At 43.1% G+C, this 117,355-nt stretch overlaps 7 protein-coding genes across 18 annotated transcripts in view; 4 read left to right on the top strand and 3 right to left on the bottom strand.

The window, feature by feature from the left end:
* Positions 1-2,015: 2,015 nt before the first annotated feature.
* LOC137787804 (kinesin-like protein KIF26A) lies at positions 2,016-41,691 on the bottom strand. Its single transcript, XM_068580542.1, has 4 exons — positions 41,587-41,691; positions 15,947-16,423; positions 11,218-11,408; positions 2,016-2,076 (listed from the first exon to the last, which is right to left on the bottom strand). Exons 1-4 carry the CDS (start codon positions 41,689-41,691, stop codon positions 2,016-2,018), a joined length of 834 nt encoding a protein of 277 aa, XP_068436643.1.
* Positions 41,692-49,587: 7,896 nt separating this feature from the next.
* On the bottom strand, positions 49,588-63,177 carry aspg (asparaginase homolog (S. cerevisiae)). Of its 6 annotated transcripts, none has more exons than XM_068581079.1 (18): positions 62,739-63,177; positions 61,052-61,178; positions 58,484-58,595; positions 58,150-58,275; positions 57,959-58,042; positions 56,980-57,106; positions 56,782-56,894; positions 55,317-55,502; positions 55,080-55,193; positions 54,826-54,945; positions 54,202-54,297; positions 53,132-53,295; positions 51,761-51,847; positions 51,186-51,285; positions 51,024-51,089; positions 50,822-50,878; positions 50,667-50,724; positions 49,588-49,846 (listed from the first exon to the last, which is right to left on the bottom strand). In XM_068581079.1, exons 1-18 carry the CDS (start codon positions 62,986-62,988, stop codon positions 49,764-49,766), a joined length of 2,070 nt encoding a protein of 689 aa, XP_068437180.1. In that variant the 5' UTR covers positions 62,989-63,177; the 3' UTR covers positions 49,588-49,763. The 6 variants fall into 6 exon arrangements, with proteins under 6 accessions (XP_068437180.1, XP_068437182.1, XP_068437183.1 ...); XM_068581081.1 differs by having other exon boundaries at positions 49,588-49,805; XM_068581082.1 differs by lacking the exon at positions 50,667-50,724 and having other exon boundaries at positions 49,588-49,805.
* A 2,053-nt stretch (positions 63,178-65,230) lies between these two features.
* Positions 65,231-67,927, top strand: arf6b (ADP-ribosylation factor 6b). The gene is made up of 2 exons (XM_068581087.1): positions 65,231-65,453; positions 65,701-67,927. The coding sequence occupies exon 2, from the start codon at positions 66,351-66,353 to the stop codon at positions 66,876-66,878; it is 528 nt and encodes a 175-aa protein (XP_068437188.1). The 5' UTR covers positions 65,231-65,453; positions 65,701-66,350; the 3' UTR covers positions 66,879-67,927.
* A 6,874-nt stretch (positions 67,928-74,801) lies between these two features.
* On the bottom strand, positions 74,802-77,596 carry vcpkmt (valosin containing protein lysine (K) methyltransferase). The gene is given in 6 exon segments (XM_068581086.1): positions 74,802-76,333; positions 76,456-76,575; positions 76,715-76,787; positions 76,923-77,036; positions 77,266-77,569; positions 77,572-77,596. Coding segments are annotated over 6 exon segments (741 nt in total). The 3' UTR covers positions 74,802-76,228.
* Positions 77,597-78,407: 811 nt separating this feature from the next.
* msh4 (mutS homolog 4) lies at positions 78,408-84,798 on the top strand. Its single transcript, XM_068580441.1, has 20 exons — positions 78,408-78,761; positions 79,182-79,355; positions 79,431-79,594; positions 79,697-79,807; positions 79,909-80,024; positions 80,108-80,281; positions 80,374-80,546; positions 80,637-80,704; positions 80,862-80,936; positions 81,065-81,129; positions 81,214-81,383; positions 81,481-81,617; positions 81,767-81,870; positions 82,220-82,344; positions 83,016-83,216; positions 83,318-83,436; positions 83,550-83,678; positions 83,902-84,076; positions 84,164-84,252; positions 84,498-84,798. Exons 1-20 carry the CDS (start codon positions 78,560-78,562, stop codon positions 84,693-84,695), a joined length of 2,769 nt encoding a protein of 922 aa, XP_068436542.1. The 5' UTR covers positions 78,408-78,559; the 3' UTR covers positions 84,696-84,798.
* A 355-nt stretch (positions 84,799-85,153) lies between these two features.
* On the top strand, positions 85,154-103,767 carry ktn1 (kinectin 1). Of its 6 annotated transcripts, none has more exons than XM_068580080.1 (36): positions 85,154-85,313; positions 89,366-90,054; positions 90,148-90,312; positions 90,437-90,550; positions 90,665-90,795; positions 90,898-91,002; positions 91,138-91,278; positions 91,426-91,532; positions 91,846-91,990; positions 92,680-92,776; positions 92,895-93,079; positions 93,294-93,383; positions 93,486-93,523; positions 93,628-93,718; positions 94,013-94,081; positions 94,185-94,222; positions 94,336-94,426; positions 94,568-94,636; positions 94,737-94,774; positions 95,172-95,262; positions 95,374-95,486; positions 95,571-95,667; positions 95,920-95,960; positions 96,091-96,181; positions 97,033-97,119; positions 98,581-98,670; positions 98,784-98,870; positions 98,959-99,048; positions 99,129-99,221; positions 99,328-99,387; positions 100,105-100,188; positions 100,593-100,676; positions 102,104-102,187; positions 102,304-102,399; positions 102,506-102,616; positions 102,735-103,767. In XM_068580080.1, exons 2-36 carry the CDS (start codon positions 89,367-89,369, stop codon positions 102,762-102,764), a joined length of 3,831 nt encoding a protein of 1,276 aa, XP_068436181.1. In that variant the 5' UTR covers positions 85,154-85,313; position 89,366; the 3' UTR covers positions 102,765-103,767. The 6 variants fall into 6 exon arrangements, with proteins under 6 accessions (XP_068436181.1, XP_068436180.1, XP_068436178.1 ...); XM_068580079.1 differs by having other exon boundaries at positions 90,142-90,312; positions 95,923-95,960; XM_068580077.1 differs by having other exon boundaries at positions 90,142-90,312.
* Positions 103,768-106,881: 3,114 nt separating this feature from the next.
* peli2 (pellino E3 ubiquitin protein ligase family member 2) overlaps positions 106,882-117,355 on the top strand; it is an 11,620-nt gene continuing 1,146 nt past the window's right edge. Inside the window, exons 1-6 of one of the 2 annotated variants that reach the window (XM_068580893.1) lie at positions 106,882-107,190; positions 111,574-111,703; positions 114,026-114,127; positions 114,975-115,172; positions 115,354-115,542; positions 115,707-117,355. The exon at positions 115,707-117,355 is cut by the window's right edge and continues 1,146 nt beyond it. In XM_068580893.1, the coding sequence (XP_068436994.1) occupies positions 107,087-107,190; positions 111,574-111,703; positions 114,026-114,127; positions 114,975-115,172; positions 115,354-115,542; positions 115,707-116,285 (1,302 nt within the window). In that variant the 5' untranslated portion in view covers positions 106,882-107,086 and the 3' untranslated portion in view covers positions 116,286-117,355. Of the gene's footprint in view, positions 107,191-111,573; positions 111,704-114,025; positions 114,128-114,974; positions 115,173-115,353; positions 115,570-115,706 lie in introns of both variants that reach the window. The other variant, XM_068580892.1, reaches the window with a different exon arrangement.

The raw sequence follows: 117,355 nt of genomic DNA, 5'->3' as shown, positions 1-117,355 counted from the left end.
AGCAAGCGCACTTGCTAAGCGCGCTAATGTTCAGAAACACATTTCTGCATGCTTTGCTAAATTTGGTTTGAGCTAAAACAAATCTGCATCTCTGTGCTGGCCTCACTGGCTGCAGTCCCAGGTTCACCCGCAGCCTGACCCAGCTGCAGCTTAGCTTCAGTGGTGATTAAGCGCCGATGACATCAGCCTGTGAACACGCACAGATTCTTATGGCGCACAGACAAGGGGGGATGATGTCATAACCTGCCAGCCAGCACTGGCAACGAGATGGCCCATCCAGACAAGATTTACTAGCGAGGTCAGGATGGCGATCATTAGGATGATACGAATGCTTCCTCTCCATAAAGTGTTTTTCTTGGAGTCATTGTAGCCGTGTCTAAATGGGTCAGTCAAGATAGTTTGCGATGAGTGTCAGCATCCATCAGATTTATGGCCATTCATGTATAAATATATGCATTACCCTCAACACTAAAAGCACAGGAGGCAACATAGGGTGTGCTCCAAAAATAACCAAGAGATATGCGGATTCTGGTTACCTGAGACACAGCATTAGACATATGGGGACGATAACAGAGGCATGGCTGTTGAATGTAGGACAAAGCTGATCCGAGCCTCTTGTGTGGCGCTGGGGTTTAGTCTGGTAATGAGCCTGTCTCCTCTCTAAAGTCCCCCTACAATCAAGGTGCTATAAACATTATTTTTCTCACTTCGTCTCCTCGATCCTAAATCACTCAAAACAAAAATGCCTGAGGCTGAAACATCCTGAATATAGTGATTGATCTTGGAATGTGGTTCAACAAATGTTAATTGTTGCAATTTTACTTCACAGAAGCTGCAAAAAAAAGAAAGAAAAGCTCCCACCTGGTGATACAGGGACAGACATCCCCCCTCCGCACAGTGTTGTTATCTTATCATTCAGATTATAATCAACCAAAACCCAGATCTTTCCAGTCAGTTTGAAAAATGTGTTTCCTCTCTCCTTCAGTAGCCAAAGATAAATTAAAATGGAGGAGAGAACCAACAGGCTTATCTGGCTGTCAGTTGAATCTTATCAATCTAAAGCTGTGAAGCTTTCAACTGACTGCCAGCCCGTTTCCTGCCTGTTTTAATAGTGGTCTGAAGGCATAGCGCGTCTCTCCTGTGTCGGTTTACACAACAGCAGTTTGCAGGAAGTGGCCAAACACCTGCAGGCTAAGATTTATCCTCTTTCTATAAATCCTCAGAAATAGATAAACTGATCCCCGCTAAGCCAAACAGCTATGAATATGATGTCCAGTTAGGTGAGAAATGTCTGGATATTGGCACCCTCCAAACACATTGGACCAAGGCTTTTTAGAAAATGTCTTTGTTCCAACAAGGTGTTCAACAAGCCTTTGTCCCTGCACAGTGTCTGGCCTTGGACACAGAATACCAAATGGAGCATCATTTGTGCGCCGACTGCTGACAGCCGAAGGCTGCGCGCACATCTTCACTGAAGCAATCCCCGGCCAATTAGGTAAGGCCAAATGCATTCATGTAACATCTGTGAGTACAAGGTGTTGTCAAAGAAAAGAAAAATATTCCCCACAAAAATTGATGTTGCCTCGTGCAACTGACTTGTCATATTCATTTTCCAATGCAGATTCAAAGAGCACTTCTGTCAGAACAAGAGAGAAACATGCGGCTTTGCCCAAATAAAATCCTAAATTCTACCTGGCATTTGAATACCTGTTCTGTCACGGTCTCCTCAGAGCTCTTTTGAAACGTTCTGTGGACTGAGGTGGAAAACGAGGGATTAGGGCATCCTCCGGGGAATTGCTTGAATAACGGGGGATCATTTGAAAAACAGGGGATGAAAGGAAAGGAGTGCAAGTGAGAAGAAAGCAGTGCTGAGACGATGAAAAAAATAACAAATTAGAGATCACTGAGATGCAGTAGGGGAAGAAATCTCCAAATACAGCCAGGAAGAGGAAGGAGGAAGAGAGGCAGTGAGTGAGAGAGCAGCACAGCAGGGTGTGCAGCCAAGTCCTCTTCGATCAGTTGGCCTGGCTCTGTGCCAGTGAGGAGCTGTCCATGAGGAGGTAAATCATTTTCTGCCTGAGAAGGAAACAGGAAAAATCATCGTTGGGGCTCTGCCACAGCCAGCTTGGAATTGCTTTATTCCCAAAGATGGGAATCCCCAGTCGGCCAAGAATAAATGGAACAGTTGGCGCCAAAAAGTGAAAAAACTCATCAATATTCAAGAAAGCCTGTTTTGGTCTTTACAGTATAGCTGAGTAAGCAACAGTGGATGTTAGTACTGGCATGTATCAACACAGAGGTAAAAGCATCTTTGTCATTCCTTTTAATGTGAATATGTCTTAAAATATCAAAGGAACCATGTTAAGCAGACTTATCATCTGTGACAACAGATTTCCAAAGGACTGAGCAAACACAGGGCTCTGTGTCGTAGCCAAGGTCAAACCCCCGTAGATGGAGGAGGGAATATTGTTGGTGGAGTAGCACTCTGCAGGAGTCAAACCCTTCTTGAGGTAACACTGACATCCTGTGTTTTTTGTGTTCAATACTTTGCCTTTAAAGCGCTGAGTCTCCAGACACCCTACACAATCCCACACCCATCAATCCCCACAATCCCCAAACAGAAAAGGCTACAAAGCTCTCTTGCCAAGTCAGGGGCTTAAGAAGGGCTTAAGATCAGCAACGGTAGGAGTAAAAGTCAGGGGCTATAATTCTATTTACAGTTCATGTAATTGTTATTTCTAGAATTAAGGATCACATCTTGCTAATATGACCTTAACTAGCTTGAGCATTAGGCCATGAAGCGGTGAACAAAGCACATTGCTTTAGCTCTGCAGGAACCATTTGTCAGTCAATGAGATAAAGGGGCCAATTTAAGGCTTCTAGTCGAGAGTAACGAATTGGAGATACCTGCAATGACAGTCATAAGGTCCTCGAAGGAAAATCTCTAACAATTGACCCTAACTTGTTTGCAACAGGCTTCCAGAAAAGGAGTGATCGGTGAAAAAGCACAGCAATTATGTCAAAACTGGTTCAGGAAGCTAAACATAAAAGTCTTGGAAAGAAATTCACTTTTCAGCTGATGGGTGACAGATGATAATGAAGACATGTTCTTCCTTGCTCTGCAGACTGCAGCCTCCACACCCCTGGCACTGCTGACAAAGATTAACAGCTACTTTCATCTCTTCCAGTGCATTTTCGCTCTGCTCCTCAGACACTGCTTCAGGTATTCTGCTATGCTTCTCTCCAAGGCTGCAATAACCAGAATAACTTCACACTCTCAATACAAATGTTGAACTCCAATTCACCCACCATCCCACCCACGTCTTGCCTTGAAAACCTCGGGAAGGCTGTTCTGCACTGCAGAGAAGAAACTCTTGGCATTGAGTCATCGCTGACTGAGTGACGTTTCCCGTCTACTGTCCTGAACAATATTTGATATACAAAAGACAAATGAGGACTATTTGTAACATGAAATGCCCATCCGATCAAATATAATGTCCTTTTAGATTAATACATACCACCATATCGAAATTGAGAATAATTTAGGAGAATGATGAGTGTGGGAGAGGCAGACAGAAATGAAGAAAGCCAACAGACTCCTGCTCCCCTCCTCTTCTTCATTAATCACTGGCTGCCATGGTAAGACACCTAGCGATTATTTATTTGCACTTCTCCACACAGAGGCTATCACAACAAACAGGCCCGCAGGCTGCTGAGAACATTTGGGAGTGATTAATCAGCGGGCCGTTCGGAAACGCAGTACGCAGGGGGAGGGGAGTTCAAACACGTGTTTCTTAATCTTTCATCTATATTCAAGTCAATGGCCAACCTAACAAAAACTAGAGGGCGTCCAAGTCAGGTGAAATGAGCTGCGCGGTCAAAGATGACCACGATAGCAGATCTGCGAATAGACAATGAGGTGACATGTCTTAAGATAGAAGGAAGACACGATTATTTGGATCAATAACTGCATCACAGATGCATATGGAAAAGGGGAAGACTAATCTAACTGCATGAGGAAATGTGTTCCCGAGAACCACCGCTAAGATGTTAGTGACTACAAGCGCATTATTCAAGTTAAGCAGTTTATCCTGTATCACACGCTCATAAAGTCAACCACAGACATAACACACAGCAACACTCACTAGGCCACATAGAGCGTATGGGGATAATGGGATTTCTAGCGCACTGCAGCTGGCTCTCACGTGCTGGGTCGCGAACCGATTACAGGCTATAATCCTCTCCATTTAAGACGTTTGGCATGAGGAAGGCAGGAAAAGAAACAGAGGATATCAATCATCCTTGTAACTTTAAGTTTGATACAGTACCGTTATGCACGTGTCCAGAAAGAAAAGGTCGAGAGCATAATATCTGACATAATAATTCTTAATCTTTACTAATTTGCGAGTCAAAAGCACATTGTGTCGACAATATAATGGGGAAAATGTACTAAAAGCACTTTTATGTTCCCCGGGTGTCTTAATACGGATCATTATGTATTTATTGCACCAGTCAACAGTTAAGCCAAAGGTTACTTTTATATATTTGCAGATAATAAACTCAACAATGCACAGTATGTTTCATCAGCCTCATCAGTACTATAACTCCTTTTTTAATTCCCCACAATTGTCATTTGGCCCCAGCAGCCGAGTTACCCCTTGATGGAGATAAAAAAGAAAGAAGGTTTCAGCAATTGTGGCTGATGAGGTAAACGCTAAACCACCTGTCCTGACAATGGCCTTATCCTCAGCGGTAATATGATCTGCGTCCATAAAAAGCTGGGCCCTTCCCATTGACAAACAGAAAGTGTATATGTGTGTCTACAATCGTACGCATAGTGTTTGGGGAAATCAACCTATAAGCCGTGATTAGGAAGATATTAGTTATTCCTGTTGAATAGAAGGCCGTGATGATGCTTGAGAAGCCCCAATAGGAGCTATCTTTGTTTCTCTGGGTTGTGAGACATAAAGGCAGCTCATGGGAGCAGAGGCCACAGGCTCTGTTCTGCATCTGCACACAATGGGTCATAAAATTCCTCAACGTCTATTCCCTGCCACCAGCTCTTGCAATTCACTCTCTCCTATTCCTCAACACTCTCACACTGAGTCTCAACCACAATGCAGAAGGGACTCCATCGTAATGGCAAAGAAAATAGACCCTATTTGCATGACACCTTTCACTGAGGGACACTAAAGAGGTTTAGATGGCATCCGTCTGCCCCCACAGGCCTGATGTGTAATATCCATTAGCGGTATGGGGGTTAGAGAATTGAGCAGAGTCGAGCGGGATAACCAAACACTAATGTGTTGATCATAGAGCCCTGTGGGCAACTATCAGAGCCGTTATCCAGTTGGGGAATGCCCGATGTGGGAAGGCAAACAGAGCAGGAAATAGATTAATGCTGAGGGCGTGACTTCTCCTGCCCACCATCAACTAGTCGCACACAACCTAGCCTTTCTGATCATCCCCACCAACATACTGAGAGACAAAGGCATCCCTATGTGAGGTGACAAGCCTACAGGACAGAGGTCGGTGCTTCACATCCTCTCATTTCTCTACTTATGAAAGGAATCTGTCAGGAGTGGATGGCAGTGCTTTCCCCTCTCCCCACAGGGCTTAGTACACGTGGACCCAGGGTGAATGCACAGGCATGAGTCAGCGCTTCATCTCATTGTTTGTCAGCCCTCCCTCCACTGCCCCCCTGTAGGCTATATGAGTTGGCCAGACAGACTTCCTGACTCAGGGATTTATTTGGGGGAACAGGGAAAAGGGCACAGAGGTTATCCCTCACGCAGGCTGAGACAAACGCTCTGCTTTTCTCTCCTCTATTACTGGAGCTGTTTGCCATTCATGGTGACAGGCACAAGTGATTCTACACTACCTGCCACAACAGTGCATGTCACCCTGGTGCTGTCGGGGCACGCACTATCACACCATGTTATCCTATCCCAGTGACTCACACCCGAAAAGACGCAGGGGAATCCGTCACAAGGAGAGAGATACTTCAGCTGTGAAGCAAATTCTTCTGAACACTAATTTTATGAAGAGCAACACACAGAATCCAAATCATGCAATATTCAGTATACTTCTGTGCAGCATACATCATATAAGAATCACTCGGACTGTCTGGAGATGATCTTTCCTGTCTCAATGTCCAATACAGTAGAGATTAAATCTGTATCTCGACGTCAGAAAGAAAAGATGTTTGTTACGTAACAGTCATGGAGGATTATAAGTCAGAAGGTGCATGAGGGTAGTATGATGTATCTACCTGCTGTAGATACCTGATGCTGCATGGCCGGGCTGGATCTCCATCAACACCTCAGCCTTGACGGCGCCCGACGGGCCTTGGTTAGATTCACACCTGAGCTTATCTACAGGCTGCAGCCCCTTCACGGCCTCAGCTGGTGCTGCCACTGTGTCTGCCGCTGCATGGAGGCAGCCATTAGTCCCATCAGCCTGATTATGGCAGGAAAATGCCAGCTGGTGTTTTATTCAACAGTACACAAAGACAAATACCAGAGAGCAGCTTAACCATTCCAGCCACCACCCACTCAATACGTCTGATGAGCCATTCGCTGCCTTGGGCATGTGTTGCTCAGATTCAACAGATTGATAGGAATCAATTCTCATTTGTCAGTCTCTGGAGGTAGAGGTAGTATTAACATTTCTGCTCCACTGTGGCCGTTTCCTCAAAATGGAGCGAGCATTTCAGCAGTATGTTTTCTGCTATGCTATACATTCTGCTCACACTCTCGCTTTGGTGGAGGAATCCATCTCGCTGTGGCTTGACAACAAAACCATTACCCTCTCACCTCCAGGGAGAAAGTCAGTCCAGCTCCAACTGCACAAAACTGCACATTTCACAGAGCGTAAAACAGAGAGCAATACCGAAAGAAAGACGAGAGAAAAGACAATAGACGTTGCAGATCAAAAAACTGACACACAAACATACATTTGGTTGCATGTATAACACAAACACACATCCGAGTGAGCTCAGTATTGTCACAACATAACTTACTTGACTCCCATGGCAGTGAATCCAATATTCTTCTCCACAGACCTCCTGACTCTGATGCTGTCAGAATGGAGCATTAGCCCGAGCACGCCTTCAGAGTGACAACATTTATAAGCCCATTGGTCCCAGGCAGCTACCGTCCTGCTCTGTATCTTTATCCCCCTGCCATGTGGGCGAGATCCACTGTGCTCAGCATACTCTTCTGCTCCATATAATATGTCCTGCCTTTTTGTCAGTGATGTCCATCCCTGCTGTCAATCACAGCACAGCCAACCAAACGCATCCCTGTCCTGCTTAGTCTGCATCAAGCCTCTCTGTTTGGACGACCCCAACTGTGAAGGAGTTGGAACTACTGTATTTCCACCAGCAAGAAATGCTCGCATCCCATTTACAAACAAACAGGATGCACTCGCCGGCCAAGTTTCTCATGGAAACTTCATAAACAATCAAACTAGAAACTGACTAAACAATGGACCTCAGCAAGGCAGCCAACATGTGTGGTTTAGAAAAAGAACAAGCACTTGTGGTCCTGCAGCGCTTCCACTTTGCAACACGCAGGACTCATTATCGAAGAGACATTTGCGATTCTCCCTTTGAGTAAATTATAGTCCAGTGGAGTCGAGGGCCATTTCAACTTCCTGATTTCCGAACCCCATTTTTGAAAGGAAAAAAAAAACAGTCACATTTTATTCTCACAAGCTAATTACCTGTTTCTATGGTTACTCAGAGCAGGCTGGGGAATGAAGGGCCGAGTGAGTGTTGCTGACACAAAGACTTGTGCGCGCAGGAGCACAGAGGCTAAATGGTCCGGCTGCCAGTACAGGAGGATTCCTTCTGCACAATCACAGTCATTACTGCACAAACACTCACCTGGGCAGCAGCTGCAGGGCGGCGATGGACGACCATAAAAACCACATCCTCCTGACACTCCTCCAGGGCCGCATTCCAGCAAACAGCTGTCCGCCATGCCCTGCAACAGCCCGCCCGCCCGCCCGCCCGCCTTTGTGCCACCTCTTCTCCAAGGTCTTCCATACTCTTCTATTCATTACCTCCATGTATCTTTAGAGTGAGTACATCATAACTCTCCAGAGTGTAATTAGTGCGAAGTAGCAAACAAATGAAGGACTAGCTTCCCTCCAAACAAACATAAACAAGGGACCACCTATAGCACAGAAAACTGTCTCATGCTGATATGGAGAAATGAGCACAGCGAGAAAAAGTAGACCGCAAAGTGAGCAGCCGACTCCTCTCAGCAGTGTGCATTGAGAAATCCCACGGGCCCGGTGGGTATTAAACACACCGTCACATACAGCAGGTGTTAATGGAAGAGAAAGATGGGGAGACGGCTCTGCAAGGCGGCAGTTAGCCACACCGCCTGGCCCCTGCTGTGAGCGCCGCCTGGTTTCATTACACAATGCTGTGTCAATACACTAATCATATGCTCTGTCACAAGGCAATCAGGGCTTAACGTGCTAGTCAGCTGAACACATGGCTCTAAATTCACTACCCCCCATGTTATACGATGACACACACACATAATGATATGCGCACATGCACAATCACACACACCAGTCAGAGTTTGACCCTTGACTCTTCCTGTCTTCCTGCGACTGTATAGTCAGTCTCACAGTCTAATTGCCAATTGGTCATTACTGACCCCGGGGTTATCGCTTTGCTTTTAACAATCACCGAGACAGGAAGCAGGATAATAGAACGATTTCAGAACTGGAATTTCAAAAGTGCCTTAACAGATACATTTGTCGTGTGATCAAAGTTTCTGAAAATAGAAGCAGCACATGATGATGTTCATGCGAGGCTTCTATGGGAAAGTTATCCCATGAGGAACAGAACAGACCGTAAAATCATATTCGAAGTCCTCTACACAGTGAGGAATTTGTTCCTTTAACTAACTACTTCCTTCTAATTAATCATTTGATCTCACCAGTTGACAAATCCAACAATCTGTTAAGAAATTAAATTTCAGGGAAATAAAAATATATAAATCTTGCACCTCACAGACACAACCACATACAGAAATTAATGCATTAACTAAATACTAACAGTGTGAGGAAAACCATTTAGCGATATGTTGCAATTACTAACACATTACTAATTTGTGAACAGAAATTGTCAAAAAGCGACTGACCTTCTAGCTTTTGTATTTATCAATTCAACATTTAAGCTTATATGATTTTTGAAGTCAGTAGGCATAAAAATAAAATGAAATGGTTTTTTTTAACAAGTTGAACGGTTGACTTGTCTTTGTAATAAAAAATTAAACGACGAATCGCTTTTGTTCACCACGCTCTTCTTTTCTCTCAGAAGCAGAATAGCTAAAGAAGCTAAACTCCAGCTAATTGCATTCTAATTAAAATTTCATCTTGGAGTGGAACGCTGTTACTGAATGTCAGACAAGTGTCTCAGGAGCGCTCTGCACTCCATTGGGGTAGAAACTGCTGTTTGGTTATTCTGCTCCCACATCCTGGGCTCTCAGGATTTACGCATGCATCCTACTAATTGTATCTTTCGCGAACAAAAAGGAATACCAATCAGATATGAGTTTTCAATCAAGTCTCAGGTCTCTTTTATTTAAGTGCTGCAACCAAACAAGAAAATCTGTTGATTGATTCAATTTGTTTTCACTCAATCAGCGGAGATATACAAAAACAACAACAAGATGATGATGATGATGATGACGATGATGATATTACTGCTGCAGGCAACAGCTGCAGAGGGTCAGGAAGAGGGTGTGTGCTTCAAATCAAGCAAAGTGCATCTCTGCCACCTTTCTCTGTGTCGGCAGAATGTGATGCTGTTTGAAGCTGGCTCGGCGTCATTGTGATTCTCTGGGCCAAGTAAAACACCACATTCTTGGCAGCAAATTATCTTTAGGATGAAATGAGAGGTGAAACCTTTTACTGTGCTTCCCCGCCAGGACCTGGAGAAAAACAAGTCCACCTCCCTCTTTAGCCTGACTTTGCCCACACTGGCAGGGCAGACAGCTCCCGACATAATGCTACTCTTTCAGAGCTCAAGTCCAAAGTAAACATAAGAACTAATAAATCTGTGTCTGGAACTAACCCTGTCTAGCTAAAGGCCACACCTTTCTGTTGTTCAGGACTTCTGTTCTTGTGAGAGCAAGTGCTAAGCATAGGAAGTTGCATATTTAGCAGAGGATCTGAAATGTCCTCTTAGTCAAAGTAAAGACCTCATGGTCCCACTGATATACTCTGACCCTGAGAAAACTGGCAAGACAAACTCCATTTGGGGTGCTTGGAGAAATGTGATCCCCCATGGGCTTCCTGTCACACTCCACATGTCCCTTCACCTCCCGTGGTGCAGAGCTTCAATGGTCCTATGCATCATTCTTAGCCAGCTTCCCTTTGGCCAACTTTCATTATGGCGTAGCACTCCTCTGAGAGAGCGAATGTATGCACTGGCCAGCCTGCCAGGGAATCTATCAATGACAATATAGCACATTGCACCAGCCATCCACCCGCCTGAAGAGGGTGAAGTATTCTCCGGGGCAACAACAACGCCAGAGCCAAGCAGTGCTGAAAAAGCCTCGCTCAGCCTGAGAAACACGGTGACTAAATGGTTTCACCGAAATACTAAATTATTGTCCTGCAAAGCTGCAAAATCTGCTGTTTTAAGAAGAAGAAAACTAAAAAACAATGAATGAAAAAAAGAACTAACCATGAAATAACTGAGGACAATACTCGGCTTTAACCTAAGCCCCTTCGTGAGAAACATTCCCTCTTCATATAAAAGTATGTAATTCTATTATCCATTCATGGGCAGTGGTGCCTGTACCTAAAGCTTCATTTAGTCCCATGATGGTGTGTATCCCAAGGCAATGCTATAATTCAACCATGGCGAGAACAACATCTCTATGGAATAGGTGCCCCACATGGAAGTTAACACCATGAACCACAACCTTTGACAGACATTTGAAGACGAGTCTGTGCATATCTCTGCATCAGCTCTTTTCTTGTACACCTACACACACTCACACTCACACACACACACACACACACACACACACACACACACACACACACACAGGAGCTTGAATGCATGCAGGTGTGTATACGCACACAAGCTCACAAAAACACTAAACACTTCATTTAGCACCGCAAAAGCTCGATCTAATCTCTGAACGTTTTGACAGTGATTTGACGGAACGGGGGAAGGCTTACCTAATGAAGAAGGAGGCGGCTGCAGATGAGGACGGAGAGGGGGAGCTGCATGTATTGGTGACAGGTTCTGGGAGTCCCGGTTGGCTGGAGCTTCTCAGTCGGCAGGGCGTCAAGGTGTTGGTGGTCATGGTGGTGACTGGGGCCTCCGAGGCTGTGGCATCCTTGTCAGCTTCTCCCATCAAACCCTGAGCCTGTTGATGAACAGATACAGCGATAAGACCACAACCACCACTTACAAGTTGTAGTGCTCCTGCCCACCTTCCTTCCACTCCATTTACTCCCACTATGCCACAGATGGACAGGCAGCTGTTGCAGCCAGCACCGGTTAGCAGGAGTCAGCAGTATCCACAGCAGAGTCCTCCCTACAGAACAGCAAGGATGCTGCACCATTCATTGATTCTGGCAACACTCTCTGGAGGTTGCTCTAGCTGTAGCCTACTGTAATTAAGTGATAACCCACATTTAATTAGTAATTAAATCACACGCGATTTACTTCACTCTGCTTCTGATTATATCTATACCTCAATGGCTAATTTGCCACTTTGCTGGCGGAGTTCTACTTGGACTTTCTAAGAGTGAGTTTCAAAAGGGACTAAACAACATCAACAACCTAACTGAGAAATGTGATTTGTTCCATAAATGTTTACGAGGTATCGAAACTATGCCGCCATGGGCACACCCTGCTCTGGAAGCTTGGTAGTTGAACTGTAAACAGATGTGCGCTGCATTTCTTTCAGCCCTTGGTACTCTGGTAACTAATGCCAAAGCAACACTGGATATACCTGTAAATCTTCATATGTGTTACATATGTGCTGCAGCAGACCTTCCTGTGATGGTTTCTAGTTTCTTGTTGCACATACTTCCAAAAAGTTATGGAAAGATTATTATCATTGTTGTGGTGATGACACCGTTTTTGACAATGCACAGTATGTTTAAAGTATGAATCTTGCTTAAAATGTTTTACAACAGACCTGCAGATGCATAGTCCACGTCCAATAGAAGACAGTCATATGCTAACCCGCCCTCTGCTTCTGGTGTAGCTTATTGGAGATGGAGCATAAAGGCTCGGTTGGAGCTCAGGAGCCTGCAGTGGTTCACTGATTGCTTATAGTCCAACTAAAGGAGTGCAGAGAGCTAATTATATAAGCCAAAGTCAACTCAGAGACAACGCTTCAGCTGGAGTCACCATACTGACAAAAGGTTAATCCTCACCGGAGCCGCTAGTTTATCCTGCGAGACAATGATCAATAGTAGCTGACAAGAATTGGTTCTGTGGTTTTTCAGCATCAGAAAATAAATAAAGAACAGCCAAAGTTTTCTGAGAAACATTTATAACACTGACACATGAACATTATGTAATCAGCAACAACCTTGAATTTAGCACAATGCAGCGCTGCAGCCTCAGTGCCATTTGACAGGTTATGTGTTATAAACGGAGTTCAGGCCTCTGCATGTACAACTAAAATAAAATTCTTTACAATCTGTTTCATGAAGTGTCAGGCCTTCTATTATCTGCCATTTGTCAACAGGCTGCCAGCTGCACTATTTATATGCCAAGCCTGACATGTGAATGCAATACATCAGGATGAGAGCACATACTTACATTCTGATATTCACATAAGAGGCTTGGCCATTGCTCTCCGCCACTGTTAGCTTTACATAAAGACCAATGTGTTGCTATAATAAAGGACATTTTCTTTCCTCAGAAAAGCTTCACTGACCATTAGAAAATCGATGAACTTGTAGTGCACGCATGAACTCCCACTTTCCCATTTCTTCCCTTTGAGCTTGTTATCAGTGTTAAGAATCCCTGTTTTAGAGTCCTGCTTTTGCTCTCTTGAGGCTTCATCATGGAGGTTAAGTCTGATATCAAGCTGCGGTATGTGAAGTTACGACTTGAGAAGTACACCACGCAAAACACTGGCTGCAAACTGAAGCGAGCCAAATACAGATCCTCAGCAGACGCCAGAGCGGAAAGCCTCATACCACGCTGGTTTCGGTGACAGGCTAGGAACTCCCATTACACTTTGGCACGAAAGACTAGAGCACTTCACACGCAGCCGTACAGGAAGCTGCTGTGTGTAGCTCATCAAGTCTGTCACTGATTGAGTTGGTGCAGTGTCGGCTTTAAAATCAATTGGCAGCACAGTTTCAGGAGCATACAGGGACAGCTGTTGGTAGTTGCAGTGTGGGCTCAAAATTGATAACTAGCAAATCAAGCACGCACATATAGGTGCACACACCCATGAGCTCATCACAGTGCCCGTCAAAGAGTATTCCCCTTGGTATTAAGACTGGGGACTTAAACCACTCAGCCGAGCTGCTCTTTGCAGCCTTGGACCTGGACTGGCCCTGATTCTGACTGAAAAGCACAATCTATCCCCTGGTCAGGTAATTAGGCCGTGTCAGTGGAGCCATGTGTGCTCGCCCGTTTGTACCGAGAGCCAGTAATGAGCTGGCCTTCCACCCTTAACCCCCAGCTCTCCCTGATCCCTTTTTCTTGGTTTACCACTGGAAAGAAAAGGCAGAAAAGGGAGGGGGTAGGAGACAAAGTGAGAGAGATTTGAACATAATAGAGAGAGTGAAAAAAGAGAAAAAAGAGTTTGGGAGAGCGCTTCCTGTGAAGTCTGAAGTGAACGGCATAGGCCAGCACCCTATCAACAGACCATGTGAGAGCACAAGGACTCCCCTGTGACCTTTGAGCCCAGCAGCCAACAGACGATTACTGCTTCAGTGAAATGGGCCTTGTGTTAAACGGACTGCTTGGCTGGCCTCTGTAACCAACAGTCCAACTGAGGTGAAAACCGACTTCTAACAATACTGGAGACCTATCATGTGAGAAACGGACTAAGGATTTCACTCCTTTTCTGGACAGAAATTGTCCACCGTCTGTAAGCAAATACCATAATTGTCATTTTTTTCCTAAATTTCTAAAGTTTCCTAATTTGGCAAGAATCATCCTTCCCTTTCCTTCCTGTATCCATTTCTTCTCTTGTCATCACTGCTGTCTGTGGCACATAGCCATGTGAGCACAGCTGCACCAAAGAAACAGCCGCCAAGATCATCTGCCGGGCTTCAAATTGGTGGCAATGAAGCCGCCCGTGGCAGCAGGCGACCAGTGGGCCAATAACGGAGATCCTCATGGGTCAAGAGCACTTGGTCTTAGTAGATTAGCGCACATGTGGTTGTGGATTTTATGGGGCAAAGAGAGAATCACAGATTTGGGTCAGTCAATGTCTTGTTTTAAATAGTATAACACTCCTTTTTTTGCTTACTTTAGCTGCCTGAAGTGCCTGCCAGCAACACAAGGAGTCACTTCAGCAATTGTGAAGTTGGTTTATCTAAGTTGGGGTTTTGCATCAGACTCAGTCTCATATCAGGGCATTTGGGTGCTATTTGCCCAAGTCAAAGCAGCTACTTTCACATGAACCAGTGTCAGTCGATTACAAAGAGGGAGCCAGATAGCTTCAATTCCAACGACCACAAACCTCATTCCAGATGTTAACCAGAGCCTTTCCCCAACTGGGAGATTCAAGGTGCCCTATAATGGGCTGTGTGTGGGAGCGCCCCAGGCTCTCTGGTAGAAGTCTGTCTCACACACACACCCCACGTCCATCTATGCTTCTTTGTCTGAAGATCACTGCATGCTTTTCCCCCAGAAAAACCAAGAGGGACTCATGAATTAAAGCTGGTGCCTTTCGGCACAGCGTAACTCCCAATCCTCACCAGTGTGTTAGTGTGTGGATTTTTGTCTCTCTGAAGGATCTGGTTTTAATGAAAGAAAGAAGCTAGGGGAAAAAACACACATTTCTGTTGTGTCTGTAACTTCATGTCCGGAAGGGACATTTCTCTCTGTCCAAGAAGGGACTCAGCCTCGACTGTGTGGCATTGAGCGACTCATCCCAGCTCCAAGAGCCACTAATTGCTTTTAGACACGTAGATGGAGAACACCAGTCAGCCTCTCCCTCCTGTGCCAGGCCGTTTGATTTGACCTACATTGTGTACATGCAGTTAAAAGCTTTTGATGGCCTCCCATAAATAATCTCTGAAGGCACTTGTTGACATTAAAAGGGGGGAGTGAAAATCTGTCTTCAATTGTAAAGTAGAAAAGAATAACACTGCCCAGACCCATAGCACTTTGCAGTTAACAACAGTTTGCCAAAATGGCAAAATTACAGTTTACATACTGTATCTGTTCGGGATATTAAAGTACCAGGACTAGATGATTTTAGCACATGCTGTTTGGTATGGTCGGTCAATCAGGACTGAGAACAAATATCCCCGTTAACGCAGGAAGAGACATCACGAGAAAGCCTCATATCAGCAGCCAGCAATATGATTTACGATGTGAAAAAAAGTACACTGTTGACTGTAAAAATATGAAAGCACATTATCTGCGGTCATAAACCAGATACAGCATGATCACTTCCATGACACCAAGGGCAAAACTCAGGACATTTCCGAGTCTCTTAGACATCAAACAAAGCACAGACTAATGCTTATCCAACATGACAGAAGAGTTATGGTGACGCTCCGGGGTGGTCATTTGAAATGCCCTTGAGGAGAAGGTCAGCAGATTAGTGTTGCTATGCCCTCTGACCTCAGATCCCTCAGACTCCTTGACTACTGAGGAATGAGGGGTCAGCACTCCTGCAGAGTTCTGACTCACACATTCTCTGCAGGGCTTCGTCTCCTCCAAAGGTCCAAAATGTTAAAGTTAAAGACATACCAGTTTAGGCTGAGGGATGAAGTTGTTGACCCTGGAGATGCTCCACATGCCCTCGAGGTACTGCTGTGCCTGAATGGTGACGGAGCTCAGGGATCCACTGATCTGGCCTCCCGCCACTGTCACCTGGACATTTGTTTGAGGCCCTGAGGAGACAGAGGCGCTCTGCGACCAGCCTGGTACCCTGTGCCGCTCCCCCAAGGGCAGGACTGAGTGAGCTGCTGGTTGGCCTTTGGAAAGTTTTTTTGCATGTACACTGGAGGACGACACATTGAATCTAGCAGGCTGTGGTAAAAAGGATGTAGTTGGCACGGCTGCCATGTCTGAGCTGAGAGTGAGGACGGGGATGGTGGCGTGGAGCGCCTGCAAAGCCTCCTGCCTCAGTTGGTGGAGAGATGTGGAGCACACTGGGCAACAGCCAGATTCATGGCTCCCAGGTCTTTGGAGCTGCTCGAACAGGAAGGTTGCATATCCAGGGTCCTGCAGGGTAAACACAAACAGAACAGGGTCTTTAACACAACTATATGTCTAACTTGATCTCGAGCATATCTCCCTATCTGGACTCGTGAAAGGATTTCCTGTTTGTTGTTCACATTTTCCAAGCGCGTCGGTGGTCTGCTAGCAGTGTGGTACCTGACTGTCCCCCGGGACCCTCACACCCCTGCTTTAACCACTTCCTCTTTCGGGGATGGTTGTTTGTTTAGATTGAGATGCTTTGCCCGCATACAATTTAAGACTGCGGATCAGGTTTACCAGACATGTGCTCATTTTACAGCGTCCGCTGGGAACTAAGACCAAACAAGCCAAACGGGAGAAGACAACTCTGAAATAAGGCTTGGAGGGATTATGTGAAGAGACATTCCGAACCAAAAAAAAACCCAGCAAAATGTGTGAAGCCATCAAAATAAGAGGGAAGATTTCAGCTTATTACTGCTTTTAGTAACGGTGTCCAGTGGAGTTTTGTCCTTTTGCTTCATCTCTGAGAAGGCTCCCTAGGGTTTCTGTCTCTGCTGGGGAGGAATGATAAAAGAAAACAACAGCTGAGGGGACTATAGTGCCCAAAACCATACAATTTACATATGATAAGTGTCCCAGCATGAAAACATATGATATGCCACCAAATGTGACAATGACTACCTCTTCCAGGAAGCTGGAGGCACGCTGAGCTATGAATGAACTATTCAAATCCTAAGTGAGGGTGGAACATAACTTTCTCTGTGTTTTAGGGAAACAAACACAAACCCACACACACACACAAACGCACACACAAACACAGACAGTCAACACAGTCTCTTAAGAGGCATAAAGGGCCACTAGGCTTCTGCCCTGTGGAGTCGTGGCCTAAGACAGGAGCCCACGGCCCGTACATAAATGTTTATGAGGCCTTTGCTCCATGGAACCTCTGAGGTGATCAGGAGGAGTGAAGCAGCGGAGAAACAGCAATCCTATGCCCTAATGTAGTGCCACTTAATACAGCTAACCCAATAGACCCAGAGACCAAAGAGGCAGGCTGAGGGACTCTAAATCTCCTCCCCATGAAAGCAGCTCAATACAAAGACTTTTAGATGACCTTTCTCTTCAAACACCCAGAGAATTAATAGTATGATCACGCAACCTTCCCGCGGCCTTACAGAACGTGGACACATATTATCTGAACATTTGTCCTTATTCTCAAAAATCCACTAAATTACACTCAATGACGGATCGGCATAATCTCCATATCATCACTTTAAGGAAAATTATGCAGATGTAAGTCCTGGCCTGATGTAGAAGGAGTGCTTCTGGTAAATGATTTACTGTATTGACAACTTTCGTTTACACATAGGCAGGCACGGACAGGATGCAACCACATCTAAGAAATATGTAGAAAATCCTATAAATCTCGAAACGAAAGATGGGCTGGCAACTGGCTGATGGTAGATCAAGTGCAGTATGATGAATGTTGATGCTGTAGTGAGGAATGGATTTAAAATGTAAGAAGCTTATAGTCGAAATACGAAGCTATGATAGGGATTTTAAAAATTGTATTAAATGCAGCTAGATACTGGCACGTGAACAATCTCCACTTTAACGCTCAGGCTGGATATTTATGCACAAGACGGGACAGTTCCGCTAAAATAAGATGAAAGAGTCTTTGACAAATCAGAGCTGGAGAAAACACCGCTGGCTTCTATTTTCACAGTCGCGTCTGGCTTCATGTACGTGCTCTCTAGACAGGAAATTGAAGTAAAGTCATAACCAGTCTACTCCGCCCTTCCATCACCCCTCACCCTTTACCCTCGGACCACCCCTTACCCACCTCGGGGCCCTGGTAGATGGAAGAAATCAATTTCCCTCTCTCTCTCTCTCTCTCTCTCTCTCTCTCTCTCTGTCTCTCTCTCTCTCTGTCTCTCTCTCTCTCTCCATGCATTGTTAGATGTTGATTTAGGGGAGCTAATAAAAAGCCACAAAGCTGAGCCCATCTGCTATTCAGTTAGGATTCTGGAGGTTAGAGAGTGCAGCTTCTCCTGTAAAGCTGTCTGTGAGTTTATGCCCTGTGAAGGGAATAAAGGGTCAGGGCCACAAGGCTTATGAGGATGATGACGCTGATGATGAGGATGATGATGCTGGGGATGCGGAGGAGAATGAGGTGGATGTGATGAAACCGAAGGCCACAGAGTCCATCTCGATATAGTACATGAGAGGTCGAGAAGAGCATATTAAACATCAAGATTGGTCGATATTTCACACATCGCTTAGACAATGTAGCTTCGGATATAAAAGAAATACAGATCTAACACATTAAAGCTTGCTGAAAAGTCCCCATGTAGTGACAGGCTCCAACGGTTTACTCTGGGCTTTACTTTGGGCTACCAAAGCTTGAGAGCTTGTGCATGAGAATAAACATAAAACATATGATGCTTGAGTGCACCCAGCCCGAGAAGTCATATTGTTTCTTTTATCATCCATGTGATCTATTACTGACATGTGCAAGTGGGCGTGAAGAGCAGCACTGCTGAGGAACAGCATGTAATGCACAGCGGCTACACAAACCAAATGTCCAAAGCATTCCCGAGAGGCGTGGACCTACATAAGGGCTCTGACTGCTCGGCCATTGTTCAGTACAAGTGGGAGATGGTTTTGGTTTTCAACCTGAGGTTTACCCGGGGAGAGACTCAAACTGTACAAGCGAGGATAAGAGGACAGGGAGAGAAAGAGAAAGAGAGGTGGAAGGAGGTAGGCCAGGGTTGTGGCCCTTGCCTGGAGGCTCGTGGGTGGTTGTGTTGGTTTACTGCCTGTCGGCACTGATCTTTATTAAACTCTGGGGACAAATGCAGTCCGATGCTATGGCCTTATTATGGAAAGGCGGTGTGCCGAGAGAAAGCCCTGCCTTCGGAACGAGCCCTTCGCTGCCCTTAGAGACCTAAGTTTGTCTCTGTCCCTCTCACTAACTGTGATGAAAACCTGGGCAGCGGCAGCAGCAGGAGAGAGAGCCACCCGACTAACTGACTCTCTCCGGGTTGATGGAGAGTGTCATCACAGACATCCCATGCCCAGAGGCTGATGGAAACAAGCTCAGCCGTAACCACTTACTGTATGGATGAGAAGACAGGGAGAAAGATGTGCATGATTTCTCTCCCATGCCTCCTTAAGGCGCAAACGGCGCCACCGGGCAAAGTCACATGTAGGTTCTTCCTCAAATCACACCTCATTTACCTCGTCTCGTCAGTACACCTTTTCTCTAACCAGACAAAGTGAAAATGCCTTCTGACTGCATCAGCTTTCAGCGTCTGATGTGCCTCTGATGCGGAGCGCCAGGCCAGATATAGCAAGTTGCCTTAAATCAAGGGAAGGTCATAGTGATTTGAAATGCATGAGGCTGCTTGCCAGCCGAGAGACTTTTAGGCACGCTCCATTGAAAGTAAAATACCCTGGAAACCATATTTTCTATTCCAGTTGAGCCCACTGTGACCCACTGCCTCAGTGGCAGAAAGAGAAATGAAGCAAAATTGTATCAATGTGCATCTATAGAAAAGTTCTGACATACTGACTGAAGCCTGCGGCTTGCAGCTCCTGTCTGAACTGTTTTACAATTTCCGGTAATCTGTTGCGCATTCGGTCTGAATGTGATTTAATTTCTTATTTCCAACATCAGTCATGGTGCGATTTGCCCAAAATAGGTCCACAACCGACATTGTAGCATTGAGACCTTCACTAATTCTCCATCGTCTGTGTTCATTTTGTTCAAAAAGTTTTATTATTATTAAAATACTCAGTCTTCCTTTCTTTCCTTCCTCTTCCAGGTTTCTTTTTTATTATTCTACCAGCATGGAAACATTCCTCCAAAAGAGGCAGTACAACACCATGCTGCTTTATATCTGTGCTCTCTAAACTTTGCTCTCACCAGCACCAGTCGTGTTTACACATTACAATTCTTCAGCACTTCCTATGACTGCATTTCTTGTAAAGTCAAGACCACACAGCAGCTGTCAAATTTAATGTCCTTTCAACTCTCTGCCTTTCCTTCCTCTGCTTCCCAGTAAGGATGCGACCCAGCCGATCCCTGTTTGCTTGGCCTGAGACAGTGTTGACCCGAACCACACACCGTCTCCATAAGTCTCAAAGGGATTGGCCCCCCAATAAACCGCAGGAGCTCTGGCAGTCCAGATCCCGGGGTGAGGACGAGACCTTCCAGCAGGCCTGCTTTCCCACAGGTAGCCCGGCTCCCTATGACAGCCAGGTCAGGAGAAAAATGAGCACAGCTGCTAGCCTTGCCCCGGGTGAGCACAGGGCATTAAGGCAGATTACATTCCCAGGATGAAAGTAACAGATCCAGTGGTGTAATCCCTCTCGGCCCCCTGCTCCTTCTCAACTGTTCCCACCACCTCCACCTCCAAGTCAGCCGGCTCGACTCCCCCGAAGGAGAAGAGAGCTGGAAAGCCGGTGACGCTGATTAGGTATCAGGTATAGCTTTTAGTGCAGCAGCAAATCTGGGATACAGACCATTAAATTTAACCACTGCCTGCTCGGAGGCAGAGAAGACAATGACTCAGGATGTCACACTAGCATGCTACTTAACTCTGTGGGAATGCCTTTGGTAGAACACAGAATGGGATGGCTCACCAAATCACATGAAACAGATGTTGGTTGGCCCCTGTTTGCTGACTTGACAAGATTAAACAAACCTGTAATAAGACTTTCCCCAAGCAAATTACGGTATCTTCAGCAACACCATCATTATCTACCTCATAATAGTGCCAGACAAGAAGCATCCAGCGCTATGCTCTGCTGAATTCATTCATCCTCTATAGCTGTGTGAAAAACTGATTCATTTTTCTGTCAGTTTTTGGCTTTTTATTGGCGCACAATGAGATTCCATGAAATCATTATGAAATATCTTTGCTGCTTACTCCTGCGTTTCTAATGTGAAATGTGGCTTTTGTGTGGCTCTTATCGTATTATTCAGATAATGCGATAAGAGTTTCAATGTAGTTTGATCTTCAGTGAGAGAAAAGCTAACAAAATGCTTTTTAGATGCTTCTTTCGCTGCTCCTCTTTCTCTTGTAAACCTCCTGAGGTCCACTAAATATTCACTACTACACTTTTTCACCTCTGACTTTACAATTATACATTTTTTCTTAGAGAGATAAGATAGCGTTACCAAATTCTGCAACCATCTTGAAGAGTAACTGCTTACTTCTGAAGTCAACAACACAGTAAAATGAACAAACTTCCCCATTTTTAGATCAAACAGACGATTACCTTGTTTAGAGAAGTACATCAGATTTCATCAGTATTCTCTGAGATGACCAGCCGAGTGTCCCAGCAGCAAGCATCTGGTGAGGAGCTCAAAGACACAGACCTGTGTGATTTAGCCCTTACCTCCCTTTAACTGTCAGTGAATGGCTGACAGAAAATGCAAATAGGCGTTACCCTTTAGTGACACTTTTGACACATGATAGCCCCAACTGTCCTGAGTATCACACTGACAAATCCTCAGATGATGAACGTTTACAGGGTCGAACATATATTCTGTGAGAAAGAGCACACAAGATGTATTACGAAGTGCAGTTATGACCTTTTTTTTTTTGTATCTTGATAAGATCTGGTGGGACATGTTGCTTTGTTTCGGGCTTACTCGCGCTGCGATACAGCTCGTTCTACAGTGCAGCCTCCAGCTTCTGCTGTCATCCATATAAACAGATGTCGCTGTCCATCAAAAATAAAAAAGGCCATAGATTCTGCTGACCCGCAGGTTAAACATAGATAGAGTTAAATGTAATCACTCATGAGTCTTTGGCAAACCACCCTGCACCCATTAATGACCTCTCATAATGATGTGTCACCACTCCATATGGTCGGCCCATTTATCAGGATGGGAGTGCTTGAAGCTCGTCTTACTGGAGGCAGAATGTCACGTACTGTACATGTTTATATAAACCTGTGACAATATAAAGGTTCACCAAACCCTGAGGAAGAAATGGATGAAACGCATGAATGTATGCATGTGTGTGTGTGTGTGTGTGTGTGTGTGTCCTTGTGTGGCTGTCTTTTTACACCACACCCATCCATCACTCCAGTCTTTCGCCACTTGGCCAGTTAATTAGCTTTTCCTGTTCACTCACGCACATAAAGAAAACAAGCCCCTTTCAGACTGTTTGGACAGACTTCATTCTCCCGCTCCCCCTCTCCTGCATCCCCCCCCCTCTCGCTCTCTCTCTCTCTCTCTCTCTCTCTCTCTCTCTCTCTCTCTTTCTCTCTTTCTCTCTCTCTCTCTCTTCTGTGGACCCGAGGAAGCCTTCACTGTCTCAGCCCCAGATCCGTCAAGCTTTCATCAGCTTTGGCCGAGGTCAGGCTGTTGGGAGGTCCAGCCTGGACTCACCAGCAGGAGAGTGAGTGACTTTAGCAACTGCCACAAGGACTTCTGCTTTACTCCAACTCAAGAACAAACTGATTTTCAGAGATGTAACAGTGCTCTGGCTTTCACAGAGAGAACAACATGAATGATCTATCCAAAGTTTTCTCATTAGTGAAAGTAATGCTCAGCTGCATCACCAGATAAACTTCCTTTCCCCTGAAATATTTTCCACTTGCCTGCTGCCCATACGGTAGCTGCTGTGCAGCACGTCAGGCAGCAGCGGGGCTGTTTGCTATGCTGCCCTCGCCGGGGACGCAGTGGATTGTGTTTATGTACACTTGCACCAACAATTGTGCACCTCTAATTAGAATGGCTGATTTTTGGCTCAGAGACGCTCTCAAGGTAGTTTCTCTTCTAAACCCTCAACCAGGCTTCACTGTGGAAACGAACCAAAAATGTGAACATAATGAAAAATTCAACAGGCAAGCTGGAGAGGCAGTAGCCAGGTGTTGCTGTAACCTGCCGGCGAGAGCAAGGACAGAAGAGGGGAAGAGAAGGAGGGGTGAAGGGATGGAGGGTGAAAACAAGGTAAGAGGGTTAAAAATCTGGCACAGTCTCAGAGAGCATGGCTAATGAAAAGCGGAGGTTGGTGGTTGTTCTTCTCCTATAAAATCGGATATTTTGCAAAAGGATGAGTAATAACATATGACCACTGGCATTAGAAAGCTAAAACTGAGCATTTACGGCCCAAACCTAATTTCCCCACCGTCCAATACATTTGCAAAGGCCTCATTAGTGTGCAGCGTGAAACTGAAACAGCATTCGTATCCATCCACTGGAGCTCGTTGAGAAATCTATTTTTGTCTAAGAGCCCACTCTAAAAACACTCACGGCAGAATAGAGCATTCTGATACAATAGTTCCCTCCAACGGCCCAAACTACTACTTCATTTTTTCACTTCAAATACTTTGTATTTCAAACCCCCATTCAGTCGACACGCAGTGATGACAGCCACCTGCTTCTGCTCTGTCTGAGCTGTCGCACCGAGAGAGATGCATTCACTGCAGTTTGTTCTCGGGGAAAGCTTTTCGTTTGGACTGGGAAACGGAGCACCGGCAGTTCCCAGTTTGCTTACAGAGAAAACAAACTGCTGCTAAAGCTCATGGCAACTAATCACCGTCGCAGGACTCCCTCAGCCACACAGAGAGTATGTGTGTCGCGCCAGTGTGCGTGCAAACGGTTGATTATCAAACCAAAATGCAAAGGGAATTACTCATGCTCAAACAGAAGTAATTGCATACGCTATCTTCATCAACATCCTTCAGATCCTATAATGGAAAAGAAATCTGTCTACACATCAACAACATGATCAGAATTAATCATTTTTAGATCGAAATTTAAATACTTTTTCATGCCGAGCAGCACATAAACATAAAAGGAGCGCTTTGGCCTAATCTTATATGGATATTGTAATATTTCATCCCAGACGCCTTGCGCTTAAAAGCATGGATACTCCGAGTCATGAAAATAGAGCGGTATGAAAGTGATGACAAGGTGAAGTGTTGAGTGTCCTACCACAATTATTCCCTCCACTCTCCTCTTGCAATGGACGGTACAGTAATTATGCTGGCAAGCTGCCAAATGAATAAATATTCAAGTTTTCTGTTGCCGCTGGAGTCTCAGTCTCCCTCCCACTCCCTCTCTACACATGGAGTGACTATAGATTTGGTTAGTGAAGCCACATAATGAGGCACTGCAAGTGGTTATTGTTGAGCATGACACTTTTTATAATTTGGAGGATATCTCAATTCTCACTTATCGGCCCATGTGCTGGCGCGGATGCGGGAGCAACAGGGTGACTAATTAGCTACACAAAGCCGAAGGGACTGGAGAACGAGCGAAAGGTTCCTTCCCCATTTTGGCTCCCTAAACGTGTTCATACGGCAAAGCACAAATCACCCTGAGCCAAGGTGAGCTGTGCTGAGCGTCCCTATCCCATCCACTCCCATTCTGCAGAGCTTTATCTCAGAGAGTGACATGCTTTGTGTCTCACAAAGCTGCTGCGTGTCGGGAGAACAATGGAGCGGCAGAGTTGCGAGCGGCAGAATCAGTCTGGTGCAACAGCCTAGGTGAGGTAGAGAGAGGGGGGAATACTAATTTATCATGAAAGATGTCATTACCATGCCAATGACTTCTCAGAGAACACAATTATCACTAATAATAGAAATGTGAACATCAGGCCCAGGGCATTCAGCCAGGAAAGGGTGGAAAACTGTAGTCTGTTTATGAGAACTAGTTGTTGAAGGCGTGTGAGAATACTGGGAGATAAGCACTAACCATTTTCTGTGTTTTGTTGGGTTTTTTTCTTGCTAATTGAGATGTCTAGACATATTCAATTGAACATCAGCTAGATAAGGAAGTGGGCTGAACTATCTCGGTGGAGAATAGCGCACGCTAATCCACTTACTGAGTCCGGAGGATTTTCATTCACCATCCTAGAAAATGCTTGGCTTATCAAAATGTTTTCACATGCACATTCTGCCACTTTGTCTGGGAGAAACAATAGCCTCATGCAAATGGCCTTATTGGCCACAACAAAAAGCAACCATTTCACTTAATATTCAAATGACTTGGTGAGGATTGGTTCGGCTGAAAAATATTCACTTTTTTATTATAATTGAATAATGTATTCTATTGTGCTTTATTTCATAATGTTTTCAGTTACAACCAAGTTGAATAGAACATTGACCATAATACTGAAGGGCCTGAACAACTTTTCATTGTTCATGCTGAACGCTAACATGCTCACAATGACAATGTTAGCACGTAAAGCAGGTCTACTGTTAGTCATCTTAGTTTAGCATGTCAGCATGCTAACATTTCCACAAAGCCCGGACCCAGCTGATGGGGATATTATTACTGTTGCATGTATTTGCTCATAAACCAAAGTGTTGGACACATGAAATTTTGAGCTGCCGGTGTTGCTGAAGAAAAAGTCATGTGATCAACAAAGTAAGCAGCAGGAATCATCCTCTGAGAATCTGTGTTTAGATGTTTCAGTCTGGACTAAAGCAACGGATCGACAGACAATATTAAACAACAGACAAAAAAGAAAAAAGGACAAGAAGGGGTGTAAACCCATTCCAGCACCTTGGAGAAAGCAGACCACCTTGTCACGAAAGCTTCGTATCTTATCCACCTGTGAACGAGCCTCTGCATGACTAAGAGGCCGAACACATCACTGACACAAGCTAACTGGAGGCTGCCAATCCAGCTTTTTCTCAGCCCAACCAAATGCAAAACAGGGAAAAAGTTACAAAACCGTCTCTATTCACATGACAGGGACGCCAACAAGGACATTGCTGCTGTCATTTCCCATCGCGAAATGAAGAGATAACCTTGGAGTTGTTGGCAGCTTGTTCCGTCTTGAATTTTGCTCTTCACATTCTTCAGGGCTTTTTTCTCTCTGCCTGCTCATATTAAATGTCAAAACACAGAAGAGCCTGGTGAGAGAGGAATTCGTCGTGATGGAAAAATTTCTTGAGGAAGTAGAAGGAAGCTGCAGGTTCACAGTTAAATTGCGTGTTAAAAGCCAAACTAAAAGGACGGATCATGTGAAAGTGAAAATGGAGAGCTTCTGCATTGAGATTTATATTTTTGGCTCAAGGGTATGATGGCATTCATCTGAGTCTGTCTGGCTACATGAGTCCTGAGTGATGCGCTTTAACTGCACTTAGGAGCATGAGAAACACCCCGCTAACATCAGTTAAATAACAATAGTCACTGAAGGACGAAAGCTGTACGGTATGCAGCAGATGGAGGAAGACTAATGGGTCTTTTATACATTTATGAGTAGAGAATGGAAAGTCGCCAGATTTATCATTAGGTTGGAAGGAAAATAGTCTCCAAATGCTTTATTTATTTAATTTCAAGTGTGAACTAGACTGAAAGAAGAATGAGCTATTACATCATGTCACACTGAATCACGTGTTACATCTGTGCCTTTTTGAGCCACACACACATACACTCACACAAACACACACACACAGTCATATGTAAAGTGGGTCTGGGGATGCAGAAGCATGCCCTGAGTTTGATTGTGGGATCGAGGGGTCAAAGGGTAACTAATTGCACGACTCATGGAGGTCAGCGCCGGTGTGGCCTTCTGTCAAAGCACTGCAACACCACCATAAGGTCTGTCAAGAAAGACAAATGAACTGCGACCTGCCTGCTGATGACAACGACCCCAGTCAACATGCCCACGCCGTATCTTAATCTGGGTCACGGAGACCGGAGCAGACCATTGCTGCTGCTCGAGACGCTACGTGCTGGAGGAGCTATTTCCGATGTTTACCTGTCAGGTTTCATGTTCAGTTACTGATCAAGCAGCGATAGTGAATAAAAGTTGAGGTCACTTCGGCCTCAACACAAATTGCTGGGGAGACAAAAAGCCTGCTTGGTGCACTCTGGTCAATCTAACAATAGCATTCTTGTTCAAGAAGCTCTTTCTTTTTTAGAGAACCCATGAAGAGCTAAACTTAACTCTGCCTTCAAACTCTTGGCATTCCACACAAGAGTAACTCTCAGTTTTACACAGTGACTCCCAAAGCGGAGCAGAGAGCGAGATGGCTATCATTTTTCAACAGTCAATAATTAGCTGCCTCCCTAATCAGCTGTTTGTGCAGCATGCCTGTCCGGGCCTTCTCATTTAGCCATATCACAGCAGACGCCGGGGCTTTTACCTGCCATGCCATCAGTAAGCCGCCTGAACCACACTGATAGCTGATTCTACTGTCTGGAATGTACTCGCAGTTACGCCCCATAAAAGAGCTTTTACCAGGCCCGTGTGTGTGTGTGTGTGTGTGTGTGTGTGTGTGTGTGTGTGTGTGTGTGCGTGCGCATGCGTGCGTGTGTGTGTGTGTGTGTGTAATCCTGTTGCAAAGAATGAACAAATATTCTTGATGGATGGATAAAAATCACATGACAACTTCAGCCTGACGGAAAAGGTATTGTGATGGAGGTCCAGGGATCATCCAAAGAAAAGGAGTGTCTCGCTTTCATGATTAACAAAATGTCAAAAAGGATTTCCCTTCCTAAACAGAGACCACAATCATGTGAGGCTGCCAGCTAGAGGGACCCGTCCAGATGGGACGTCTCCCCCTGTTTCTCCGCCTGCTGTTCCTGCACTGTTTTGGAGACAAAAATGACCCAGACCTGTGTCAACAGCTGGGAAAAGCATCCCTCACTGTGCTTTGTGAAAGTGATAAAAATAACACCATGAAGTATCCCGCAGTGGGTTACGCCCTGAAAGGGTCTGTTTTTCCAGGCCAGGAGGGTCACTGTCAGGCAGAGCTGGATCTCCAGCCAACGCACATCAAGGCAGCACTTTCCTAACCTCCATTTTCGCCCATGTCTTTTTCCTGTTTTGACAGGAAACAGGAGATGATAACATAGTCGCACAAACAAGCAGAGATTGCCTCCGGCCTGCCGCCTGACCGTCCTCGTGTGGCGGTGGACGTCTGTTTTCTTTAGAGGGCCTCGTGTCCAAACATACAAAAAATAACACACTCACTGTCTTGTACAAACATGGACACCATGCCACTGTGACGCACAGGCATGCACACCTGACACACACACACACACACACACACACACACACAACCTACACACCTGTCTTCATGCCAAGCTTGAATTATCTCTCCAGATCCTGGCACAGTCAAGCCCTTCCTCACAGGCTTCCAGCAGCGTGCCAGGACAGCGTCACACAAAGGGACGCAATAAAACAGACCACCAAAGTCACGGACACAAGACTGAAAGAGGGGAGATGAAAGCTTCGGTGGTCGCCACGGGGAACCAAACATACACTGTGGAGGTGAGCGGAGGAGCAATGTCAATATCTAGCAGCGAGAGGAAGGGTGGGGGGGGCACGGCTGCCAAAGGAGGTGTGGACGGGTATCGTCTCTTGTCCGAGGCGCTTTTGGGAATGTGAGCCTTTTATGTTGTCAGGAAGCACACCGTAGTGAGACACAACAAGCGAGTGACGGGGCCATTAGAGGGGCTTTGTTGACCACGAGAGAAGCTCAAAGGATCGGGCCACTTTGATTGCCCTCTCTGATCCCCCACTCGCCTTTGTTTATGAGCTAATTAAGTATTGTTCTGCTGCGGCAGGAGCCTCAAGCCCTCCATCCCCACAGCGCCACCATGACTTTGAATGGCTACTGTATGGCTTTTACAGCACTCTCTATAACTTAACAACTCGAGCAGGAACCACTGTCTTAAATGCTTTCGAGCATGGGAACCAACCGCAGCTGAAAGCTGATTCTAGATGTGTATGTAAATGCCTAAAAAGCGCATACAAGAGATCAAAACACCCGAATCAGGTTCAGTCTGACAGGTCAAATCCAGTTCAAATGTGGTCCCCAGTGGCCACTGCTATGGGAGTTCAAGTGTGCCCTGCTTTCACCCCTCCATTGGTCGCTGCAGGCAAAACAGCCTCCCACTCACAAAAAGATGAAGACATAAATGCCCAGCATGGGATGAGGGGAGGCCGAGGGGTCAGTGGATGGACAGGATAGGGAGGAGGGTAGCGTCTCGCTCGATGGAAGTGGTAATGACCGTTTGACAGCGGTGAAGACATTTTGATGAAGAAATGCTCTTACCGACGGAAGGGCATTTTTAAAGAAATTGAATACACATGTGCATGTTTACCTGTGTTAAGGGGCAGCAGCAGCACATGAAAAGGAAATAAAAGAAAAGTAAAAGAGAAAAAACACAATTTGTGCATTTTTTAGTCTGATGAAAACCACAAGGAAAAATTAATTAAAGATGTTACTCATATGAATTATATCTGAACATCTCATGAGGTCAAGTTAAAGGTTAGCATTGCTTTGTAGGACTAACGCCTCCCCTGGAAACCAACACTTGCTTAAACTTCAAACTAAAGCTGAAAAAGCCTGTGTAAATTGCTAGCTGTCTGGACTTGAGAGAAGGACCCTGCTTTTGTAAGTTGTGGCTCTTTTGAGCCACTGAGTTGTTGGGGGTGAGTTGGACACAGGGTCAGCGGACTGAACACTACAGCAGCCTCTACTCCACATCTGACCAGTAAAGCTATGCAGGAATCCACCCAGGCCACAGCCACAGGTGTGCTCCCCGAGAGCTTCCCGCCTTTTGACAGAAGGGGGGAAGCATTTCCGTGTTGCACAGACACGTTCAAAGGAATTCCAGCACTAAATAAAATATGATATATTTAGAACAGTAAACAACTATAAACTATCGTGTTGATAAAGAGAAGCAGTTAAATCTTCTGAGAGAAAGAGTTAAACACCTCAAATACATTAATAACGATAATTTAACAAAAATACTCACTGAAAGCAGCTCTAAAGATAAGTGAATTGCAAAGGCAATCAAATGACATTCAGTTGGGCCAAAGAGACAATTCTATGAATGTGCATATATACACATTGTCCACACACTCCTGCAGACTTCTTCTCACACTCAGCATGGGGATCGGGCAGCACTTCTGCTGCGCGAGGCCCAACAGCGAGTCCCCAGAACAACGAGGAAAGCTGAGCTTTTATGGTTGATGCTGAACTGATACTGAGCAGCAAACACAGAGGATGGAGAGGCAGTTTGGGACTCGTAAACAGAGAGGTTTACGTTTAAGTGCCCGACACACACGAAGGAGATAAAACAGCCCAGAGCTCTTCAGTGGAGAGAGTGACATCATAAAATAGAGCGGTAGTAACAAGAGGGGAAGCATAAAGGACGGATGTATTAATGGGAGTCGGATCATGGGAGAAGGCAGAGGAAGGTTTACTCCACACGCACCCGCTGGGAGTAATGACAAGCTCAAGACAGCATCGTTTCTCTATAAATCTAATTAGCCTCATTTACATTGTTTTCTGTGACCTCCAAAGTAAATGTGCTTTTATTTCCTGCTTCTCAAAGTTCAAGGCACAATGTAACACTTTCATCAACTGGGAGGGCCTTTTTCTGCCGATCAGATCATTGGATAAGACAGAGGTTTAAAAGGAAAGCTCGGTATCTACTTAAGGTGATACTAACCAGAGTTTAGCAAAGAAGGGGTGAAAATCTCTTTATCTCTTTTATGATGGAGTTAAGTCAAGCCGAATGAAAGTAGCAACAACCCTTTGTATCTCGGCTGTCGCTGCTTTAGAAGCTTTTCAAACGTTTTGTGCAAAAATTGTAGAGAAAGACCTCTCCTGCCACTCACAGACAAACAACCCTGCTGCTGTATCTTAGTGTGCTTCTTTCTGGTGAAAATCCATTATGAAAATCCATACAGTGAAGGTTGACCTTTTCAGTGTTCCGCCTATTGAGAAACTCTGCAACACAGTTTTCAGCGGGATTAAAAGCAACTTTGCTGCCATTTTGTAAAATGCATTACGATGCCATTTCCTGTAGAATGTCAGCAGACAAATTGCTAAGTCAAGTCATTCAATAAAGAAAGAAAAATGAGTTATGTGCTACAGCACTTCTTCTGCCCTGCTGTGTATAGAGGGGATCAATGTGTTGGTGGAAATCAGAAGTTTTGGATATAACCAGACACACCAATAATTAACTAATAACTGAGAGAATGTTGTTTTATATTATATATATATATATATATATATATATATATATATATATATATATATATATATATATATATATATATATATATATATATATATATATATATTATATCATGTGTTTTGGTCAGTCAATAAAAATGATCTATGATATAACTACATGATAATACCTGTATGAAATAATACAAATGAAAGGAATGAGTATTTTGTCATATAATTAGGAACTTTAATGCAAAATTAACCTGATTATAAAGTAGAAGAAGAAATATTAGCTATACACTGACAATGTGCATGAATACAAAGTAATCAGATAAAGACAACAGTTTGATTTAAATACAGTGACCGTAAGCCAAATTCTTATCAATTTGATTATTGTGTGTTTATTATTATCAATTTAGACAACTTCCTTGATAACTCAATATTTGATTTAATCATGACATCATTCCATTGAAAGTTGATAAACTATCATATTGAAAGATTGCCCAGCCAAGCACCTATAAGCACCTATAAGCACCAAACCACGAGCAAGTCAAAAAACAGCAGGGCTGATATCAGCTAAAGAGAGCTTCTATTCTCATCATATTTCTCTTTAAGCTCAGCCTGCCGAGCAGCAGAGTAATGGCACCGGCCAGTCACCTTCTCTATCACCTTCTCCATTTACCAGACCACCACCAGGCCTGCGTTTTATAAAACTCTGACTGTAATAATGCAATCATAAATTGGTAGCAGTTAAGTTCAGAAAGATGGATGACTTCTGCGGTAAAGTGGAAAGGATGGAGGGACTCTGAACGTGCTTCGTCTCTTTCTTTTTCCTCTGGTACTTACACGCACATTCACACATCATCAATACGCGCACTCATCCGGCCTCACGGAGCTGGACACTCAAGCATGAAATGAACATGAGCAGCGTGAACTTTGACTGGCATTTTCACACTGCGCCAGGATTTATGGAGCACTATATACTTATCAGAATGAGCTCCTGACAATAAAGAATAGCCCAATGCGTAGCTGGGGAGGCCAGTAGGACGGGTTAACACAACCCGTCTACCAATCACAACACAACCATCACAATCCATCTACTATTACACAAACACAAATAAAATAACACAGGGATGCATGCATACTGTCACCTAGACAGAATATATATATATATATATATATATATATATATATATATATATATATATATATATATATATATATATATATATATATATATATGAAAGCACTCTGGTCCATTCACACAGCAGCTGCACAGTTTACTACTGTTGGTCACTGAGAGGCTCCTCTAGGAACAGACGTCAAATTGCACCCAATAGTCCCAAAAGCATAATGGGATTGTTGGGATTGTTGAGAAAAATGACTTTGCTAACAAAATCACTGTAGTGAGAAAGAGTATTACACTACCTCGAAGGAGCGTGTATGGACTCCATATCCATTAACTTTGAGTTAGCTTACTAGCTTACGAGGGTTAAAAGCTTTGCAATTGTACTTGTATGTATCCAGTGAAGGGTATTTCCCACAGGAGTTGGTGGAGATTAAAATTAAGCTTAAAAAAAATAAAAAAAACAATATTTGGCTTACATTTGGCAGGTGGCCATAAACATGACTCAAAACAAATACTAATACATGCTATATGTATGTGATTTGATAAGAATAACTTTGTCATAATTGGCTAATTGTATACATCAATAGTGCAAATGTAATACATTTGGCATATTTTCAGCAATATTGCCTCTTCTGTACATTATATTCCTACATGCCTTCAATCTGCATGCAAAATTCTGTATATAATTTAATCTTTTGTCTTTTAGTTTATTTCACTTTGTGGTAGTAGAAAATAAATTACAATTCAGATTTACAATTGTTGCAAAAAAAACAACTCCTTGAGTGCCTTGCGCTTGAAACAATGGTCGTTCAGAGATTGCTAATAAACATTAATCACAGATTTCCTTTTGGGAAACATGCTCCTCAAACATCAACATCCAGCATTCAATGCGCCACACTCTGAGGGTAAATGTTGCCCGAGAGGCCATCTCCTGACTTGGCAGGTGAGAAGTAGTATAGTAGAAGTCCCATTAACATCTGCCAAGCAAAAACAAACAAAGCAATGTCGAGTCCACTAAGGCACCATACTCCACTGATCCACTGTTTGCTGTGAGCAAGTGAGCCACGCCCAAACTGCCCGGAGTTTGCTGTCTGCCGATCCATCTTGGCAAGGACACACAGCACTGGCATTCTCTTTCAGCACATTGCTATAAGCCAGGCGATTTGTCTGCTACCACAAGGCCTGCTGTCAATTGAACGCTTTTTATGGAGCCAGCAGAAGATTACCTCCAACTCAGTGCTCCTCAGTGTCCGTGTACCATCTTGAAAATGTATCTCAACAACTATGTTTTTCCAATACTCTGAATCAGACTCAATAATGGACAGCAGTCTGCCTGGATCATGCACGTCTCACTTCACCATGACACATGGAGCTGGGCAGTGGGAGCGCAGAGTGCATAAAAGATACATACGCACACACTCAGAATCACACACAGGCGGCTTGCACTAAATTAACAAGTCAACGTGATTAATTCCCACTGGTTACACTTCTTGTTGCATTTGTGTCATTTGCTCATTGACATTTCTGCCTTTGTTGCTCCGTTCTCATGCTCTGCAGACCTGTGCTGTGCTGTGCTGCAACACATCGCCCTGCCAGCCTAGACAGCAGATCCATTGTTTCATTTCAGTCTGGCTCATTGTAACACATGATCCTTCACCAAACAGCAGCAAACCCATTCCGACAAGTGCTATTATGCATGGCAATCATTCCTCAAATACACTAACAATGGTAAAACAGCTAAGGTGTATAGGTGTTGTCACAATCCCAGCATTATCTGGTGCTTTAACAAAAAATAATCTATGACAAGATCGCTAATTAAGCAAAACCAGGCCTCAGTTTTGATTGTCTGTCACGTCCGAGAACACATAGTAAATGTGAATAGATACTTTAAATATTTTTGCACCAACTCAAAATGACCACACATAACTAACTAATTTGTGCTGCCTGATGTGATGCCTGTTTCCAACAAACATGTTTTTTTCTAGGATTAGACATTTTGGCATTTACACTAACCTTGTTCTCTTTTTGGCTAAGAGTTAGCGTTGTCCGTTAATTATGAAGCGACAACCAGGACACTAGATAGTTCATGTTAGCTAGCAGGTTTGCTTCCTAGCATAACGCAGAGGTTGAACAGTGGGAAACAGAAACAGCTTGCTAAACTCTGTCAAAGCTCACAAATTAACACATATTTATTTTTTTTATAATCTTGACAATAACTGAAGTGGAAAAGCAAATAATTCTGTTCAAAGTTTTTAGTAACTTTAACAGACCAAGGCTAGCTGTTTCTCCTAACTTTAGTCTGTATGCTATGCTGAGCTAACGGTCTCCTGTGTAGCTTTCTTTCTTCTTCTCGATTCTTTTTTAATCCTAATAGTGTGGTACCATTTCTTTGTTATGACGTCGCATGGTTTCTAAATGCGATGGGCCACTTCAGGCCAACATTTACAGAGATTTAAGAAAGGTTACGACACTCTACCTAGTATGAAGCCACAGCTTATTGCCATCTCATTATACAGATAATAACGCAGCTGGTCTCCCAAGTGACTGAACGTCTTGACTGAATAGTAGGTCGTCTTTACATATTAGACCTTAGTAAATGAGATAGGCGCTGCAACCTTTACAATAACTAAAGGCAGCAAAGTAAATTCCCAGGTCTAAGCAGCTCTAAATTGCTCTTCTCACCTTGACAGGTAACTGAGGGAACATCTGGACGTCTCTCTGTAGACATTACAGTGGCATGCAGCCGAACCAGAAAGGGCCAGATGGCCAGAAGAGGACACATTCAGGTAAACTCTGTGCATCTGTGTGCCAGTGTCTGAGCTCACGCATGAGTTTGCTTGTGTGCACGTGCCGGTGTATGTAGATTGCGTGTGTGTAAGTGGGCATCTGCTGAGGAGCCTCAGTCAGTTCCTGTTTCATCTTGCCCGCCGTGGCTCTGCTCTTCTGAGCGACCGGCCGCCAAGTGCAGACGTAAGGAATGGCAGTTATTCCAGGTGGAGAATTCCTCTTCCTCCTCCTCTGACAGATTTCTTCACTGTCCTTTTGATGAAAGGCAATGAGCATCAGCTTTACTCCAGCTTCGACTATTTTCCATCAGACCCATCAACCCTTGCATCTGCGCACCTTGAACCCATTTCCTGCACTCTGCCTTGTAGCAATTTACCCTTGCAATTGCGATAAGAAGAGGACTAGGCAGCAACAATTGGGGTCAATTCACTTTCAGCTCACTAAATTAAAGATGTAAAATGAAACTGCAGCAGACATAGTGAAGATGTAGCATTCATTCCAGAACTGCCTGAAGGTTAGAAAAAAGGTTTATGGACAGTGAAAGTCATCTACTTTGAAAAGTAGGACCAGCTGTGAAAATCTTGAGGCAGGAAAGTAAACGAGAAACTCTTTACACTCTGTTAACTACTGGCGGATTTGTTCCACTGTCCACATTTAAAGTGCTATGGTTGCAAAGTTCAGCTTCCAGGTTTAGAAAAATGGAAGATAAAGGACAAAAAGGAATTTTCTTCCAGGACAATTAAATTCTTGCAGTACTTGAACCGAAAAGTTGCCCAACTGAGTCCTTCTATGCCACTGTGTCCACTGTACTGTAATACTACTGTAGAGTGAGTACGGCTTGGATTGAAATGGTGTAATGGAGACCTGCGTTTGATACAACTACCTACATTTTTTTATACTTTACTGTAGGAATTACAACAAAGTGTTTCTACAAAAGCCATCTTGCATTGTATAAAAGTAGGCAACAATCTTGAATGTGGAATACAATGGAGCAACCCTTTGATTTGAATAGAGAACTGTCTAATTAAAGAATAGCCAGGTTTCAGTACTTTACAGTCTTTAATACTTGGTACTATGGACACATTTCTATGCAATACCCAGACCCAACCGTGGGTTTAAAAGAAGAGAATACATTGCATGCAACTTGGTCACATGAAGAGGAGTCTGACAGCTGAAAGAGTAAATTAATGAAGCTGTGAAGACTTGAGATACACTGGCAGTGAACAGCTGCATGCTGCTGAGGCTCACAGATACATAGCACGGTAGCGCAATGACTGATGTCTATGGTCTCTGCACCACTTGACACCAGATTATTGCTCTGCGGTTTAATACAGCCACATGCCATAAAGCAGAAGTCACACCGCATGCAGGGCCGAGACGAGGGGACGGCTCAGCCCAGAGTCTCCTCTATTCTCCTGTCTCGTCTCTCATCTCCTCCCAGGCTCTCTGGAGTGCATGCACTGCTGGGCAGGCACACAGGCACACAACATGCACATCACAGAGAGCCCCAGGGGCTCAGGTGCTTAGAGGTGAATAGAATAATATCGTCATGCTCTGTTTTAACTCTCCGTTAGCTCAAGTTTCACAACCAGAGGGTCTTTTTTTCATCCTTCCCGCCATCTGTCTGCCAGTCACTCTGTCCTGTCGTCTGCCCTCCTGCAGCGAACCTGGCAGCGTACACCTGTTCCAGTCCAGGTCGGCCCCCTGAAACCCTAACCCACCATTACGAGCGGGAGAGCTGACAGAAAGGTCAGAGGTCAGTCAACAAAGGATAGCAACACTCCCAACTCGCCTGAGAAACAGTAGCCAGGTATAGCTCTGCAGCCATCTATGCACCGTGACATTACCAACAAAGGCTCCTTGGACATAGAAAACACTCACTTCTTCTGTGACAGTTATACAAATCCATAAATGGTCAAGCAGGCACGGAATGTATTCGAAAAATGGCACCCGACACACATCTGGCTCTGTAGAAATAAATAATTCACGCACAGTCAAATAAACTCAGATATGCCTGACTTTTTGGCCAGGAAAGATTTTGTGCATAACATGGATGATTAATTTCCTTTCCTCCGTGCTTCAGGAAACAAAACACAATTTGACACGTTTAAATGAATTCAATAATAACTCTGCATGTAAAATGGATCAAGGGTCAAAAAACGAACAAAGCAGAAACAAATCAAACATGAATCCAAATGAGTCGTTTGTGAGAATTACTGTTACCATAATTTATGAATTCACATGAAAAAAAACTGGCAAAAGGCTTCATGGAACAAATTAATTCCTTGAGCCACATTCATAGTCACACTCGTACACGCCATCCATAATAGGCTTGGACACATGGTGCATACATCAGCAGTGCACGAGATTCTGGTGGTTGGCTCGGTCTCTGTAAGATTTAACTTCATTACACCGTCATCTCCACAGTGACCTGGTCCTGAATGCAGTTTCCCCATATGCAGAGGGCAAATGTCATCAGATAGGTAAGACCTGGCTGCAACTGACCTCAACCTCAAACGGCTCAACTTAATCCAAATGTTCAAGACCTCATGGCCCTTCAGGACGTTCTCTGTTAATCAGTCAGTGAACTGGTGGAGCACACAAGGTCCAAGAGTGCTTGTATATTCATAGGCCTCAATATTTATGAGCGGGTTTAAGCTCTGCTTACTTTATTATTGACCTGCAGTCTCTGCAACATATCAAACCCTGTGTCTGCTTGAAAAAATATTAAATACTTAATCTGTTTCCATGTTCCAACTTTTAGTTTAAGCAGTAGAAATACATACTTTATATTTAGCCCCTGAAGGCAACAAACATGTATTCTTAGCAGAAATTTTAAAAGAATAGTTTTACATTTGGTAAATGTGCTTATTCACTTTCTTGCATATAATTACATTGATACTCTCCTGTCTATAAACTAAACCTGTAGCTGCAGCTTCGAGAACAGATAACTGGAATGTGTCATTATTACTCTTTGCTTTTCGTACCGATCAAACACATAGGATGTTGTGCTAATTACTGAGCTTCAGAGGTTTGGACAGGGTGAGGCTACTGGAGCTGTCTCCCCCTATTTCCTGTTTTTATGCTAATCATGGAAAACTGGCAGCTGGCTCCAGCTACATATTAACCATAGAGACATCCATCTTTGAAGAAAGTGAATTAGCACATTTCCCAAAGTAGTTTTGCACAACTCGTTCTTGAAATATTCTTTGAACGATAGTTACGATGCACCTCCTTGCATTTCCTTTTTTGGCTCTCATTGTGCTTTAATGTCATCTCTCTCATGGATCAGCAAATACAATTATAGTTAGCCTTTTCAAAAAACAGATATCAAGTGACAGAGCTTCTGTCTAAGCTGTGACTGAGGGGCTTGAGCTGCTGCAGCCTGGCCCCAGGCGAGACATTATAGTCCTTACAGGTCACAAGGACTGCAGGCTGCTGGCTCCATGCAAACCTAATCCAAGCCTTTTGTTGTCAATGCCACTCTCCTCACTTTTTCATGAGATGGTTGATGACACAGACACAAAAACACAACATATGAAGATTCAGCCTGCTGTCAGGTCAGAGACTGACAATAAAGCAGAGAATCGTTAGCATGTATCAGCTGAGGTTGGATCTAATCCAGAGCCTCTGATTACAGTCAGAAGCTAATTGTTTCCTTTGAAATTGAGTTTGAAGTGATCGTCTTTCTTCATATCATACCTTACATAGCCACTGTGTCCAGCCACAATAAACACAGGCTGCAATTATTGAATCCAGACTGTCTGCTATTCACGACTGAAGGTATTATTTAGTGTAGGTTTTAATTATGCAAATTAAGTAGGTGAATTCCCTCGATTAGATCCAGTCTGAAGGTTGTCAGTGTATCTGCTCTTTCTGCCTGGCTTTAAGCAAAGGGCATTTTTGTTCCCAGGGTTTTTTTAATCATCTGCTGTCTGAATAACATAAAATGTGCAACGGCAGCTGAAATTTAAAAGGTGGTAGCTCAAGGACATAATTTCAACAGCTAATTTGGGGTTGAGCCCTTCAACACAATGTCATAAAATATTCATAATTAGAAAATCATTGCAAATTAAGTGCATAAAGGGCAATGTAGTTGCATGCATAGTTTAAATAGTTTCAAAAAGTTGTCAAAAACAAGACCATGTGCACTGTTGCTCTTAAAACGAGGCCGGCACTTAGAAGCAGGAAGCATGAAACATATTTAATTGCTGCCAGTAGATGTTGACACATACATATTTTTGTTTTGTAATGCTGGTCATGTGGTTTATTTGCAAAACCTTTACTTCATTGTTGCAGGGTTCCCCCATACATCCAGGCCTCAGTGTGGAGGGGAAACGCCTTAACTTCCCAAGACGATATTTGCAGACTTGCAGGACATAGCACGAGCAGATTCTTCTAAACCCAAACAGGAAAACACAAAAGCTGTCTGGGAGGGCTTTTCTGTGTGTGTGTGTGTGTGTGTGTGTGTGTGTGTGTGTGTGTGTGTGTGTGTGTGTGTGTGTGTGTGTGTGTGTGTGTGTGTGTGAGAGAGAGAGAGAGAGAGAGAGAACAGGGAACTTTCCCTCCAGTACTTTTCATGTTGAAAAGCACATTCACTTGACCCAAACACTCTTCCTTGCATTTTTATCCACTTGCTACTACTAAATGCTCAAACAATAAGTCTGGCAGCGGGGTGAGGGGGAGAGGGATGTCTGGGGACCGAGCCGACTTCCTCTTCACAATAAACGGGACGGCCGGCGGATGGAGAGGGAGGGGAAGTGCGACCTCGGGTAAACAGTCTCCGCTCTCGTTTTTCCCATGTCGGCCACAGACACAACACTGACCAAACCTTTGCAGGTATCCCGATCCCAGACACTCTAAAAGGCCACCTGAGTCACCCCTTGAGTCACCCTGTTGACCTTATTCCCTCCAAGGAGGAAGCAATTTAGATGCGATCATCCATAACCACGTCCATCCTCTGAGACCCAACAGGTGGGCAGATCAAGCTCACAAAGACAATGGGTTTATTATCCTTCCATACCATAACTCTGGTACAATAAGAGCACCCTGCCATCACTGTTTGTCACCCCAGAATTAAGGCCCAATTTAGCCATCAACAAGAGCAAAATAGGGGGGTGGAGCTGCCCATCTCTTTCTATAACACAGAGCACCTGGTGAAGGCCACAAAGCAGTGCTGAAGGGTCCCACACTAAAAAGGGGAGGTCAGTTCCCATGGCAGATAATGGCAGCTACGGGGTAGGCTTAATGTGTTTACAGGGTGGACTTACCTGATACCTGAACATGGATCTGATATGCTTAGAACAAAGATTAGACCACACATGCAGCTGTCTCAAACAGAGAGCCCAGGTGCTTCAGAAATGCCCCCTTGTTCCTTGTCTACCTGTTCCCGTATGAACATCGAGTGCGTTGGGATTTGGGGTGAACCTTAAAAAGCTGTAATTCAATCCAACTTTGGGACTCTCTCTCTAAAACGGGACAACAAAGGAGAACGACCCGAGGGCAAACCTGGCCCGCCACAACAACAGCAGTCTCAGGCCTATATTTAACAGCGGTGGGAATTGTGGGAGCAGACATACAGGAACACTTTCAATGCACAGAGAAGGTCGACTGGGACTTAACTTCCTCCGCAGTCTCTAACGTGAGCAGCTCGCACATTTCGACTCCACCGACCCCCCTCCGCACACACACACACACACACACACACGCACGCACGCACACACACAGACACACACACACACACACGCACACACACACACACACAATCACACACACACACACACACGCACACACACGCACACACACACACACACACACACACACACACACACACACACACACACCCAACAGCAAAATAAAGAGATAAGCATTGTTTAGCCAAACAATGGGCCACTTTCAAAGTCTCAAAGGGTTCCATTTTCACATCCAAGGCCAGCATTTGAAGTCAAGCATGCAATAAACAACTTTACAAGTGGATGGTGGGAGCTTTCTGGGTACAATTATAAACCATAAAGAGGATTGAATTTCATTGTCCATAGATATCAGCATTAGGAGCAGGTGCAGGTGGACAAGAAAAGACAGTAGTGCTCCATAAATGTTACAGCAGCTCAGACTGAGCGGCTGCGACCAAAGACTGTAACTAACTCACATGTTTTGAGTATTTTTTTTTATTTTTTTAAATCTAATTTGACTATTTTCTTAACGAGACATGCTGTAAAATACAGCTTGGTGACATCAGTTTCAAAATATAATGCAAACGATTGAACAACTGTGATTTTCTTTTAAATGTGATTGGCCTAAAAGAGTGTGAAAAACCAACCTTAAGTGAATGTTCGTCTGCCAGGGCCAGCGCCTGCTTCTTCAGCTCTGTGACTTTCTTTTGACATTGTTGGCAGAAGCCCCCCTTCTCCTCCGACTCGGACATGGAAACGGCCCCGGCGCCCTCGGGGGGAGGCCGGCTGCTGCACCGCGCGTCCTCCGCAGAGTGAAGCCGTTTCCTGGGGGCTCCCGGAGACTCTCCACTCGGACATCCCTCCACCTTTAGCATGAGGGAGAACTTCGGTTAACTTGGGACTGCAGGAATAACATCGGGTCACACCTCCAGTGCGCTGGAGTGTGAGAGTGAAACAGACTGCCTGTGCCTTGACGACACGTCTAAAGACAGAGCACCTGTCCACGCGCGCACCGCCGAGACGCACGTTTGGCTGCTTTGAAGTTGGGTAGAAACGACAAATACACTTAATCGCGTGCAGTGAGACACTTACAGTGAACATGCGGTTGCTGGGGTCACTTCCATCAGGAACTGAAGTGCACCCAGATGAGCTCATTCTCCCAGACCAAGGTGACACCTTCAGGTGAACGTCTTCGTCAAACACCAAACTCTCAACGCAGGGCAGAAGCCATAAAGGCTGGACTGGAGACCTGGCGGAGGGCTACCGGTCATCTGACAGATTGTACTGGACCAGTAGCTGCTGGTCGAAGGCAGCTGGTGAGTGTGTACCATAAGTTTACAGCGGAGGAGTTTTGGCAGAGGAGGTGCACAGGAGGCGGTGTTTCTCCTGGAATGGGAGGGCTGAAGAAAACTTTTCCTGCGCAGGACGCGTGAGAGCTCTTATTGTAGAGCACTCTGATGATCTGTGTGGTGAACAGTCATATAGTAGTCTACTAATTTTACCCCGTAAAACATTTCCTCTTGCTCTTTGCATCCTATTCCACACACCCCGACAGTCTCGTGTGCACGCTCGGTCTCAGTTTTCCAGATCTCCATTGAAGAAATAGTCAAAGCCCAGACTTGATGTTTTTATAAAAGTTCTTCAAATTTCAGCCTGAACTAAATTGCATTTGGAAACATTGGGATCTGCATTTGGATTTTATATATGTACATGTATTCTGTGGGAATGAATAATGACCTCTGCCTGTGGTTGAGGTGGTAACAATGTGGGCTCATCTTAGTGTTCACTGGAAGAAAGTATTATAAATGATATGTTCAGCAAATTATGAATGTCTGTAACTTCTAATAAGATCACAACACTGACAAGATTTTCATATTGTTCACTTTGTTGGCTGAAATGCACATTAATTAAGTCCTTTTCCCACAGAAAATGTAAAATAAAATAAAATAAATAAAAACGAGTTCAAGGTATTTTACGATGATTGTATTCAAATGAATGTAAGTGTTGCTCTTCGGGTCTATCTGACAATCCTTTTGAATAGAATAGAAAAGTAGAATCAAATAGATCTTTGGTTCTGTTGCATCCGCGTCCGCGCAGTTTCAGCAACTGTTGCCTCCCTGGAGACGCAGGGCTGCCTCTGCGTGGTGTTGGTGTCTGGCGCCATCCTCTGGCGAAATGCAGAACAGCATCTCTCAAACTGCCAGGGTGCAGGTACCGGGGTTAAATATTTAATAAGTAAACTTTTAATATTTCATGTGAGTGATGTAAGCGACAGTGGCCGCATGCTCTGAAGCCCTTCCTCTTTTTCGTGCCCTCAAACGACCTGTTTAGGGAAACCCACAGTCTTTTGTCCCGTGGTACTGCAAATCATGCCAAATGGTACGATGAGGAGTACATTGGAAAGGATTGTGTGAACGAAATGCAAATATGCATTTTAAGACACACACACACCTAAGATCATGATAAGTCGTCGCATTTCTTCACCGTCCACAACGCTCCCACAATGAGTTATCAGGCATAATTAAATCGTCTGGGTGTTACATTAGAGCAGTGTAAAAATGTAATTCTATCGGCCCTTCCGGAGATACTTTGACCATAGAGCTCGACGCCCAGCAACAATGTAGGAGAATACAAGTGCATCACTGGCAAATATACTTTTATTTTCAGATCCATTTTCCAAAAGTGTTCAAAAAGTGGAACTGGTGATGAGTGAGAAAGAGGGATGAAGTTGGAGAGCAAGCGAGGGGATGGAGGATGCTGCGAGGTGCTGTTCAAGGTCCTGAACACCGGTCATCACTTGTCTGTCTCCTCATTATTTTACATTCATTATAGAGGCGACCTGATAACACTAACGCATTAGTTCCTTCTTTTTTACCACTTGTGTTTCAGTCATCCCTTCAGGGTACTCTTACCTTTGTTTTTCTCTTTAGCAGATGACTTGTAAATCCAAATATGATGTCGGAGTCAACGAAGATTGTCCCCAGGTCTATGACGCTGGGGTTGGGTGTCCCAGCTCCGGGAGACCCCGATGAGTTTGGCAAAGCCATGTGTGGGCTGCGAGTTAAGCCTAGAAAATATTCCACTCTTCGGGAAACCTAATTGATTTGGACATCCATCTAATTCATTTCTCTCGTACCCTCCAAAAAGATCCACACGGTGTTTTAATCCGGACATCCAGTGACTCACGGTGAGCGCTGTGGGCACGTGTGCGTAAAATAACCTCTCAGGTTTCCAGTAGTCCGAGAAGACAACAGGGCAATACAATCCATCCGATATGCAAAATGGTTCACATCCAAGTGAAATACTTTTCTAAGACATCACGAGGAGGCTGGTGACGCCTGATCTCTGAGAGCGAAAGAGCACCTTGTGCAAGTGCTGCTCTCTGTTCTCCAGCCTCTCTCCCTCTCTCACTCCCGTTCTCTCTCTCTCTCTCTCTCTCTCTCTCTCTCTCTCTCTCTCTCTCTCTCTCTCTCTCTCTCTCTCTCTCTCTCCACTCACTCCCCCCTCCCCCTCCCCTCCCCATCAGACAGTGATGACCTGCTCTCCCACCTGATTTGCTGGTGCGTCGTTGTCAGCCCTCACACGAAGACGTAAAACAATGACAACCCTGGCCATAACCCCTAACGACATATTCCCTGTAATATTCCTATCATATTCATGTAAGGACCTGCTGGGTCTGTGGCATGCAATTATGACCTCATAGTTTATGTCTTTCTCCTATAATATTTCTGCATAAAGTATATTGTGTATGGTTATAGTGTTGCTTTATAATATTACATGTTTCACATGGGAACATCTGATGGAGACACTTCATTTCTTATTGATGATTAAATCCAAATTGTTTTTCCACACGCTATCAAGGGGGGAGGTCACTGTCATTCATTTTGAAGGAGACAGACACCTTAGTACTCCATCTATTTTTGCTGTACACAATGTGACAAGTAAATAACTTCTTGTTTTGTTTCTAATATTAATAATAAGTAATCATGTTTTGAGAAGGAATATGTTTTGCTATAACGTTTGTTTAGTCTATAGTTTATTCAGTCGTGTTTGTTTGTATAGTTAAGGCAGCTAGCTATTGATGCTAAATAATGCGCCTGGTGTCTAAAACGTATGATTAGTATTCGATATTCAATGAATAGCCTTCAACTTATCCATCAGGCTGAGGCTCCCATAGATTGAATGGCTGATTGGATCGCCATTAGTCGACCTAATAGGCTGACTGTGCAGTATTAATGAAAATGTGAATAACTGTGTTTTTAATAGGAAAGCTCAATCTAAATCAGAATTACAGATCTTTCTGTCAGCTCAGTTGAACCAGTTTCTCCTGAAGCGGCTCCACAGAGGGGGAAGCGTGTGGCAGTGCATGATGATGTTCCTGAGATATGTTTTCTTAGCTGGAGACTGCACTCAAATAAGTAAATGAGTCATGTTAAATAGGACAACTGAAACCAAAACTGGATGAATCAATGTCGTTCCAGGTGTGTGTGTGTGTGTGTGTGTGTGTGTGTGTGTGTGTGTGTGTGTGTGTGTGTGTGTGTGTGTGTGTGTGTGTGTGTGTGTGTGTGTGTGATTCAGTATTGCACTGATGCTGGAGGACTCCAAAGAGAAGAGTTTTTAAAATGCACATATCCTGACTTTCAGTTCCTATTTGGGCTTCAAAAGCACAAGATCCTCCATCTCCCACAATGCATTAGCACTGCTCTGCTTAGAAAATGCCTACATTGTACAAACCCAATGCACTTGGATTAAACTAGTTTCTGTTAAGTAGTGTCAAGTCCAGGCATGACAATGAAAACAATGACAATGAAACCCGGCCTCCAGAGCCACAGTAGGCGCGCTGTTCGCAGGTGGAGCTCCTCCTGAACTGAAGACAGACACAGCGGAAGGTAGACCTATGTTTAGGGATCAACATTTGACCATTTAGACGCTTCTGATCAGGAAGCTGACAAAAAAAGAGTTAAACTTCATGCAGCTTCAGTTGCTGGTCAGTGGGACAGAATAAAAAAGTTTGGTGTGCCTGTACAGCATTTCTATGTTAGCAGGTCAGAGATGATTTATAAAGAATGAAAATTTAAACTCACGCAACAACAACAGGCGAGCAGAAGGGGATAAATAATAAATATTATCTGGATGAATAAATTATTTTTGATCTCATGAGCACCTCGCTATCAACCTGTAGCCTCACACACGCACACACACACACACACACACACACACACACACACACACACACACACACACACACACACATTTTGTGAGAGGGGAGAGGCAGGGGTTGTCAGCAGACCGATAATTACAATCCATAGTAAAGATGATTTACCACGTCCGTCACCCGGCCCTCCCCACTGGAGGAGGTCGGGTCTCCCCCGACCGTTGATGAAATTCCGAGGACGGGGTCCCCTGGGACTGCATGTGCTACATCTGCTGCCCTTGCGGACGCACCGGGGAATCGCTTTGGGCATCTCATTAACGCCTCTCCTATGTCTTATCCCCCTGCCCGTGAGACCCTCAGTCTGCAGCATCTCCCGGTGCACGAACAGCCTTTTGTGAGAAACGTTTAGCAAATATTGATAGTTCTTGGCGCATGGAGGAGATCAAAGGGAAAAGGATAAGGGGCTGTCTTAGAGGAGACTCGGAATAATCGGTGCACAGTGCTTTCATGAATTATTGATGCAGTATAAAGTAGCTATATACATTGTGGAAAAGGCCCCCGGATTCTCTTGTGTCAGAGTTTGAGTCTTTAGGTCTGGTTTTCCCACCAAACTTAATGAAAAAACTAAAGCTCTGACTGGAAACATGAGTGTTTAGAATTTAATTAGGGCATTCACAGTCTAAGAGAGTCTAGCTTTAGACTAATAAGTACTTTAATCAATGTAAAAGAGAACGAAAGTCCAGAAAAAATAATTATTTATAATAGAAATTTATTTATAAGTACTAATTTCATATACTAGTTGGCCTACTTTCCACTTTAAATAACTTTGTTGTTATACTCCACCACATTTGTTGGACAGCTGAAACAAGTTACTTTCAGCCAAAGATTTTTCAAAGTCTTCTTGTCCAGTGAAAACCATGCGTCACCAAGTTTTATGACTTTAAAATCAAATTGTGTTGTGAAATGTAAAGACAAAGTGTTCTTTTATGGGTTACATAAGTGAACATTAGCACAACCATGAACATCTACAGCAGTAAAATAAAATATACAGCAGTAATAACAGTCCAAACGCATTAATATGGGACCATTTTAGTGAGTACTTTACTTTACATTTGCTAATACTCACCTGTACTGGAGTAAAGTTGGGTTTTCACAGTGTGGTATTTACATAGTAAAGAATCTGAATGCTAAATACACAACTGCCCTTGTCTAAACATACATTTGAAAAATATGATGGCAAATGAGAGCAGATGCACTGATTTTGCAGCAAGTTTCAGTACTTTGGACAGCGACCATCCCTGCAGACAGCCGTCCCGTCGTTCCACACGGACTCAACAGAGGCAAATGATTCTTTATTGACTTGTTTTAATCAGTACCTCTGAATAGTGACAACAGTAAAGCAGCGAAAAAGACGGGTGTTACTGCAGCAGGAGAGCTGTTAAAAATGTGCATGTGTGCCAGCAGAATTAAATTACTGAAGCCTGGTGATTTTTACAGCCCCTTCGGTTCCTGGACTGCAGTTGGCGTTGTAACACAAGGGGGCACAATGGGAGTAGAAGACAGAGAGACATCAAGGAAGCAGAGGAAATCACACGGTTGTTTTAAAATCATTCAAAGTCAGGCCTGGAGAGATTTTTTCCGCCTTAAGGATTCCCAAGCTGGTAGCATTTGTCTGACTGGTCAAGTGGTCCTAAACATTTCACAATTTTCTCAAAGAACTGTTGAACTGTTGAGAACCACTTAATCAGAGGGACCACAGGCTTCTTCAGGGAAAAGTCTTTCCTTCAAACTGTTGATTCCACTAGTGAAAGAAGAAGGAGAAAAAAAACAGTAGCGAGAATTAGTTTTCTGAACTCATCGTCTGGTCGTAAAGGCCAGACGAGTGTGAAGACCCGTTAATGTTACAGAAGAAATTTACCGACGCGAGCAACAAACTACAAGCTCTCTGTGAGTGCGCTTACCTGGAGAAGGTGGACGGTGTCCTCGCAGTGGTGTTTCCTTGGTGTCATCCCAGCCGACTGAGTGACTGCAGAGTGAACTGCCTTTTATATACTGTTTTGGGGCTAGGTTCATACAAGCCTCTCATTCAGGCAGGAATGAGGCCCATGCTGGTCCGACCGGCTGAGCTGGGTTCCACCAGCAAGGAGCTTGACGAGCAGCCGCCCTCGAGACTGAGATAGCAAATACCAGCCAACGCAGGCTGAGGAGTCACAAGGACACATGGCATTTTTATATCATCTTTGTCTTCTAAGTTTGTCTCATTTCCGTCTGATTTATCTCACAGTCAGACAGTAAAAACTCACACAGAAAGCACCACGTTTGGGTTTGATGTATTTCTCCTGAAGGCCTACTGCAATCACAATGAATCCAATTGTTATTCAGGACACATTTCCACAGAGAACACAAAGGGACTCGGCGCACTAAGAGAAATGACCTTCAACAATTGGTTAGACGTGCGCTAATTCATATAGAAAACCATGTCAAATTGGAAATTGCTCAGGAGTCCTTAGCCAGGAGCGGTGTATGCAGTTTCATGTGAGTTTCAGTGTTCGGAGCAACTCAGAAGCAATCACAGGAGACAATGCTTTGAAGAAAAGATTTATTTCTGTTGCTTTTTTTCCACAGAAGACCACCAAATCACGTTTTCTCTCACACACACCCTTTTTGAATACATCAGTGGGACAATAGAATTTAAAATGACAGAAACAAATTCAGGTCATTTAAATTAGTTTGCACTTCAAAGTCACATTAATCACGGGAGATTTCCTTACAGATGCTATCACATGGGCCAAGATTGGTTTTATTAACTTTTCAAAGCAAACAAGAGGGATGTTTTTATATAAAAATATGGAAAGTTAGTTGTTTGTTCCAGTGGATTCCAAAAATAAAAGTTGACATTAAAATGATTGTCTTCATCTGGCCCACACAATAGTCTGAATTTCTCTTTTCTCATTCAGAGCGTGATATGCAACTATTCTATCTTGAAAATCAGTGCAAGAAACAGTCAGGAGAAGCCTGGAAGGTGACTACAGGTTTCTGTAGTACGCGTTTCAGCAACAGGAAATGCTCTGCTTCACAGGCAGTGGACAAGGACTGTAGATGAATAACAGCCCAGAGAGTAAAACATATTTTATTTAGTTTACTTGTAACTTTTCAGCATTTCAATGTAAAAATAACCATAAAAATAAAATCTGTAAGTGTCCTCCGTAGTTGCAGATATCATGAACATATTGCTATATTATTTCATAAAGTAACATTACTTCAGTCAAGAGTTCTGTAACTCTTTTAGTACATATAACAAAATGATGAGATGGGAAGTTTCAGCATTCTCCACGTTAAAACAGCTCAGGTGATGTTCACCTTTATCCCTGATATGACATCCACATCCATACAATACAGTGCACAATCATTAATCTACATACATGCAGTGCTGCCTTATTTGTTCACCTTGAACTCAAAAGTAGTGCTGACACAAAGTTGTGCTGTTACCAGATTTGGAGGGAAACACTAAGTAGCGATGGCTTTAATAAAGTATGACAGTATAACATTCAAAGTCAGTGTAACTCTGTGAAAGGTAATAGAGCGGTGGACAGCGTGAAGAGGACGGCTTCGGGGTAAGGAAGTGGATGCCGAAGGAGGACGATTCCTGTTGGTTGAGATCACGTCAGCTCACAGTCCTGTCGGGGTGGCTGTAAACTCAATCACGTCGCTCTTCCACAGACACAAAAAGAGTACAGGATTAACAGGAAGCACTGGGGAGCGGAAAGATGTTTCAGTGCTCTTGATTGCTAGTGTGTGTGCACACAAACACAAAAGGGTCAGCCTAGTGTAAAGCAGGCTGCACAGGTTTAGCACCCACAGGTGTTGGTGGACAGGTGTTAAAGGTGATTTATATCTGATATAGTTTGGATGAAAAACAAAGAAGTCTGAGGTATGCGTAGCTGACATCTCAAAGGTCATGGTTGCTTCTCGAAACCAGGATCACAATGAACAATGACTTTAATTATCAATTAATCTGTTGTCTGTTTTCTCGATTTAGAGGCTAAAATTTAGAGACTAAACGATGAACCGATTAAACGTCATGAAATAGAGAAACAGACCAGTCATAAGTTCCCAGAAATGTATTACGATTTAAATAAAACCTGTAAATGCTTGCTTTTAGAAAATGGGTCACAATTGTTTTTATTGAATTTTTCAAGTCAATCAACTAATCAATTTGAATTGTTTTATTTAGAAATATATTGTTCAATAAGAATTACCATTTTCTTTCTCTGACTCTGTTGTTGACTCTTTTAAAAACCTAATTTAATGCATTTTACTTTGTATCGTGTCATTTAAAAAACATTGAGCACGAGGGCCCGTCGGCTCTTTGTGATTAGCACTGCCGCCAGCAAGAAAGCCCTCGTTTGGGAGCCAGCCGAGGCGACTGAGCCTTTCTATGAGCAGTTTGATGTTCTCCCACCGGCTGCATGGGTTTCCTCTAGGTGCCCGGTGAGTTGGCAGCTTATGTTCGCCTGTGGGTGTGAATAGGTTTGTGTAGTATAGATGTGTGTTTTAGTCCTGTGACCTAACCTGGAGTGAAACCTGCCTCTAGTACAAAGCATGCAGGGGGACACAAGTCACAAGCAGTCTAGAAAATGGAAAGATGAAAGGATTCATACAAGAATGCTCATGCTCAATATGGGGAAGGCACAAACTGGGACGACACACAGTCACATTTAATTTACCTCATCATCATCATCATCCTCATATTCATCATACTCATTAAATTCACCAAATACTGGCTGAAATTAAACAAAACAAACATGTAATTGAGAGCCAATTAGAGACAGGGAATTATACCAATCTGAGTGAAGTGCTCGCTTATCAAGATAAAGCTGTTGACACAAATACAAATATGAAGAAGCTAAAGTGGAGAACAGTGGTTACCTTGGTTTTTCTGCTCATGAGTTGGACTAAAAATGCCACCACTTCCTTTTTGCCAACAGCATGGGCCTGTGACGGATAAAAACATGAGAAAACGAAGGATGAAGACAGGGTTTTCTTATGAACTTTGTTATTAAAAGTGGAATATATGTTTAGGGGACCCACAAGTCGAAGTGCTGTCTGTCCGTCATAGCCCGGTTTATTCAGATCAGCTCCAGCCAGTTTCCACATTTCTAGGCCATCCAGGTCACCGCTGGCTGCCAGGCTGGCGCACAGGAAGTACGCAGAGTGATTACAACACAGGGCTCCGTTTCCCAAAATCAATATTATCAACAATCAAATGACCATTGGGGTGAAGGACAAATTGTTGTGTAAAGAGAGGAATTGATAACGTTGAACGTCATGACTTGGATGTTTTCTTTTTTTTTTTATCTTAACAATACAAAGCATCTTACAAAAAGGTGTGTTTCTGAAACTGTAAATTGTCATGACAAAACCTGTCGGGTGTCTCCGGTAGATGAATAACAGGGGCCAGCCAGTGTGCCGTACACCTGCCGGCACCGAGCAGATAGGAAACTATGCTGCCGGGGAGCATTCCTACAGTTTGTGTAACAGTGGGACAACTGGTTGAACCTGAGTCAACTATGTAGGATGGGTCACTGTAATGATGGCTAAACAACTGAAGTGTGTGACTTCATGTGTGTGCAATTGTTTTAAGACGTGCTCTATGTGCGTCTTACCTGCACAGCTCGGTTCCTGCATCATCCAACTCGTCTCTGGATAAGTGAGCTCCAGTCTTCCTCAGCAGCTTTACAACCTCCTTGTGCCTAAGTTATTGAGAGAACATGCAATGAATGGAATGATATGTTATACTTAACATATACATACTATGAGTAAATCATTCAGTTTCATTTTTCACTGAGATTATATGTTCTTTTCGAGCAGTCTGATTTAATGTCGCCTGACTTTCCTTGACAGTCCGTGTGGTTTGGCATGTAAGAACAAGTTCCTTATCCCCTGCAATCAACCACCCACACAGGAGTCACCTGCAGGGACACTTGTGGTGACAGGAAACTTTCAATGAAACAAAAAAAGCCTAAAGGGTTCACCACTGGACAGCTCACTTTATAAGTAACAGCGGAGCGTGCTGTGTGATTAGGTAAATTATCCTACAGTTGATGCATGGAGGTATGTAGAGCAACACACAGGCAAGACAACTATTAAAAGCATTGCAAAGACTTCCTGTTGAGAAGCCAGTATCTCTCATATGTGAAACTGGGAGCAGGTTGGTTGGACTGGTTCAGAGGACACTCCCCATATTTGTTCTTTAACCCTTCTTTCTCTATGCTTTCTGCCACTCCTTATATGGCCATCGGGCTGCAGAGGACTGTGGAACGCCAGTGACTTTGGAATAGGGTCGGGCATGGTGGCATCCTGACAGCTCAAACTCAAAGCTCCACATCTTCATTTCATTTCATGACACACATTCAGGAAGGGCAAAGTAAGCAGAGGTGTGGAGCATCGGAAGACTAACGACAGGTGTCAGCGCTCCAATGCATCCGTCTTTCGTCACAAAAGGAAACAAGTCCATACTTGAAGTGCCAACCGTTAAAATAGGGCAACAGCTATTTGGCACAGCTCCGACACATACAACGTTTTCACCCCGAGGCTCTACATAGCACTAAAACTGAATCAATGAGAGTGGCTTTTCTCTGGTAGACATTTACGGCAAAGTCAACGGACGACAACAAATAACATTAAAAAAAAACAGCTTTGGTAAAAATGAACATTGTCTAACAGTGAGACGACGATTAGCCTAATTAGTATATAATTATTGCCTGGCCTCTTAGCTCCATTATGAGTTGCTCTCCTGCTCTCAACCCGCCTCTAACAGCCGCTGCTTCCTTCCCGTCTTCCAAGCAGAGCCAGATTCACCTTGCAGCAGCTCGTTTAATGGAGTCCCCTCTATAGCAGCTATTAACAACATACTCAATGCTACCAATGGCCAAAGGGGGATGTTAAATGTTGTGTTTGCAACTTCATAAAAGGACATTATTACTTGAACAAACAGATAAAAACACACACATCAGCCCTTCCTGTTCGAGTCTTACCTGAAGCGCACAGCGTTGCTGAGGGGTGTGTCCCCGTAGCGATCTTTAGCATAAACTGTGGCTCCATGACTCAGAAGGTACTCCACCAGTTTGAGGTGGCCCTCACAGGCCGCGATATGGAGGGGTGTGCGTCCATCGTAGTCACTCAGACACAAGTTGGTGCCCTGCCAAAGACAAACATTCAGTGTCCTTCACCTGGAGGTCTGGTGATATTCTGTATTTTTGACCAAAGCCAACACAAAATTGAACCCTTTCCTTCGTGCCATAGAGTGTAACTATTAAAAACACATCAACAAAGCACGCAGCTGCACTGGGTGACATGGTCTTTGACTACATTTAACATGGGAGCTGTAGTTTACAATGAATGAAACCGAGTGCTACACAGTGTTGGAATGTATTGACATTGTTTTTTGTTTGGTATGTGTTGACAACAAAAAACAAGAGAGATAAAAACATAAAATTGCCAGACTGGTCTTTTCATTAATAGTTCAGTCACCTTTTTTCTTACTGTTCAGCAGCACATGGAGAGGAAACCAACAAATAAATGTGGTGTAGGAGGATAAATGAAAGTGAAAACATAAATCCTCAACCACAAAGTTCACCCGGAACAGGGACAATGTATTAAAAGATGGCTGTGTGGTTGTGAAGAAAGCACATTTACACTCCTAATTTGTCCATAGAGACTGCAGGCTAATCCGACAGGCGGCTGCATACAAGTCGAGCCACATACAAACATGTGCACGTGACCGCTGGGGCAGCTCGAGGCCTGCCTTACCAGTCGAGCCTCATGTTTTGTTAGGCTCTCTGTTTCCCATACCCCTCAAAGAGGACAGTGTCCCTGGAAACTTGTTGGTAAACCATCAATGTGAAAAGCTTCACCTGGGTGCGTTGACCCTACAAAACAAACATTATCGAGATAAGCCTGGTAAAATGCTGCTCTGCTGGTTGAAAAGTTGAGCGCTGAGCTGTGCATCATGGCCTCAGAAAGCTGATGCTTTTGAATTTAATGTCAATAAGGAGACAGCACAAAGGACATTTTCATGTGAATGAAAGAATTGTGCCATTGTTACCATTTCCTTGAGGGCTTCCAGGGCCTCTATGTCTCCGATCTTAGCAGCAGCACATGCCAGTGGGGGAGTCAGGGCATCGCGGATGGCTTCCAGCTCCTGTAGACACCACAGTCTTCAAATAAAAAAAAACTGCTACTTTTCTGAAAAGGTTGAAATTAATTAACTTGGCCTTTTTGGAATAGACGACACTGCATGCACAAGATTAATCTTGTCTGGATGTCAATGTGAGTTGAGTGCGTTTTCCTTGTGTAACGCAAAATAACTGGGGCTGCGTTCACAAACATTCAGACAAGACTCTCACCGAGCTTCTTACTTGGCCTTAAAAAAAAGCATTTAATAATTTCTGGCATTGTAGTGTTTTTTGTGTTGGGCGGGAGATATCTCTATCTGTAATGAGATGCAGGACAATCTTTCCCCCTGCATCATCTAATCAGTTGTGTTTCATTAACTCGTCTCCATTTCTGAGACAGCTTAAAAAAAACCTTCGGCCTCTTAAATGTCTTCCTCCTTAGCTCTCTTAAGGGCCACGATGCTTGTAAATACCTTGTATCCTTACCAGGATCTTGTCTTAACTTTCAGGGAAGTTTTAGTCACAGTATTTCGGTGGATTGGTGGTGCCCTCACCTCCTTGCAGCTGATGCTCAAAGACTTGGCAATGACCTGGATGAAACGGCTGTCGCTCAGACACAGCTTCGTTCCAGCCAAGTCTGAAATCATCTCACCTCGCAGGTTCTGACCCATCATCTGGACACACACACACACACACACACACACACGCACACACGCACACACACACACACACAGACACACATTTTCCTTATGATTGTCATTGTAATCTACATCTTACGGTTTTATTTCTTTTGAAAGTAGAAACCAACCTTTTTCTTGGCCTCAAAACTCATCTCTTTCTTGGCCAATACATAGGACAGCTTTGACAGGGCGGCCTCTGGAGTCATGTCTCCACCAGCTACCAGCCCTGCATCCGTCAACACCTGAGAAGCAATAGGTATATATTTTTATATGTGTGTGACATGATTGATTCACTCAGCTTTATTTTGTACTGGGGTAAAGGAGTAGAAATGGGTCAGGCCGGACTAGTGGGTGGTGTAACGTGCCTTGCCGGTGGCGTAAGATGTAGACACGGTCCCCCTCAGACACTGGGTGCAGTTCATGAGGATGACACCTGAGTCGGTGGCTTTCTTCAGCTCCTCCAACAGGTCTGGTCGGTTATCGGGGGCATTTCCGCTGCCGTAAGTCTCCAGGACTACACCCTCCATGGGTGGCTGCAGGAAAGCCCTCACCTGGACACATATGTACCAAGAATTCACAAACCCCCAAGATTTATGGCCAACTGGATTGGCTTCTCAACTGTGTGTAATCAAACTGAAGAATTAGTATTCTGTGTTATTTTTCCTGCAGCCCCTTTCACTCCAAAGCATGAGACCATTCACTCTCCTAAAAGCCCATCTGGTGCCATCTATGCAACCAGTATCTCAGTCACTGGTTGGCTGGCACCAGGAGGCCCTATACCACATCATTAGCCATGGCATATGACTAGAATGGTAGATGCCTGAAATGACAGGTAGGGGAGCAATTAATCTGAAGGTGTTAGCGAGCATAAAGTCACTTGGCAAGACCAAAGCAGTAACCATAAAATGTAAGAAGAAGGCGACATTAAAAGTGCCAGGTTCAGTCGGTGTTTTTCTGATGCGATAAGCAGTTTGACAAAAAAGTTTTGACACAGATTACCAATGAAGCACTCATAGAGCAGAGGCAGTAGGCACACAAGAGCCTGGTGCATAATCAAAACAGCGCCCCATAAAAGGCAGTTAAAGGCTGTAAGAAAGTCTTGATAGCCAAGCTGGGCAGTGTGAGCAGATTGACACAGTAAAGTCAGTCTCCCAGCAGCCTCGGCAGGGGGAGGTGCAGCTAAATGTTACAGTATCGACGCCAATCCCCCCTCTTTACAGGGTGATTGGTCATGGCTCATAACGCCTTCTCATCTTTCTCTGGGCTGAGCTTTGATGGCAGTTTACATGACCGGGAAGGTAACGGAAGACGGGTAATAGCGCAATTAAATTAAAGTTAACTATATTTTATTGCAGTTAGACAAAACAGTAGTTTTGAACAGTCAGTTACCTTTGAAGAACATATCTTTAATTACGTTTTAATGCACTGTGAAGAAAAACTTGAAATTGGCACCAAGCTGTTACGATGATAAATTTACTTTTTACTTGGCTAAATATATCATCCCACATTTTTGTGTGGATGATTATACTTTATACTATATAGGTTATACTCTTGAAATTAAGTGAATTTTAGTGTCATGCAAAGCAAGTAATGAGTGATCTGTAATGGGATTTATTTGTCTGGCGTGTATCACAAACATTCTGGACATATCAGTCAAATCTGTGCAAGAATTCATCAAACTAGCAGCAGCTGAATAATTTCCCAGAGAAAAACCTCATAATTAGTCCGGTGTGTGTCACAATCAGCCAAAGACTAAGGACGACAGGTGACCTTTGGACATTAGGGGCTGAAACAGAAGCCGAATAAACATCTCTGGTCTTTCAGACTTACAGTCGCAGCAGTGATTCCTGGGAACAGCCTGAGCAGGCCCACGTTCCTATTCAGTTCAGTGGTGACTTGAAACTTCGCCGTGGTGTTTGCCCGCCACACTGTATCCCAGTTGACTGAATGACAAGATGGACATTTTAAAAAAAAGATTAAAAGTGTGTATTTTCCAATTGAAGACAGAGCCATGACATCACCGCTTACTTGTGATGTCCACTTCAGCGACGGCCAGAGGAGCCAAGTTAGGAGAGGAGAATGCATTGAAACTCCCAGCATCCACCTTGGTCACACGGTTCCCTCGATAGAGTTTGTTGTAGAAGTACAAGCACACCTGAATAGAGACAAAGACACATTTACTGCACAACATTAGCTCCTCTTCAAAGACAAAATCCTTCCAACGCTGCAGGACCTAACATATGCATGAAAACCTGTGTGCACCCGTTTGAAGGCAGATAGAAAGTCATTACAAAATGCTCGTCACAGAAAACATACAAGTCTGTTTAAGTACAACCGACAATGCAGCCAAATGAAATTAAATGGACACAATTTTAACTGTGCTTCGGTTGTGGGTGTGTGCGTTTTGGCTCAGGAGGTGGAGCCGGCCGACCACTAATCAGAAGATTGACAGTTTGATGTCCGCATGTCAAAGTGTCCGGAGTGAGATATCGGACCCTAAATCGCTCCCGAAGGCTGTGCCATGTGTGTGGTTGAGCATTAGTTTAGATCCTGATGGGCAGGTTGCACCGCGCATGGCAGCCCCTATGAATGTGCGACAAGTCTTTTCATTGTTCTTCCTGTTCTTGTATACGTTGTTCGGTATTGCGAAACACTGTCACTGGAGAGAAGTCTCCCCGTCGTTTAGGAGAGCTTTTGTTCACTTGTGCATGCGAGTAGAGAAACGTGTCTCTGCAGATCACACCATATTTCTTCACATATTAACAAATATACAGGGTTGTAACACTGCAAGATTTCTAATTTTCATTCAGTGGTGCATTTAAAATGTATTAAGCATTTATTAAACCCCACATATAAACTCTAAGTCACTATTGGTAATCATCGAGAGACTGTTTCTTTCACAAAAGCATGTATTCTTACTTTGTTATCTTTAAGGCTGCCAAATGTCTCCAATAACCTAATAACAGTGTCGCTGAGTAGCATTTATGTCTCCTCCCCATCTCCTCACCTCGGGAATGACAAACTGGCCTGCTATCAGCAGCGCCCCCAGCAGGTTGTCTCTGCCGTCATTCCTCATCTCGTAGATCGGCACCTGAAGAGAGAACGGGTATCGTCTTAAGAGGGCAGAGAATATTTTAAATGCCGCAGACACATTCTGTTCTTTTTGTCGGTTCGACCTTTGTAGACAGTAGCTCATACCTGTGATCCGGTGAGAATGATTGGTTTGCCCAAATGTTCACACATAAAGGACAGGGCAGAGGCTGTGTAAGCCATAGTGTCTGTGCCATGCAGGATCACAAAACCGTCGTAGTTTTCGTAGTTTTTCTGGAGAAAAAAAGTACCACATATGGAGGATCATTTTAGATGGCAGCATAAAGACAATCATCTTCTTTTCTACAATATTATATGCTGTATTTTATGAGCAATATTAATATTATAGAAAAGATTGATGGCTTTTTAAAAGCATAAATCAGTCGGTGTTTAATTAGAAATGGAGGAAACCGAACAATGAAATGGAGCCAGGAGCAAGTACCTCAATGTCCTTTCCAATTCTACCCCAGTCATCTGTGGTCATATTTGAGGAGTCCAGCAAAGGGTTATACTCTATAACAGTGTAGACTATCCTCTTATTGTCTTTACTCAGCCTGCAAGAGAGAGAAGTTCATCTACCAGGTCCTGTCGTTATATACACAAGTTCAAACAGGACAAACAGCCCAGAATAAATCAGTGGTTTTAGTCTCTGCAAGCAAAAACATTCACTCCAAAACATATCGAGGACACATGGTTAAACACATGATTATTATCTTCACTGTGAAGAATGATTATTAGTCTTCATCGTGCTCATTAAACAGAGTTGGATTAGATTCTGGTTAAAACTGAGAAGACAGTTTAAGGAAGGATAGGGGAATGCTAAAAAACAATCTGACTTTATTAAGCGAGACAAGGTCTATTTAGCCGGGCCTTCTGTCTCAGCAGCAGGGTGCCAAAACCTGTTTCCGACACACACAGAGAGTTTTAGAAGTGTAAAAGGGAGGGGCTTGTTTGTATACTGGTAAAGAGAGCAGCACTTTACTGTTGTGCCATTTCCCCTTTCCACAGTAAAGACTTAATGTTCTGTGGCGCTTTACCACTGTGTATAATAAACACAGGCAAAGCTGAGGGACATGAGGTGGCTGACTTGTTATGTCTTGAGGCTTATTTGTTGAACCATTTCAGGTTAGGCCAAAAGTCCATGTTTATTTTTAAATTCCAGTTAGACGGGAAGCAGCCTCTCATATATACATATTCATGCTGCCTCTGTGTGGATTCTCACGGCTCCACCTGCGACACTCCGTATTCAGCAGCGTGACTGGCTGAAGAGACATGGAAAGATTTTCTTTTTAATCTCCCTTTTAAAGAAACAGGGTGGGACACCCCCCACATTACCATAGGGCCGCCTACCAACATGAAGATAGGAGCTGAATGGACCAGCGGGGGGACGAGCCAGCGAGCCCCAGTTCACCCGACCGGGTGTCCTGCAGACACTCTTCTAATTAGCCTGTAGTCCACACACGGTCCTAGAACATATGTTGTTGATAATCGGGAAGCCAAAGTGCCACAAGAAAACACTATTCAAATCCCCAATTATTCATCTATCTGCCGTGTGCCCTAAGGTACAGCAAAGCTACACATTAGCATACCCGTGCTAGGATGCCCCATAGCTTAAGAATAATGAATGGCTGTGTGTTTACGTGTGCGTGTATGATTGGGGACTTAAGAAGTCGAAGAGGAGGGTTGGAGGTGGGGGACAAACAGCCTTGTAGCGTTGCCTCTCAACATCGCATGAATAAAGCTTTTCAATAAATCAATAAACTAATTCCCTCCTTCAACATAGACTGGAACTGCATTAGACTTGCATATGAGCCCACTTGATATGAACACTATGCCAACTCAAGGATGAGGAAATATTAAAAGGTTAATCGTGCTCTCGCCCAGAAAATTAAGTTAGCGAAGGTTTTTAATATTATTCAAAGTAAACTTTAAGACGTTTACCGTGCAGCTAATCAACAAACAGGAAGCTCTGGTGTGGGTGCTAAAGGTGTGGGAGCGATGTGAGGTTTAAGTCCTCATATATTCATTCCTATAGGCCCTACAAACGGGCCACAACAGTCGACCACCGTCTGATGTGTGGATAACTTATCTCTGCCACACATCCTACTGCCGCTCGGTCGCTTTTCACAGTGCCAGTCAACATGAAGGAGGTATGGAAATGAGTTGGTAAGGGTACGTTTTTGGTAGCGGCGCCCCCGCTATCACTGACATTTAAGACATTAAGAGGCTGTTGGTCGTTGAGGGGGGGGGACCTGTCACAAGGGGCTCCACAGCACATGCACCAGAGATCAATACAACATGGATTAAACAAACAGCAATAGAGTAGATTAGCTTTGCTTTGCTTTCCCTAGTGTGCCGACAGTAGATTTCTACAAACAATCCCTCCATGAAACATCAGGTTATCTCTGCTGGGATACTCATCTGCCACACTTTAAAGCAGCTGGCTTGTTGGTGACAGAGGTGATATTAGCAAGTAAAGAGTAGGAGACACAAAAAAAAAATACTTCAGGCAATACACAGCTCCATGATCGTGTGTCCGTCCTGGTATTTAAGGCCACGTCGGCATGCATTTCCTGTCAAGCAAGCACACCCAAACTTTTGGTCTCAGGGACGGCAGAGACATCCAACCACTCTCAAACACAGTGCAGGCACACACACAATGCTACCAGTGCTACAGCACCCATGAAATAGATGGTCAGAATGGGGCGTTGGCTTCCTGTCAAAGCAACAAAAGCAGTTTAGAGTCATTAAAACATTGAGGAGAGTGATGTGTTTCCTCAGTCTCTAGTCTTCAGTAGTCTGCAAATACTGTAGAAACAATATGATTCAGGTTCAGCTCTCCAGGGCAATAACTTTACCTGAGATAAAGTGTAACATTTTATTCTAACTAAGAAGAACAAATATCGTGATATACTTCATTATTATTATTGTTATAATAATAATTATGAATATTATTATTGTAATTTTTCTGAATAAAGACTGAGGGGGAAAGAACTGTGGGTTCACTTACGGCAGGACCAGACTGTTCTCTGATCCATAGTATTGATACAGGCCGGTCTGCTGCGCATACAACTCATCGTGGAGGATGGGCAACTTGCGCAGGCCCTTCACAAAAGAATTGGCTTTTGGGGCGAGCACTGTGGGTTACAGAAATATTTAAAAAGGGTTATTGTAATATTTCATAGCTTGCTCTCTGTAGGATTATTGTGAATCAGTAAGCGTTTAGGAGAATAGCACAAGTGGCATTACAATCAGCTCAACACCAAACATCAGTCTCATACTGAACCCTAGTGGTAACTGGAAGAAATTGTTGCAAGGGTCACAAATATTCACCTCAAATGATTATTACATCAAATTAGTTCATAGTATTTAGGCCATTGAACTACTCACATCTTTCTAATATTTACTTAATACAATGAGCACAGCTGACAGTCACATGAGCATAAGACAACATGACAGCTACTGTCAGACCTCAACAGATGACTTAATAAGAGTCACTAAAGGGGAAATTTCCCTGGCAAACATAACCTCAGAGCTGAGGTTTCCAATGTGGGAGGCGGGCCTTCCCAGGGTGGCTCAAAACAGTTTCAGAAGAGACTCAGTCAACGTAAAAAATATTGTATTACTTATTATTACGTCAGTTTATACAAAAAACAAAAGCTCATGTGCGTGGTTTGGTTAAAGACACACAGTAAATTGGGGGAATTTTTCTTGTTATATTTTTCCATGCTCTGTCCGAGGGGAGGCCCAGTCTGACTTTGAAACCTGTCTCAGTAAACATGTATGAATGGTCCAAAGTAAACTCAACTTACTGTTCCTATTACCTGGGACATGATTTAGACGAGATATTTCCAAATGTCAAGATAAGCAGCTGCTAATATATTTCACCCAGTGAAGTGCTAAACTAGCAGATTGAAAGACCCCTCTAGAAATTGGTGACTCGGGGTCTTTAAACTTAACAGATGTAAGAGACACATGAGGTCTGCGAATACATCTAGTGAAATGGACCTCCATGCCCACATTAACGCATTATCAGAGAAACGTGTGATTCATCTTCAGGACATTTTCTTTTAAGATTATGAGATAAGCCTCCAATCACAATACAATGTTATTACATAGCATTGTCAAAACAACAAGCACCTTTACGAGGCGAGTAAAAACTTCATAGTCAATATCCATGAATGTGCAAGAAGTGACACCCTGATGGATGAAGAAGTCTTGTTCTAGTTCACTTGTACCCAAAGCTGATAGGACCTGGGAATGTGAGGCTACTTACAGTATATTACTAGTACGAGTATACTACTCCCTTATGCCAACGTCTAGTCACTCATTGAGAGAGCGGTGGTCCATCAACAGGGGCAGCGTGTGCAGCAGCAGTGTCTTTAGCATTACCTCCTGAAGAGCGATAATTTCATCAATGAAATAATGGTGCATTTTACATTTGGATTCAGCAGCCAAGTCGGGCAGTTAGCTCCTATGTAAACCAACGCGGTTTTCAATCAGCACGTCCACTATTTTGGGATGCACGCGAATGTTGTCGTCACGCAGGGCTCAACTCGGTGTCTCGTGCTCGCAGCTAAATGAGAACATGTACCGGGGCTGCTACCAGCAAGCTACCCGCCGAGCTAACGAGCTGCTGCCGCAGCTGCTGGGCACAGGACAGACACACAATGCGTTACGTTCATTTCCCCATGTACCATTGTCGTGAAGGGTCATCCCGATGGTCCCTCCGGTGTTTATAACCAGCACCCGCGCTTCGATGGCGGTGGGTGAAGTCGGCGACTCGATGGACTCAAACGAGTTGCAGTTCGACAACCTTCTCCTTCGGCGTGAATACAGCACACTATTTCTCGAAGAGCCAACATCGTTCACTTCTGTCAGATCTAGGGTCGGCTGTGACAAAGCCCGTGCGAGGGATGTGAGGTTGTTGAGGCTGGAGTCCGCCATGACGGCTTACAAGTGACCCCGGTGTGACGTACTGCCGCTTTAAACACGCGTGTTGCTGCGACTGTTGTCCACCAAAAAACAAAAAGTGGGTCTTCAGCAGCTGCAGGAAGGTGCCGGTCCTGCGGGCTTAGTACAGCAGATCTCACCGTTATCATGCGGTTAAACAGTAAGCGAGACCTTGGTTTTAATTCAAATATAGCCCAAAGTACTTGGCTTGCTTTTGTATGTACACAGTTTTGACCTTGGAACGCTGATGGGACAGTGTCTACTCTGACGTCAGGGATGTGGGTGCTGCCTCAAGGGGAACAAACTTGATGGACAGTCTCAGCAAACTTTCTCCACACTACTGCAGCGGCTAAAATAGTTAAATAAAGTAGAGTAACTTCACTTTTACATCTTTCTTTACATCAGGGGTGTAACTAAATAGTGCGGTTGAACTGGGGCCGGAGGGCAGGGTAGAGATACAGGATTACCCAGTGACTCTCAGAATGCCTAGTGAATGCTTGCCAAAAGTAAACACATGACCACAAACCCAACCCAATAAAAAACTTAAGTTCTTTCTCGGCATGACCCATTTGGTGTGTGTTCATTGTATAATTGACTTCCATCTTTGCAACACACCTGTGTTAAAGGAGCTGCGTGGAGGATATTGTGGCATCTATTGGTAAGGTTGCAGATTGCATTCAACTGATTAATCATCCGCTTACGCCTTTCAAGCGTGTCTAAGAACTACAGTGGACTTCAGAAAAGGTAAAAATGCAAAATTTTGTCAATCCTACGGCAGTGCAACATGGCGAATACACGTGTATGACTCGCTCGTTATGTAGATATAAATGGATCATTATAAGGTAACACAAACTCAATGACTCTTAGTTTCAGGTCATTTTACACTATTGCATATACTGCAGTCCATTTCTGCATATAACTCCCCTAATGCCTACACATTCAGAACAGAATGATTAGTTGAAAAAGGAAACACATCACTGTCCATTAAACAGGTTTTCCTTTCTTTTGACATATTTATATTATATTATTATTCATGATTATTCCAGAGGGACATCTTTTACGTTTACATGTGTGAACATTAAAGTATCCAATAAAATAATTAGAATCCTTCTAATTGGGACATTTATCATAATGAGTTATTTCACTGAGTTATTTCATTGAGTACATTTTTATGCTAATATTTTTGTACTCTTACGTTTTAAATACAGTATGTTTACTGTGATAATACTACTTTAACTTCGGTAAAAAAAAGAAGAAGAAAAAATGGTATATTTTATATGTAAATGGTATTATCCATTTAACTTCAGTGTATGTCTAAATGTCTAATAAGTGTGAGTCAGTCAGTCCCTGTTTGTGGGTGCCTGCGGATATGTAGACGTCAGAGAGGCAAGTGACTTCATAAGCTTCAATGATTGTATTGGAATATAGTTTTAGCATATTATTATATTGTTTTTCCAGGGTACTAAGACTATTCAAATTATAACAGTTAAATAGATGCTTGATATGTGAAAATGATTCTATATTTTGTTAAAATTAAAGTCATTGTTATGCCCATAAGCAAATGTGGTTAGGCTTGGTTAAACATTAGAACATTTAAATGCTGAATACAGATGATTAACATCCCCTGTGCCAGCCTGACTAACTTGTTTCTCTTTATCTCTGCACCTACTCATGCACCTTTATCTTGTCTATATCCACAAGCAAATAGCTGAAATATACAGATGAACATTTGACAGTTAAAGACTAAATTTGTCATTTAGCGAGCAACTTTACAAATAAAAACACAAGTGGAGGATTTTTTTGTTTTCGCTTTGTTTAATATGAGTAAAAAAACACATCAGTTTGACTATACCTCTCGCCGCCACAGAGGATTGTCAAAACAGACAAAACAAAATGCACAAAATGATTTGTTCATGGGACTGAGATAATTGATAACGCCTGTAATTGCCACAAGGGGGTGGTGTTACCCTTTACATTCGTAGACATTCACTCTAATCAGATGACAACATTATATATTGAAAAATTACCTACGCAATATTCAATATTATTATGTAGCGAAACAAATCATTTATTACATTTATTTTATTTACTTCATAGAAACCTGAAATAAAGCAGTGACGTCATAAGCGGGCACCGGTCTAAAATACATTAAACCGTTACATACTAATTAGAGTGAACTAATAACTAGGTACGTGGTGTACACATACATAACGCTACATTTTTATGTAACGTAAGTTCTAGCATGTCATAGTTGACGTGGGGAATCGTGGGTTCCCCAAACAGCGTGAGCGACGCGAGGCAGCAGCAGCCGGTGAACGAGCTGAATGAAGTCAACGGGAGGAAGTGGCGGTTGATGCAGCTCCACACCTTTCCGGTGTAGCAGCACTGCGACCAGCTCGACTTACAGGAGAAAGACGAGAGCTGGCTGTATTTGTCGAGACAGGAGGGGGAGATAGGAGGTAAAATGCTTGCATTTCAACGTTGAACTCAAAAGGGTTGCGAGTCAAACTGTTTGTCGCTGTCGCATATAATTTGTATATAGATATTCTTAGTTTGCGACAGCTAAGAGCCGTTTTCTACTTAGCTCAGGGTTAGCTTGCTAGGCAACAAGCTAGCTAACGGTAGCTCGCTAGCCCTCTTTAGCAGCCATGAGCGATAGCCTGCTCATTTGGCATGTCTGACCCTCCTCCTAAATCTCTTTTTCAGGGGGACAAGAAGTGGAGTTGCATGAGTGGACACATGTGTTGCTGAGTCACCGAGGATTTCTTTTCATAGACGCCGGAAGCAGGGTAAAGTTACCCGGCGCGACGCTTTATGGACTAGCCGCTGAAAGCCGCTTTTCTCCCCGGTAGCGGTGAAGAGAACAAGGGCGCACCCGATGTGGAGGACCGGACACCAGAAGGAACTCACAAGTACCGCGGCCTTCTCGGGGCCTTATCTACACACGGCGTCTGCTCTCTGCACATTTTAATCGCAACGACCTGTATTTGTCGCACAGCTTTTTGTCGTTTTGGGCAACAAAATGAACGTCCAGCAACAGCTGCTGCCAAGTTCTTAGTCTAACCGTGCCATGTTGCGTGTAGGGCCTGCAAACAGTGTGATACTTTGAACATACAAGTCCCAAGACTTCACTGGACGCGCATACTTTCAAGCAAAAAGCCATTAGGTACTGTCTGTTAGGTTTTACCATGAGTGTGCATTTTTGACTTTTTCCCCACCACCACATATGCTCTTCACTGAGTCATGTTTTCTGAAGTAAGCCCATAAACTGAAGCTGTAAAAATTGAATAATCATCAGCTCGGGTATCAGACTTTTTGTTCTCGCTAGTCAAAGTATTTATGCACAAGAGTTCAAAATGGGGAAAGTGCTGTCTAAAATATTCGGCAACAAGGAGATGAGAATATTAATGCTTGGACTTGATGCTGCAGGAAAGACAACAATCCTTTACAAACTGAAACTCGGACAGTCTGTCACCACAATCCCCACAGTCGGCTTCAATGTGGAGACCGTCACCTACAAAAATGTCAAGTTCAACGTCTGGGACGTTGGGGGGCAAGATAAGATTCGCCCTCTGTGGCGACACTACTACACAGGCACCCAAGGGTTAATTTTCGTGGTGGATTGCGCGGACAGGGATCGCATCGACGAGGCAAGACAGGAACTCCACCGCATTATAAATGACCGGGAGATGAGGGATGCCATCATCTTGATATTCGCCAATAAGCAAGACCTTCCGGATGCCATGAAGCCACACGAAATCCAAGAGAAGCTCGGATTGACCCGCATCAGAGATAGGAATTGGTATGTTCAGCCCTCCTGTGCGACCACAGGTGATGGACTGTATGAGGGCTTGACATGGCTTACCTCGAATTACAAATCTTAATGATTGAGTGCTGACTGTTTTAGGTCAAAACTATAATAACGTTGCAAGTAACAAATAACTTCTCAAAATGAATATGGTTAAGAAGTTGATTATCTCCCATTTATTTTTAATACTATGTTTACCCCCTGACTAATTTATCTTTAACTGGGTTTGCTGGCTTAAAGTTCGCTTGTACTCTGTAGCAGGCCTATATCACATTCATTATCTTGGGGTTTGCTTGATGAATATTGAGTTAATTGGTCCTAATGTTAAAGCCAGAGAGATCACCGCCTTTGCCTATTCTTTGCCCTGTTTGTATGATTTTCTAATGAAGCTTTTGTCTTCATTCTTGGACTAAAACTTTATTCAAGGTTCTTAAGTCTCTGTTGCATTGAACTTGGGTCTTTTTTTCTTCTTTTTTCTGATGTGAGATCTTTAATGTCACAGTATACTTGAAGGACTTTGACATCTGTTTGAACACAGTACTGTGATAAAGTATTTCTTAATGGTGTTGACTGCTGCAAGGGGGGAAATCTAAAATAAATCAGCATTTCTTACATTTCATTGTCATCAGTCTTGACATCAGAGAAACAACTACATGAGACATGTTTTGATACCCCTCCCAATCCCCCACTGTGGGCTATATATTTTACTGATTGACCTTCCATGTCATGTATTGATACCTGATTGGGCTGAATATTCAACAAATAGGCCTCCAATAACTCTTAAACATGCTTGTTGGGATGCATTTTTGATTTTGGGTAGCACGTAGTAAGTTGCCTCAATTTTTCCAAAGGAATGTCATTCAGCTCTGAGCTCTCTAAATCTGATACCACAGTTGATTAGTCTCAGTATTGGGACATTATATGATAGCCTATATCTGTAGCATGAGTACGAAAGTACAGTTACCCTACATCAGAGTCCATCTGTCGTGCAGTCGGAGGGAGCTGTTTACTGGTGAAATGTTGAAGACACCCTGTGGTGCAGCTCTTACTCTTATTTTGACTGGGGGAACCATGTACAGAGCAATGTCATTGTAATGTCTTATTAAAAAAGTGATTTTAAATCTGTTATGTCTGATTGTTTGTTCTTTCAAAGATAAAAGGCAGTGATCAAACGTTTTATTCATTGAAGCTATTTGTAAGTAGTTCAATATATAAACAGCGGTTTAAAAAACTGTGGGAAAGTTTCAAGAATATAGTTAAAAGTGAAAGTCTGTATTGTTAAAATTCTCTGGGGTTTTAGTGCTATTGGGCAGATTCTTCATAAAGGGTTTATGTCCAGGCCTCAGTTCCTTTGCCAGTAAATGGAGGGGGGGAATGTACAAAACAGGAAGTCCAACTTCTGTTTTTTTTGGAGCAGCAAAAGAGCCACATGATAGTTTGCATGAGAGTTGGATCGGCAGCTGAGATATACAGCTGAATTGTGAATTCTTCTTGAAAGTTGCGTATTGGTTGCGAGGCATAATTGAGCTGTCAGCTGTGACTTCATAAGTTTACTTTGGGTTGGGACGAGCATTAAAAAGCGAGTCTCAGTTGTTTTTATTAAGTGGGAATGATGTGTGTTCAAGTTGACTAATGCAGAGCTGATGTTGAGAAATGAAAATGAAATGTAAATAGGATAAACACTTGAGTTAGGAGTTGCCTATGAACAGATGCTGGTTGCTAATGAGCCCATTTATTGCACCTTTCTTAAACATAGGAGCCACTCACAACTTTGCGTTGCACTCTTTCCACATTATTAGGAGCATAATATGTGTGTGTGTCATACATAATCTGTGTTTATATAATCTCTCAAAAGTGAGTGTGATATCTGTCCTATCTTAAGAATGTTTCCAACATGTTTGGAAGAGGTCAATGTCCTTAGGTGTCTGTTTTACTCCCCTTTTCTACTAAAACACTGACCTCATTTCATTCCTGCTACTGCTAAATAATAATTTCAGTTTAGCTATTTTCATAAAATATTCCTTATAAAAGTTGAATTTGCGACTTCAAATGTTTACTAGTAATTCTGACACAGATACCGCTGAGACAGTGAAGAATGTTTTAGTTTCCATGAAAGCTGATCAACAAGTGTGTTTCCACTCTAGACAAAGACGGGATTCATGGTGGCAACTTGTCTGACTACTGCGTTTAGGGCTACAGAAGATGAATCCGTATGATTCCACAGATTTTTGGGATTTTTACACTTAGCATACTGAAGGGCGCTGCTTACAGTGTTTTATACATTCACATTAAAACTGGCACTATGTAAGCTTCTCAAAAAGCACAGAGTCCGCTTTTTTCTTTCGTTTTGCATTTACAAGAATAGGAAGCAGTGTGTCAGTTTCACTCTGTATTTCCACATGTTTTCATCCACGGGCAATTGGCTGTATAATCATGGTGGCAGATTTGCTGCATGGAGAATCTGATGCTTAGCAAGTTGCTGTAGAGGCCTCAGGATGTTTGCTTTAGCACCACAGAGGTTTCCGTCACACAGGTCAGGTGACAAAGACAGAAATGACGCGAAGATGTTTTGCACTACCCACACAACTCTTGCAGCCGTGATTTAAACGCTCCCATCAGAAAAAGGGGTCTATAATCGGAACGATCAACAAAAACAGCAAGGCCAGAAAGTATCCAAGCTTCTCAGGCTATTTGTAAATACTTGCCTTCTGTAAGGTCGTGGTCAAGGGCTTCCATTAGATGCTGATGGCAGTTTAATTGGGCTGTAATGGCCGCTTTGGTTCCCACCACTTCATTACAACCATATGATCCTCACAGCTTTATTGGTAACACTGGGGCCCCTGAAGCAAGGGCAGAGACTGTAAGCAACGTTTTACGACCTCTCCTCTGTAAAGATGAGACCTCCTGCCCCTTATGTCAACTCCCTCTGTGCTCGGTACGAATTCCATACACGTTCTGAGAGGAAAGGTCAGAGGAAAGCTCTGTAATAGGTGCTCGGTATAATAGGCTTCGTTCCTCTTGCTTAATGAAGTCCTCAACCGGTCAGCTTTTACAAAGGTGGCGTTGAATAGACGTGTGTTCCTCACAGCACCGCAACATGTTCATTCAGCGTCTCACCAAAGGAAACTGATCATTTAAAATGTATAACTCACTGGAGGCATAATTCAGAAACTAAAAAGGTAAATTACTCAAATACCTCCGCTAGTTTATACAAGAATGTCTATGACAGATTTATCGCAGGCCACAACGCCTGTTTGTTTGGCAAGTTCCTATGACAACGACCTGATGAGCTCTCTGCCAGTGTGGCTTGGTGTTTTTGGTATTGTAACGTGGCTGACTGACTGTGCTGCAAGTTTCCCATTAGTTCCTCTTTTTCACATAGAAAGAGGAAGAGTGGGGAGAAACTGAGAGAGACCCCACTCTCTGTGAGCAAAGTTCTACATTATTGGAACACGCCTTTTTTTCCCATTTGACGCAACAACAGATCGCCTGTCATTGGTCAACTTGATGAGTGGTATTACAGCTACACGCCTGATGCTGTATGCCTCTAAACCCAGCCTGAATTATGTTTGTGGTTTTCAGGGGTGTGGTTTGTCTTCCTCACTGTGTTCACTTCCTCATAACACCAGCTGCAGTGTAACATTTGCACAGGTAGGACTAGTGTAATACTCCTTTCTGACTGAGTTGTGAATAAAGTCATCGTGGCTTAACTTTGGCCTACAGTTCCAACAGCCACACCCAGCTGGATAATAACTGTAGGATTTGAGAGGCCTGTAGTGACAGATATTCTTATGCACATTGGCAAACACCGTTATGAAAGCGGTTTATTTATCTTCCAAATAGAAGGGAACACCTACTCTGAGCCTCAGCTCACACAGTTTGGTGCAGTGGCTGCTTATTCTCAAGGACATGAACAATAAATACAAAATCTTTGGTTTTAAAGTCTCTCCACTGTCTGCTGGTTAAGTTATCTGCACCTTCAGTAGCCTCTTGGAGTGAGCTGTTAAATAATGAACTCACACAGAGCAAAGTGTCAAACAAGTCCGGAAGTGGCTGAAAGTTGTTTCAGGTTTCCTGCTGAGGTTAGCGCTCTTGAATGCCACGCTGCATGCAAACGCCTAGTTGCTTTTACGCAGACGTACTTTGCTGTTTATGTTGTAGGTGTCACTTGAGTTGGTTTTGATTCCAGGTGTGTCGCTGCAGGTTTTATTCAGAAACAATCTAAACAAGTGTGGTAGTTTTAGTAGGGGCTATGCTGTGGTATAGGCCAGCGAAACAAGGTTGAAAATGTGAGGCTGGGAAGTCCAAGGTGCATGCTGGGCATTGGTCCAAAATACATTCCAGTCATATCTGCAACTGAAGGTTACTTGCTGTGGTGAAATTACAAATTCAGAGAACCATAAAATTATTATTAAGTGCTGGGGCTCCACACGTCAGAACCAATTTGTTTTTTTTAATGGATAGATGAAGTGCTCATACAAGCATTAACTACATCATTTAAGCCACTAACCATACAGTTTTGTTTGTAGAGTCTCACTGGCCTATAATCATATTGTTTTTCCACTTTAAACGCTATCCAATCTAAGAATTCCATTAAATGTGTTAAGCCTCAGGGCTTCTATTTATATTCCATTATGTGAAAATTCTGAAAGTTGTCCACATGGTTCCTCTTGAGAATTTCAGGATGTTTGACACAGCTGTGTGAGTGTGAACCAGTTTGTCTCTGGACTCATATGCTGTGTTTTCCCAGCTGTAACTGACAGAGTAAAGAGGATCATAGCTGAGTGTTAACCTTGTCTTGATGTAAGTAGTGCTATGTATAAGGAGGAGTGGGGGGTCCGGCATTGTAGATGGTGCTGCAGCTCAAGGTCTCCTGTGTCTCTTGAGGAAAGAAAATCTAAGCGCATCTGTTGCTGAAGCAAAATTAAATCAATTGGATGTTTTTGAGATTCTTCTTCTTCATAGAGTACGTAGAGGATGCACTGACCGTTGCCATGTGGCATGTGTAATTTGGATTTATGTAACCTCCTCAGCATGCACAGAAACACCAACGTACACAGTATTACAGAGAGGTGTAATTTACCCGGCAGCAGCATCCACCAGCCACATGTATTCACCTCACACACTGACCGACAATGCAAAGCAACCTCAAAGTCCGGCTTCCTTCGGCAGCTTGCCGCCACACTGTCACGCTCCATGACTGACTATAAGCAGATCTGACACGATCACTGTTAATTACTGAGGAGACAGTGTTTACAGTGACACTGCGCCTGGGTTGGACCACAGTTTGGGCTTGGGAAGAAATCTCAGATCGATGGCTCGTCAGGTGTTACTACCCACACGCAGGCCAGAGAGGCACTGACTTGGGGAAATGTTACACACACACACACACACACACACACACACACACACACACACACACACACACACACACACACACCCTTCTGCAGTTCTTCCCTTGGTGCTGAGCTGTCACACTTTCTAAGAATGACAAATACATCATTGCACTAGAATGCTGTTGGGACAGCAGTCACAGGCAGTCAAGTGTCCACAAAACCTGTGGTATTTTAAGCAAGGGATCAATACACGATGTTGGAGCCACACCGAACTTATAACAGTAATATTATACACAGTGTTTACAACAAAGGCAGTTACTATGAATCTGAACTGAACACAGTGAATCGAAGCAGCAAAAGTGTATCTGTAAAAATTACAATTGTTTATGAGTTAATTTGAATACAATTGGTAGGAATTATACTGCATGCATGTTGCTGGCTGCAATCTAAAACGCTCTCCATTTTATTTATATCAACATATTACGAGTATCAGTACTGACCAGTAATAACAGTAATGCCTTTAAGTAAAAATAAATTAAAAAGATATCAAAATATAATTAGCACAATATTCATTGTATCTAAAGTGTCATACATTGATTGATTCTTTTAATTATATCAGAAATATTATGAAATTGTTTCTAAAATAAAGACATAATTAGGAGGTTTGTTGAACATTTATTTAATTGTGCTACTCAGTAAATACATGGCATAAACACTGTACGTAGTTTACATGAACATATTGTACTTTATGTGACAAATGAAATGTGATTGAGCGATACAAAATTATTGTCTTTTTTGTACATTCATGTTAATAAAGCGCATTCAACATTGAATTGAGAGAGAGAGAGAGAGAGAGAGATATGTCAAACGTTTTCATAGTGACACTCTTTTATTGTTATGTCACCTGATTTGTCTAAAATGTGTATGTGCATGTTTTCATGTATTGCCATTATAACCTAACACTGTCTACGACTAATAGGAGTGGAGCTTTATTTAGTGAGCATAATTTGGATATGGGCAATCACTGTCGTGTTGTAGTGCTAATATGCCTGTATTTACAGTCATGGGAGGAGGGGGGCGAGTGTGCACTGTATTCTCACAGCACTGGATTTGTGTCCTCTCTCAACTGCAGCACAGCTGTCTTAACAGCACCCCCGCCCTCTCCCTGTTCTCCTGCGGGGGGGCGGGGGGAGAAGGGAGGGGTTAAGTCAGCATTGTGTTTCGATAAACTAGTTGTCCTGTCGGGATTTGCTTCATTGGCACCATACCGCCTCGCGCTTTTAAATACAGTGAACAAGAGCGCCAGAGATCACTAGCATTGTGGCGTCTGAAAAAAAAACTTGATCACATGCTCTGTTTTGAAATGGAGCTCTGGCCTGTTGTCTCTTTGTGGAGCATAAAGCGAAGCATTAAGAGGAAAAGGTGATTGTGTGTGTGGAAAGTAGAGATGGAGGGTTAGACACCTTTGCATGATCAGAGGAGTCACACATTTATGCAGCCGTCTTCTATTTTTAATCAGCCCAGTTTGATGTCTATTCTTGAGCCACTCCCCAATAGTGAGCGAGAAAATGAGTGTTCCTTTCTGGAACAGTGTCTCTTGGCTCCAGGCAGCGTGATGATGGTGACACAAAAGCTCTTCTGTGTCACTTGGCTGTGATGCAGCAGAGTGGTGCGCACCACACAGACTGCATGGAGTCACTCTCCTCAACCCATCTGGTTTGGAGGGGAGCTGCACTGCTCCCTCATGCTTTCTTGTTTTAAAAGAACCGAGAGGAGAGAGGGGGGGGGGGGGGTGGGGGGATTTACGTGCACATTACGGCACTATGTTTTGTAGAAAGTGCAGATTCACATTGCACATGAATCTCAGGGACAATGGTACGACTAATTGCAAAACGAATTTTGTCACCATGCCATAATCAATGAGTGGCCTGTGTCAAAGCAGAGCACTGTGTGGCCTATTTATAAGGACATGAACTGTGTTGTTCTTACTGCAGGTTTTCCACCAGGTAAGAGTTATTTCTACTAATAGCACCATCTGTTGGCAGAAAATGCCCCCATTCTGTCTTGGTGCATGCCACATGTTCAGTACAGAAGTTCTGCAGCCACTGGAATCAACTGTTACGAGTTTAGATTAGATTAGAGACACCACTGCCTCACTGTGGGCTGTCCTCATTTACGCCAAACCTCTACGATTCCCCTGTAGTGCCAGCCTAATTAGCCAACCACAAGAAGACTGTAACTACATTGAATGAATTATTTTTGGGTTGATGTTTAAAGAGGAGCAAACACCAGAGAGACTGGAAAATAGATTCTAAATTATTTGACGTGACAGAGCTGCGTGGACAGGAGAACGACACAATAGTGGAGCTCGCCTCTATCCGTCTAATCTCCCAATAACCCCTCAGGGTCCCGTCCTCGCCACACTGGGGGATAAGGTCTTATTATCAGCTGTGAGTTAAATTAATTAGCTGCACATATCCTGGTCAAAGCCAATTTCAATCTCAATAGTAGGCTGACTGAGATTATAGCAGTCCAGCTGCCCCAGGCAGCAGGGAGAGTTCAGAGGACTATAGAGAGAAATTATTGGAAATGATCCGATGTAGCAATTTAAGTAGCTGTAAAAAAAGAAAAAAACACATTTCTTTTCTGATGGGCCATATCATCAACCAAGACTCATCAACAGGTCAGATTGTTAAATTATTATATTCAACTACACCTCTGTCTTTCTCCACGTAAATACATTCAAACATTCAAGATCACAATTTAAATAATTAATCTATTAGTTTGGACAGTACGGGTTGTATTGGCATTAATTCCTTTTTATAAAGCGTTGCTTGTTTCTGTTAAAATACAAAATAAAATCATTAAATTCAGAAGAAAAAGAAATCATGACCAAGAGTGATCCATAGAGAAAAAATGAGCTTGAGGAGCTTCTTATTAATGCAGATTAAAAATCGGCACATGGGATCAGTCAGTGTTAACCCCATCCTGTCAACATCAACATTTTTATTTGGTCTGAGTGTTGGCGTCCACCCTGCTCATTACACTACAGCGCCACTGTGTAAACAGAGAGCAGCATGAAAGGCCGCGAGGGGCCCCTGCATGCCTGTGGGAGTACGGGCGTACTTCATGGTTTATGCTGGAAAAAGAGCCATAATCTTCCAGCTAATCTGGGGCTTGTGGTGGAATTCCCCTTGCACGGAGGGCGCATAGAAACTACCATAAACAAAGATGGCTTCGATTTTAAAAAAGATTAGTAAACTACATAAACAAACTATGGATTGAGAAATGTAGTCATGATTTTTTTTCTCACCTCTCTCGATGTCATACATTACAATTTAACAATGTCTTCACAATTTGAATTTGAAGTTATGAGATAAACAGCTTGGCTTAATATTCAAATTGCAGTAGTTGTTTGACTAAACATTTACACACATCTGAATACTTTTTGGGAAATTTAGCAACCATTGCCCCCTAGTGCTCCAAATGGGCAATGTCTGAATGGACATAACTCATTTCAGAGGGAAGGTCAACTATTTAAATCTTACATGTGACTGAGTATTATCCTAATGTAATGAGCTGCAACAATGTTTATTTAATCATGCACAGCCGGTAAAAGGGCAGTGCTCAGCAGCAAACGCACAGTAAGTCTTGTGTTTGTAGTTTCCTGTAGTTTACAGAGCTGTATACTCTGGACTGTCACTAGGGTTTGAATAAGAAAACAAAAGATAAGACATTTGCAAAAACAATCCTCCACATCAAACATACAAATGAACACCAAAAAAACAAACAAGGTTCCGTCCCTTCCTGGTTTGTTTGTGAACCCTCTCGCTGAAACACCTTTTATTAAAGATAAGCACGTTGTGCCTGCACATGTCTGCCATCTACCTCTGCAGCCCTACAACTGCACAGACCAATGAAACTGATATTATATGAACTTGGTTTAATAGTGTATAAAAAAAATGTTTTACAATAGTTTACATTTTCTGTTTTACTCAGTCACTGCATCAGCACAGTCATATATAGAAACCTATTTTTTAATCCACAAAACTGTTCAAGAGGGCAGAAATTAAGATACATTGACATAACATCAGACTTTTCTCCAGATGTGCAGGATGTGGATGTCTGGACTACTAAACACTGGGTCTTGCTTGTCTGAAGAGATCTCTTCACAGTTGAAGTTTTGTTGCAGCAACTAAAAGATAAACAGAAAAACCCACATACTTACTGATGGATGATGACATACAGCTCAGCTTCTTAATATGTATTTACCTATGTATCAGTATTAACAAATGGAACACACAGTTGGACTCTCACCTCAAAGAACTGCCTTTCCACTTTTGGGTTAACACCCTGTGTGCGCTTCTCATGGCAGCAAATAATGCAGGTCTCTGGTCCAGAGAGCAGCTTCAAGCTCTCCACCAGTGGAGTAACAGACTGTGTGGACATAAATGACAATGATTACAAAGAGACATACAGCGCCATCTATCAGGTTTTATTCGGATTTACAATGATAATGACACACTTTGCAAAGGGTCAAGTTTAGAATAATAAAAGGAAAACTCTTGTAAATTACCTGCTCATAATAGATGCAATCTGCCATAAGGACATAATGTGGGGGAGGCAAGAAGTCAGAAACATCTTCACCCCTTGTGTAGAAATCAAACAGTTAGCATGTGGACATGTCTTGCAATAGGTTTAACACATGACTTGGAGAATATATATATATATATATATATATATATATAAAAATCAAAAAAAAAAAAAAAAACACAAGTACAAACCATTTTAGTACCTTGGCAGTTACTGATCCACTACTGACAAGTGCCTGATTTTCCTGGATGTTAACTCTTAGCAGGGTCTGCAAGTCCTCCAGGTCTGTCACAGTAACTACGGCTCTATGGGATTCAGTACACAGCAATGAAAACAGCCCTCTGGCTTTCTGCGTGTTGTTAGTTTTAATCCTTCTCATATACAGTCTGTGGTTTTAATCAATACAATGAGGTCATGGTTGCAATAGCAAGGGAGTTCCTTTAAACTGCTTCACGTTGTTGTTACAAGCACATGTATACCAATCCTTCAAGAAGAGAGTGACACGTAAACACACAAACGAAGCAGTCATCTCACCCGAGTGTTGCTGCCATCAGACCAACGACTCCTGTCCCAGCTCCGAGCTCCACAACTCTCTTGCCAGCCCAGACGTTCACTGCTGAGGACGGGTCATAAAATTGTTTCGTCTCTAAATATTTTGCCAGAACGATGGCCGCATCCCACACAACACAGCCAACGTCTCCCAAGTAGCACTGCTTCACCTTCAGGGTGCTGCCGTCGTTTTTCTCAATTTCTCTCACAAAATAATCAGCCTCACCTGGGTCCGCCGCCATGTTGGCCGCGGGAGGAACAAGTTGAGGACTTCCGGTTTGATTTTTTTGTCAGAATAAAAGAGGAAACTCTTCATAGCAGGACAAGTTCACTGAATGAACACAAATTACGCAAAGGTTTTTATTGGCACAAGAACAAATTATTAGCAAAATGCTGATACTCATTCTGTAAAGTTCTGTATATGGTAATCATTATTCTAATAAAAGTGCCCTTCAGAAGCACTGTCAAGCTTTCTGAGATAAAAAGTGATGTCCAGCTCTTTTGATAGAGATGACATAAATTAATCCTTTACTCCTTGTGATTCCTCTTCTTGCCAAGTCATGCTTTGCTTAACCTTTGCTTACATCTTTGTTACCTAGCCTATTTACCATTTGTAAATATCTCTCTCAATATGTCAAAGTGTTTTTCGATCACTGTGGCAAGCATGTTTGCTCCTGTTGGATATTTAGCATCAATCATATTTACAATAATAATCAGTCATTATTTTTTGCATAATTAGTTTATGCATACTGGTAAGAATCAGAATATGTATAGTAATAATCTTATTAGACAGGCTCTATGGATTGAACTCATTATCAGAGGCCATAGACACCATAATCTACTCTGAATATCGCCACAATTGTTTCCTCTTAATATATTTAGTTTTCCTTTTACTGTATTATTTTTATCTCCAACATTTGGTGAATTAAATTGAGTTATTGTGGTTTTAAGCAAGAAGGTGAACACATAGCCAACTTGACGGAAAGCGGTAACCTGCATGCCCCATCACGATAGGGGTCGTCAATCAATCAATCAATCAATCAATCAACCAACCAATAAATCGTCTTCGTTTAATGACGTCACGTGACGGATTTGCGCCGATGAGACGTTACATGATCGCGCGCGAAGCGAGCACAGGAGCTTTGGTAGCTAAAGTTAGCTAACAGTTAGCATTATTCTCAAATTAGGGCTCAGCTGACCACAGGCGCCTTTTTTCTTTGTTATTAGCATTCTCAATGAGGAATGTGTGAATTAGTTTTGTAATATTCCTCTGACTGAAATGTTTAGTAGTAGCACAGAGGAGGTAGGCGACACCTCGGAATGTGGGCAGACATGGGGGGCGTCCCCAACGGACCAAACCCGACCAAATGACACCACCTCGTACGGTCCCGCGTCAGCTTCCTCCGGTTCATCCCACCAAGGTTTAGAGGAGGGAAGTACAAGCTCCAGCCACGGTCCGTCTCTGCCCCGAGTGGCCTCAGGTGATCCTCAGGACAGCCAGAGTTGTTTATGCTAACACCCGCATTAGCATCTTTCACTGTGACACAACAGTGGCACACATATTGAGGAATTATGAGTTTATTCAATAGTTTTGGTATAAAATACCAACGGGGACACTTTTGTAATACTTAAGATAAAATAAAATGTATTCCTTTATTAGTCACGCAGTGGGAAAATTGTAGGATTATCGCCGCATATGGGTAAAGTGCATACACGAGAAACATGGTAAAATGAAAAACAAGTAAAATAAATAAACCGTAAAAACAATAAATAATCCACAAGAGCAATATTATATATACAGACATAATACGATATATATATATAGCACCAGTTTAAGTGATTAAAGTCATGGCTCTGGGCAGGGCAGTAATAACATGACCATATCATTTGTCTCTACATAGGTCAGTTCCATCAAAGCTTCCGGTCAGGCAGGATAAATTCATCTATCCTTGCATCTACCTCGGACAGCTCCTCCCTCCGCAGCCATGCAGGAACACCAAAACTCAGGAGAACACCAGGATTTGCTGGGGTCACTGGCACACACCCAGCACGCACACCATTGACTGATCACACCGGTATGTCAGCCCTTGCATCACGGTTTGAACATGACTGCAGCTGTGTTTCTAATTCAAATTTCTGTCTTTTTGCAGCAACAAGTTGCTCCTCTGCGACCACAACCTCTGGTGCTTCTGTGATTGTGGCGGTTGTTGAAGGGCGCGGTTTGGCTCGGGGAGAGATTGGCATGGCCAGTCTCAATTTGAAATGTCCAGAGCTCATACTCTCGCAGTTTGCAGACACTGGCACGTATGCCAAGGTAAACTATTAATGGTTCAAAATCTACATTTCTTGATTGGATGTTAATCACGGCTACACTCAACAGAGACTCCTGTCTCATTCATATTTTACTCTTCTAAAGGTCATAACCAAGATTCACATCTTGGTGCCACTCGAAATACTTATGCCAGACACAGCCAGTGAGAAGGGGAAAGGGACAAAGCTGTTCAGCCTTATCACAGAGAACTTCCCGGTACCAATGCAGTATATGAGTTAGAAGAAAAAAACACAAGTCATTGAAACGAATACCTATCAAAGAAGGTACTATTTGCATTTTATTATGTTTTTTGTCAGGGAGTAGCTTTCACTGCTATCCAAAGGAAGTACTTTAATGAGAGGAAAGGGCTGGAGTACATTCAGCAGCTGTGTGCTCCAGAATTTGGCACAGTCCTCATGGAAGTGCAAGCTAAGTATGCCACTGAGTATAATAACATATTCAAATAGATCTACTGTAACACAAAACTTGTATTACAAATTATCATGATTTGTCCAGGTATTATTGCCTAGCAGCAGCTGCTGCTTTGCTGAAATATTTAGAATTCATCCAGAACTCCGTCTACGCTGGCAAGTCTCTCAAAGTGAGCTTCAAAGGAAGTGAACAGACTGCAATGATTGACTCAACATCTGCCGTTAACTTGGAGTTGGTTGTCAATAACAGAGACCACAAGTAAGAGGTTAAGAATGTGACCGCGTCATCTTCGTATGTGTGGTGCTTGTATACTCATGTACAGTAAGTGTTCAGTTGGTCTGTTTCTACAGGAGCGAGCATACTCTTTTAGGGGTACTTAACCACACCAAAACACCTGGTGGTGCGAGAAGGTTGCGCTCCAATATTCTGGAGCCTCTTGTTGATGTGGACACCATTAACATACGCTTGGACACCATACAAGAGCTGCTGCGGGATGAGGAGCTCTTCTTCGGCCTGAAGAACGGTCAGGAGTTATTCGAACATTAAGTAAAGTGCATGCTGTACATGGGAGCAAAATGTAGTTTTTGACGATCTGCTCTTTTGCTCTCCTTAGCCATAGCTCATTTCCTCGACATTGACCAGCTGCTCTCTGTTCTTGTCCAAATTCCAAAGCAGGAAACGGTACGTACAGTACTTTCAGAACTCACAATTGAATAAGATGATGTCATTGCAGAGGAACATTGTGTGTGTGTGTTTTTATTTATTTAAATGCATAAAGACACAAAGTATTTATTTCCCTTTTCATGCACTTTTTATCACGATTGCTTTGTTTTTACAGGTTCAGGTTGCTGAAGCAAAAATTACACATGTCATTCAACTGAAACACACATTGGACCTGGTGCCACAGTTACGGGTCTGTGACATTTGTTCAACATCATCCTATAGCCATGGATAGAATAAGAAAAAAAGCTTTGTACTAGTTGTTATTTAGTTGAAATGTGAATTGCAAGTCAACTTTTAAATATTGTATCTTATGAACAGACGGTGTTGAAGAACTGCAATACAGCTCTGCTCAAGGCATATGTCACCTCATTGGAGGACAACAGGTACCAAGCCTTGTGCCTATGACAGATATCAATGTACTATCATGCACCAGCTACAGTCTTCCTCCACCGCATTTGTGTCCTTAGGTTTGACGTGATCTTAGAGCAGATCAAAACGGTGATTAATGAGGACGTTACCTACCTAAAAGGGAGCCTGAACATGCGCACCCAGAAGTGTTATGCTGTCCGCCCCGACATCAACGAGTTCCTTGATATTGCACGCAGAGCTTACACTGAGATAGTGGATGACATTGCAGGTGTTTAGTCTGGCCGTTTACTTGATATCTTTGGTTCACGATATTTGTGTATATTATTGCTACATCCAAGCTTATTGAATGTTGTTGTTTTGCACAGGGCTAGTGAGTCAGATGGCGGAGAAATATGGTTTGCCAATGCGTACCAGCTACAGCACAGCTCGAGGTTTCTTCATTCAAATGAAGCTCGAAGGAGGGGTCTTCCCTGAAGGGAAACTCCCATCTGCATTTATCAAGGTATGGTTCACTAGAGGTAGGTATAATAAACTTACTAGGAACAGAGGACAATGAATAAATCAGCTGGGAGTGAAGGAAGACAAGTTGCCTCCATCGGGACAATAAAGTTAAATGAAACTAATGAACACAAAAAACCTATGCCACCGCAGGTAACTAAGCACAAGAACAACTATAGCTTCACCATTGCGGACCTGATGAAGATGAATGACCGCTGTGATGAGGCCCTGAGGGAGATCTTTCACATGTCCTATGTGTAAGAAGGTCATGATCGTATCACTTACAAACATCCACAGAAATGTATTGAAAGTCCTTAATGGCACTGTAATGAATATTGAAAGAAATAATATTTATTGTACAAGAGCTGCCCTTTTTATGAGAGAATAATAATTTCTTAGCTGACAAAGACCTTAACAACAAACTAATAAACCCATTTATTAAATGGAGGCAATGTATGTTTAAAAAATTGTACTATCTATCAAGTTTTTATCTTAACAGTGGATATGTTTCATCAATTCTACTTTTTGTCCACCAGAGGGTGCTACCTGTGAGCAAATTTTTCTCCTGAGCAATGCCCCTGTTGTGTCTAACTTGTCTCCATACAGGGTGATATGTCAACTGCTTAACACCATCCACCAGCACATTCACTGCCTTTACAAGCTCTCGGATGCCGTGTCCATGTTGGACATGTTGCTGTCACTGGCCAATGTATGCACCATCTCGGACTATGGTAAGTATGACTCGCTGTTGATTTCCAAGTCAGGCAATCTGTCGCATTAAACTTGATATTTTGTCTGAGGGAGTGCTGTGTGCACACAAGGCAGCACCCAGCCAACGTCACACATGACAAACTACTCCTCTGAGCTGGCAGTTCTGCTGGCCTTAGTTTTTTTGTACGTCGTGGGCAACACTAGCCGGATCAGCCACGTGGGTGGTGAGCACTGGCCCTCAACTGTCTGAAAGCATATCTACACAGACATGTGCTGACTGCCTGCCCCCCTCTATCCAGCCAGCTTGTACTCAGATTACCCTTGTTACATAAGTGTGCACTGATGTGTTGTATTTACAGAGACAAATCTCCTCCGCAGAAGAGCGAGCTGGCTCTTCCAACTGCACACACCTCTGTTAGAAATAAGCTTTTATTATATTGTGACAAACTTTTCAATAAGGCAATTATGAATTTAATAAAAGAGATGAAGTCATACACCCAATAATGTAATCACAGTTTACTGGCTTTGTAGGTTTGTAACTAACTTACCAAATACTAATTCACACAGTGTAGCTGTATTTTAATCCATGTTAATAATCCCAAGGAAATGCATGAAATAATAATTGCATAAACAAAGTACCAACAGATTAATGCATTTTTTCATTATTGCTTTTTTCTGCTGTGTCTGCCAGTGCGCCCTGAGTTTACAGACACACTGGCCATCAAGCAGGGTCGTCACCCCATCCTGGAGCGGATGGTTGGACAGCAGCCTGTATCGAACAACAGCTACATCTCCGAGTGCAGCAACTTCGTCATCATCACTGGACCCAACATGAGTGGCAAATCCACCTACCTCAAACAGGTGGCACTGTGTCAGATCATGGCTCAGATAGGTCAGCGGCAAACCTTTCAGCCTCTCATGACTTTGGAGCGCAAAGCTGCTAGGTATGTACTTGTCTTGATTTTGAGTAACGCCCTTACATTATTATTCCAGGCTCTTTTGTCCCTGCTGAGTATGCCGCTTTTCGTATTGCTGATCAGATTTTCACCAGAATAGGTGTGGATGATGATTTTGAAACTAATTCTTCCACCTTCATGTTGGAAATGAAGGAGGTATGTTTGTGTGTGTGTGTGTGTCTTATAATTAGGGCTGCTGATGTTCTTTAATTACATATGAGGGAACTACATTGCAAAATGATGATTGACTGCATATCTACTCTCCAAAGATCTCTTACATAATCCACAATGTAAGTGACAGGTCCCTGATAATCATAGACGAGTTGGGGCGGGGTACCAGTGCAGAGGAGGGCATCGGCATTTGTCACTCAGTTTGTGAGTTCCTCCTTAGCCTCAAGGTAGAGTTTGTACTTACACATCCCTGCACTGACATTCCCTTTTCTTTTTGCTTCAGCAACCTGAGATGAAAACCAGTTAAATCAGATTCCTATGCTCCATTCGAATCATTTAACTTATTGTATGTTGTGTTACACCTTTTCGGTTAACTGCAAAGTAGTAAAGTCAATACAGGAATAGCTTGTGTTTTTTTTAAGGTGTGTGCTTTTCGCTGACTGTTTGCAGGCGTTCACCCTGTTTGCCACACATTTTCTTGAGCTGTGCACTCTAGAGTCTCTTTATCCCAATGCGGAGAACCAGCATATGGAGGTTCAGCACACACGCAGTGGTGACACTGGTGCAGAGAGTGTGGTGTATACATACTTGCTGAATCGAGGATGCTCTGAAGAAAGCCACTATGGTACACGAGCAGTGAAATCTAATTACTTTCCTGTTGAAACTGGTCTTGAAAAATGTTACAGGGCTTGTTTTTGTGATTTTGCCCTAGGTCTGAGAGCAGCAGAAATGACAGCAATTCCTTCAAACATAATCCAAGAGGCAAAGATGATTGCCTCCAAAGTTAGCCAGCAGCTTTTGGTATGATTCCTGAAGATCAGCGTTGTGTACCTTAACATGTTCTGTGTGCCTATTTTCATTTAGAGTAAACTTAGGGTTGTGCTTTTTATGGTGTGTAACAGGGTTCAATATGCTTACATTTTATTGAGTTAAATGCTGTAGAGTGACAGATGTATACAGTATATCCATATATAATCCTGCTTCATAACAGATAAGCGAATAGTAAAGATGACAGTGATCATGCTGCGGTTTTATTATTGCTCTAGGCCAAACATCAGAGTGATCCAGGAACACAGAGACAGAGAGCCGTGTACAAGCTGGCCACCCGCCTCCTGCAGACTGCCAGGAACTCCAGACTGGACCGTGACAGCTTGCGTATGTATCTGAAGGGCTTGAAGAAGCAGTACGAGGCGGAGCTGCTGGCAGCAGGGCAGCCAGCGTCCATGGACACAGAAGAGGAATGACTGATTCAGCCTGAGAAAGACTGACAAGATGACGGTCTAAATATCATTACTGGGCTTATTGTGTTTGGATTGACATATTTGATATTAAATGTATTTCTTTGAATTTCAGTGTTCATGGGTTTCTTTTTGGACAGTTTTATAAAGAACATCATACCACATGTTAATTTGGGAAATGTTATGTGTGTATTGCATCCCTTAAGTAACACTTTAGGGATGCAACCATTATTATACCATAACAAATTAAAATAAACTTGGATCACAAGATGCAACATATACAGTGGACGTCTACATATAATGTGCTTAGGGACTTTAGAGAAGTGCCATGACCACTACCCTCTTTGATTTTTCCCGATTTATGAGCCAACGTTGTCTCGAAAAGGCGGGGCTATCTCTCGTGTCTCCTTGCGTAATAACGGCTCCTGACGGTGTACCCGGAGTCTCAAAACAAGCAGCCTGACTATGACCCGCCCCCGCGTACCAGAAACGGCAGATAGTCTGACGGATAGCGCAGAAGAAAGCCAGGCTGGAGCTGCCCTGGGAAGTCGGAAGTCTGCAAGAGTCACCGCAGAACTACGCCATTTAACCACCGGTTAAGGGAACAACGAACTAAAGCTTCAGGTATGCCGTGTTTGTCGGCGATATGTTTATTCCTCGTATAAAGGCCGCTCGTTCCGGTCGTAGCACAGCTAAGCTCTTTACCCGGGCCTGGGAACGGCCCTCAGGACTTCAACGGAAGAATGAAGCAGCAGACCGGGTCAGAGATTTCAGGAGAGGGGGAGGCTGGGTCAGCAACAAGACGAGGCCCGTGGGGGCAGATGTCCACGCCTCCATACGGGGCTGAGTGTTGGTGAAAGAAATATACTCAGTTCACGTTTTTGCTGGTCAGTTTGGTCCCTAAACTCTTCCTCTGTCACGTTACTTGTAGTTGGTTTGGTAGGCAAACGATAGTACGTGGCGGCCGGTAGTTGGCTAGCTCTCACGTTAGCTAGCTCATTCATAATGCTGAGCTAGAGCCACTTCGGGACTAACTTGTGTGGCGACAAGCCTTTCCCCCCGTTTGGATATATCCTTAACGAGAACTGGTGTCGCAAATACTTTTACCGCGAGCTCCTCGTGCCACGTTTAAGCCTATACTGTTTCAATTAACACTGTTTTCCCTTGTCATGACAGTGAAGTGAGCTTGTCGTCGACATGTGTGCCTCCTCTTTCGCTTTCGTGGTTCATTTGATTATAAAGTCAATGTGTGACTTGAGAGTTAGCTGAGCTAACCTAGCAAGGGGGATTATTGGTATAGCTGGTGTTGGATCAGATCTGCCATATCTGTGATTACAGGCTGTTTCGTCAAGCAGTCTTTTCTGGGTGTAAGAACAGCTGCCATTACGTATCTTCAATAGTGTGCACAAGGCCGGCGATTAGACGGGACTGAGCATGCTGGGACATTTTGGTACACGACCATTGTGAATTGCCCTTGTTGGTTTTTGATGAGGCTTGCTGGACATCAAAAACGAGTCGAAGTGTTGTAACTCATTTATGGTACTTGAAATGACTAAAGACTTGTTGGCGACTCAACTAGATCTGCAATACGGTGGTGACTAAATATATGACCGTCACACTGTGCCCACATCTGTCAAGTGCTCCTTGAACCCACTTTTAGAAACTTTGTCTTAACTTAGTCTGTAAAGGTATTTCTGAGCTTTTAGGCATCTTTGTCGATTTCGATGAGGTGTATCTGTAGATAAGCTCTTATCTAGGGTGTCTTGGTTGGACTTGATTCTGTTATTACACCACACTTAAGTTCACTTGTCGCGGACTGAACAGGAAGAGCAGACCATATAATCGACTCGCTTTCATCAGACGCCCCACTGTGTACTTTGATACTTTTTGTTTAGTTTATTACTGCGATACAGATAAAGATTTTTTTTTGTAACAGTTATGACCTTTTACTTGAAGAACAGATATGGTTTATTGTTGACAAATTATTAGTTCATATGCCATTTTGTATAATTATAAACTTTTGAGCTATGTTCCAAAGGACTAACATCTTACGTGTAGATTACAGTACTTAAGACTTGTTCTCAAGTACCGTCTGAACTGCTTTCTGGACCTGATAGTTATCAGGAGTTCTCTCTCTGTCCTCATCGGCCAAATCAGGAGGCTTGGCCAGCCAAGTGGCTAGATTCCGGGGAGCCAACAGCCCGAGAGGGCTTTGTCCTCAAGGCTCATTTTGATGCTGGGACAGGGCTCCGGCTGCACAAGGGAACTCATGCACCTTCCACTCTGAGGCCTGGGACTGAAAGAAAGAAAGCATGCAGGCTTCAAATATTTACACCACTTACTCACCCGCAGCTCCACCCATCCACCCATACTTAATGTGTCAAGAAGCAATGTTGCTTTAATAATTATTTCACAGTTTGATTTGGTCTGACATGGGAGTTTCCTGGAACATACAATGAATGTGACGTAACAAAGAACTTCCTGATCCAGTAGCCACTGAAAGGTAGCAGTTAAAACCTTGTTACCAAGTTCACCTATGGTGTGTATGATGTGCACAATGTCTTATAGCTTAAGTACGTTTTAGTCGTGCTGTCCAGGCCACTGAAAGGCGTTCTTGGCACGCTGCTCATTAGCCTTAGTGTGCAGTTTTTGTATTATCCTTGTAATACAACACATCTTACTATGAAGTAGCGGGTAAGAAAACTATACAGAAGATTAGAAAAGAAACTCAAAGTCCAATATTTGTATCATGGTATATGGTATATGTTCTGACACTGTACTGAGTTTTTGCTGTGCGGACAAAACCAACTCGCATATCTCTAGTCACATATTTTTGTATGAGTTTACCCCCGGCTGTAGTCTGTGTGTAGGAATGCATGCGCTTTGCTACAGACGCCATACTAACACCTCAGGGGGGTTTATAAGCATTGCATGTACAAGGCAAAAACACTCAATAAGCTAGTAAGATCCACCAATCCAATGTGTTCATGAAGTCAGTGTCTAAAGTGTTGTATTTAATGGTTTTTGACTTTTCATCAAATTCTTAGAGGATAAACTTGGTGCTCTAAAGGCTTAATATTTTTTTCTGAATAAAATTAGGAAAATATTAAACATTAAAACAGGTCTGGTACATTGTGTATGTTGTGGGGGATGGAATTAGAGTTTTTTTTTGTGATAGGAGTGAAACAGGGTCAACATTACACTATAAGGCTCTGTAAGTCCTCAGGAAGCCCTGCAATGGAAAGTTATTCTTAAATGTATTATCATGGGTAATCTGCTTAATCCAAATTACTAAAGAGGTCTGGTCTACGACGCTGACTCCTACACTATATTACTGCCACAGATCCTACGTATAGGATGGGATTGTGCAGTACTTCAGGTCACTCACTGTCGTTGCCACTCTGTATTGTTGACAACACAACATTGTTGTAACCCAGGGCTTAAATTGTCCCAGTTTTTCAAAACAGTGCTTTTATTTTTGTAATACGTGCATACGTTTGCTCAAGGCATTGCTGTTTGTAAGTTTGCAAGACGTCCAGATGCAATAATGTTTGGATTTTTACAAGAATTGTCAGCTCTATTATTGACTTTGCCTCTTTAAAAATCTAGCACCACCTCCAGTGATTTTTACATCAAACACGCCATATTCGGTGTTCGCAGGTTGATTCAACAGGAAGAAAATATTTAATCAAAAAAGATGGCGCATATTGGAGGCAAATCAAGATAACTCAACTCCAACACTGCCAAAAATGTTCAAAGACTGCGCATCACATACTTCACATTAATTGATATACAGTCCACTTGATCTTAAAATCCATCATCCAGTTATCTCATCAGGGTCATTTATACCAGGTAATGACAACCATGCTTACAGTTGGTTTAGTTTAAAGTGGCCTCCAGTGGGTCAGTGTGTCTCTTACATTCTTACTCTGTAACTTTTAATTGACAAAAAATAGCTTTGGTAGCTGCTAAATTGATGAAGTCCCAGAACCTCTTACTCCGTTTGCCTGCAATGGAAGAAGAACCCCCTGTCCTTTTGGCTTTAAGCAGGCAGGGGTTAAACTGCAGCTGCAGCAGACCTCATCGGGTGACACTTACATGTCGGTGTATTTTTGCCACTTGCAAATCCATCTTGATAGGAGTTTTGAATACCACCATATCGTCTTTGTAAGGGCTTAAGGAGGGGAGGGAAATTAGACGGTCAGTTATCTTCCTTTTAGACTAGTTCTCACTCTGATTTTCTTGAACTATTTAATCATTTGCTAAACCTTAAGTGAAGTTTTCTGTCTGGCTTTCACTGAGCTGTAAAAGTACATACACCATATTGTGTATAGTTATATATAAAGTTGGGTGGTTGGGGGTTTAAAGCTGTGTAGCTGGGGTGGTGTTATCTAATTGGATTATATCACTAAGGACAGGGTGTCAGTGAGAGTTCTTTCATTCTCACCCTCTAAACATCATTGGTGGACTAACTGACATCTGAGAGATGATCCATAGCAAATCACAGGTTATGTTCTTGTGATGTATGGATTTGAGCAGCCTTTGATATATGCTGTTGTTTGTATAAAGCCATTACCTTAATGTCATACATTAATTATGTAGAAAATATTGACAGATGACGGACTGTGTTGACTGTTTGGCTTACTTTTTTTTTCGTATGTCTATCTTCTCTTCAGAATGGCGCTGGATATCTACGACTCTCAGTACCTGCTCATCCTGGCCCCTTCCCTGGTCATCGCCCTCATGTTCCTCTTCTTCTGGCTCTTCATGAAGGAAACCTCTTACGATGAGGTTCTGGCCAGGCAGAAACGCGATCTCAAGCTACCACCATCCAAGCCAGAAACGAGAAAGAAGAATGAAAAGAAGAAGAGCAAGAAGAAGGAGAGTGCCAGCGGAGGAGGGGGAGGTGGTGGAGGTGGAGGAGAGTCGGAAGAGGATCTTCGTGATTTTGATGTTGCTGATGGTGCCAACAGCTCCACTCCGGAGGTAGAGGAGGAACCTGCACCAGTAGCTACACCAGATCCTGCGCCACCATCACCAATTCCCAATGTGCCTGTTTCAGTGTCACCTGAGGCCCCTACTGGTCTGAGGGAGAGAAAAAAGAAAGAGAAAAAGGCTGCCAAGGCTGCAGCGGCTGCTGCCGCCATTGCAGCAGCTCCTTCTGAGCGGCCTGAAGTGAATGGCTCACAGCCGGTCAGTCGCAAAGCAGAGCAACCTCTGGCTGCAGGCAAAAAGTCCAGCCCTCCCTCCCCCCAGCTTGAGGTTGAAGTCCAGGTCCAAGCTGTTCAGGCTCCTGTTCAGGCTCAGACACCTCCCCAGATCTCTGGAAAGAAAAAGGAGAAGAAGAAACAAAAAGCAGAGCCTGGTGAGTAGCTAAGAGTGCAGTTAAAAGTTGGTGTGTCACTTATTTTCTCATGGAGAAGATCAAACAATTGAAAGAATTTCTTCTAAGTTACAGTGAATGACCAGCAGCCAGAGGTTATAGCTGAGCGGCATCCAGCGCCAGTCAAGAAGGAGGCTCCTATTGTGTCTGAAACCAGAGTTCTGGATGGTGTAATCCCAGTTGTTACCAGTGGCAAGAAGAAGAACTCTGCCAAGAAGCAGAAGACCGAGCCTGCTAATGGTGATGCAATCGTCCCATATGCTAAATTATATTTCAGTTTATTTCAAATATGAGGACTTGCACACAAACCAAATCCTGAACTTGTCATCTTTTTAATTAACCAGTTTTTCATTGAATCCACTAGATGAAGCCCATGTTCTGGCTGACTCTGCAACTCCGGCCAACCACCAAGCGAGCCATAACGATGATGTCCCATCCAAAGGGAGTGGCAAGAAGCAGAAGAACGAGACCGATAAAGGCAAGGGAACAAAAACAAGACTGGCCCAGTATTTGGTTATTTTTTCCATCCCATATATAATCTCCACCCATATAGTAATGTGCTAAATTGCATTCCGTATCTTATGTTTTACAGAGAACAAGGAGGTGAAGCTGAAGGAGCTGCTGTCTGGCCTGTCCAGCCTTCCTCTGTCAGAGGCCGAGGCTGTCAGTGTGATGGTTCTACTCCAGGAAAAGAGCCCTAATGCCATGGATGCCTGGCACAAAGTGAGAGATTAATAAATGTTACATATGAATATGGTGTTATGACATATCGCAGTATTTGCATTTGACAGGAGATCAATTTGTGACGTTGTGTCTCACCACCAGTCTGCAGCTAGGCCTGACCCAGCGGCACAGGAAAGAGAGAGATTTCTTACAACTCTGCAGGAGGAGGCTTCCATTGCCAAGGACAAAGTGAAACATCTTAGCCAGGTCTGAATTCCTATGTTTTACTTAATGCAGAACTTGGTATGATAAAGGATTTAATTCCCATGTATTGCTTGTATAGAGTAATTCCATGTTGTTTCAATGAAGACCTTCATATGCCCTCTTACTTCTGTGCTTTAGGAGCTTCAGGTTGAGAAGCAAAAGACAGGCCGAGCGGAGGCAATGATAAGAGAGCAACGTGCCGTCATGGAGAAGGAACTGGGTAGCATGCAAGGCAAAGCACAAGGCAGTTACCAGGAGCTTCAGGGCATGCAGATAAAGGTTTCCAATTTTGTTGTTTTAGTAACAGTACAGTTATACCATTTTATTAGACAACACTCTCTTCTATCAATACTGTGGGGGAAATATGAAGGAACCCAGACCTTTTTGGCATTTGTGTCAAGGCTTAAACATTTTGTTTATGTGTAGTTCCAGCAGGTGAGGGAGCAGCTGGAAAGCCAGATCACTCGACTGCAGCAGGAGAATGGCATCTTGAGAGACGCAGTCAGCTCTGCCACCAACCAGATGGAGAGCAAGTCAGTGTTACACTACAATGGATAATACCCTACTGGTCATGCTCTGTAGAGCGTCATAAATGTCTCATCTGTTCATCTTGGTGAAAGGATCAGAGTGATCATATTCATATAAGCATTTTGGATCATTGTCTTTGCATTTAAGTTAAGACGTCCTATCTCAACATTATCCCCCATCTCTTCTGCTTACAGTTACAGCTTGTTAAATGCCACACACAGGCTATTTGTAGTTTTATACATCGAATTCCCACAATAATGCCCTTCAAACCATTTTCATATAACTCATCTGTGCTTGTTTGTGCATCCTTCTTAATAGGAATTCAGCAGAGCTAAACCAGCTGCGTTCTGAGTACACCGGTCTGATGAAAGAGCTGTCGGACAACAACAGCAAGCTGCAGCAGGAGGAGCACCAGAGGAAGTCACTGGAGGTCAACTACAAGCAGAATGTGTCTCAGCTGGAGGTACACTAATCCAGATGCACAATGTGTTTATTTAGCCTGTACTTGAGTTTCCTTAGCCAAGAAAAAAATGAACTGAGCTGTGCAAAACCTGGGCCATGCCGCACAGCATCAAATCTGGTTAGGGGTGTGGAAGCATTACCAAGGAAATGGGAGGAGGTTGTCGTTGAAGTCCTGGGGTGGGAGTGGTGTGGGAAATAGAAGCTAGGTTGGGAGGATTGTGTTGGCTTGGGAAGCTGGAACGTTTGAGGCTTTTGTGCTGTGTATGAACACTTTCCTGTGAGACACTGAGATCAGCTTTTCCTGTCTTTTCATTGTCCACGATCGGAGACGGAATTTTAAGTGGCTGGCTTGACACAGAGGCGTCTCGACAATGAACCTGAGTTGAGGACGGAAAACTGTTTTTCTTTATTGCACAGACTAGAAAATTCAATTAAAACGTTTAGAAGATGTTTTGTAATTTGGACTTGGCCATTAACTTCGTTAGTCAGATCCAAAGTTGTGTTTGAGTGGAAAATACTGTAACAGACTCATAGAAATTGAGATGGTCTTAATGCAAATCATCCCCCGTCTTTGACCTTGATGGATGTCATTCGTCGGTTTACCTGGCGTTGTTTGGCAGCACATAACTTGTCTATTAAAATTGTTGGAGAATAGTAATCATCAAATTGGATATGTCTCTCCATCCCAAGGCCCAACTGCAGGATGCTAAGCGACGTTGGGAAGAACTGCAGAACTTCCTCCACAGTGTCAATGCTGAGAGAGAGAAACTTCAGGACTCAAAGCAAGGTGATAAAAAATATATCAAACAAAAAATGTGATCCCTTAACTTCCTGATTCTACATTAAAGTGAATTGACAGGCTACTTTCAGCAGCTGATTGTCTGTATGTGTATCTGTGGGTGTAGAGATTCATAGCCAGCTTTTGTCAGTGGAGACTGAGATGAATAACAAGAACAAGGAGATCCAGGCCCTACACATCAGTCTGACTGAAGCCATGGTTTCCAAGGAGAGGCTGGAGCAGAGAGTGATGGAGCTCATGGAGATGTCCCAGCACAGTATGCCTGATGACTCATTACAAGCCCGGGTTCAGGTGAGCCACTGCAACGTCGAATACATGATGTAACTTTATGTGTTTGTTTTATTTAATAGATATTTATATAGATATATTTCAAAATTAGCTGACACATGTTTTTACATTCATAGATTGAGATGCATATTAGTGATTATTGGCATACAGTAGGAATTTCTCTTAAGCAGAGCAACACACACTACTTGTATACACTAATGCAGACTGTGTTCAACAGGACCTTATGAATGAAAGCAAAGGTCTTCAGATCCAAAATGAGACCCTGCAAGTTCAAAATGAGACCCTGCAGGCGCAGATGTCTTCACAGGTATATGGGTCAACCTCATTTACTGATGTTTAAAAAATAAAAAGATGCCGGCCTGCCTTACTGTATGTATGTCGGCTAATACAATTTTTTTTTCTTATTTAGGTCACCCATGTCGCTCACATTGAGGAGCTTCAGAAGCTGTAAGAAACATTTTTGATATTTTCAGACATAGTGAAAGCATTACAAGGGGAAATATTAGGCAATTAATCATGTGCTCTCCTAACTCTTCCCCTGCTTTTTTCAGATTGGCTGATAAGGAGTTGCAGAGGAAGAGTCTGGAGGATTCTCTCAATGCTGAGAGGAGCAGTGGGGCCAGTAGAGAAACTAACATGCAGGTATAGTCACTTTGTGCACCAGCTTCCTAAACTAACATGGCGGTGGTTCATTAGTCTCCTGGAATTTTGGTAAACTTGTTTGACGCCTCTTATTGTGTGGAGAAGGAATATGTGTTGAAGACCATGTGCCAGAAAAAAGGCCTTTTGCTTCCATTTACAGATATTTTGAGTAAAAATGCCAAACAGATATAATATATTTCACAGCTTTATAAACTTAAGACATAATTGTAGAGTGCAATGTCATTCCTCAACCTATTGCACTGTTGTCTCACTTTCCTGTTTTTTCACCCGCAGGCCATGCACAATGACAACATGTCACTGAAGGCTGATGTTCACAATCTAAAGGCACAGATTTCTGATCAGGTTAGTCGTGTACCGTGACTGTTTTTCCAAACGTAAAAGGTTGGTATGTGGTTGGGCATTCTTCTGGTTGACACACCCTCTCTGTTTGACTCTCCCCATGCAGACTGCCTCCCAACTGGCTTTAGACCAGTTCCAGATGAGGTGTGTGTGAACACTGGAACATATTTTGAATGCTTCAGCTGTTGCTGACTTGTCACTAATAAGTCATAATAAATATGTGAACGAACTCTTTTAAAACATTGTGTTCCTCTCAGTGTTCGTGAGAAGGATGACAACATGAAAACCATAGAGGACCTGCTTGAGAAGGGGCTGATTGAAGTGGCCAACAAGGAAGAAGAGCTCAAGGTGTTTGTTTTCTCTTTTGCTGCCTCACACACATTTGACTGACGTCGGCATGCTTTAAAGGACCCTGCATTCCACTTCTTGTCTTGTAATCACAAACTCTAATGGGCAAAAATCTTTAAGTAATTTCTCTCCCTGATGCAGGCTGTAAGACAAGAAAACGAGGCACTAAAACAAGAAACAGAGGCCCTTCAGAGAAAGACAGCAGAACAGGCGAGTTGTCTACAATCCTTCACCAAAAGAAGTTCTTGTTTTTTCCGCACCTTATTCTGTAATAATTTTCTTTTGTAATTGTATTTTCCGCTCATCACAGGCATCATCAGAATCCATAGTGGAAGAGCTCCAGATAACGTAAGATCAATCAACTTTACTTTGATATTTTGGGATCATGTCAATGTACTAGTACATAATCGTTTGATCACGATAGCCCCATCCATAACACACGAAGACACACAGACTAACAATTAACTTTAGTTTCCTTCACATCAGTCAGTGAGTGGCAGCAGCTTTGCCAAGTTGTAAGTACATGTAATAAGGCCCATGGCCATTACTTGTTCTACTGTAAGCATTTCAGAACACGCCAGGCCACTCCTTATACACACCCCTGATAGTAATTCACCACAAGCGTGACAGGCTGTGTATTGTTAAATGTCCCCTTATAGGAGATAGCATTACATACGTAATCATCAGATTCTGTACGACGTCAAACTGTTCTGGATGATGGATTCTTGCTCATTTTGTTTTATAGGATCAAAGAGAAAGATGTGAAGCTCAAATCAATGGAGGAGAGTCTACAGGCAGCACAAGACAGCAGCGCTACCAGAGATAATACAGTTGAGGTGGGGGGCCTTTTCTGTGTTAATAAAGTTCTGGCGTTGTCTTTTTTTAAAGTCTTTTCCTCATATTGTTCATGTTGGATGGTCTTGCTTCATGTGTTATTTGTCTCTCAGGCTCTGGAGCAGCAGTTGGCTGCCCTGCAGGCAGAGATGGAGCAGCTGAGACAGAGAGAGACGCCAGAGGAGCTGACCAGTTCTGCTACCCAACTCCAAGAACTCCAGGCTCAGTAAGTTAAGCCCTACACTTCAACATGCGGTCCTCTAGCATTGCCTCGCGAATCAGACTACTGATCAGCACATCTGACCCACAGGCTAGCAGCAAAGGACCATGACATCCAGATGGTGCAGGCTGAGCTGGAGGCAAGAACTAAGGAGCTTAGTGAGAAGGTGGAGCAGGCTCATCAACAGGTGAGGAACAATCTCAAAGAACGACTTCAAAGAAGTGTGACACATTTTATAGTTTTAAGTGGGAAGATTTGTATGACTATAAAAGGTTTTGCCAAGTTAACATAGTAGAGCAAATTAGGTTGGAGGAAGGTGCTCTTTGGTCTTTTCTAAATGACTATCCAAAACGTCCAAAAAGTTTTTAATTGTCATTAACTTTCCTATTTTTTTGCGTTTCATTCATAGTTTAAATGAGTCTTTTCTCCCTCCAAATAGCAGTCTCACACAGCAGTGCTAAGCCCAGAGCTTCTTACAGCGTGAGTAATGTTACATTGCCAAATAATAACATACATATTTTTCACATGTTTTTTTATTTGACCTTATTTACACAGTAATCCATAATGAGTGGTTAAGAATGTTGTTTTTGTTGTTGTTGTTGTCTATCAGGTTGTCAGAGAAAGAGAAGCACATCTTGGATATGCAGGGTGAGCTGGCCGAGCTGAGGGAATCCCTGGAGCTTCATAAGAAAAAGAATAACGTAGGTTTCCGACAGTGATTACCTGAACTGTATAACACCAGTAGCTGCTCTGGTCTAACTCTGCAAGACATAATCCCCTCCTTTTGTGTGGTACCCCAAAACACTCCCTTCAAACTGGAGTTGCACACATGCATCTATACTCCCTTTTTTTCCACTGCCACTTTGTTCATTTAATATGAAATGTAAAGCTTTCTTTGGCTCAGGTTGTGTTCGCCACATGATGGTACACATTTGTACAGATGACTATTTTGATCTGGATTGCTGATGCTGAGTGTTGCATAACGGGGCTTCTAGCCTACTCTTGTTATGCTCTCTATTGGCCTTGACTGTTTCGGCAAGCTTGTCGGTGCTTGTTGGTGATTCAGAGCATTGGAAACTTGCATACCTTTTTATTTGAGTCATTTTGATTTGACAAACCTATATACTTTGTTTTAAAATGTTGCATCTACCATATATATATATATATATATATATATATATATATATATATATATATATATATATATATATATATATATATATATATATATATATATATATATATATATCTTCAGACATTACCTTATTTTGAATTGAAAGTACTCACAGAACATTGTTACAATAAATGTCTTCATATTGTGCATGTTGCTTTTACTCACATGAGGTCCGAGACTGGGACTCTGGAGGCTATTTGCATACTTATTTTTTTTTTGCTGTTGGAACATGGGTGAAAAGCAGAGTGTAGCAATCTTAAAATGAGAACTGCATCCGGTTTGTTCTGTTACTCTACCAGTGTTATTTGAAGGGTCACTGAATGCATTTTTCCTGAGGCCGAACTGAAGGTAGTATCTCTTTGGAACTGACCGAAACAGGAGCTTCGGGAGAAAAACTGGAGTGCAATGGAAGCTCTGTCAGCCACCGAGTCCATACTTCAAAGGAAACTCAGCAAAGCTGTCAAGGTTCGACACCCCACCGCAGTCTCCTTCACTCTAGTTCCAATCTGATGCATCTCCCCCAAAAATCTGTTTGTCATACTTGACCCAGTGAGATTTTTTTTTGCCACCATCCATAACAAAGCTGCATACTCATTTACCTTACTGACTCTGTTGTTTGCCCTTGATTGGCTTTGTATTTGTATCTAAGCTACTCCCCTTTACAAATCTCAGAATTTAAATTATAAGCTTTAAGCTCTGAAATATATAAAAGATTTCACCCTGCCCAAAGCTCAGACTGATGCTTGAAAATGAGTGTGCAGTGACCTAGAGATTGTTTCACTAGATCTCATTAGATTGAGATTCATGGTCATAATTTTTGCCGCTTCTTGTCTTTCTGTCATGTGACTCATTTCTAGCATGTTTTTTTCCCCCATTCTGCTTTCTTACATCCGTCAATATCACCCGTTAATCGGTCAATGAAAATCTGTTTAATTCATTTTGATTTGAATGCAGTTTATACTTTTTTAAGAAAATGTGATCATCCAAAACTTTTAATGAATATTCAACAGTGGCATTATGTATTTCAATGCTACTCACAACTTTTTGTAAGAACGTAAAGCGTCTACAGTGTATTCCTTGTAGCTGCAGATCCCTTTGTGACGACATAGAGTCGGCTACCAGATAGCTGGTCTATTAACAGTTCCAGTGAGTGTATATTTTGCCCTCCTCCCCCTACATCAGGGAGGGTACATGCTGAACCACCAGCACGGCAGCTGCTCTTCTGCTATTTGAGTACAGTAGAAAGGACCTTCTCAGAGCTGAGCCAGGGAGTTCCTTGGCAGCTGTTGGGTACCATCATTGCACGATGGTTGTATTCAACTCTATACAGTTGTCTCAGAGCTGCCTCTGACATGGTGTGTTAATGTGAATAGTGGTTAGAGTGCCAGCTGGCTGGTGCTTGGCATACGTTTTCCCTTCAGGCCTCAGAGTGACAGTGCATGATGCTTGCTTATTGTAGGAGGACTGATAGCTACCTTTTTTATTCATTGAGGAGTTTCAAGGTACTTTGTACAATTTCATGAAAGCAGATTGATGTATCTGTGGTTGCAGGAGGACTGAAGCATGAGATATGCTCTGAATCTGAGGATGCTGACACTTGGTGTAGGTGTGGCTTATTGAACGATGCTGCTGTTTTCTCGGGATGATTGAAAGTAGGAGGGAGACGGCGTTTATCCTAATGCTGTAAAATGATATCTTCAGATTCTGTTAAGTGAATCATTCCTGTGACATTGATTGGAGCGCCTTGATTGATGACTTGATGACAATATCATGGAGAGTAGAAGGGGAAGAAGGAAAAACGGTTGTCAAATCTGACGACCACTGAACCGTGTCTTCGAAGTGACTGAACTATTCAAACGGTCGGTGCTCAATCTCTCTTCTCTCTCTTTGTCATTTTCCTCTTTGCCCTGTCCTATTGTCTTGTAGGAGAACCAGACAGCACTGGCCGAGTGTCAGGCCGAGTGTCGAGCAGTTCTGCACAGACTTCTGCCCCATGTGCCTCTGTCCAGTGAGCAGGTATCGGTATTGTTTGATTTTTACCTCCATGCCAATTGTGTTTGAATACCCATCGTACGCAGCGTTGTTAGGATGTCTCGCTTTACTCTCTTCTGATCTCTTCTTTTCACTAGAACCATCAGGAGTGGCTCCACAGATTTGAGGGGGCAGTAGCTGAATACTCAGCTGCACAGCCCACCCCTGCATCAGGGGAGTCAAAGGTACTTCAAGTGGAAATGTAAATTTTTCCTCTTAAACTGAAGAAATGTTTGGCGACAAATACTTATCTCGCTCTATTGCTCACACTAGGGACTGGTTGAGAAGCTAAAAGAAGCTGAGGAAACCCAAAGGATTCTACAGAAAGACTGTGAGACGTACAAGAAGGTGTTGGCAGAGACGGTGAGATGAGGTTTTAACATTTGTGCTTCTGTAGTGGTGTCTCTTGCCAAACTGACCTGTCATTCCTGCTGCATCCACAGGAGGGCATCCTGCAGCGCCTCCAGAACAGCGTGGAGCAGGAGGAGTCTCGCTGGAAGGTGAAGCTGGAGCTGTCACAGGAAGAGTTCAAAGAAGTACGTGTTCAAGTTCAGCAGGAACCAACTCCCAGATTAAATACTAAATCACTGAATATTGCACGGTGTGCAAGTAATTGCATCATTATTCTGTCTTTTTCCTTAGATGAGAATGCGACTTGAGCAAGAGATTGAGAGACTAGCTGATGGAGCAGAGTTGGAAAATGTTAGTGCACTCAAAACACACATCTCACTCAAATCAATCTTTTTTTGTTTAGGAAGATTTTAATTTGAAATGACATGGAAGTATTAAGAGGCCGTTTGAATTCTCTAAATTCTAAGGAAAGGTACTTCAGTGCTTTCTTTATTATCTCCTTTAGTTTAGGGTAAACTGCAACATCCATTTCGAAAGGAAAGGAAATAATGTCGTCCCACAATTCCTTGCGGATTTAAAGCGAAGCAACATTCAACCATCAATAACATCTGCAGTTGCTGTTAACTTATACATTATGAATGAATTGAAAACCTCTTTGGAGGTGTGACTACTTTGGACAATAATCCTTAATTGAATGGTACAGCAATGAGTTTGTCCCTTTACTCATTTTAGAAGCGTTATTTATAAAGTTTCTTAAAAACAAACCAAAAAAAACGTCTGTCGTTGCATAGTGTGAGTGCGGTTGGATTTTATTTATTTTTTTAGCACTGCGGTTGTCATTTCCTGAGCCCGATGAATGTTCCTTCGCATCTTTCCTTGCCCTCAAAATGTGATCCATTAAGGAAAAGTGTTTGGGAAAAGACATGGGCCAATGGTGCATTTTTAATATTTTGTCCTCAGTTTAACATGCTCACATTTCTTCTAAGACTTATTGTACAAACACTCTTCTATTTTAACTTGTGTTAGTCTCTGTCATAAGTAACTCTGAATCTCTATTGTGCTTTTTAGCTGAGAAGAGAAAAGCAGCATTTGGAGTCTGAGTTGGAGAGAGCAGAGCGTGAGAGTGCCACCTACGTGACAGAAGTCAGAGAGGTGAGCAGAAAAATGATCTCAAAAAATGTCACTAGCTCCTGTGGCAAAAGATCGAGCTCTGTTGTGTCTCACTTTCATGTTGTGTTTTGATTTTGTGGTATTACAAATCCACACAACAAAGACATTAAACATCGTTGAAATAAAAGCACACACACAATCTTCACATAGTCAGTTCTTGCAGTGACTTCGTTACACCACTTAACAGACTGCTTTTGGTTTTACAGTCATGCACAACAGGATGCTATGCTTTATTCATCACTACTTATTAGTAAGAGCGTTTATTTTGTGTTGATGTCTTATGGCATAGCAGCTCGTATCCCTGCATAGACTGTGTGCTTGTAGTTCTGTCCTGAACCGACCTTTACAGACTCCCAATAAACACGTCATCTCAAACTTAATTTCAGCTCAAAGATCTGTTGACTGAATTGCAGACCAGACTTGATGGCTCATATACTGAGGCTATCAGGCAGAATGAGGAGCTGACTTTGGTAAGCGTGGCTCACCGTCTAGCTAGAGCTCCTTTTGAACCTATCCCTCATTGCACTCGGTGGTGGCGCTACACTGACTGCTAGTAGGCGGAGCTCTCCATCTTCTGCTTGTGCGGTTCCTCATTCATAACCTCAGTGAACTTACTCAACCCTTAACTTCAAGAATATCTCCCCTTGCCAGAACATGTGACTTTGTAAAATAGCAAACATTAGTGGTTGAGATTGACGACTCACCTTCACACTCTAACACTTACAAGAATAACTTTTCCTTCTCTACACTGGCTCTCTCCTTCATCTCCCTTTGCTTGTCAGGGATCTGACAAATAGGTTACTACTCAACTTACCTTCCTTTCGCAGAGTCCAAAGACACGCTTCATTTTGTCAATTTTCTGCTATATTTTACTCCACACCTTGAACTGCGCTCTATAAAATCCTCTTCAGCCTTCTCACAAACCTTATCTGTTGGTCTATCTGTCCGTCGGTCTGTTTGTTCGTTACATGGCCTTTTTAATGTGCCATAATGTCACTGGACCATTTTATGTGGTCTCTGTGAAGTGTTAGTAGTCAGTATTTCATTGATGTTATATTGGCTTGTCAATATAGCTTTACAATACTATAGCACTATCACAAATGTAGCCTCCTGATTAGCTACAATGACTTTAAAAAAAATAATAAAGAATTGGGAGTAACAACACAGGATTGCCAAGCTTTTGCTTTCATAACTACAGTGTCTGGCAACAATGCATTGGCCTGTAGGGTATGCACAAATAGATAAGTATGAGGTATAACTGTAGGTGAATGATGTAATAAACTCTTTATTTTACAATCCCAATGACTGCAGTGGTGATAACTTTACAGAGTTATAATCATGTTATATGGCATCTAAAATAAATGTATTACTCAAGCTGGATTTCCGGTATGGCGATTCTTCTGCTCGCCTTTTCCTTTTAGCAACATGCAGCCATTTGCACTCTTTTTATATCGTGCTATTCTTGGTTTGAACATTGTTTCAGTAGGACCAACAAAAACTGATAAATCTGCGCAAATGTTGATCACTTTAATGTATGCATTTAGAGGGACAGTTCACCCCAAATAAAAAAGGCTTATTTTCCTCCTATTTGTAGTGCTATTTATTAATCTAGGTTGTTTTGGATATATTGATGAATATTATGGAACTATATGATACTTAGCAAAAAGATATATTTGATAAACTCAACAGCAATGTCTTTTTTCAGAAATCCTGATCCAGTTACTACTTATTTACGTAAACCATGTTAAACCTGCTCACAATGACATGTTGATTTCCGGGTGACCTGTCTCTTTAGGCAGCCTCTGGCTCGGAAAAAAAAGGTCTTTGTAAATATGAAATACAAAATGGGATTCACAGTTGTGACTGGGAAGCTATATTGTGCCTGTTTTGATTCCAGCTGAAAACCCAGCTCACCGAGACTCTGTCCAAGCTGGAGACGGAAGAGAATGAGAGGCAGAAGGTGGCTGGTGACCTGTATACGGTAAGAATACTTGTTTATATTCTAGTAAAATGTTGTTATACACTGGATATGGGTCTGACCCCAGGCCACATTGTAATCAAGTTATTAAGGTTATCTATGTGGTCCTTTTTTTCCAGGCCCAGCAGTCTCTTGATCTGATCCAGGGGGAGCTGTCCAAAGTGACGGACAACGCTGGTGACCTGATAGAGAATAGCAGCCTGTCGTCACAGAGAGTAAGAACCTGGGGCAGTATGGGTGTTGTAACAGTTTGTGGTGTATATCTTTGCATGTATTGGTTGGTTTCACTGAGCCCTAAACTAGCCATTCTTTCTCGGACAGGAAGAGATTGACAGAAAGGAGAAAATGGCCGCAGGACTGAACCAAACGGTCAAAGAACTGCAGCAGCTGCTTCAAGGCGTCAGCCAGCAACTCACCAAGAGACAGAAAGGGGTAAGACCTGTTACTGGGCTGTTCTCACAGCCCACTAAAACAATGTTGTAGGCTTTCCACTCACAACAGTGTATTTCAATGTGAAGTCTGAAGAACATACATTTGTGCTTTCCTCCAGGAGGCTGACAAGGAGCTTCCCAAAGTATAGTGAGAGGAGAACAGACCCCCACGCAGCCACCCTGACTGCACTACAGAGACCACCTTTGACCTTTGGTCTCATGACTACCACCGTCACACATACTGTCACATCCAGCCATCCCCGTTTCCCAACCTCCGTCACCTCACCTCACCTGTACTAGAGGCAGCCGCCATCTGACTCTGGCAAAGACGCTGGCAAACCATTCGTAGTCTCATTGTTGGCCGTAAGGGAGCAGGTAGAGGTTACTGTTAATTTCAAAACACTCCAGACACTGTACCAAAACACACTACTCCACTCCCACCACATTCCTCTTTTTCAGCAGCATCGCCAGTTCATTTTTGTTTTTAACTTAAAAGTGACATCCAGTATAATTTTAAACTGTGTGGCAACCATTCCTCTGTTTAAAAACACCTGTATTTTTCAATGAAATCCTTTTGAATACTACAGTAATATTTGTTATTTGTCAAGAGAGGACAGTGATACAAATTTCCAACTGGTTGAAACAAACTTTGGGGTTTCAGTCCTTTTTTTTCTTAACTTAAAAAGATATGTATTGTTTAAATGTATCAGTTAGGACCTGCTGAAATACACCATGTTGTTGCTCTGATTGTCTCCTGACCAGAGAAATATCTCAAACTGTAGATCATTGTGCATTGATGAACTCATAGCCCATGCGTACCTTGGCTCAGTATTGGGTGGGAGAGGGGAGATTAAAAGGGGTCTCGGCATATCAGAAGGGTCACTACGTGACTAACTATGGAGATGCATGGACATATTGTATTCAAGTCTGTACTGCAGCTCCAGAGATAAGTAAGCCTGTGACCCTGGCTGTGGAAAGAGAAAGCCAGGTCAACAGTGTAGAGGTTTTTAATTCTGCAACTACACTAGGAATAAGCGCCTCATATCATTTGTAATCAGCACTCGCTATATTGTTGCTAAGTTCATTAACACTGAAGATTTTGTTCTTTTTGTAACAGGCGATGTTAATAAAAGGGATGCTTGATGAATCTGACCAGCATCCTGTGTTTCATCTTTCTCCTCCTTTGCACTTCTCTCTCCATACCACAGTGGGGCAGCATGCAACCTTAGTTGACATTTCAAATAGATTTAATTCATTACCTCGAAAAACCTGAACGTGCAAAGGAAAATTACAAAGCGTCAGATGTGAATCTTGTTTTGCAAAACATTAATCTGATTTCCCTGTCCATGATAAACAGGTTTGTAATGTACTGGTAAGTGGTTTGAATAACCGGAGAGAAGGTGACGCACTGTGCAGCATAAATCATTGAACGTTTGGGGTGTGACCAGTTTCCTGTGATGGTTGCAAGCTGTATAATCTCTCAGAAGAGGAGGTGGTTTTTACAAAATACTTCCCAACAGTAAGACGATGTGAAAGGAAGTTTCAAGTGGTAGCTGAAATAATCAAAAGCTTAGCAAGAACCTTGTGTGACTTGACTGTAATGTTGGGGACTCACTTGTTGATGCTGTGAGTAGCTGAGTGTGAAAATGTATCGTAATCCCAGATGTGCCATGAGTGGGATTTACCCATTTTAGTGTTTTGGATTCATCTTCAACATTACCAGTTTGGGTATCTTTACAGAAAGTTCTTGCTCATCTTTTGCATGTTAAAAGGCCTTTGAAACAACAGGACTATTGTGCTGTCTGGGGGGTCGGGTCAGAGGCGTGAGCAACATGGGATCAGCACATTCCTCTCATTCTCCCACACGTCATGCTGCAGTCAGCTGATTGGAGATCTGGCTTTTGCCCCTAATGGAAACCTCGCGACAAAATAGGCTTCTCTGTATCTTTAACATACTCGTCATTAACTGGATTACACAGGGAGTGCCTGCTACTTTTTAGTATGCAGGCAAGAGCTTAAATGTTTTGATCCCACTGAATAAAATAAACAAGCTGTTTACAATATATTTCATTGTATGATATCTAAAATTACAAATGTATGATGTTATACAGTTCTGTCACTTCTATCGCATAGACCAGTATTTTGTCACTCAATTCTTGGGAAAGCCTATTGTTCTGTGTGTGGATGACAAAAGAATTAAACTCATCTGGGGGAGAGCAGAAATCTGCCTGAGGTTACACTTTCTGATTGCCTCATGACTTCCATAGAAAGCCTGACGTGTAAAGCCTGTCGAAGAGCACTGAGGGAGTTAATAGGGGCTTTGTCTTTGCTATGTCATCATTGCTAATACTGTTGATCTCAATTGCGCATTTAGGCTTGTTGCAGTCAACCTCTTCTCTTCATTCTTCTTGCCTGGTAACATTTAACTCCTTCCCCTAAACATATAGTTGCACCAAGAACAACCAGCAAAGGAGCCCACTCCCTGCATCTGCTCTCCATCAGTGTGGTATGTGCTAGAGAGCCTTTGATTCCCTCCCCCCTCCCTCCCCCTCCCTCCCCTTTCCCCAACTCTACTATGTGTGCATGTGCATGCGGGAGGGTGAGTCAGACAGACATAGAAAAGACTGTAGTGCTCGTTTACACAGACAATGCCCAATGGATGAAAGCAAGCGGAAAGACAGTGATACAAAAGAGCAGTAAACATTCATTATACCCACAGTTTTAAGTCCAGCCTCCAGGCCTGTAGTTAAAAGCCTAATGCAGCTTGATCCTCGTGCACAACTGCTGTAGAAGCTGAAGATCACTCCTCTGTACTATTAATGGACAAGTATGTGCAGTAATGAACAAAACCATCAAATGCAACAGTTTAATCAGAGCTGTCTTACTTACAATTGGAATAACATAATGTATCTTTTTGTACTGCAGAATTTAAGTTCATACATAAGTGTGTGGAGACTACAACGGCCTTCCTTTATGGGCCCCATTGACCCCCTACTACCTTTTGTTTTTGTGTCAAGTGATATTGCTCTTTGAAACTGAACACCAGTTCAAACAGGAGACCATAATTGCACAAGCAATAGGACCTCTGGAGGGGCTTGAAGCAATAAGGGCACCTCCAGCCATGAAGCTTCTTGTGAAAACAAAACCAAGGTCATAAAATGTTGATGAGAATGCCAGAAAAAAGTGGAGAAGTGGCACATTCATCAGAAAGCCGTGAGAACAACTGCCGTTGTGAGATACTGGAAGGTTGAGAGGTTCTGGACATCCTCTCATAAGATGTGGACATTCGGTTACATGAATTCTGTGATTCATTCTCAGAAGAAGCAATTAAGCAGATTACTAGGCCACATTGTTATTATTAAACTGATTTGCATCTTCTCACATGGAACCAGGTGAATAATAAGATAGTACAGGAAGAAATGAGCATATACCTGTAGGCCAGCAACCAACAAAAGGAATAAGAATAGGAATCTAGACGACTGAACACAATTATAAAAATGAGCAATAGTAATGTAAAAATAAAACTTCCAGGCATGCAGATAAAAAGTCACGTCATTAGGTTGCATAAACACTCACATGCATAAGCCAACTGCAATAAAGTCATAATCAAATAAAGTTCTTGAAAGGGCCCAAGGGGTCAACAATAAAATAAGCAAACCTGATTTCACCCTCCGTTCGCTCTCTACATAATATCACAATCAGGAAATGTACCCGGACGATTATTTTCACCATGTGTTTCCCACTATTACTGCCTCAGCGTCTGTAGGCTCACAGGATTGTGCAACTTTATACAAAAGCGGTCATATCTAATAAAGGATGTGATCTTCGATACGTTTGTACGGAAAAATGTTTCACATAATGCTAATATTCAAAGGATATTGTTACAAAAAAACGTACGTAAACTCTTCTCGTTAGATACGGAAAACTGGAAAGTTTTAACACACACATCAGAGAAAGTATGATCTCTTTAAGAATTCCCAGATTGTACTCTTTGTTTACATAACACAGGGTGCGATCCATGGACCATGGTGAGGTGGCAAAAGTGGAGATTTTTGCTTCAAGTACTCGAACGTGTTTTTACCCAACAATAAAGTACACAAAAAGTGCTTTCGTCTATTATAATGAAGTACTTGTATAACCTCACAGAGCACACTTCGGTCAAATACACAATTTTAAACGAATATCCGGGTTGAAGCCCCCCCCACACAAAGTAAAGAACAGCGGAATGGTACATTCCGGCCCTGCTGCTCGATGTTTTTGTATCTGCTTCAGAGCGGATTCAACCGCCAAGTAAGTTACATTTTGCCATGTCACGCTAAAGTAGTTTGAGACCAGTTTATTTATAGCAAATTGGATTGGCGTGGACACATAGACATATGCAACTGGATATATATTCTGAAATGAGAGCTCGTCGTGTTTTTTGAAGATAATTCCCGGTGATTTGTGAGCCGCTGTTATTACTGTATAGCTAATGTTAGTCAGCGAAGCCAGAAGCCTCATGTTTTCGTCAAGCCAAGAGGAGCACTGCGCCCCGTCCAAAGACCCAGTGAAGTACGGGGAGCTGGTGGTGCTGGGGTAAGTTTAGCCTGGCTATACATATATATATGTATATCTATATATGTATATTGGGATAGCATAACATTATAGACTCCAGTACGATAACGTGAAGGCGGGTACATATCTTGAGGAAGTTTCACAAGAGGGCACTCGCATTGGTGACGTAGAGTGCAAGTTGGTAAAATAAGGTGTGAACTTTATTACCGTGTTTTATTTCAGACAGACGTCGACTTCCAACACGGATATCTTTCCAGATCTATGCAGGAAAAAACCTCAAGCCCAGTTTAGATTCACGCGCTCACGTTACTCCACTAATCAGACACGTGCGCAATCAGAAACGTAAGTCACCCCGAGTGAGTGGGGGTGTTTTAATCGATGACAATTTGGGAAGAAGAAGAAGAAGAGGGAAAAAACAACCACGGTACATTTGTAGCAACTGAAGTCCTCCAAGATTGTTTCAGGGCAACTTCAGCAACCCGGACTCAGTCAGCAGATCTGAGCAGGGCGCTCGAGCCTGTCTTAAAAGTTGGATTCGTGGGGTTTTAGGAATTCGGAAGTGGTGATGGTCCCCTCCCCCAGCCCCCAGGCTTCTTCCTATTTTCTAAACCACTCTGTTGCTCAGACTGCACAACTTTACACTACAAGGCCGGGGTTTGTACGACGTTCATGATGCTGAAACGGGCCTATAGATAATTGTTGCGTTCAATAGTTTAAAATCACTCACTTGCTGAGCCCAGCACTCAGTGGATGTCTTTACATTTACTCACGTCTCCTGTCCACATGGTCAGGTAGGGGACCTTTCAGCACTAAAGCCCAACGTCAGCTAGGAGTGGGCAGATGAATACCGATCTTTATCACAATATACAATTTAAAATCACAATATCCATGTAAATCGTGACATAATAAAAGAAGAAACGTGGAGTAACTGTTTGGATAAAAATTTGATCAGATTACCTAGATCTTGATCAAAACGATGCATTGTGTTTGGACAGTATTTTACATGCCAGTTATTGGGCACCTTTTTTTTAATACATAAAGATATATATAAATAATAACCTGATTGGTGTACTGATGTCTGATAATGTCTTTTACAGGTACAACCAATTGTGGGAAAAAAATGCATACAATTCATCAGTTTCTAAATTTTGAAAAAGAAGTTTTGTAGAAGGAACACGTTTTTTCATTTCAAGTTTCATTGACACTGAAACTACCATTATTGCATTACAACATATCATATCATAATGGTGTTATTATTGCAACATTTCAACAATACCCATCCATAATCTGTTGTTGTAAAAAACAAACACGGTAGTTATAGCGACATATGTACGTGTCCCATCCTGCCACTGAGTAAAAGCTGGTGTGTCTTTTTTGTGTCGGAGCTTGTTCAAAAGCACGCTGCGGTTTTTTTTTCCAGGATTTGTTCTGGAGACTGTGACCAATTATCATTCTGAACAATCATGTTGATATTGATAATCTGTCAGGGCCAACGGCTGCCACAGATAACGGAAAACACCTGCTGTGTCATCAGTGATTGAAATTTGTGCAACTGATTTAAAATGAGCTTTTTTTTAGGTGTCTGTGCTCAACATGCTGGAGAGATTACATGTATACAGCGTTTGTTTAAAGCACTTAACATGAGATCCATATAAAGGTTATTTATGCAGAGCATGGTAGAGTGTGGTTTGGTCCCTTGCCCTCCACCCATACTCTCACAGCCATACTGCTTATTAGAGGGGGACAAAAAGCGCTGACTGCTTATTACCCCAGGCTGAACGCATGGCATGTTTGTAGCTGATACTTTTGTTCTCTCCCCTGACATAAAGACACATATTTGAATCAGATGTGACGGGTGTATAATCACTGCCATGACATCACATCCCACTGATAAAACTGATGGTAGACAAGATAGCTGACAGCATGGAACAAAGCTTGTTTGAGCAGCACTTCCCTCAGTGATTTGTTGCCATGACCGTGGTGGCTCTTATTATTTGCATGGCTGCCCCCCATCTCTGCCTGGACGGATTGGCTTGGTGCTGGTCAGTGAGGGGGGGGTGGCTGTGTGGGTATCCTGGAAATGAAAGGATGGATTGATCAGGACTCAGCCGTCGTCTCTTCTCAGCTTCCTCTGTCCATTGTGAATCGAAGACTGGGCCTATTGATTGAACTTTGTACATTTCACCCTAAAGGACCACTCGGTAAAGGAAGTATACAAATCAACTTGGGGACATCTTTGGTATTAAAAAAAAGGCAGTTTGTTCGGATGTGATACTTTTTGCCATCCTCAACTCCACAACAAGGTCAGGGAGTAGGTGGAGCTGATGTGGTGTCAGTGTCTTGTGCAAGGTCATATAAGTCAAATGGATACTTGGGGCCATGGCGGCTTAAATCTGAGTCAGTTGACTAATGCTCTTCTCACTCACTGTGCCATCTGGCTGCCTCCCATGTAGTGATGATGCACTGTTGATGTATTTGCACAGTTTGGCCTATCTCAAGCACTAATGGCTGGTAGTTCTCTTTGCAGCAGCATCTTGCCTACGTGTCCTCCTCCTTCTGTGAACACAAGCCTTTCATTTAGCATAAGAGGTTGGAAGTGTTGTTGGCTCCTTGGTGACCCCCGGGAGGATAGGTGATGCGCCAAAGTCTTCTAATCCCTGCTCCTAAATATTGGAAGGTAAAGCTTCTGCCTGTCATGCACAGGTCAAAATGGATGGTTGGAGGGCAGCTTTAAAAAGCCTCTCCTAGCTGATGTGACAGTTCCTAAATGAAAGAACATTGCTCCTCAATGTAATGGTGAATAATAGAAGGCTTGTGGGACTTCTTTTTTTTTTTTTTTAAAGAGCCAGGATTATATTCTGTGGTTGGAATTCATCATGGAGAAATGCTAAACTGCATATTATCAGATTGTGGCCTGTGTATGTGTGAGGCGTCAAGGCAGTATCCAACTAAGGCATATATGGCGAGTTGATCTTTATTTAGGTGGGTGAGTTTCTAGGACAGGTCGAATAAAATTGGAGTACAAAGACCGGATTGTGTTAATTTAGCTTAGAAAGTGTGTTTATTAATAATAGATCAACAGTATTCCCTTTCTACATGAATCTTTTTTTTTAGGATTAAGACCATATTGGACCATTTTATGTTGTTTCTTCTCTCTAATTAGCTTTATATGTTATAATAGGGTATATATATATATATATATATATATATATAAATATATTATATCTTCTCCACTATCAATAATCAACATTAGAATTAAAAGTTGAACAGTCTAGCGAATAGTGAACAGTCCAAACACTAATACAACTATTTATCCACTAATATTTTGTCATGTCCCTCCTGCAGTCAGTGTATTGTTGTAATTCTGTCCACAGTATCATTCGGTGCCTCTCTAGCTCTCTGGGTGGCTTGTCCTACAGGCCAGCTTTGTGCACTGTGCTGACTGGGACCATGTGTTTCCATGCCCGACCAGCCGTGAGGAGACATGGGACAGGTGGACGAGCTTTGCAGGGATGTAGGGAGGAGCAGAAAAGAACTCTTGTTGCAACTGTTGCTTTTGTGTTGCAACAAAGATGGCAGATTATTTAGTGGTCGAAGAGTTCATGCCCTCATAATATACATTGTTATGCAACCAGGAGGTTTTTAAAAAGCGATATTTACGTTGTGCAAAGTGTCTGTTCAGCACACTGCGGTTCCATGTGAGTGTATGGCAGAAGGTCTGTGTGTTGGATGGGAGTAAAGCATGGGGTGTCCCAGCTGTAGGAACCAGCTGGTGGATGGGGAGAGGACCAGGCCCAACGGAAGGGGCTTCTTCATTCAGAAAGGTGCCTGACAGCAGACCGAGTGGCAAAGTCTGATTTTTGAGACGTGAAAAGAAAACAGAGGATTCTCTTCTGGTGTTGCCAAAGCTTTGACATTGAGATCTTAGAACTTAATGCATTAGTGTAAAAAAAAAACAATCCAACTATGAAAACGTGTTTCAGTCGCGTGAGCCAGCGTTCCAGCCAGACTGCGTTCCCAAAGTGATAGCAAACCTGACGTGCATCTTAAAAAGCGTCTCCTGCCTGTGACACGAAGCAAAAGAACAGCTGCAGTTAACAGAGTTGACTCAGTGAGATCACAAGTACCAGAGTGCATTATGTAATGAGAGACATTATCCAAGGTAACGCTCAGATTGCTAATAGGGGGCCATGGATTGTCAATGAGGTAATGCATGACAAACCCTCTTTACAAAACACAGAAATGTTTCTAACTCTCCCTGTTCACATATTATATGATCACAATACATTTAGCCTTTAAATCTCATTGGACACATCTTTTTGCAGTTACTAATGACAGGGTGAATTTTCCTAACATTTTCTTAATGCTATTTTGCTGTCCTTCCCTCCACCCCTCCCTCGACAGGTACAATGGCTCTCTGCCCAATGGAGATCGAGGGAGACGGAAAAGCAGATTTGCGCTGTACAGGAGGACCAAAGCTAATGGTGTTAAGCCAAGCACTGTGCACATCCTCAACACTCCCCAGGCCAGCAAGGTACAGATCAGAGGATGAATAAGTGATTCATCAGATTGAGCAGCTGTCTGCTTGTTTGTTTTATTGTATGTTTTGAACACAATGTATGCAAGCACGATAGTGAATAACTTCATTGATGAGTCATTTTGTCTATGTGCTGGTGCAGCTTTGAATTCATATTGTAATTGAGCAGATTGAAAAAGACAACAGCCTTTTTTTAGAGCGGCAGATTTTTCAGTAGCTTATGGAACTTGCAGGGAGCTCCGTTACATTATTGTTGGCTGCCCTATATGTTGACATTTCCAGGACAATAACTGTACTTCCTACTTGGGCCTCATAGCTTTTCTTTGCACTGGAGTGCCTGCCAGAAACTGCCTCGTCCAGTATAACACGTCTGCCTTCCTGCATTCCTGCTTTTGGTTCCCAAGCAAAACTGCTAAACAAGGGAGAGGAACTGCTTACCTCTGCACCTCTTGGAGGCCATTTTTTTTTCAGACATTTGTTGAGAGTTTAGATCGCTGGCAAAAGGCTCTCAGGTTCAGGTTACTCTCACCTTGTGGAACTTGACTCCTCGTGTCTGCTCTGAGGTTTTTCTGTGACAAGCTTTTTCTTTGCAGAGATTGTGCATCATTCCAACTGAGTTTGAGCTGGATGTTGTTGTGCCGCAGTGGCCTGCGAGGTATGGCAACGTGCTTCTGCTGCTCCATCCGACAAGTTGTTTTCCAGTTAGAAAGCAATGTTGCATTGGACCTGACTGAGCATTTTTACCGCACAGCTCAATTTAGCTAAGAGTGCCCTTTACAAAATTAGTCTGCTGTGACCTCCTTCACCTTTCACTCCTGCTCCTCTCGGCCACCCTGTTACTAGGCCTTGGACAAGGAGGGTGAACTGAAGAGGAAGTTGCTGCAGTTGCCTGACCCTCAGCTGTACACAATGCCAAATATAGCCATTCCTTAAGAAACGAGCAGGGTGGTGAGCTTCCTTTTAAGAGTTTTCTTTTTGATTATGGAGTAAAGTGAACCAAGCCAGCTCCTGTTTTTTAAGAAATTATTTTCTATTCTACAGCAGCCCAACTCACTGCAGCTCCCTCACAGTGTAGCAGTCTCAGACGAATGCACTGAGAGTGCTCTGTGGCTCAGAAGCGGAGAGGGAAAGCTCACGTGTCTGTGCACACTCTGGTGTTCATGACCGATAATGAGGAGCTCCCATGATGCCGCTGCCAGCCTGCTATTCAAATGCCGCTGCTTTCTCACCTCCCCATTTGATCTCAATTACTGCATTTGTGAAAGTGTGATTGTTTACTCGGGCCTTCCTTTGGGGACTGGAGGCAGTGGCTGTGTTTTTTTATTTTCGATCCTTCGACTGAGAAAGGGTGCAAGTGTGACATTTTGGGGGAGAGGTGTTGTGCTTATACAAATATGTGTTTTTGTTTGGAGTTTGCAAGAACTCCTTTTAGCCGCTGAACAGGCGGAGCGCCATTTGTTTGTAGCGGCGCAGTCGAGACAAGACTGCATGCGATGATGACATTTGTGCCCGTCTGTCTCTGACGTTACGGTGTGGAAGCGCTGATGACCCACTTTCTCTGGGGGGTTGTTTTGGGAAATGGAATTTGCAGATTAGAGCGTGATGATAGTGGCACATGTGGTAAAGTGTTGATGGGAGTGGTGCCGGAGTGGCTCCAACCCACCCGGCCTCACTGAAGCAGTTCAGCTGGTAGGCAAGCTTGTGCTAAGTGAGGCCAGTGGGCAGTTTATGGTCACTGTCATGGGAGTGTGACTTATCGTGCTCTTCCCTGTTCCTCCAACAGAAATTCCTGCCACAGATCTTTGCTTCTAGGTAATGCAATGAAGAAATGTTCTGGCTTTACTGTTATTTAAAAGCTCAGTAATAATCCAATGTAATAAAACGCCTGACAATGTTTTGTTATTGTAAATAACAGGGTGGAAATGAAGACAAATATATATATATATCATCTCCCAACAAGCACTCTGGTCTTCTGAATCTTAGGATGTGACTGATCAATTGAGTGCATTTTAATAGGGGAGTTTGTTTTGCACTGATCTATAATTTAACCTCAGCAGCGATGCAATGATTGCATAAGGCATATGGCAGTGAAGCAGCTCCAGTTTGTGAAACTTTGGCATGCTCCGATCTGGTGTTAAAGCCACAAACCGAGACATCAAAGGGTTTTCTACTGGCTTCGCCATGACACAAAACCGTTAAACACTCCCTTGTTGTTGGTGTGCGAAGTGCTTAAACTCACATTGCTAGGATATATATTTGTTGTGTATCTATTTGTGAATGTGGGTAGCATGTTTGTAATAGTTGGTTGTTGTATTTCAGGCTGTGAACTGTAAAGGCCAACATAGCATCTCCTACACACTGTCCAGGAACCATACGGTCGTGGTGGAGTACAGCCATGATAACGACACAGACATGTTTCAGGTAAGAACCCACAAAAGGACACTGTTACCTGTTGGGATTATATTTTCAATAACCCGTTGAATCCCTTCCTTTCCTAAAGTCCATGGAGATGTATTCAGATTTCTTGTTTTATGTGACTTGTTTGTTTTACTTGTTTTATTTACAGTCCAAACCGATTATATATATATACATATATATATATATATATATATATATATATATATATATATATATATATATATATATATATATATATTAAATATATATAATTTAATACTATGTATGATGAAGAAACGCATCAAACCCTTACATTAAAGAAGGTGTAATCAATTGTTTGGCCTCTTTGGAGAATACAATAAATATCAAAATGCTGCTGTTTTGTTCAGTCGATTGAGTAATGGTGTAATTGACATTTGATTAAGAATATTTGCAGGGATGCCTTAAAAATATTTGCACATTGTGTTATTTTTTCCCTTCCTGAGCCTAACACTGCCCCAGATTGTGCATGTGTGCTGTCCACTGTCTGTAGCATTAATCTGAACGAACAGCAAGGAGATGATGACCAGAGGGAAGTCAGCATTGTAGGCATGTGCTTCACAATCAGTTGTGTTTTGCGTCCATGTGTCTTTAAACAACGCTGAAGCAGCAGAGATGTGGAAACTAAGGAAGGAAGGACAATTTTTAGATACAAAAAAAGAGGAAGTTCTTTAAATTTAAGCTTAAGAAGTGTTTTGGAAATTTTTCAATATTCTATATAATATGATCTCCGTGGTCTGCTTAAAGATACGACTGGTATATTTTTTTATGGGGAGGTTAATAATAAAAGCATGAAATTCATGAATTTTTATGTTGCTTTGTCGCTTTGTAGATTGGGCGGTCCACTGAGAGTCCCATAGACTTTGTGGTGACTGACACAATAGCAGGAGGCCAGGAGGGAGAGGAGACTCCCATTACACAAAGCACCATCTCCCGTTTTGCCTGCCGAGTTGTCTGCGAGCGCAACCCGCCTTACACTGCTCGCATCTACGCAGCTGGTTTTGATTCTTCCAAAAACATCTTCCTTGGGGTAATTACCATTTAGTGTACCATGGTGTATATACGGTACCTCTATTCACACTGCTGTCTTCGTGGAGGGTTGGATGTCCGGCTTGTTTCTTTCCATGTAGTTCCAGCTGAGTTTTGATCAGATGAACAAATGCAATTTCTTTTACTGTTTCACTGACATCTGTGCTCCGTCTTACCGACAGGAAAAAGCCGCAAAATGGAAGAACCCTGATGGTCACATGGACGGACTAACAACCAATGGTGTGCTGGTAATGCACCCCAGGGGTGGGTTCACAGAGGAGTCAAAGCCTGGCGTATGGAGAGAGATCTCTGTTTGTGGGGATGTTTACACGCTGAGAGAGACCCGCTCAGCACAGACCCCAGGCAAACTGGTCAGTAGCTCCATACATGCAGTACACGTACGTATACAGCAGAAGGGCCACTGGGACTAACGTGAAGCAGCGGCAATATTTATGTTTATGTCTATGATGGTAACACACATGACCAAAGCGTCCTCTCTGAAACTAAGCGTGTGTCTGCTGCATGCCCTCTGCAGGTGGAGCATGAGAATAATATTCTGCAGGACGGCTCCCTGGTGGATCTCTGTGGAGCCACTTTGCTGTGGCGTACTGCAGAAGGCCTCTTTCACACCCCCACCCAAAAGCATCTGGAGGCTCTCAGGCAGGAGATCAACGCAGCGCGCCCGCAGTGCCCCGTGGGTCTCAACACGCTCGCCTTCCCCAGCATGCAGCGCAGCCGCGCCCTCTCGTCTCTCGAGGACAAGCAGCCGTGGGTCTACTTGGCCTGTGGCCACGTGCACGGCCACCACAACTGGGGCCACCGCTCAGAGCAGGAGGCCATCGCTCAGCGAGAGTGTCCCATGTGCCGGGTGGTCGGGCCCTACGTGCCACTGTGGCTGGGCTGCGAGCCGGCCTTCTACGTGGACACAGGTGCACCCACCCATGCCTTCGTGCCGTGTGGGCACGTGTGCTCGGAGAAGTCGGTCAAGTACTGGGCCGAGATCCCTCTGCCCCACGGCACCCACGCCTTCCACTCTGCTTGCCCCTTCTGTGCCACCCAGCTCAGCCTCACTCAGGGCTGTTCCAAGCTAATCTTCCAGGGCCCGGTGGACTGAGCTGAAGGGTCCTGCTCTGGCAGAGAAGATTAAACAGGAATGCCAACATGCTGTGAAACTGTTCCGATTATTTTGTGCTTTCTTTTGTTCATGTAAGCCAGCTGTGGAAAGGAGTAAGTCTTCTCAAGTTCTGGTCATATACTGTGGACTCTGCACAACGGAGAGCCATTACAGACTGTTCAGGGCCTCGTGTGGCTATGTGGATGGCCATCGTGGGAGACAGAGACGTGAAGCACACTGGACCACAGATGCCTTCCTCCTCCAAAATGAAATACAGCTGTCCTGCTAACAAACCGCTTTCAACAAGGCTGTTTTAAACTACGACGACTGCTGCTTTTCCATCCGTGGGCTGGAGAATTAAGGTGGTTGAAGGAATACATTGAGAATAATTTAAAGTTTTTACAGAGCCAGACAGCTGGACTGTTGGCTGGGAGAAAAGCCAGGAGAAACTTTGGGTCTCATGGCTCACTAGTTAAGTGCTCCTCATTGGCCTGTCGGCCCTGAATCCCTAATGGCATCTTGATCATGTAGTTCTCCGGATTTGGGCTTCCATTTGCCGAACAAACTTTAAGGCGGGGAAAAAGACTTAATGTACAGAGATATAATCCAGTGCCTCAAATCCCATTAAATGGTGGGAATATTTTTAATAAATGAGAGAAGATGGCAAAGGGAGAGATAGTTTTGCATACATAAGACATATGGAAATGAAAGGCCATGTGGAAGCTCCAACACATTTCTATCTGACAGAAGAGGTATTTTACTACACTGAGGCCCTTGTACTGTTTTGTAATGCAAATGTTAATATATTTTTCTTCCGCATAAATAACCTGTGTGAGAATGTTTGAGAGTGTGTGTGAGTGTGTACGTGGGTTGGACTGTGTGGGCATCCTTAGGCTTTGTTTGAGTCGACCTGCATCATTTCACCACAATCCCCTTCCTATGATCTCGCCCACCTTCCCAAACACTACCAGAGAGAACAGGAATCAAATCACCTCGCAGGTTTTTGACAATGAATGTACTGAAATACATCGACTCTCCTCACTGGTGGTACTTTAATTATTCAACTTACC

The sequence above is a fragment of the Clinocottus analis genome, unplaced genomic scaffold (genome assembly GCF_023055335.1).
Source record: "Clinocottus analis isolate CAN_PGR_092001 unplaced genomic scaffold, fCliAna1.0.p SCAF_17, whole genome shotgun sequence".
NCBI classification, from domain to species: domain Eukaryota; kingdom Metazoa; phylum Chordata; class Actinopteri; order Perciformes; family Cottidae; genus Clinocottus; species Clinocottus analis.
This window is presented reverse-complemented; position numbering and strand designations above follow the sequence as displayed.

Excerpts from the sequence above, each read along its gene's own strand:
- LOC137787804 (XM_068580542.1), bottom strand. The coding sequence starts at position 41,691 with ATGTCCGAGTCGGAGGAGAAGGGGGGCTTCTGCCAACAATGTCAAAAG. Across the intron at positions 16,424-41,586 it reads CAGACGAACATTCACTTAAG|GACCCTGGATATGCAACCTT; the intron begins GTTGGTTTTTCA and ends TTTACCCTGCAG. Across the intron at positions 11,409-15,946 it reads TCATCCCTCAGCCTAAACTG|GCTCAGGGTTTGATGGGAGA; the intron begins GTATGTCTTTAA and ends GTTCATCAACAG.
- aspg (XM_068581079.1), bottom strand. The coding sequence starts at position 62,988 with ATGGCGGACTCCAGCCTCAACAACCTCACATCCCTCGCACGGGCTTTG. Across the intron at positions 58,043-58,149 it reads TCATTCTCACCGGATCACAG|GTGCCGATCTACGAGATGAG; the intron begins GTATGAGCTACT and ends TTCTCTCTTCAG. Across the intron at positions 51,286-51,760 it reads GCAGGAACCGAGCTGTGCAG|CCTGGCAGCCAGCGGTGACC; the intron begins GTAAGACGCACA and ends CCTGTGCGCCAG.
- arf6b (XM_068581087.1), top strand. The coding sequence starts at position 66,351 with ATGGGGAAAGTGCTGTCTAAAATATTCGGCAACAAGGAGATGAGAATA.
- msh4 (XM_068580441.1), top strand. The coding sequence starts at position 78,560 with ATGTTTAGTAGTAGCACAGAGGAGGTAGGCGACACCTCGGAATGTGGG. Across the intron at positions 80,937-81,064 it reads ACCTGGTGCCACAGTTACGG|ACGGTGTTGAAGAACTGCAA; the intron begins GTCTGTGACATT and ends TCTTATGAACAG. Across the intron at positions 83,679-83,901 it reads AGTTCCTCCTTAGCCTCAAG|GCGTTCACCCTGTTTGCCAC; the intron begins GTAGAGTTTGTA and ends GACTGTTTGCAG.
- ktn1 (XM_068580077.1), top strand. The coding sequence starts at position 89,367 with ATGGCGCTGGATATCTACGACTCTCAGTACCTGCTCATCCTGGCCCCT. Across the intron at positions 90,313-90,436 it reads GAAGACCGAGCCTGCTAATG|ATGAAGCCCATGTTCTGGCT; the intron begins GTGATGCAATCG and ends TGAATCCACTAG. Across the intron at positions 100,189-100,592 it reads ACGTGACAGAAGTCAGAGAG|CTCAAAGATCTGTTGACTGA; the intron begins GTGAGCAGAAAA and ends ACTTAATTTCAG.